The following is a 144,179-nucleotide window of genomic DNA, read 5'->3' as shown; positions in this document are numbered from 1 at the left end:
CATCTTCCTCTAGATTTTGAGAGTTATCCAGAAAATTTTCCACGGCCGCCATCCTTTGTGATTTTCTTTCATATGTTTCCTTTGTGATTTTCTTGCTGTTTTTACTTTAAAGTTTAAACATGTGGATTTAACATGTTAGACACGATTTCAAACTGTAAACCCTTAAAAATGTAAACTTGCGATTTACTCCCTTTGGGCTGAGAGGAACTCAAGACTGCATCGCCAATGTTACCGCTCTGTCGACTCAATAGCGGCTGCTGTGAATAGAACGGTAAAGAATAGAATCAATAGTCTTCGGGAAGTAAACCCGGTCGCTGCCTCCTCCATGTTCCAGTTCTGGATCCGATCCCCAACTTAGTTACTATTGGTGAAATCCATGCAACCTCTACTTCTACCTACCTCAATGATATCGACATCTTCACTTTTGCTATGTTTTGTAACTTGATGTGTATCTTTTCTACTGGGCTAAAACCCAAAACACTAAGGTTTGGCTAGTCTGTTTTGTTTTTTTCTCATGTTTTCAATAGAAAAAAAGTTGCAAAAAAAAAAAACTCCGATTTAGTGACCGAGTAGGACGTAATCGCTACGCTGACCCACTGCTCAGCGGTTTTCCGTCGATTAATCGTCCGGTGCGGGCGCATTTTAGAACATGGGGTCTATGTGGTTTATATTGTTTATTTGGTTACATTTCGACTATATTTTTTTTGAAAAAAAAAACACTTCGACTACTTTCACGTATACTTCTATTTAACAATTCACTTTCACGTTTTATTATAATTTCTGAATAATTTTAGTATAGTGTCACGTATGACTTCTCATTGACTCATTCTGTATAAAATTTTAAATTCTGATATTAAAGGGATAAATCTGTGAAAGAAAATCCTTGTTAAATTATTGGGTAGACTCTGACGCGGTAGGAAATGTAAAGATATAAGAGCAACCCCATTAGTGAATTTATGGGGAGGGTTCACACAGATTCAAAAAAAAAAAAATTAAAATAATGAATAGTGATGAACTTGTCTCTCTCTACCTCTTCCTAGTGAACCTGGTTCATCACTGTAGTGCCGTGGGGGCCCGCGATTGTTCCGATTAATTAATTTTTTTTTCTTAAACAAAAATCAAACAAAAAAAATATAATAAAAAAATACTTTGTAAACCCCTTTTATGGGGTTCACTAATGGGGGTGCTCTAACCCTCGACAAAGTAATGAATCATCCAAACTTAAATAGTAACCAAACTAAAGTTAATTGGTCCTTTCTTCTTGGACTTTACTGAATTTTGAGATTGTCCTAAATTAGAATTAGAAGCATTGGTTTGCAAATCTTGGCTAACTATTCTAAAAATAACGTTTATTTAAAAATTAGAATAAAGATGTGAGAGGATGTATTTTTGTTAAAAGAGAAAGGTGGATGTGATAGAAGATATAAAAAGAAAAAAGAAGAGGTGAGACAAGCGAGGGCGGTGAGCAGCCACCACCTAACCGTAGATTAAGGGACTGTCTTCATTGGGACTTATGAATAAGACATATCACACATCAAATCGACCTTTATCTTTTGTCATTTTTACACACAAATAAAATGTCTATTTGGTTAAATACTTCGATCTATATATGTCTACCTACACAGATTTAAGGAGACAAGGTGTGCAATTGATCTCAATCAATGTTCATCGATAGTGTGGGCTACCGATAGTTGACAAAATTCTCTACCTTTTTCACTCGTACACATATTAATTATGTTTAACCTTTCCATAATGTCTTTTTTTTTTGGGTCAACAAACACAATGTCTTCTGTTCGTAAACTTGAACGCAATGGTTCTTGTTATGTTATATATTTGAGTTCTTCAAGAGTGAAACCATGCCTTTTTTATATATATGGCGAAGTGTATTAATGATATAACAGTGTGATTTTTAATTTACTATTTAGATATGGACAATTCAAAATCTATACGAAGTTTCAGTAGATGTGATTTATGTATATATGCAATGTAGATGTTAATGAATAACTTTATGTGCTTGTGTATAGATGTTGTGTTTGTTGTGTGTGTATAGGTGAGAAAAAAGAAGTATGGGCGAGATGTCGATCACCAAATATCATTTTTAACAAAAACTTTATTATTTCCCAAATTTATATCATAACGAGACTCATATCTTAATTTAAGGAGATAAATTATACGAACTAGCCCTTTTGAGAAAATCTGCCGATCTAACGTTTACAGGAAAGTGTAAGTAACTAGTACTTTAAAGTTTAAACTTATGTTTTAATTTCGATTCTTCCATTTTTGATAATAAATGGTATTTGCAATAAGACTATCATAAAGTGATGAATCAACGCCAAAATTTATGTAAGTTAGGGAACATACTTTCTAGCAATGGTTTATGGGCCGGCTAAGTATATAAGACCAAATCTGACCAGCACAATCAATTTTTAGAATTTAAATGATAACATTTTAAATTGTTATTATTCAATAAATCATATTATACGTAAAGTTTTAAGGGTATCTTCAACCCCACTACATATTTTACTCCAAAATTAAATAAAAGTGAGCTTACTCTATAAATATAATTAATCTCATAATAACTCTGTTGTGGAATAAAATGTATAGTAAGATTAGAAATGATCTAATGTATTCAAAAATATTGACAATAACTTTATAACACAAATAACGATATATTTTGAATGGAAAAGTGATTTATTCTTGTTTCAGCTGCTTTAATACCAGTCAAATAAAAAAAACTCTAGTTTCTGTTAGGCTTCGAATGTTACGAACCGCCCCGTCCTGCACCGCAGTTAACAATAACAAAAATCTCTATATATACTATATATCTATACGTTTTATAACTGTTAAAACCGCACCGCAGTTAAACCGCTTGTCCCGCACCGCTCAAATCGCAGTTACCATTCGTAGTAAATGCACTGTTCTTTTTTCCTTTCAATTTGTAAAGAGAAAAAACAGTTGCATTTATTTACTCTCGTGATTTCCACTCATTTCCTCTCATCCATGTTAAGGCTTCGAATGGTGACCGTCGTCCCGCAGTTAACAATAACAAAAATCTTTACATATATTATATATCTATATATTTTTATAACAGTTAAAACCGCACCGCAGTTGAACCGCTTGTCCCGCACCGCTCAAACCGCAATTACCATTCGGAGCCTAAGTTACTCTTAATTACTCTATTTACCATTCACACTTATTAGCTTTGTTTGAATGGTATGTGTAGCGCAACTTTTATCAATGGAAAATTTGTTATTCCGAGTTATGCTATGAAGTAGCCAATCAATTAAACTTGCATTTTTCTATATTTACTCCGGTTACTATTAAAACAAAAGAAATCTTACTCACATTGCGTTAGGTTTTAGTGGGTGTAATTTTTTTTTTCTAACTAGCCTAAAGGTAATCTTTTGGAGCTTGGTGTATACTACATTAGTTTTGGGTTCAATTCCCTTTAGAAACTAAACTATTACTACTTGCCAATCTGCACTTGGGCTTCGGTTAAAGTGGTTTATAAGGTGGATCGTAACAGATGATCGGTCTATCCCTCGGTATTAGTCGGAAGGTATTCCAACTCTGGTTATATTGTGTGATTTGCTTCTAGGCTAGTTTACTCAATAGCACTAAGTGATTTCCTTTCGGAATCGATCGATTGATATTTATTAGAAAAAAAAAACTCTTTTTTCTGTTTTTTCTCTTTTTCTCACTTTTTTTTTATTTTCTCCCATTTTCACTATAGTAACACCACCACAAAATTAGTTTTCACAAAAAGGTACAATTTTGGAAAAACATGTTTTGTTAATACATTGTTGTTGGACTTTAGTTTTTCATATTTAATTGGTTAACAAAGTTACTTAGAGCTCTCCAACAATCCCTATTCCCTCAATTTTTGAAGGGTTTTACACTTCAACAATCCTTCATGCCCTCAAATTTTAAGGGGGTAAATAGTACACCCTCAAATTTGAGGGTATACTATTCACCTCTTTAAAACACTATTTACTTTTTAGTTTAGTCCCTACAATTATATATCTTTGACAATAGCATGAATAACTTTTTATATATCATATATTAGTACTTATCGTAATATATTTTTAAAATTATTTTGATTAAAATTATTTTATTAACATTGTTTGTACTATTTATAGTTACATTTGACTACATATTATTATATTTTTTCAAAAAAATATATTTTAATATGTTTCAAATAATATGTTTTATTTTTATTTATTTTTGAAAGTTTAGTAATTATAGTTAATTATTAATAATTTTAAAGACTAAAATGTAAATTTCTATTTTTTTCCAAAAATAAATTTAAAAGTGACGGTGAGAGAACCATCCCTTCATCCCCTTATTTTAAAGGTGAATCCCATTAAAAATGAGGGTAAGAAAATCTATACAAACACTTCATTGTCACATCTCGGGTAAAATATGATGGGACAAATTACGGCAACATAAAACCAATCAAATGATGTCTATGTGTTGTTTGTTTCCACACCTACACCAAGAAGCTGCTTTTTTCTTCTTCATATTTCCTACAATATTTGTAAAAACATTTCAAAAGTTAACGTCCAAATTATTGACTTTGTGAGGACGATATGCTGGAGTTTGGTGTAATATTTTTATATTTTGGTGCTCAGTACGACTTACTATGAGTGGCATGCGCGCTTAATCTGAATCCAACCCGTGATGATTGTACGTAGCCTTATTTACAACGAGAATTTTGCTTTCAATGCGTGGAATTCGGAAGAAGCTTAGAACGTATTACACATGTTATATGGTCACTACTTCTTCGTATTAAGATATGTCTAACAGAATAAACAGAATTAGGAACTAACTTTACCTTTAATATTAAGAGTAAATTAGCTAAATATACTAACAAAGGTAGGATATCATTGAATGGGGGGAAAATGGTAATGTTGGGGGGAAGAAAATTGGAGGGATATAGGGTATGGAGTGCAAATAGGGGAAAAGTGGTGTGTAGGGAGTACAAATTCTCTAATATTAATCTACAACTTTTAAATCACTAATCATGGTTTATCTTGTTTTTTTAAACTACAGCAAAAAAAAAACTGTAAAAACCTTGTTTTTTGAAGCCTCATATTTTTAGATGTATGAAATATATTTCTGTAGCAATCAATTTTAAAATTACATCACTTACAGTTAAATAAAAAAATTCTACACCCTAAATTTTACAATAAAATTTCTACAGTTACACTCCGACCAATCACCCCAAAGATAAAAGAAATACCCGACATCAAAATTAAGTTGACATTTTCTAGCAGATCATAGTTTTAATTTTCTTTTCTATAATGACTTTTTTTTCTTTTTTGAACAACTCTTTTATGTAATGGCTTATACTTAATCTTTGCACTAAACTTGATAAGTCATCATACTTCACAAGTTTATTTCAATAAAACTAACAATCTTGGGTTAAGTTTGAAAATATTATATAAATAATGTCTTTTTTAAAGGTAAATATTGTTATTTCTTACTTTAATTATTTTTGATATTTGTTCTTTCTGAAAACTGATACCGACCAAACTTGATAAGTCAACCAACAGTTGTACGAGTGCAAACAAACCAGCCAAATACGACTTCTATGAAATCACATCTTATTATAGTTAAGATCATGTAAATCAAAGTAAATTTTTGCATTTTGTTAATTTACCGGTTCTCTAGACAACTAAAAACATACAACTAGAAAAATGGAATAATAATATTCAAAGAACATGAACGGAAATCCTCCAAATGTTCGTTAGATTTGCTTGGGTATAACAGACTAAAGATCAGCTTAACGATATATACCAAACGAATGTTGTTTCATTGGCTAAAGAAAAACCAGCCAACAAACATTTGCTAATGAGGAATGCGACACACTAACAAATCAGATACTAACTCCACTAAACATAGTGCATTTATTAAGTTGCACGAATCAAAGTGTAATGTCAGATCATATATAAGTTAGTTACAATTTTTTCAAATTAATAGCAGTTTGAAATTACAGGAACTGGAAAATGGTTGACACTGTGACAAAACACTTTTTACCGAAGGGGGATTTTTAAGGCTATGGAGGTCGGGCCATATATCTATGTTAGCAAATATTCATTTGGTTCCCCTTCTTTGTCAAGAAATATTCAAAATTGTAGTCATGCAATTTCACAAAGCTAATATCAGAACTTCAACACTAAATTGATGAAGCCCAAGATGATGACACTATCCGCCCCCGAGTAAAACTTAGAATTATAAATGCATGATGACTAGTAATAGTGCTTATCGTATGAAGTACTTTCAGGTGAGAAAAAAACCCTAGCTTATCTGATTTTTTTTTTGTATGGGGTGCCCAATCCAACAACAAGCCCAGTTTTGATTCAAACATTTGGGTTTGTAATATGCTAATTAGCATGCATTATTACTATTTTGGGGAACCAGAGGCCCAGAGCTATAAATCTTATGTGAGAGGCCCAGAGACTTGTGAACGATGTATATTTAGTTATTTACCATGTAAGCTCAAACGAGTTGTTAAATATCTCCTTGTGCCAACTCCTACACATGAGTGTATGTTGGTAACACTGCATAAGTTGATTTATTTTGGCATAGTATATCGAGGATAATCAAACATACTAGCTGTTGGCTAAGAAAAAACATTAATCTAGCTAAAAAGTCGATACATTCTCTTATCTGTATGGAATATTTGTACTGGACGACTGTACGAGGATAATACTTTTATTCGACTTCATAAATTTCCCACGTCTACGCGTTCTTACCTAACTTGTATTGTATATTACAATTGAATTGTTGTTTTATTTAATCACCAGAACAAGCTATTGAAATTCCATCGTAGATTGTATATGATATGTCGCTTTTAGTTAGTATTTAGGTTTACCAATGAAATTTCAGTTATGTTTGTTACTATTTTGTTTAAACAATTCCTACAACATACTCTCTTTCGTTTAAACAATTTTGATTGGTAGTGTCAATAACATTTTCTTTTTGCAATTTAGAAAGAGAGACGATGACGTCAGACCCCCAATAAAGGATTCTAGTCAAAAATTTCTTAAAATATGTATATACATATATATAAATATTAATATCTAACTGTGGATTTCTTAAAATTACGTGAAATGCAACCAAAATTATCTAACTTTAGATATTTTCGATTGGGTTTTCCGTAGTTTTAAAAAAATCACAATTAAAACTTATATTTATATATACATACGTATGTGTATTTTAAGAACCTTGAGATTAAAATTTTTCCATTGGAGGTGTTCTTAAACATTGTAAGACAAAATGGTAAGACAAACATTAGTTTTTTTGTAATTGGTAGTATAACATATCTTAACAAGATTTAAAGTCTCATAGGTAAAATATGTAACGCAGGTGGAAGCATTTTCTCGTATATAATTATACATTTCATGACTTATTATTAATACTTTTACCGACTGTTGTCTTTGTATTGCACTCGTTGCTGTTTTTTTCTGCCTGACTTAAGTCATTATTTGTTGCATGAATCTGAAATAAAGTGACAAAGGCCCAAGTGGGCAACGGCCAAACTCTCTTTAACATGGTCTCTACATTCCTAATCAATAATCATATCATGTCAAACCAGAGATCATACATTTCAGTATGTGTATTTGTGTCAGCATCGTTTAAAAAATATGGATGGATGACATTTCACTGTCTCCTGCCTCCTTTCGATATTTGTTTCTTACTCATCTTCGTACGGAAACTAGTTAACCATAGATGGTGGAAACTGAAACAAAAATTTGTCAATGTGTTCAGTGCCGTCCCAAAACTTTACGAGGCTTAAAGCCTGTCAAAATATGTGGCCCTTATATATAAAATTGTTAATAACAAAAGCGTATGATATGGTTTTGGTATTGCTCGAACTAGGGACAAGAAAATCCAACTTATCTTCCTAAAACATTTAAGCAACGTACAATTTTGGTTAGTGTGGCCTATATTTTGGTTAGTGTGGCCTATATTTCATTTTTATATTTGTGGCCTAAAGCCAATGCTTCATCTGCCTTAAGGGAGGGACGGGCCTGAATGTGTTTATAATTCGCGAAGCAACGAGTACGTTATAAAATTGATCAAGCGTTGGAAAGGAACTAGAAGCTACTTGTTTATTAGAACATCTTTACATGGTTGAGTTTCTAAACGCCATTATATATTTATATAATTAAATTTTAATATAGTTAAATTTTAATATATTTTAAAAATTATACCATTTAAAAGGTATCGAGTGATTTAGTAGTCTTCCAAAAGTTTTTTACAGCCTCTTAAGCTTTGACTGTATGGTATTTTTAAATAAATGTTTAATCCAAATTTTAGTTACTTCGTATTTAGCCAAAAATTTATCAATCAAGTAAACTCTCATTTTACCTAGTTACTTTATTTACTGTAAAAGAGAGAAAAATACACTCTTATAAGTTAATAACTACTCTAGGATCTAGAAGAGAATTATATTATTTACTGTAACATTTTCTCTCTTATGTCTTTTCGCCTTTTTTCTTTGTAATTTCACATTTTTATTTACTCTTAGTTACTAATTTTAACCAGTCACAACCTTAGACTCCAAATAATGAGAAAAATGGATTAAGCATTAGAGATCAAGCGGATTTGGTAGTGAAAATGTAGATCAAGCAAACTTATCGATCCAAAACATAGGTTTGAAAAGTAAAAACATATAAAAATATGTCTAAAATATTTTATTAATATCAAAAAAATATCAAAAATTTTATGTTACTATTTATTTTTCTTAACTAAAATTAATTAATTATTAATTTCAGTAAATATAAATTTATTAATAAATATAATATAATTTAAAAATATATAATTATTTGAACTTTCAAAATTAAATATATCTAACTTTAGATGATTTAAAAATAATTATATTTGGTGAAATAGTATAATAGTTATAAGCTTTAATATAAACTTAAAAATAAATTTTAATTAAACTTCAGTTTATAATTGAAGTTATAGTATATATTGGTTTTTTCAATGAATGTAAATAAATAATATATAATACTACAACTGTACTTAAAATACACCAAATAGCAAAGGTATTATGTTCCACTAGGGTTTTTTATTTTTTATTTAAAAAGATGTTTTGTGTTTATCTTGGATCCTTCACTTAACGCGCAAAACAATAAATTGTGCTAAATGAGAGATTTCGTTGTGAATTCTCCATTAGGCACTATAACCGTATAATATATGCTTTCCATATGAATAAATAAAAGTAAAAAAGCAAATCTACAATAATAATATTTATATATATCTGAATGAAAAGATGATGATAAATATTTCAAAATATTAAAAATAATCCAGATATCATAACTGGTTTAGGAAAGCTTACTAAGAACTTATGAAACTTTCTGAATATGGTGTAGCGTCAACAAAATTGTGTACTTTTAAAAGTGCCTTGTTCTGCATCGCCTCTTTTAGTCACGGAATATGTAAGGAAATATAATGATGTGTAGTCATCTTGGACCCTAATTAATACTAATGAAGGATGAAAACAATTTATTTGTAGTGTGTATGTTTAGAGCATCTCAAAGGGTACTCTATTTTTTTTCTCTATAATTTACACTAAAATAGAATAACTCTATTATAGAGTTGAATTTGCTCCAATGGTTCACTCTATAATAGAGTTACTCTATAATAGAGTGAAATATAGAGTATTCTTGTTTTTTCACTCTATATTTGGAGTAAAAAAATAAGATTACTCTATATTTCACTCTATTATAGAGTAACTCTATTATAGAGTGAACCATTGGAGCAAATCCAACTCTATTAATAGAGTGAAATATAAAGAAAATTATAGTGTAGCATTGAAGATGGTCTTACGTGTAGACTGAGTAAAGGACAAATAATTGCCAACTGGGGTAGTAAATTATACTTGTGGAGAGACATTCGTACCGACCGAAGATGCACTAGAATCTATCCTACACCTTTTTGTCAATAGTTAATTGACACTAATGTCAGTGTGTAAATATGCATTCACAGTTGTCAAGAAAAACTAATGCATTTGCAGTTTAATCGTACTATCGTAGCATGACGCCCATAGCATTGTAAGTGGATGCTTCACTTTACTATTTCACTAGGTAGAGATCCGCACCTACCTCCTGTGGAGTGAAACTACTGTAAAATAATATAAAGTACATTATATAGTTAGCAGAATACGTTATTGAATTTTTTTTTTGAGCAACTCAGAATACGTTATTGATAACATGTATTAATATAATGTAGGATAAAATGTACTCCCTCCGTTTCTAGAAGATCCATGTTATAGTTTTTTTTCACACTTATTAAAAAAACATTTAAAATTAAATTTTTAATACATTGTTTTTCTTAACAAACTATTCTCAATAACTTTTAACTAATGAGATTTTATTAAACACAATTGTATTTTTTGAAAAGTACAATTTTACATTAATTAATGTCTTGAAAATATAAAAAATGTATCTTTTTAAAACAATTTTTTTTCTAACAAATTGATCTATAAGGAATAGAGGGAGTATATAGTAAATTAAATGAGACAGAAAGAAGGTGCATTACATAACTTGCTCATATAGCATACATGAGAATTTTTTACTCTCTAAGATACTTTTTGTCTTTCAATTTACACAAAATGACACTTGTTGCTGGAGGCACACTTCTTTATTGTGTAATGTCCTACATGCCCTCAAACTAACTAAACTCTCTCCTCACTAACTAAGCTGTCACTTTCCATAAAAATAGTTCAACAAATCAGTTTCTTTATCTTTGAGTTTTCGGAAACCATCATTTATTCTCTTTTTGGCTTTACTTTTTGAAATTCAGATCTAATTTTCCCAATTTCCCAGCCCCTTCGTTTACTAACCATAATTCTGCTAAATCTTTTCTTCTTCGTCTTCAATTTCTCTGTAAAACACCATGAATCCAGAAGGCTCACAGCGGTTGTGACTGTATAATCTCGTATCTATCTCTTCATATCTCATCACCTTTCTCCTTCATTCTCCGTCGCCCGATTTCAATACCTTTCTCCTTGAAACCCCTAACCTTTTTTATATTTTTTCTTTTTTTAATTGTTTGTGTTGTACTTTTTCAATTGAATCGAATCTCTGAGATTTTGTGGACATGAGAGCTGACGAGCAGATCCGAGAGCTCCGGTATGGACAGGACAACGCGACGGCAACCAGGTCCGACTTCCGTTGTGGAGAGGACGACAGGACGGCCAACAGATTCGAGATCCGGTATGGAGAGGACGCGACGACGAGCAGGTCCCACCTCCGTTGTGGAAAAGACGATGACAAGCTCTCGTGCCTATTATGTTTTGTGATTATGTTTTCTGATGTGTCTATTAGAGATTTTACGGATGATGTAAGCTCTTGCTTGTTGATTATAAACCCTTCCTCATGATTAATAAAATTGGCTTCATCTGTTTATTGAACATGCTATCTTTGTTTGGTTAATTGGATTTAGGATATGCTTTAAATATGTTTGGACTTTACATGCTGGAACATCTTCAGGCTCAGCTTGAAGCAGTCATTAAGTCTTACAAGCTTCTATCAATTTGTTAAGGTCTCTTTTAAAGGCGTCGAATCAGGGACTGGTTCTTTGAACTTTGTATGATTTGTCTACAAACTTTGTCCACAAAAATCTTGTCCACAAAATTTTATACATAAAATTTGTAAGATTGAGATTTTTGTCCATAAAATCTTGTCCATAAAATTTTGTACACTAAATGTCTATGCCATTCAGTGGATATTTTGAATTTATCCATCAAAAATGTATCTACAAAATACCAAAAAGCTATCCACAAATACATGTCCATGACTATTTTAAATGTGTCCATCAACAATGTATCCACAAAAGTGTGTCCACAAGTATCAAAATAGACAGTACGTAATTTAAATTTAATTTTGATAAATATTAAATACATATATATACATATGGATATCAAAATATAAAGAAAAATTTTAATAATTTATTTTATGTTTTTATATATTTATTTATACAGTATGATATAAAATAATGACACATATAATATGTTGGGAAATTTAAAAAATTACTTTTAGTATAAAATACTCTTTTGCTACATATAAAAAGAGTCAAAATATATACACTCTCTCTTTTAAGGAAACACGTTGCTCCTCTTTTGGTCCCCACAAAGCTGGCAGTAATTTTATATAATAAAACTAACTCATCACTAACCAAAGCAAAAGGGTATATGAGTCAAAACACATAGGAAGGGAGAGGAAGAAGTGTCCCTCGAGTGAGATGTGTCTAATGAAGTAAAAAAAGAGAAAAAAGTGTCTCATTCCGTAAGAATATTAATGCATCTATATAGATGTGTGAGAAATTAGAAATTATATCGCTGTTGGTTTATAGAACTATTGACCTTTTGATAGTGATTTGCTTCTGATCCACTGTGATATTAAAACTGATCCAGCAACAAAAATCAATTAAATATTATAAAGAAACGCAAAAAGATTACAACTTTGGAAAATGGACTTAGCTAAGCTTACACGTTTCTGGGAAATCCAGTGAGGTCCTTCTAGTTTGGATTCAGAACCTCTTCCATGTAATTGAAGAAGGCAAACAAAGCAGCATTTAAGAAACTCATGTGCAAAAATATTAAATTTGGGAGGAAGGAGAATCGTTTTACTAACAACAAGCATCCATATTCATGGATCAAATCATCAAGCACCATAGCCAAACCTAATACCGAACTAAAGGATCGATTTTTACAAAAACGAATGACTCCTCGGCGAATATGTTAACCATTCTTGTGCTTCTCACTATGTAATTGATACTCCTGGATTTTCTCTGTCTCTCGTCATCCTCTTTATCTTCTTCATCTTCTTGTGTGTCGGGTGCCACGATGGTGTATATGAGATCCCATCGCTAACCAACAAGACAATCCAAGATCCAGAACCCGTTCAAGAACTCAAACCCATTAACTGAAACGTATTCGGACATATCTCCGTCAGGTTTCGAACCGGCATGGCTTGTTGATTAAACCAAAACGAAGCCCGTCCAAACGTATTCGGGCATATCGTATGCTTTGCGGTTTCATGAAAGATCAAGAACTCGTCGCTTAATCTGCCTAGGTCAAAGAAGCTCTCGTTGGTGGAGATTTTAGAGAGTGGAGTGGATACATAAAATCGATTGAGAGAGGAGACAGAAGATATATTTAGCATATGATTAAGGTTAGGGACAAGGGTTCAGGTTCTTCATCGCGTAGAATAGAAATGAAAGATAATGGGATTTTGGTGGGATTAGGGTTAGCGATTTGGGAGCACAACTGGGAAAGTGCTTTCACAATTTATATTTTAAAATTTAAATCATTAATTAAGAAAGTCTGATTAGTTAGAATAAGAAGCAACGAGATAGTTACAAAATAAAAAGTAATAAGAAAAAAAAAAGTGTTTTAAAGGTATATTGATCCGTCCACCCGCGCAGATATTGGTTTGTACATTTTATACATCAATATTTATTTTTTATAATTAGTGTTATATATTTTAGATGTATCATAATATAACAAATGATATTCAAAAGACCTGGACCGAATCATGTAATATGGCTATTTTGTTATAAATATCTGAATCCGTTTTAGATACATTGGTTATTTAGATATTTTTAAGTTCATATACATCAGAACTGAATTTATCCATATCCAGAATGACTCAACCCAAAACCCACACATAAATTTATAATATTTCAGTGGGACCTTGTTTCAAAAAAAAAATGATACCCGAAGGAACAACATGTACATAAATGGATAGATAATCTTCATTTGATTTTATAAACTAATAAAAAAATCCATTTTATGTGTTTGGCTAAAATAAGTGAAATAAAAAGAGTTTTTTTGTTAAGTAAAATAAATATATGGAGTGAAAATTAAGTGGCAGTAAATGTAGCACATTTTTATTATTTTGATTTAAATTATTATTTTATTTACAAAAACATATATTTGAATTATGTTTTTGGCTACGTAATTTTTCACCGATTGAAACTCAAATTAAAATGTTTTAGTAAAACAAACTAAATCAAACGTTTAATCATATGCAAAACCCAGTTATTTAACATTTTTGATTTTATAATTGGCACAAAGTTAATATTGATTCACTAATAAATAAAGTTATGCACTATTATTATGGTAATATAATTAATGATGTGAATTATTGTTAAAGTAATATAATTAATAAAATTGTTAAACTAAATGAAATATGGAAATACAATTTATAGATACTTTTATTCATATATCCAAACAAATTTTATTAAAACTACTATTCAAGTTTCCAAACAATCTTATTGTGTACGTATATTGGACAATAAGCAACTCAAAAGTGTGAATGGTATATGAGAATTGTTTTTTTCAAGAGCACTTTTTATAGACTTTATTAGAATGTCAAAATATGTATATTAAAATAATATTATTTTAGAGATCCATGTGTTACATTTTTTTGGTTTTGGTCAAAATATGTGTATCTATACTGATGTTTTAGATCGTTAAACAATGTGTCCTCCCTATCCGATGGCTTTGATTTTTTTTTTTTTTTTTTTTTTTTTTTGCCAGAAGTGTCTTTTGCCGAGGGAATACGTAATCAATACCTTTTACACCTAATTATCTTTTTGATACCTTTTGCTTGGTTAAGTAGATTGGGATACAAGTAATAATGTATCAATCTTACATAACAATAGTAACGAAGTTCACATTTTTATCCAAGAAAAACAATATTTTTCTATCGTGAAGCTCTATTTTTAGCATATGATCTTAGGCCCGGCTCAAGATGGGTGAGCCCCTGTGCCATAAAACATTTTTCTGCATGCTATGTTTGTTTATCACTTTAAAATTAGACCTTTTTTTATCTATAGTAATTTTAAAATTCAGGCCATAAAATAATAAAGAAGTTTTAATAAAAATTAAGGACCTGGTGCATTTACACTTTGTGCATACCCACAAAGCCCGCACACAGGGCATCGATAACCGGAGTAGAAATATTCAGCAACGGCAGTATTAGATGATGTGATATTCATATTCTCAAACGAGTAGAAATTTTATTTATCATGCCTTCAAATTAAGGAATAGCCTGCAGATGTATCACTGATCTGTGATATAATACTATATTTTCTGTTGTTGGGGAAAACAATACTATATATATGTACACAAACGTAATATTCATATAAGTTTCTTTGGAGTCCTTACTTTTAGGAACATATATGCAAAACTTGTAGAAAAAAAGAGTTATATATATATGTTGACATCAGATGTAAACTTAACAATGCATGCTCTTTTGTAGAAAATACAAAAAGGAAATTATATAATGTTTTAAAACCATTATAACTTGTAAGTTATAGCTTTGTGTGCTCATTTCTCATTTTTTGGCCCATCGCAAAATAAACGCACACACCAAAAAGAAGAAACTTTGACTACCAAGGGAAAAAAATTGTCGGCTCCAATTGGGTGACATGTAATATTAGCGTTAAATTAGAAAAAGTTACAATCCGATGTAATTCGCAAAAAAAATTATATGTTAAAAACTGTAGATTTATGTAATAAATTTGTTGTAAAAAAATGAGTTACTATGTTCTCAAAATAATTGACTGGTAATATTTTTGAAATATAATTTGTAGTATGTATTATTTAAGAAAATTATAATATACTAAATTAAATAAAACTAAAAAAATATGCAACCACATATTTATTATAACATAGAGTGTCTGTATATAATATATATATTGCGTTTGCAGTAAATATGATTTATTATTTTTGTTAAAATAATTTACTGGTAATTTTTTATGTATGGTTTGTATTCAAATGACAAAATATAAATAACAATAAAACTTTCTATAACAGAAGTAATAAAAATATTAGATAAAATAAGTATATATTAATTTAAATTTATCTAGATATATTTAAATCTATGAATTACATATAGTATAAGGCTCCCGTATACATAAATATATTTTTATGTATATAACATTATAATCACCAAACAGAATTAGTAATTAAAAATTAAAAATTAAAAAAATACTTATATAGTTAGATGTTAAACGTATACAACTATATGTGATGAACTAAAAAAATGTTTAAAAGGTAAAAACAGTTAAAAGTGGACGTGTTTTAGTTAGTTGAAACCAAAAAAATTAGTAACTCAAACCTTAACAGACCACACATGATATTTTTGTTGATGCTGAATTAGCATCTGATTTATCAATTTTACTAAAGAGATAACTCAAAATTATAATTCAAGTATAATAGATTATAACCCAAACAGTACTAACTCAAAAACTTAAAAACTATCCGTCACATTTTTTTAGTTATCCTTTTAATTCAAATTTAATTATCTATAACTCAGTCACCAATTAAAGTCGTCGTAAGAAAAGTTCAAGTTCTTATGATGTTTACCCCCGCCCCCCTTTTCCCCCACCCACCTGCCAATAATAATATCGGATCTATCAACTTGGAGGTCGTTTAGCACGTTTTAGATATTCACTAAACTTTATATAAAATTAAATTTCATATTAAATAAATTATGTAGAGAAAAAAGAGTGATATTTATCTTTTCCTGCCCTTATAAATATTAGCTTTCGCAGAAAATAATCTAGGTCAATTCTTTCTTTTACATTTGATGGTAGCATTTCCGACAAGAATAGGCCAGCATATGTTATAAATTCAGAAATTCAAAATATTTTCACTTAATATTTTTTTCAGTTAATATTAGATTTAATATATGCAGATCATGCGGATCACTTCCCCTCAGAGACAATTATATGCTGAATACGAATCATTTTGTTTGTGACACAGATGTACCATTGTTAGAGTATTAAAGAGAAACAACAATTTTTTTTTTTGCTAAAGCCCAATTGATTGATCCGGCTCCGTGAAAAACACACTTATTCCTACTAATTGAACTAGCCCAGAAGCATACTATATTGTTTGATCCGAATTCAAAATATTTTTTGACTAATGTTAAAAAGTGAACCAATTGTATGTTGTGGTCCACCATATTATCCATACTAATTAAGTATCAATAATTTAGTTTCTAATGGAAATCAAACACATAACCAACATGGTTACAAGCTGATCTAAAAAAAATTATCACTAAACTACCACCATTTGGTTTAAGGATTGGTCGACTAACTCTATTTGTGGAGTATTTGCTCTACAATTTAGATCAAGATTAAGTTTTTTTATTTCGTACAAATTATTTTAAGAATTTTCATTTAGCTAATAGAAATAGTAATTACATTTTAGATTGATTATAAAAGTTGGTAAATGATTAAAATATTCAATGACTAATTAGGGGGCGACTGGTTTTCCCGCTACCACCCGCAAACGCAGCTTTTGCGGTTGGTAGCGGTTGTCGGCGGTTTGCAACAATCACTCAAATCGCTCTAAACCGCTTCAAACCGCTCCGAATCTCATAAATTCAAAAGCTGGCTCCAGCTAGCGGTTGCGGGAGGGTAAATTTTTTTTCTTTTTTTTAAACAATATATATACAAAAGTAAAAATATTTAATAAAAAATTTAAAATTGAAATTATGAAAATATTAAAATATATCTATTATATTTTAATTAATATTATAAAATTTTATAATAAAACAATTTCAATTAATTTTCAAAATTTAAAATTATAACTTTCTAAATATAAGTTTTATATTTATTATAATTTGATGATTTTTGATATTTTTATAATTATATTAAATGTAAATATTGTTAATTTATTATTTGACTGTTACCGCATTTGGTAGTTAACTAGTTATAAATCACCCGCAAACGCACCAATTTTTAACCGCAGTACCAGTCATACAAATTTCTTAAAACCGCTAGAAACCGCAACCGCCCGCATCCACAAACTCCCGCAACTACAACCGCTGCGTTTGAACCAGTCAGGCCCTTAGTTGAGTGTGAAAACGATAAGATTATCCTTATGTTAATAAGAATATATAAAATAATCCTTTTACAAAAAGAAAAATATAAGACAATAAGCAGATGTATTTTTAACTTTATAAGAAAAACATGCTCGTTCGACAACCAATAATTTGAACGTCAAAAATCCGACACGTAAAGATCAGAAATTTCTTGGAATTTATCAAATTAAAGATTTGGCCATATGAAAAACATATGTCCAGTCTATGTTAATTGAATTGCAAGTTTATACTTTCTAAACTAAAGTCGCGAATAATTGTCCGAATCAGTCGTAGGATAATTTTATAGTCGCAGTGTCACAGTTTTGAGTTTTGAGTTTTGACTAACAATATTGGAGTTTTGTTTAGTTAATTTGATAAATATGTTTTGACTAACAATATTGGAGTTTTGTTTAGTTAATTTGATAAATCTGAGGAATCGCAGTGTCACAGTTTTGACTAACAATATTGGTGATAAATGATTTGACCTAATCTTTTATATATTAGTACATTAATTTTCCAACTATCAATCTGAACTTCATTCTTCAACAAAATCACCAAAATATATTAGAAAAATAAAGGGTACTTTATCTTTGGTGGATTATTTTCTGAATATATAATACTTTGAAACGAAAATAAAATATGTATAATTAGGTAAACATTAATGAAAGAAAGGAATTAATATTTTGTTAAACCAGCTTGAGGCTTGAAACTATCTAACTTTAGGGTTGTCAAAACTTTAAGTTTAACTGGGTAAATCATATATAATATACATAGCTAGGTAGCACGACAACTTCATCAGACGGCCACTTCCTGCTTCAGAACCGGAATCTTGATCGGAAGGTTGTAGACATTTTCGAAATCTTATTTCTAAAATAATCTCTTTAAAATCACATTGAAAGTTTACTATTCTGTTTTGAAATCTTTCTTCGGTTTTGAAATCTAATAAGTAAGAATATAAATAATGTTATTATATATAAAATCTAAAACTAATAGTATTAAATAAAGATGATAAAAATATGCGAATACTAAACTAACAATATAAATTATCTTTGTTTACAATATATTTTAATAAGATATCTTGCATATATGTTCAAACATATTGTGAGATATTAAACATAATGATTTTTTTTTTGGTAAACATTAAACATAATGATTTGATTAGTTGGATAATATTTTCTAAACTATTTTTAGTTTTTTCACAATTTTAATATGAAATCAATTGAAAGGATATAAACTTCTTAAAATGAATAAGTGAATTTTATTTTAATTTGAATCATATAATTTTTAGTAATGAATTATATAAAACTATTCTTATATATTTTTAAAAAATGTTTATATGTTTCCATACGATTATGCTTCCATGTACCCACTTCCGATTCCATTAAACATAGATAAAGAGTAACAAAATGATCAAAATCAAATTACGAAAACTGACACTACAGTTGATATAAAATATATTGTTGAAAATTTAAGAAGTTCAAAGGTAAAAATCATTGTTTTAGATGGTAAAATAATATAATTATTTTTTGCGTTGAAAACATTAAATTGGTATATTATCACTTTAACCTGGTTTATCGAATAAACTTTATCCTTATATACCCGTTTGTGGTTGAGATGGGAAAGGTACGTGACTGTATAAATACCAGAGCACTTCTTCATTTAGGTCAATCAACCCACATCTACTATTTCCGATCAATATCTTAAACTTAGGCATATATAATCGTGTGCTTATTTTCATCAAAACAACAAGAAAATTAACTGAAATGTCCCTTAAGCAAATAATTAGTGTTTAGGATATGGTTTGGCATAAAGCTATCAGATCTACAATTTTTTCGGATGAAAATAACAAGATTAATTATAGTTCATTGCTCCTACTTTCGGAAAACAATTATCAATGCATACCTGCACGAATGGACTTTTATGATATTAGGGCACTGAAAACCGAAAAAAAAACAGAGAAAAGGAAAGCATATTTGTTTTTTGGAAAACATTTTGTTTTAGTGAAAAAGACAACAAGCAAAGGTTAGAGCACATATGATTCAACGAAGACTTATCTTTTTTTCTTTAAAGAAAGAGAAGACACAATCTTACCCAAAATCGCTATCATCGAACTAGCAAGTGCCACGTTCGAAAGAGCACCTATAATAATCACACACAACAACACGAACAAAATTCCATTTTTTTTTTCTATGTAAAGTATTAAAACGTCAAGGAAATTCATTAAGAAAGAATTTTCACTATTCAACGAAACATATAGCCAGAAAAACAAATGAAACAGACAACCTCAGTGGAGAGATTAAAAATTTCGGGTGAGCATTCATTATGATGTATATTAATAATTTTCATGTGATCCCTTCTATTCCATTTTAGATGAATAGTCTTAGCTCATGCAGTTCATTATAAAAATAAAATAAATGCTTTATTGAATCAGATTCAAAGTGGAGTTTATAGCTTTTGGGGGAAACACCTCTCTCTCTGCATCCAAAATAAGAATATGGTAAATATTTTTTTTTCTTAACTAATAACACATTCTGATTAGGTCAAAATTATAGTAAAAATGTTATAACTATTGTTCAGACGGAACACAAAAAAAAATCAAGGGTGAAATACATTATAATCGTTGTACAGATTGTAAATCCAAAAATGTTTGTGAAGTTACAACATTCCAGAGACTTTGTAAAGATATCGTAAAAGCATTCGACACAGTGAGATGGAAGTTCCTCTTCGCGTGCCTGTAAAGTTACAACATCCGATTCGTTGGCTGGAAGCTTGTGTGTGCACTCTCTCGTTCTATATTGCATTTAATGGTTCTGCATACGGGTTCTTTAAAAGGAAGAGGGGTCTTAGGCAAGGGAATCCCCTCTCCCCTTACCTATTTGTTTTGGTAATGAATTGCCTCTCTATGGTGCTTCAAAGAGCTGCAGCTTCGGGCCAGTTTCATTACCACCCTCGCTGTGGAAAAACAAAGCTCACCCATTTATCTTTTGCTGATCATCTGCTTACCTTCTCACACGGCTCTCTCTCTCTCTCTTCTGTTCAGGCCATTCTAAGTGTGTTGAAGGATTTCGAGTAGAGATTGGACCTGACTATCAGTATTCAAAAAAATTCTTTCTTCGTGACTGGGATGTCTGATGCAGAGGTGCATGATTTGAAGGACCATACTGGGCTCTCATTTGGGGTGCTTCCAATTCGGAACCTACAGATCCCACTGCACACAAAGAAAATTTTGCAAACTCAGTGCTCCTCTACTACAATCGATAAAAGCAAAACTACGTTTTTGGACCGTAAAAAAACTCACTTATGCTGGCAGATTGCAATTGGTGGCCGGAATCACCAACTTCTGGACTAGTTCCTTCATAATCCCTAAGAGTGTTATTTAGGAGGTTGATTTTATATGTGCTAAATTCCTCTGGAAAGGAGGCATCACAGCTGCTGCACCTGCAAAGGTCTCATGGGAATCATTTTCTCATTCAAAGGAAGAAGGAGGTCTTGGTCTGAGAAACATGGAAGCTTGGACTTTGGCGTGTGCTCTAAAAATGATTTGGTTACTTTTTTTTTGCTCAGGCCTCAATATGGTCTACATGGTTTCGAGAGAAAATTCTAGATGGGAATATCAAAATGTTTTGGGTGATCAACACGAGGCAGAAACATTCTTGGCTAGTGAATAAGCTACTTGGTTCTAGGGAAATTATCTATCCTTGGATCGGGAAGCATGTTCACAATGGAGAAACCTCTTACTTTTGGTCATCAAACTGGTATCTTTATGGAAAGCTCTCAGACTATCTCCGTACTACTGGTTCAATGCGATTCATTGTCCACGTCAGGGCTACACTCGCTGAACTCTGGGAGAATGGTGATTGGATTCTACCAAATGCGCGCTCCGATCAGCAACTAGAGGTTATTTCATATCTCTCTGCCCTCACCATTAATGATTATAGTGATGTACTTGAATGGTGGCCTGGAAACCAGAGGCAATCGAGATTTAGCACTGGTACGATATAATATCTACTACGTCCTCCCTCCCCTGATGTCCTCTGGCACGAAGAGGTGTGGTTCTCAGGCGGTATACCCAAACATATGTTCTTAGTATGGTTGATGGTCAATAACAGATGCCCAACTTGTGATAGAATTCTCAGTTGGGGATTCCAAACAGACCCTCGTTGTCTAATCTTCAATTTGGCAGATGAGTCAATTGCTCACTTTTTCTTTGAATGCAACTTCGCTTGGGACATTTGGAAATCATAGCAGCAAAATGCAACTTCACATCTTCTAGACAGTGGACTGCCATTCTGCCACAACTAAAGACCCACACTTCAAATAAGGTTCGTAAGACTTTGCTCCTTCTTTGCTGGCAGCGGCGCTTTATATACTATGGACTGAAAGGAACAATCAATTACACAATGCTCAATTCACTTCATCATAGGCTCTCTTAGCTCGAATTAAGCTAATGGTCAAAAACAAGATCTCCAGCCTAAGGAAAGACACACCAAAATTCTCCTCTTTTCTGCTCCAGTTATGGTTTTCTACCTTATTACTCATCCAACTGATCACTGATTCAAATTTGTATCTTTTTAGATAAGTCCACTTGGTCTACTGAGTTAAAACTCTGTAAAATATTTTCTTTATCTTGCATTTTAATAGTAAAATCTTAAAAAAAAAAATCTAAATCCAAACCTCTGATTCTCCTATCTAATAATGTATCATGCATGTGCATGTATGCTTGAAACGACAGCAAAATAATATATACATTTTCTGCTTTTGATGAATGTAATATATATATATGGTAAAGTGTGACAGCATGAAATAAGTAAACATCTACATAGAGAAACTTTAGACAAAAATATTGAAAAATACTGTATACCAAAAACTTAAACTGTATGTTGATCTGTTAATTCACGTTACGTACGATTTATATATGTGACAACGCAGTATACTTTGAATGAACACCGGCGATGATATAAATGACACCAATAAATTTTATCTGCATACTATGTATGTACATGTATACTGTATACATATATGTCAGTGTGGTTTAGGAAATGGAATGGTTCTGACACTCAAAAAGGAGTTTTCTCGTTCTCATATTTCACGTTTAACGAAAAAAGAAGAAGATAAACATTCATTCATTTTGCTTGCATATGTATAAAGTTAGTATAAGTGTACATTTTCGCAAATCATATTTATCTTGATCCTTGAATACAATTGCCAATAGCTTTTACTCCATAATATACATGTGTGCGTGTCATAATAAACCTTTGCCCCCATCATCATCGAATATTATTTAGTCCCTTTTCACATATATCCAATATTCCTTTTATTTTCGTAGGTATATATATATATATATATATATATATATATATATATATATATATATATATATATATATATATATATTATTGTCTGATTACTTTGCAAATTTAGTTTATTTTGCCAATTCGCCTACCAACTGTTGGATCGAAGATCGATTTTTAGAAACTCTATCATTATTTCTTGTTCATGAATGCGTAAGTCGAAAGCTTACATACTAAAATTATATATAAATTTATATTACTAGTTGGTCGATTAATTAATATTTCTGTAAAATAATACAAAGTTAATTACTGATTAATATTTTTTTATTATATATCAATTAAAATTTTGAAGGAATCAAATGATATGTTATGAATTATTTCTTCGTAATTTATGCAAAGAACGAATTATTATAATAATGATTCTCTAAAATTTTAATTTTTAGTGATATGATCTTTTTTACACACTGACTTGGAAGCACGTATTTGGATAGTGAAATATGAAATATATGATAAAACGATGGTAAACTGCTAATGAAAATGGCAAAATGCTATAACAATGAAGTGTTTTTTTTTCAATCATATAAAAGAACTTAAAAAATGTAAAGAGGTTTTCAATACATTCTCCATGTCACACATTTTATGAGCAAACAATAGAAGAACATATATAAACATAAAAACTCCTTTTTATTTTATCTGTAAACTGTACGCTATTGGTTTGGTTATTTAAATTGTTTTGGTTATTTAAATTGTTTTGGATGCCCATTCTTCTTTTTCTTATTTTTCAATTTGAGCTTCATTTTTATTGAGCAAAATTCAATTTTGTATTAAGATTTAGTTGGAAAAGAAACAAAATTTTCAAATTTTTGGTATATGCATACAGCTGTATTGGTTAGGCTGGTCTTTGATTGGAATCTCTAGAATAAATATGTCGCAATGAGGCATAACTTTGTTCTGAAATGTTCTTAGCTTTCTGTTTTGGTGTCAAATCCAACCACTTTTGTAAAACAATAATGCTCATTTCTTCTTTTTATTGGAGCTACGTTTCTTAATTTAATTCATCGAATCACACAAATAAATATTTATTGCCAATGGCAAAAAAGAGCTACTAATTATCGACGGTGAATGATAATGGCCGTGAATGCTCTACGCTGCTTAAATATCTTACAGTACAGCAATCAAAAATATCAAAACAATCAAATTTTATAAGCAAATCTATATTTACGATCCAAAATATTTAATATATATATATATATATATATATTATAGAAATTAATTTTTTTTTCTACATCTCTATGTTGATTGCTTTTAAAACTTTGAGATAATTCTACAACAATAAAATCTAAAATTAAAGTAAGAAAATCTACAACTTAAATTTTAAGGTGTTATTTAACCATGTATTTTAATAAAATTTAAATCTAAACGTAATCAACTGTTATTCGAATGATGTTATAAATTCTATTTTAAAATCTACTGTTATTCAATGAATGATTTAAATCCAATGTTATTTAATTTTTAAAGATTTTAAAATTCAGTGTATTTTGGATTAATTTCAAATCATTTTTTATGGAGTCTCATGAATAAATGATTGAACTCAAAATCTAATGCATACTGCAGAGATTTTAAAATTCATCGACTTAAACTATTTTAAAATTTGATGGATTACAAAACATTCATATTTGACTTTTAATTACTAATTAAATAACACCCCTAATCAATAAATTCAAAACTAATCAAACTCGATTCATCTGTGGATTTGAGTCCTTGTTCAGTTTACTTATTATCATCTATGATTTACATAATCTGGACCGGCCGGAAACAAAGAAAATGCTTTGCTTTTGTCACTTTCAAGAAATAATTATTTTTCCTCCATGCTATGACGTCCGAAACATGCTGCGTGTTAAAGAAAATATGACTTTTGTCTCTTGCTTACTGATTTTGCCAATTCCATTACCGCACTAACTGTTTTGTCTTCATCGGGTTTTACGTGTTAACAAGTTTTCATGCAGACTGATATTCGTATTTGCAACAGCAGGACGTTTACTGAATATCATGCCGACTAATGTTAAATATTTTAATTGCATATCTGGTTTGAATTTGATAAAGAACATTGATAATCTGCATAAAATGATTTTCTTGAACCGGGCTTATATAGCTTATTCAGTTTATATAACATGGTATATACATATAACATAGGTTTTCTTTGGAAAACTAATAAATTAGCTAGGGTATGTAACTTTAACGACAAATATTGCATTGTATATCACATACATACTACACCTTGAAAGAATATTTATCAGTTTGTGTGCATTAAGTTGACATTATATATCTTTTTAATAAGTGGAGAGTAATTAATTACGCTATAGTTAAAGTATATACTCTCTCCAACTTAATTTTCCCATAATAGTCCCCACTTATTTTCCTTTATAAACACATCACATTACATGTGAACTTCTCATCTATACACACCAAATATTTCTCTCTATTTTCTCTGTGTGATCTCCCTCTAGATGATGCCTCCTAATGAGCAAGAATCTAGCTTTCCGATAATACCGGGGGAAAGCCGAAACGAAACCATCCCGGTTCAAGAAACCTGGTTTAGTTCTCCAAATCATGTAATCCCATGCCTTGACGACGACGGTCCGAGTCACCAATCATGCCAATCTTCTGTTCTACGACAATCTTTACGTCCTATAATTCTCAAGGTCGTTAAATTTCTATACAATCTATTTATTTTTCTTTCATTTACGTATTAAAAAATTAATTCTTTATATGATTTGTGTACGTAAATTCAGTTTGAGGAGTTAACGTACACAATTAAAATACAAAGCGGGAAAGGAAGCTATTGGTTCGGTTCACAAGAACCAAAACAGAACCGGTTAATTCTTAACGGAGTAAGCGGTATAGTCAAACCAGGTGAGCTACTAGCAATGCTAGGTCCATCAGGGAGCGGCAAAACAACGCTAGTAACGGCGTTAGCCGGACGTTTACAAGGGAAGCTTTCAGGAACCGTTAGTTATAACGGAGCTCCGTTTACAAGCTCCGTGAAACGGAGAACGGGATTCGTTACACAAGACGACGTTCTCTACCCACACTTAACGGTGATGGAGACGTTAACGTACACAGCTTTGCTCCGTTTACCTAAGGAAATGACCCGGAAAGAGAAAATCCAGCAGGCGGAGTCGGTTATTTCGGATCTTGGGTTGACCCGGTGTTGTAACAGCGTGATCGGAGGCGGGTTGATCCGAGGGATTTCGGGTGGGGAAAGAAAACGGGTTAGCATCGGTCAAGAAATGCTCGTGAATCCGAGTTTGTTACTTCTTGATGAGCCAACGTCGGGGCTTGATTCGACCACGGCGGCGCGTATAGTCGCAACGTTGAGATCGCTGGCGCGTGGAGGTAGGACAGTGGTGACCACCATTCATCAGCCGTCGAGTAGGCTTTATCGGATGTTCGATAAAGTGTTGGTTTTGTCGGATGGAAGTCCGATTTATAGTGGGGATTCGGGTCGGGTCATGGAGTATTTTGGTTCAATTGGGTTTCAACCCGGATCCAGCTTCGTTAACCCGGCTGATTTCGTGCTTGATCTTGCTAACGGTAGGTACATAATATATTCGAACTTTAATATTATTTTTCAGTTTCATTTTAAAAATAAAAAGCTAAATTCGGGTGTAAAGTTAAAAACTTTCTTCTCTTTAATTTTTGTCCGCGCATCATGAGATATGCAACAAAAGACAGTTTTAATCCCTTTCTTTGGCTATTTATTACAAGCTCTGTTCTTTTTAATTTAAATTTCTGAGAAGAGAGAAATAAAAGTTTGGTAATAGTTGGATAAATCATGTGTTTATATCATGCTTTTGACAGATACTTGTTTTATGTTTTTTTTTTTGAAAAATACTTGTTCTATGTTACTTTTGACTATATATTTTAATAGATATATGATATATTTTGCAGGAATTACTTCGGATACAAAGCAATATGAGCAAGTCGAAATAAATGGGAAACTTGATCGGCTAGAAGAACAAAACTCAGTGAAACAGTCGTTAATATCGGCTTACAAAAAGAACTTGTATCCACCTTTGAAAGAAGAATTTTCTAGAGCATTTCCACAAGATCAAACGGTCAATATGTCAAGATCAAAGACAAGATTAACAAGTAAGGTCATTAACGTTTTATAGCATAGCACTTCAATACTTTTTTGTTGGTTACAGTTGTAGTAACGATGTGTCATTTTTGGGTTCACATATAGATCGATGGCCAACGAGTTGGTGGATGCAATTCTCAGTTTTACTGAAGCGGGGATTAAAGGAGAGAAGTCACGAATCATTTTCAGGACTTAGAATATTTATGGTCATGTCGGTTTCTTTACTTTCTGGCCTCTTATGGTGGCATTCTCGCGTTGCTCATATACAAGATCAGGTAAAATAGTAGACAGTGATATTAAAATTTCGATTCTCCTTTTTTCATGTATATATATATTGAAGTAGTTGACATAACTTGTTAACCCATAAATCTCTTTTCAAATTACAAATACAAACATGATATGAAAAATGATATGTTTTGGTATTTTGAGTTTAGGTGATCATGATTTTAAAATGATGTTACTACTTTTTCTGTTTTCATATAAAATATGAGGAATAGCTATTTTTGCTTAACTATAAAATGATGGATAATATATTCAGTACAACAACAAACTTTCAGTTTATCATTGCTTATAAACTTAAAATAACCTAAAAATATTTCAACTTCTTAAAACAAAATGATTTCAAGAAAACATCATTTATATATTGATATGTTGTAAATAGTCTTTTAACGAAAACTGGACATCGTCGTCAAAACTTATGTATTATTCTTGTTCATTAAAATAGGTGGGTCTATTATTCTTCTTCTCGATATTCTGGGGATTCCTTCCTCTCTTCAACGCTATTTTTACATTTCCTCAAGAACGTCCAATGCTCATTAAAGAGCGGTCCTCAGGAATCTACAGACTCTCCTCTTACTACATAGCAAGAACAGTCGGCGATTTACCAATGGAACTCATTCTTCCAACGATCTTTGTCACGATCACATATTGGATGGGAGGTCTCAAGTCATCTTTAACCACATTCATCATGACCCTTATGATCGTTCTCTACAGTGTTCTAGTGTCTCAAGGCGTAGGGTTAGCTTTGGGAGCAATCTTGATGGATGCGAAAAAAGCAGCGACATTATCTTCTGTGTTAATGCTTGTGTTCTTACTAGCTGGAGGATACTATATCCAACATATACCGGGATTCATCGCGTGGTTGAAGTATATTTCTTTTAGCCATTATTGCTATAAGCTTCTTGTCGGAGTTCAATACACATGGGATGAGGTTTATGAATGTGGACCAGGGTTGCATTGTAGCGTTATGGATTATGAAGGGATTAAGAATTTGAGGTTAGGGAACATGATGTGGGATGTTTTGGCTCTTACCCTTATGTTGCTTCTTTATAGGTTTCTAGCTTACGTAGCTCTAAGGAACTTGTGACGCATTCTAATTTGATTTTCTTGGTACTATGTATAAGGTAAGTAAGTGTAAAATATCTATAACCTTCTTTTTTTGTTAAGTATGTGAATTTCATTATCAAGATAATGAGACAAGGTGATACAGCAACCTTATTATTGTTATTCCTTTGTCTTTTGAAAAAAATCAAGAGTAAGATTAGTTAAAAGATCCAACTGTATCTAATGAACGTCAGAGTGGAACTATCCACTAAGTTAACCAATGAAATATAAAATGTAACCATTGGAATGAACCCCATAACATCTTTAAAACATTGAGAGTCATGTGATTGAAAAATCTGGAGTAAATATTGAGAGAAAATAAAAATGTGAATTTGTGAGGAAAAGTAAAAATGAGAAAAGAGTAAAATAGAGTAAATATATGAGAATTTCGTTTACATGATTGGTAAACTTTCGAAATAAATAAAAATAATTAATTTTTTCCCTTTATTTTTTACTCTAAATGTGACATACAGTGAAAACCTATAACTAACTAAATAATATTATAGAAGATTTAAAACTTCAAATGTCTAACACGTTATTCAAGTGTAGTTTTAATTCCAGATTGGTATATTAACTTTTAAATTTGTAAATTAACTATTTTAAACTGCTTACTAAAACCCTCAAGTTCTCAAACTTCACCAGTGAATAGTAGTACAACTGCTTACAAAATGCATATTTTGTAACTATGTAAAACTGCTTACTATCCCATGAATGTATTACGATAGCTTGCAGCTCATTTTTGACATCCCTAAATAACTACAATCTAATAGTTACATTATTTGTGAGAAATATAAACCAAGATAGCTATATTCAGAATAAGAATATTATGAATTCTGAGAGCCTATCAGACCTCTTTATTGAGTGATAGCCCCTGTATAACGAGTAAGCGTCACTACATTTTCTTAACAAAAGTATCAACATGTTATCACAAGAGGAAAAATAAACCAGCCTCACAATACAAGTTCTTATTGTTTCGAATGTGTTTATGCACGAATTTATATTTTGTCGTATCTGATTGACGATCCATTCATGTATAAGTTTCGTAATTGTAGAAAATATATCCAACATAATTCTTACGTATTGTTTCACTTACATCAAAAAAAAGGCTACATGTTCGTAATATTCTTACTGATTTCAGATGTCCAGTTGGCTTTCCACTGTCAGTTACTAGAGAAGCAGCTCCATTTTCTTGTTGGGTTTGATGTATCATCATTGTTATTTTCTCCGATGCTCTACTCTATGGATCTAAAAGGGCATTTCAAGGGAACGCCAAAATTTTATTTAATTTAAAGCTTCTGCCACAATTCCTTTTATAAACGCTTAAATTTATTATACATATAAAGTAACAGCTTCCTTCGTTTTTTTAATCTAATAACACTATAACAGCTTTCTTCATTACAAAAATAAAATAAAATGACAGCTTCTTGTTTTTAGAAGAACAGATGAATACAATAATTAATTTTAAGCAAAGTTAACACAAAAACAACCTGCAATGATGAACTGTGTGGTCCGGATTTTTTTTAATTACATTAATGTCTGCAGTACAACAGCAGAAATGTCCTATGAAATTCATGAATCATTAATGACCGTGAGGCGATCTGATTTTTCCCTTTTTTAAGATATCTAGAAGCTTTGATTCCGATCTTTTATTTTATTCCAGAAGGTAAAAATAATCTTGATATTAATGACTATTATGAATCTATATGACGTCACTGATGACTATAGAGTCACGTGTTAAGAAATTCCAGAATACTACCAAAGTCAACTTTTCATCCTATTATATACTACTCTTTAAAGGTTCATTTTACAAATTTAAATGACGAGATAATTAATTAGTCACATGATTGACGGCAACAAAGTACTGACGTGGTCTGGTTTTATTGAGTTTATAGTAATGGATATTATTAAGTCAAGTTGATAGATAGGATGGGAGTACCATTTGCATAGACGTTACTTTTGAATCCCGTAAATGGGTTAGTGAGATTTTCATTACCCGAGAAACCTAATTTAGCAAATTTAATATTAATCAAGAAAGTTATAACCACCATTTTTTTTAAGAAGTTATAACCACCGTTCTATGTCGCACATTTTTAGTCAAAGCAATAATGTGTTCTTTTTTTTGTAATAGCATAAGCAATGATGTGTTTATATACTCATATATACATATAAAATGCATGGAAGATGTTGAATGGTCGAGCAGAAAGACATTATGATGACAACATGAGTAGGTGTTGGCATGATGTATAATATCATGTAGTATGTTTAAGAAAAATCACATGAACAACGTTTAGTTTATCATAAATTAACACTCTAATCACGGGTTATAAAATCGGTGCAAGCAAATAGCATCTGACCATAAGTTCTTTTAATTCTTTTATTAAATTACTAGATGATAATTCCTACCCTACGCGGAGTGATTTTAAAAATATATATAATATACTTAAATATTATAAACAATATACATTTTGTTATCAATAACTTTTTTTTTACATTTGATTAGAAGTGGATATTTGAGTATCATTTGGTTTGATTCGGATCCTTGAGAATTTGGTTCGGATCGGATCTTTGCGGGTTTAGTTTGGGTTTGGGTTCGGGTTCGGGTTCGGATAACTTATTTAATTTTTTTTCAAAAATTTAAATTCATATATACTTTTAATTTTTCAAAATCTAAAAATAAAAATAATATATAAGATATAAATTTGAATAATGTATGCCAAAATGCTTAAACTTAACATAAAAATTAGTTTAACTTAAATATTTGGATAGGAAATCAATAGATATTTTAGGTATTTTAAGTATTATTTAGCTATTTTAAACATGTACTTATAACTATTTGTATATATTTCTAAGTATTCTGGACAACTTAAAAGCGTCTTATATATTTTGTATATTCTTTAAATTTAAAAATAATTAAAATATTTAAGTATATAAATCTTGTTCGAATATATTTTGGATATTTAAAATATTACGGTTTGGATCAGATTCGGTTCCAATTCTCTAGGTACCAAAATTTTAAACCATTTGGGATATCTAACCAATTTTGGTTAAAGTCGAGTACTATTCTTTGGATAGGCCTTGGTTCGGTTTTTATGGATTCTGATTTTTTGTCCAACCCTATATTTTTATTGTGACAAAATTTTAAACAAAAATGATGATGGGTTCACATTGATTTTGGGTATGCAACAATTTTTAAACCAAAACACATTTTACTATGTATGTGACCGATTTAGTTCATCATTAAAAACTGTTATAGGCCCATTTAAGAAAATGATGATGGTTCATATCGATTAGGCAAATTTCAAAATTAAAATATTAAGGTCTCAATACTTCTTCAATGCAAATTTCAAAATTAACATATTTATGTATTTTAAATAGTACATAGTTTAATTTAAACGATATTAATATATATATTATTTAATATGAATATATATTAAATAAAAATTCATATTAATACAATGGTATGATCATTTGTATCTTGTTATAACAAAAAAATTAAGTCATTGATCACAAAATTTTCAAAGGGATATTTAACATGTTTTTGTAATTTAAAGTCCTTTAAAAAAACTCAAAATGTAACATATAAGAAAAAATCTACTTTTTATTATATGGTTAATGTGATTGTTTAATTTCTATTAATAATATAAAATTAAACAAAAATGAAGAAGTATGCAAAAATTGTTATCAAATTTTTATTATTCATAATCATTAATTATCATATATATATTAATCATATTAGGTAATTCCATAGTTTTTATTTAAGGAACAAATATGCATTTTTTAATATTTTAGGTTAATATAATGTTCCCTAATAATTGGATTTTGGACCAACATTTTTTTCAATTGATTTTTAAGCTGCCAAATAACTAAATTGACATCTTAATTAAGTGACACCTAAGCAGAGTCTCTTTTTAATTAGAACAAACTTAAGGTTACAAATTTTTAAATGATATTCAATTAATATATAGGGGATAGTGAAATAACCATATATTATATATGTCTAGTGAATTTTGTTAGTGTCATCAATGTTTCAAACTTACTTAATGCATAATGTTACAAAATTATACACAGTGAAATATCAACCTAAATTTAATGTAACATTATATTTTTATTGTGTTTTCATAAATATTTTGGCAGTGTATTATTCCAATTTCAGTGTTTTTATATATATATATCCTATTGGCTGATCTGGTTAGCATCGGGAGGAACACACTTAGTGTTACATAACAGATTAGCTACCATGTTATCTGGTCTGAATTTAAAATATTTTCCGACTAATGTCAAGAAGTGGACCGATCGTGTGTTATAATCCACTACGTTAATCATTTGGGCTTAGACCCAAAATGTTTAGACATATGTTGAAATCTAAAGATATGTTAATACATAGATTTCTAGAACATAAATATGTTGAAAGCTATGTTTTATACCAAGTTATACCAACCATGCATATATTATAACTCTATATGAATTACAATGAGATGGTCTTCGTATACTAGAAGCCACAATTACAAAGCATGATTTTCGTTAATCATAGACCATTGAATTAGTTTGCAAGAAGCATCCACTTTAAGCGAAGTAAAAAAAAAAAACCAATAGAATCCAATAAGCTGGTTTTTTAAAACAATAAAATTTAGCAAATCAATAAATGGCTACCATCCACGCCCCTTCCAGCTCTTATATTCATTTTGTCCATTTCTTTAGGTTTTCATAAATGTCTCCAACCAGAACAAAAAGAAAACTAACGCTTGAGGCATGACATAATTACATAATGTTTTATGCAGTTCAAGAAAATAATAATAATAAAAAAGATTTGTATATGGTTAGCGAACGTTTCTAGATTACAAAAGTCACTTCTTGCGCATTTTTATTTAACGTAATGATATAACAAACCAAAATACTAAACATTATTTGATTATTAAACTTTAGCACACCCTGGTTAGATTTTATACCGCTTTTATTAGGACTAGATTTTTTAACCGCGCTACGCGCGGATAAAATATTATATGTATTTTTCAATTCTAAAAATAATGTATAATATTGTATTATATTATTTAAAAAATATAAAATAAAACTATATAACATATATATATTGTTTATATTTTCTTTGTGGAAATCATTATGTTGTTTGATTGTTGTACTTGATTCACATATTTGCATAGATATTTGTGATAGATGAATAACTATATTTTTTATTATCAGTAAATAATAAATATTTATTATATAATATAAGAAAAATAAAATTATTTACTTTTTAACAAACTTGTCTCATGTTGGGGACTCGGTTATAGACATATCATATTCGAAGAAAACATTTTTACACTTATCAATCTTCTTAACAATCAAGAAACAAATTTGAATATCAAAACAATATCTCATACGATCTCTTTGTGGAATAACTGCTCTGAAGAAATTGAATTTATGAGTCAGCTTTACAAAGTACTATTTATAGTTCATATATCATTTATGTCCATCCTATTTTTTGTCCATCATTTCTTAAACATCTTGAAATAAGTAATGTTAATTAATAATAAACTTTTGGCTCACAAAATAAAAATCAAATTTATCTAATTATCGCTTAATTTGTCTAATTGATATATGTATTTCTCAATTCTAAAAAATAATGTATAATATTATATTACATTATTTAAAGAATAGAAAATATGACTACATAACATAAATATATTTTTTAAATTTTATTTGTGGAAATCATTATGTTGTTTGATTATTGTACTTGATTCACATATTTGCATAGATATTTGTGATAGATGAATAACTATATTTTATTATCAATAAATAATATATATTGATTATATAATATAAAAAAAATAAAATTATTTACTTTTTAAACAAACTTGTCTCGTGTTGGGGACTCGGTTATAGACATATCATATTCGAAGGAGACATTTTTACAGTTATCAATCTTCTTAACATTGAAAAAACAAATCTACATATCAAAACAATATCTCATACGATATATTTGTGGAATAACTACTCTGAAGAAATTGAATTTAGGCATCAAAAAAGACTGGAAATAGATGTGCATATATGTTATCTAAGTCAGCTTCACAAAGTACTATTCATAGTTCATATATCATTAATGTCCATCATATTTTTTTGTCCACCATTTCTTAAACATCTTGAAATAACTGATGCTAATTAATAATAAAGTTTTTGCTGAAAAAAAATCAAATTTGTTTAATTATTGCTTAAATATTTTATTAATATGGTCTAAGAAGCTTTCAAGTGATATCATAGTTTAATTTATTAGTTTTTTTTTGTTAATTTTTAGAATTTTTTGTATTTAACATTTTTTTCATATTAAGCTTATAAAAATTACAATCAAATCAGTTTTACTTATTTATTATTTTGTTTTAACGAAAATACACTTTTTAAATAATTTAATTTAAAATAAAATTATATATTAATTTGCTGTATTCTAACAATTTCATGATTTAATTATTTGCTTTGGTGGATAACTTAAAAAGTTTTCATATGAATCGGGGAAAGCAAGCTTATGATGTTATATTATATTTATTTTATGTATATAGAATCTATATATAATGCTAGTGTAATAAAGAAAGAACATTATTTTTTTGTAACTTCAAAAAGATACATTATTACAATTTGAAATGAATCAAAATTGAATAAAATGGTAATTAAATATTTGTAAATCTAATTGTTTAGTTGGATTCTCGTGAAAAAAAATCGATTGGTTAAACAAATGTTTCAAAATTTGTTGTGTTATTGTTTTGTCTATAAATTATAAAATTTAATGAATTAATATATTTAATTATTGCATCCTTAAATAATATTTTATTAAGACATTAGAGAAGTATGTTTTGAGTTGTTTTGTCAAAATTGTACAAAAATCTATGCTTTTTCATATTTGTAACTTCAAAAAGATACATTATGACAATTTGAAATTAATCAAAATTGAATAAAATGGTAATTAAATATTTGTAAATCTAATTGTTTATTTGGATTCTCATGAAAAAAATCGATAGGTTAAACAAATGTTTCAAAATTTGTTGTGTTATTGTTTTGTCTATAAATTACAAAATTTATTGAATTAATATATTTAATTATTGCACCCTTAAATAATATTTTATTAAGCATTAAAGAAGTATGTTTTGAGTTGTTTTGTCAAAATTGTACAAAAATCTATGCTTTTTCATATTTGTCACGAAAATTTATATGTTAAACTTACTTTTACAAATTTCTTAACTTTGTCACGAAAACAAAAATATATGTTTTTTCATATTTGTCAACGTTCTCACACTTTCAAAGATTATATTAGCTTAGTCACTTTTTTTTTTTTTACAAAACAAAGTATCGGAGTCTTGAAAGTTGAATTCATATTATTGTAAATGTACATAAGAGTTTGTGATTACATACTTAGTGGTTCTTGTATATGTGTCCAAGAAAGTTTCAATGGCTTAGTGGTAACTGTCCTATATATATATCATACTAACCTGGGTTCGATCCTCTCATTTGCATTGTTTTTTTATTTTTTACGAAAAATAAATGAGATGACATGGCAATTCCGCACTCTCTGATTGGTTGATTTTTCTATCCTATGTGGACATCCTCTCCATGGCTTATATCCCCCTTTTAGTATAGTACAAGAAATCTATGCTTTTTCATATTTGTAACTTCAAAAAGATACATTATGACAATTTGAAATTAATCAAAATTGAATAAAATGGTAATTAAATATTTGTAAATCTAATTGTTTTTTATCTTGTTTATTTGGATTCTCATGAAAAAAATCGATAGGTTAAACAAATGTTTCAAAATTTGTTGTGTTATTGTTTTGTCTATAAATTACAAAATTTATTGAATTAATATATTTAATTATTGCACCCTTAAATAATATTTTATTAAGCATTAAAGAAGTATGTTTTGAGTTGTTTTGTCAAAATTGTACAAAAATCTATGCTTTTTTATATTTGTCACGAAAATTTATATGTTAAACTTACTTTTACAAATTTCTTAACTTTGTCACGAAAACAAAAACATATGTTTTTTCATATTTGTCAACGTTCTCACACTTTCAAAGATTATATTAGCTTAGTCACTTTTTTTTTTTTTTACAAAACAAAGTATCGGAGTCTTAAAAGTTGAATTCATATTATTGTAAATGTACATAAGAGTTTGTGATTACATACTTAGTGGTTCTTGTATAACTGTCCTATATATATATTATACTAACCTGGGTTCGATCCTCTCATTTGCATTGTTTTTTTATTTTTTACGAAAAATAAATGAGATGACATGGCAATTCCGCACTCTCTGATTGGTTAATTTTTCTATCCTATGTGGACATCCTCTCCATGGCTTATATCCCCCTTTTAGTATAGTATAGATCTCACCATTTAATTCTTCAACTGGAATAGAAGACGCTTCAAGGAAGAAGAAACCATGGTTGGCATGATCATGATTCCAGTCACTTTTTTTTTTAATATACTTTATCGGCTGATTCGATCAGCTCCAAGATTCTAGTCACTAGTTATTAATTTTAAAGAAATTTAATTTTATACATTTCAGTTTAATTTTTTTAAGTTAAAAATTGAATTATCATAAAAATATTAAGACACATACTTTCTCTTACTATAAAATTTTAAATTTTAATTATCTAACCGTTCATATTTTTAAATGGGATCTTTTTAAATTAAATATATTTTATCATAAATGAATTATCAACCAAAAATCAAAGTAAATTACCTAGTCCGAAAATAACAAATCACCCATAAGATAAAATTACCTTCGAAAGTTCCCCGTTCTAGAAGCAACTCTCTTCTCCAGAAGGGCTTTGGAAAATTCAATCAGTCATGGTGTCCCGGCAAATAAGATACCCGCGTACCATTTTTTGATATTTTTCGAAGCAAACAACAATAATGAAATTTAAGAAAAATAAAAATAAAAGTCAACAAACAAGCCAGAAAGTGTTACGTTCAAAGTCATCGTTCAAAGTTGGGTCTCTGTATAGAAAAAAAAAACTCTTACCTTCACACATTTTATTAAACCTACAACTCATCTTCCTTTCTCTTCATTTTTATTCCATTTTCATATCAAACTTTCAACATTTCTACATTCTTTAATTCTTTTCTTCCCTCAAATAAAAAATTCCCTCAAAAATCTCCAAGAAACCAAGTGTGTTCTCCAAGTATTCTTCTTTCACTTGGCTTTCTTGAAAGATTATAAATTCATTTATAAGAAAACCCATTTTTTTCAGACAAAGAAAACGACCAATAGCTATGGCAGGAGGTGGTCGGAGAAGGAGAAGATTACATATAAGCAGGATCTATTCTTACACTTGTGGTAAGTCAAGTTTCAAAGAAGACCATTCCAACATAGGAGGACCCGGTTTCTCTCGGGTCGTCTACTGCAACGAACCGGGTTCTCCGGCAGCTGAACGCCGGAACTATGCCGGAAATTACGTCCGATCTACTAAATACACCGTCGCTTCTTTCCTCCCGAAGTCTCTCTTTGAGCAGTTCCGTCGCGTAGCTAACTTCTACTTCCTTGTCACCGGAATCTTGTCGTTGACTGATCTTGCTCCTTATGGAGCTGTTAGTGCTCTCTTACCTCTTGTTCTTGTCATCTCTGCAACAATGGTTAAAGAAGGTATCGAAGATTGGCGCCGGAAACAACAGGTCTGATCTTAAATCTAAACTTTAATAGAGTTTAGATCTTTCATCTTTGTTATGAATTATTGAACCTTTACATCCAAGTCTATAAAGTTTATATTTTTGTTTATTATTTTTTTTATTTTTGTAACTTTCGTTTTTTTTTCTTCTAAAAGCTTACATGTTTTTCTTTCTTTCATCTTTTATTCATTTTATTTATTTTTGTAAAAATAAATAAAATTTTATCTTTGTACCTTACTTCTCTTTCATCTTTTATTTACTTATTTTGTAAAAAAATATTAAATTTAAGTTGTCGTCTAACTTACGTACCTCTTTGTCCTTCTTTCATCTTTTATTTATTTATATTCATTTTTTGTAAAAAACTTAAATAATGTTTATATTTTCTGTAACTTACATCATTTTCTTTCCTTCATCTTTATTTATATTATTTATAAAAATATAATACCAAAAGTAAATATTTATAAAAATAAATAAAGTTTATATATATATTATTATTTTCTTGTTTTTTTTCTTCTTTTGTGACGTACATGTTTTTTTCTTTCTTTCAAATTTTATTTATTTTCATGTAAAAAGTAAATTATTTATTTATTTATTTTCTTGATTCTTTTTTTTTTAGGATATTGAGGTGAATAATAGAAAAGTGAAAGTCCACGATGGCAATGGAATATTCCGGCAAGAGGAGTGGAGTAACCTAAGAGTAGGTGACATAGTAAGAGTCGAAAAAGACGAGTTTTTTCCAGCGGATCTTTTGCTTCTGTCATCAAGCTACGAGGAATCTATTTGCTATGTAGAAACGATGAATCTTGATGGAGAAACGAACCTGAAAGTGAAACAGGGGCTTGATGCCACTTCGTCGTTGTTACATGAAGACTCCGACTTCAAAGATTTCAGAGCCGTCGTTAGATGCGAAGATCCAAACGTGAATCTTTATATGTTCGTTGGGACTTTGGAGCTTGAAGAAGAGAGGTTTCCTTTGTCGATTCAGCAGATTCTTCTACGTGATTCGAAGCTTAGAAACACAGAGTATGTGTATGGGGCTGTTGTTTTCACGGGACATGACACAAAGGTACACAGTTTCATCAGTTCTGTTTCGTTTGTTTGGATGCTTTCGTGACCTACGACTTCAACATTATGTTGTTCGTTTGTCTGTGGCACATCGACTAGTCGCAGATCATATAAATTTCTCTTAACGATTTGAAATAACGATTACAACCAATTAAGTTGCAAGGTAGCAAAACAAAATAACATATTTTTTATATTCAACTATTTAACAAAATAAGTTTTAGAATAAAGACTTGTAACTTTTTCATATTCTGAGAAAAACTCTAATGTTTTGATGTATTGAACAAACAGGTGATACAGAACTCAACTGATCCTCCATCAAAGAGAAGCAGGATCGAGAGGAAAATGGACAAGATCATCTACTTAATGTTCGGTCTAGTTTTTCTAATGTCATTCGTTGGATCAATCATCTTCGGAGTCGAAACAAGAGAAGATAAACTCAAAAACGGAAGAACAGAGAGATGGTACTTGAGACCAGACAGTGCAGTGATCTTGTTTGATCCAGAGAGAGCTCCAATGGCTGCAATCTACCACTTCTTCACCGCAGTAATGCTCTACAGTTACTTCATCCCTATATCTCTCTATGTTTCTATCGAAATCGTCAAAGTTCTTCAGAGCATTTTCATCAACAGAGACATTCATATGTACTACGAAGAGACCGATAAACCCGCGCAGGCACGGACCTCGAATTTGAATGAAGAGCTTGGTATGGTTGATACCATTCTCTCCGATAAAACCGGGACTTTGACATGTAACTCTATGGAGTTTATCAAGTGTTCTATAGCCGGTACGGCTTATGGACGTGGTATAACTGAGGTTGAGAGAGCTATGGCTGTGAGAAGCGGCGGTTCGCCTTTGGTTAATGAAGATTTGGATGTTGTTGTGGACAAGGTTGGTCCTAAGGTTAAAGGGTTTAACTTCGAAGATGAAAGGGTTATGAATGGGAACTGGGTGAAGCAGCCTGAAGCTACCGTGTTGCAGAAGTTTTTCAGATTACTTGCCGTGTGTCACACGGCGATACCTGAAACTGATGAGGAGACGGGGAATGTATCTTATGAAGCTGAGTCTCCTGATGAAGCTGCGTTTGTTGTTGCGGCAAGAGAGCTAGGGTTTGAGTTCTTTAACCGGAAACAAAACGAGATCTCCTTTCGTGAATTGGATCTTGTAACAGGAGAAAAAGTCGAGAGGTTAGGTTTTGAGTCTTGTTTCTTTTCAATATGAGATCATTTCTGTGATTCTTGGCGCTCACGGCTTCATATGTTCTTGCAGGGTTTATAAGTTGCTGAACGTTCTTGAGTTCAATAGCTCGAGAAAGAGAATGTCAGTGATTGTTAGAGACCATGATGGGAAGCTCTTGTTGTTGTCTAAAGGAGCTGACAAGTAAGCATTTTGAGACATTTACACACACACATTCTTTCTTGTGTTTCAAGATATTAACTTTGTGTTTGTGTTTCTTCTTAGTGTAATGTTTGAAAGACTAGCAAAGAACGGTCGTCAATTCGAGGCCAAGACCCAAGAACATGTAAACCAATATGCAGATGCTGGTCTAAGGACTTTGATACTGGCATACCGCGAGGTCGATGAGAATGACTACATAGAGTTCAACAAGAGCTTCAATGAAGCTAAGGCTTCAGTGAGTGAGGATCGTGAAGCTTTGATAGATGAAATCACGGATAAGATGGAACGTGACCTCATTCTCCTTGGTGCTACTGCTGTTGAGGACAAACTTCAGAATGGGGTATGACTTTAACTATAGAACTATATAATTAATTCTACAAGGTTCTTGATAGCTTAGGGTTTTAGGAATTAACAGTTTTTGGACTGATGTGTGTTTAGGTTCCGGAATGTATCGACAAACTTGCTCAAGCAGGAATCAAGATTTGGGTTCTAACTGGAGATAAAATGGAAACAGCTATCAATATTGGGTATTGAATCTTGAAATCTTGAATGTTCTTTTTCTTGTGTGTGTTTTCTTTGTTACTGACTTTAGAATATTTTTCTTGCAGATTTGCTTCTAGTTTACTAAGACAAGAGATGAAACAGATCATAATAAATCTTGAGACACCACATATTAAATCCTTGGAGAAATCTGGAATAAAAGATGAAATTGAATTGGCATCAAGAGAAAGTGTTGTGAAGCAAATAGAAGAAGGAAGGGCCTTGCTTGCTGCATCAGGTGCAAGCTCTGAAGCATTTGCCTTGATCATAGACGGGAAGTCCCTAACTTACGCCCTAGAGGATGAAGTCAAGAACACGTTTCTTAATCTTGCTACTGGCTGTGCCTCTGTGATTTGCTGCAGATCATCACCTAAACAAAAAGCACTGGTACAATCTTCAAATCTTGACATGCTTTCTTTGGATTCTCATTCTAAAATCTTTTATATGGTTCTAACTTAATATGTTTTCTAGGTTACAAGACTGGTTAAGACCGGAACTGGAAAAACAACCTTAGCAATTGGAGATGGAGCAAATGATGTAGGAATGCTTCAAGAAGCTGACATTGGTGTAGGAATAAGTGGTGTTGAAGGAATGCAAGCAGTGATGTCTAGTGATATCGCCATTGCTCAATTCAGATATCTAGAACGCTTATTGCTAGTCCATGGTCATTGGTGTTACAGCAGAATCTCATCCATGGTAAGAAAAATATACAAATTTTCCTTCAGAACTTCTCTATTTTTGTCAATCTTTCTCTTACTGTTTTTTTCTCCTTTTGTAGATATGTTACTTCTTCTACAAGAATATCACTTTCGGTGTTACGGTGTTCTTATATGAAGCTTACGCTTCCTTCTCCGCACAACCAGCATACAATGACTGGTTCCTCTCTCTTTTCAACGTCTTTTTCTCTTCTCTCCCCGTAATTGCCCTTGGAGTCTTTGATCAAGATGTTTCAGCTCGCTTCTGTTACAAGGTAGGTTTAGGGTTAATTTCTGAATTTGCTTAAATCAGAGTTTCTTACCGGTTTTTCCCTTGCAGTTTCCATTGCTATACCAAGAAGGTGTGCAAAACATACTCTTCAGCTGGAAAAGGATCATAGGATGGATGTTCAATGGATTCATAAGTGCCCTAGCCATTTTCTTCATCTGCAAGGAATCTCTAAAACACCAGCTATTCGACCCAAACGGCAAAACCGCTGGCCGGGAAATCATGGGGGGATTAATGTACACTTGTGTTGTGTGGGTGGTCAATCTCCAAATGGCTTTATCAATAAGTTACTTCACATGGGTCCAACACATTGTGATTTGGGGATCAATTGCATTTTGGTACATCTTCCTCATGATCTATGGAGCTATAACCCCAAGTTTCTCTACCGATGCTTACATGGTCTTCCTTGAAGCCCTAGCTCCTGCTCCTTCCTACTGGCTCACCACTCTCTTTGTGATGATCTTTGCTTTGACACCTTACTTCGTCTACAAGTCAGTGCAGATGAGGTTTTTCCCTAAATACCATCAAATGATTCAGTGGATTAGGTACGAGGGTCACTCTAATGATCCTGAGTTCGTTGAGATGGTGAGGCAGAGGTCGATTAGACCCACCACCGTTGGATACACGGCGAGAAGAGCTGCTAGTGTACGGCGCTCCGGTCGGTTTCACGATCAGCTCCATAAGGATCTTGTTGCTTTCTGAAAAGTAATGATGTGATTTATGTAAATATATATATGTACATCTCTAATGTAGAGATTAGGGCTTCTTTTATTGAGATTTCTTGTTAGAGAAGGCGTCTGTAATTCACTTCACACACACGGCAACATTTTGTACATAAACTTTTCATCTCTAATGTAGAGATCAATGTTTTGTCTGATTGTATTTCTTGATTGAATAATATATTAAAATAATTTCAAACGTGACGGTGGAAACTGAAAAGAAAAGGTAACAAGTTCCTATAAATATCTTGTAGTTCTTCATTTTTCGTATTTTCTTCAGTATTAAATCTAGATTATTTTCGTCAACTATTTAATCTAGATTTTACTATTTTTATCACTTTTATTTTTTGCTTTTCTGAGAACACTGATTTACCTTCAAATGTTAATAAGGTGGAAGAAATTCACATGTGGTGCACACAAAGAAAGGAAGAAATTCACATGTATCCACAGTCCGGTACACTGCATTTAGACCACATAAAGAGAAAAAACAGCAAGATTTTGGAATTTTCAACTTCAGACAAAGACATAAAGAGAAGGATCCAGCGAGGTTCGGTGAGATAATTTTTTATTCTTTGTTCACATTTGTCTTTACGTTTGATAAACACTTTTATCAGGAAACTAATTTTTTTTTCTAAACTAAGTTTTGTTTTGTCAATGATTTTAATTATTACTTCGTAGATGTTTAAGAAAAAACGGTTTTAATTATTGAACAGTTTCGACCATTATAAGTCATCGTGCTTGACTGAATCCGAGTTTGATTCCTACTTGCCGGTTTACGAAGCTTTGGTTACATGGTTCTTGAGGTGTCCCTCATTGTTCTAGGAGGAGGTAGTTTTGCAGTGGTCTGGCCGAAGGCATTTCCGTTAAGCAGATGTTCTAAAATATAGTTATCTCGGTAATTGTCAGATTTATTCTAGAAGTTTGAAAGTTTAGTTACTTGTTTTAAGTTAGTAGTTTGTTATGTTCTTGTATGCTGTCCCATTGTGATTTCTAGTCCCATTGTGGTTTAGGTAATCACGGAGAGTTCCTTTATCCGTTGGTGTTGTATGATCTAACCCTGTTTTTAAATCTTTTGACAGAAAAAAAGTCATCGTGCAAACACTACACTATTGCAAGTGGCTCAGTTAATCAAAATGCACTTAAAACGTTTTGTTTTTGTGGTCAACAAATGTTTCTTTTTTTTGTAATACAATCGATTCGGCACCTGTACAGTTTAATTTTCGTTCTCTTCCCGCGTAGTAGATTAAAATTTAATTTGCATCATCTTTTTATTTTTTCTAGATTGGTTTAAATTCATTTTTTCAATTATTGATATGATATTAAATTTCTGTAGACAACTTTAAGCAGATTGACGGTGAAATTATAAAGTCAGAAATTGGGTAGGTAGCACATCACACAACTGAATTCTTATTTTATAAGTATGGTTTTATTTATTTATTATTGTGTGTTCAAAAAATATATTTATTATTGTTATAATTATGCTACAATTTTAATGATTTCATAGTGTGATGTTTTATATTGCAGATATTGCTAAACTAGACTTTGTCAATGTCTTATATTTAGGTGTTCCTAGAAAATACTCGCTCCGTTTTAAAATAATGTATATTCTAGAGTTTTCACTTATTAAGAAAATACGTAAAATTTTGACAATAAATACATTATTTTTTGTGTTTAACTATTTCCTATGATTTTTAATAAATCAAAATTCAGTAAATACAATTAATGTTTTTGAAATTTACAATTTGCCATTATTACATACATTGAAAAAGTAAAATATGAATTTCTTAGAAATCATTTTTTTTCTAAAATATGGATCATTCTGAAACGGAGGGAGTATATAACTAACCTGCTAAAAGTAGGTAATATTATCTCTAACATATATAGATATAGATAAATTTTTTATGCTTTATCGTTTGATTATCATCTAGAATCAAAATACATTGGCACATTGCTTGTTACTAACCGTTGTGATTAAACAAAAATCAAAAAGGAATAAAGCAAAAACACTTAAAAAAACAAATATTTTAGAATTTGAATATTTGATCATATGAATGAATAGTTTACTACCTCTTATATCCGTATTTATGTTATCTTAAAATCTGATGTTCTTTTCCTTTAAAAAACATCCATAATACTATGACATTTTATTGGTGCACTACAACTAAATAATCCACTAATCAAACTTTCACTGCCATAATAAAATTCATTATGATATTTATTGCTTGTTAAAACTTGTATGAGTCGATATTAAAGGAGTGTCCATGATATAAAATTTTCACAAAGCATGTCATTTGTTAACTATATGATGATCAGAACATGGCTGAAAATATACGGATCTCTGAAGTTGGGAACAAGCAAAACCCCAACCTAGTGGACACAAGGGCTATTTTTATTTCCACTAATTTCAATATGTGAAGTTGTTAATGTATAATCCAAGGAGTAGAAATTTTCTTCGATTATCTCATAACGACTTACAAATTTTAGGTCAAAGTTTTCATCAACACAACTTGACATTGACAAGTTTTGAACCCTCTCTTTTCGCCAGAAGCTTCCAAACAAAAACTCACCATTCTTTGAAAACTCCTCTAAAGCCTCTTCAACTTCTTCAATACATCCAAAGCCCTCCATCTCTATACTCAGAGTCTGTTTTCTCCATTCCCAATCGACCCCGGTGTTTCCTCGACATTCATAATCGAGCCCCATTCTTTTTGTTCTTCCGTTTATGCCCCATTTTGCGTAACATTTTCTTGTGTTCTTGATCAGTTTTTGAGGAAGCCCAAGGAAGATGAAGATCACGATTTGGAGAACAAGACAGTTGCAGCAACATGATACAACGACGCAGTCAGCAGCAAATGTGTTAAGATCTTCCATTGAATTTTGAATGAAATTGAGTCAGTTAAGAAATACAAAGGCAAAAGAAGAAATTAAAGAGCAATCTAAATCCTAACATATTTTGGGAAATTTGGTTTCAAGGAACTCCTTTGTTCTTTGCTTCTCTAAGGAAGACATTGGGAAAGGGATAATCTACGAAGCAAAAATATAATAAATGAACGTATATAGAGTATTATTTTGGATAATATAATGTGTGAACAGAATTTATGGGATTACGATAATCTTGCCTAATTTTCCTTGAATAACACTCTACATTATAAATGTAGCTATTCGATCAAGATATTCTTTTTGGTAGGGTATGGACAAAGAAAATGGTTTTTGATCAAATTAAGAAAACATTTCTAATTTCTAGCTAATAAGTATCATGTTACGTCCTTTTCAAAAAAAAAAAGTATCATGTTACGTACACATTAAATTCGACTAGTTCTTGAATCTGTAGTGATCATGCGATTACAAATCTTTATGGGAAATAGCGATTATAGTGATATATGGAAGTAAAATATAAATTAAGTTCATGTGAACTAAAAAATATGACGTAATTCAAAGCTCTTTTGTGAAAAGCTGTCCATTATGTATACGCTAAGTATCTTTCTTTATTAAACACCAAAGCAAAGGTTACGTGAATCCGAACATCAAGATAGGATGGTACATTGATACGTTTGGCTAATAGATGCATTGACAGTTTTTAATAGGACCATGCATAAGTCATCACCAAATAAAACTATCGTTTGGCCAAAGACTAAAAACTGATAATAACAAACAAAAACATGGTTAAGTAGAAACATAAGCATTGGTAAAAGTAAAACAATATTTATAGACGTTACGAATGTTTACATTAATGTTATTAACGAACAAAGTAAACCTAGCTTTTATTACACATCTATATTATTAAAAGAGAAGTACCCATTAAAAATATCCCAAAATTTTCTAACTTATTTACAATGACATGCCACTGAAGTTATTAATTAACTTACATTTTATGATTCTTTGTCTTTTCTTCTTTAATTAATGTATTTCCCAAATTAAATTTTAACTAAAATTTATGGCAACAATAATTAATAAACCTAGCTTTTGTATTTTTTTGTCTTTTACTATTATTTTATATATGTGTGTTTGAAAATAATTAATTACATATATAAATTTTATATTTAAATACATACATTATACGGTAACTATTTTACTAATTCGAAAAATACATAATATATAGTTTATACAACAATTTTAGTATACATTATCATAAAATTTTAATCCATAATTATTATATATAAAAAATATTATTATATATTATCATAAAATTTTGATCCATAAAAAAAATAAAAATACATTTGTTCGGATATACATGTCATATTCTAAAAATATTGATCATACAATTGATGATTTACAGGATAAAATAAAATTACTTAATATAAACAATAAAATTATTGTGTTTCGAAATGTCATATTAAAAAATTATTTGAACGGGTAAAATATATATTATAACTAATACAAATAAAAAATTATTTATAAAAATAAAAATAAACACTCGCGCGGACGCGCAGATCAAGCTCTAGTCGGATTTAATATCAACAAGTTTTCCTATCATATCTATTAGAATAACAAATTGAAAAAACGTTTTTCTTTTATATTGGATATATGAAACATACGTGGACAAATTTATCTAACTTCAGCCATGCTTCCATCTTAGAAACGTTTCTTTTGCCAATATTAGCAAGTCATGCTTTTCAACAACTGATTCTTATCTGTTTCGTCAATCTTAACAAGCTCATCAAATTTCAACGAAGTCGTATATGATGATCAGAAACGATATGTCAAGGTTGTTTACTATTGTTTTCATTTGTCTTGCATTAAATTGGATATATATAATAGTCCTATTCAACTTGCATCAAGTTGATTTCAATGTACTTACATATACATGTCAAGTTTTTTTTTTAAAATAATCAATATTCTAACAAATAAAATGGTATACGTACTAATCTTGACAGAAAAAACAATAATAACAATTAATTATGCTGATGCCTAATAATGTTATATAGTGGTCCAAAAATCTGAGGGCCGACCATGTCCGATAAACTACAGACCGACCGTGACTGGCTTACTTTCCATGCATCTGTTTTTTAGCGATTAAAAATTAAAGCAAGTTCATGCAAGAATTCAAGCCCATGCCAAGCCTAATCCAATCTGCACAGCCCTAGCGAGAATGATGAATCAAAAGACGGATTCAGAATAAACATTCTGAAATATCAAGGGTCGAACAAAATTCATGAATGAGATGGAGCTTTAAGGCCCGCAAAAGCTTATCATCACACAAGAATAACCCATCAGATATGAGATATAGATATAACCATTACTCCCTAATAAAGATATAGATGCTATCAATGCATGTAAACAGTGATTAGAAAAATGTAATGATGGTTATATCTCATATACTGTACCGGCCCGGGCACAAGCTATAAAAGCATGTGTTTGAATCTTTCAATTATGTGTTTGAATCCTTCAATTATGTGTTTGAATCTTTCAATTATGTTTTTGAATCCTTCAATATCCTCTGCTTGAAGCCACGGTATGGACCAAATTGGTCTGGCCATGTCTGCACTGAGCAACAACTCTCTATGAGGACTGAGATTATCATCAGAGCCACACGTACTCATAATGTTCTTGGTAATATTGGCTACTGTGTTTAAACTACAAAAGCAAAAGGGTTTTATTTTCTCTTTTGTTCTGTAATCTGGTGTGATTTGGCTGGCAGATACCTGGATGGAGTGGCCTATCGAATGCACGAGTGACATTATTTGGTGATGTCTATCCATTGTCAGAAGATGAACAGGTGAGCATCTAAATAATTGATAATCTTTGTTTGCTTTTAGTTTAGGGGTTGAGTATGCATGAATCTGACTTGCTAAAACATATGTATGTGTGATTAATGTGTTGTGATATCTCCTGTTGTGGCTTGTTGGTAGGAGTGGGCACATAAGCAATATATCGCAAAGCACCCGCACGGGCTTTCAGAGCAATGGGGAAACTTCCACTATTTTAGAATGCAGAACATAAGGTTTTGTTTCTTAACTCATGCCTCCTAATTTACTTATCCACTCCATACTCAAATGTGAACATTGGCAGTGATATATATTTCATTGGAGGGTTTGGCACGGTCGCATGGGTTGATGCGAAAGAGTATGAGGCTTTACATCCTGATAAGATAGCCGTCGATGGTGGAGAGCACAACCTCAAGGTGTGCTTTTTTCAGATTCAATAAAGTTGCCCTTCGAGTCTTGTCCTTTGGTAAATTGAAGTTAGCTCTTACTTTTCCCCTTTTTTTAAATTTGTGGTAGGAACTAAATGCCATCTTCTCAAAGCCGCTTAGAGAGCTACTGGCTTCTGTATCAGAGGTAGACGATGCCGCTCTCATTCCTATAGATAGCAAAGGGATAGATGTACGGGTTCGTCAGGGTGTTGTTTGGTTCCTCTTTTTTGACTTTTTAGCTAAAGTTTTGTAGTTTGCTCTATGTATTTGGCCCTCCTTTTACAGAGTTACTAAATGGGGGTAAACACGACAATCTTGAAATAACAGGTTGAAATCTCGAGTTTAATAATATGTATTTCCATTTGTGGATTTGCAACGACTGCTACGTTGTGGAATGCAGTTGCTTGTTGTGGTAGTCATACACGCCAAGTCACAATTTTATACTTTGTCCAGGAAGATTTACAGAGAGCATAGTAGTCGGATTCATCATATGGTGTATGGATCCATGTTCAAAATATTCATCTAAATCTATAACAATTTCTATCTTGTAAATAATTTTTATAAACAATTTTCATCTCATGGCATCTTCTTCTCAAAACAATTTCGAAGGATCAATTGATGATAATTTTGATCAATACTTTGGTCAACATTTTGATCAAACGTTCGAGAATCTTTCCGTCGATTATGGTGGTCAAGAAGGTGAGAGGAAGGAAAGGAAAAAAACGAGTTTATATCGAAAGAAATCTTTCAAATTATTATCGTTTATTTTACTAATCTTTGTTTTTATGTTTTTTTAAATCTATGTTTAAAATATTAATTTTACAATATTTTATTTAATAAATAAATTTATCTTTAATTGAACAATGTTTAATTTTTATGTTTTTTAAGAATCCCTAAATAAGAGATTCATATTGAAGCACAAAAATGTTGGTGTTTCTTAACTAGATCTTTTATAATATTTAATATTTAAAAATTATTAAGAGACCCAAAGTGAAGTTTTGGGTTAATGTTGCTCTAAATATCTGTTGTTACCTTCTAAAGGTGCAGAGTTTGAACCAATTTTTGCAACATAATTAACTTTTCATTACTATTACCTTTCAGGTAACATGTCTTTTTTACTTTTAGTGTTTCTGGTCCAATTATTTTGAGTTTTCAGAGCCGGGCCTGCTCATATATCCAACCAATAACCAATTCAATCACAAGCGCTGCAGAGAATACAACATCATCAAACAAACATAGTAAACCACATCAGCCTATAAAAATGTAGTTCATTCGCAAGTATGAATCTATAAATCAAAATCATTGTTAGAAAGTGTGAAAACATGAAAACTTGAAACTTTTTTTTTAAACACAATCATTAGATTCATAAACTGAGGACAAGGTGATGAATATAAGCTCATGTCAGAATATTTCAATACACAAGTGAAAAGAATATTAGATTTCTAGTAGATAAAGCTTCTGTAACGCAAGCAGTGTCAATCAATGTTCATAATGGCTATTCTTATCAACCTTCACATGTATTGAATTAAAATGACCAATAAAATACATTAGAACTCTGAGGTTACCAGTTTACAAATGAGACTTTGGTTAAAACCAGTTAAGTTGTGTACACTCATAATCACATCTCTAATCATTTCAAATCACAAAACTTGGAGTCCGATGCGTCTATATACATATATATTCAACAAAACAAAATGATAGTAAATCATTAGAGAAAACAAAATTTAAAGCCTTTATTACTAAGATTTGCATCGGATCACTCAAACAGTTCAACTGTTACCTTCAATCTCCATCAGCATCATCATGAATCTCTTTGATGATGATGTCCGAATATCCATTTCCATCCTTTGAAACTTCTTCGACTCTTACTCACCTCTCTATCCTTCTTCGTTAACCGGCAAGACCCTCCTCCTCCTCCATGCTCCAAAACGCCGTCGTTCACCACCACTTCCCCTCCTCCAGAGGAATCGAACTTGAGATCTATAAAACCAGGCTCTTCTCCTCCGGTAAAGTAACTCTCTTTCATCGACAAAACCCTTCTCGTGAAACTCATCGCCGACGAGTCACTCTTCCTTGGCGGCGCTTCGTAATTGCTCCTACGTGGATGATTATTGATACTCTGTTTATACTCTGTTTCGCTGAAGTTACTCTTCCTCGGATACTCTGTTTCACTGAAGTTACTCTTCCTCGCCTCGAAACAGCTCCTCCGCGGCGGCTCCGATTCACTGAAATTGCTCCTCCGGTGCTCCGTCGTCTCGCTGAAGTTACTCTTCCTCCCTTCGAAGTTACTCCTCCGATGCTCTGTTAACGTCGCATCGAAAACCCCTGAACCGCCGTTGACGCTTGAGCTTCTCGCGGCGGAGAACGAGCTCCTCGCGCCGGAGTAAGACGACACGTCTTCCTCCGAACCGATAAAGTACCCGTTTCCTCCTCGGAAGCTACAAAGCGATCTCGATCTCGAAACACTCTGTTTCAAAACCCAAGTATCGTTGTCGTTGTTGTTCTTCTCGTCGAAAGCTCTGTCCTTTCTCGGATTAATCCTCCTGAAGAACCTCCCGAGTCTCGAGAATCTATGATGATGCTTGGTCTTGTTGATCTCAACGCAGCTGCTACTACTCCTCTTGAACACCACAACTTCCTCTGTTCTCTTCGGCTTCCTCTGTTTCGTCGCCTCTTCGTCTATGAGAGAAGCGATCCGAAGGACTTTCTCGGCGTCTACGGCGGCGTTTGAGGTTCGGTTAGAGGAGACATCTGAGCAAGAGCAAGAAGAGAGTCTCTGTTCTCCGCATTCTGAGCATACGAGGTTAACTAAACGGTCGTTCAGACAGTACGGACATATTCCGACAGCGGAAACAGATGGATGTTTCCGACAAGAGAGTTCCGACGGTGAGCTGTAGTAAAGCGAGACGTCGTCGTTTCTTCTTCTCTCCATTGCAGTTCTCTTTCCTCTGTCTTTCATTTAGGGCGAGATATAGAAACAGAACATAAAGCAAAAGAGACAAAACAAAAGGCGAAGATCCAGAGAAGTGAAGATGACGACGATCGGATCTTTATAGATTAGAGTTTCTTTAGACTTTTTCTTTTTGTTTTTTTCTCGGATTTTGATGAGAGACTGATGAGAGGTTTTGAAAGTGTAGCGACGCTTAGCTATAGGCTTGTTTGCTTTAGCTTTACGTTTTCTATTTATTTATTTTGCTTGTCTTTTTATTTTTCTTCCTCTTTTTAAATGTCCCACCAATTTTCTTTTTCAAATTAAATTTCATCCTTAATGAATGGTTTATTGTTATTATTTTATCTTAATTATTTCCATGATTATTGATATCATATCCTCAAATTTGGGCAAAGTTTACGGGTTGTTTATTTACTTTAGTGTGAAAATATAATAAAACATTTATTTTAATAACTCTGGTTATTAACTAGCATGGGGATTATGAACTACTGAACGAAATTAGGGAAATTACATAGAGGAGATCGTAGCAAACGAATAATTAATCGCTAAAAAAATTAGGGAAATAGTTTTCAAAAAAAAAGCTAGGGAAATAAAGGAAAAAGAGAAAGGGCATGATCAAGAAAGCACCTTAGGGTTGTTTTTTACTTTCGTTTTTTCTTTTGAATTTGGTAGAGCCCAGGAAAAATTTAAAAAAAAAACAAACTGAAACTGTACGAAGTTTTCATGTTCACAAAAACAAATTATACTACCTGTTATGTCTTTTGTTTTTGTGCAAACTGATTTCATTCATAAATTAAATTTGGTTCAGGGTCCATAGAACATGTTTAGCTACAGAATCCACTCTAACATTAGCTGTTTTAGGAATAAAAATAAACTTGATTGTCTTAAATGAGAGGGATCAAAAGTAAATGTCGCGAAGGATTCCATAGATCTCCAGCTTCATCTCATGTCGGTTTATGATGTTAATCAAGACTTGAGAGTCAGAGAAGAGTGAGATGGAGTCGATTCTTTGTTTCAGAGTAAAGGTTATGGCTGTGAGTACCGCCAAGGTCTATATGTCTATTCATCTTTCGAATGCATTGTGGCGGCAAGATAATAGGTATAACAATAGCACTCGAGCCCGAGGGAACATGACTTATTAATTTTTTATAGAGACCATGTCTACACGACTACACCAATAGACCAAACACTATTTGATTACTTGGAACTATTTGATCATTGAGAAGATGACATTTTCCATAAATAAGTCGGTTCCAGACATTTTGTATGGCTGATTTGTATACTAACATGCACGTCAGTGTCTTGAACCGCCCAAGCATATTTACATAAAAACAGAAACATTATTGCACAAATAAACAGAAAAATCCAAACGATTATAAGAGGGAAATATATAAAAAGCCAAAAACTAAAGACGGAGTGATGATAAATACAAGAGAATTAACAAAAACATTGAGTACAAGAGAAATATATACGTGGAGATGAATGAACTCATGTGTCTGCCGTTTGTTCTTAAGTCCGTATTAATTCTCTTGTCAACTTCGTACATTTTAGTATCCATATAAACACATACATATATCATATATATGTAATATATGTATATATATAATTAAACTGATAAAACATCATATAATATATGTATATGTATAATTAAACTGATAAAGCATCATCATATATGTATATTTGCAACTATATGTATGTGGTTTTTTGGAATAGTAAGCATCCTTGATTTTAGGGATGAGCACGTCATGGCTAGTAGTTTCCTCTAAACTTACCCCTGATAAAACATTCGAGCCGAAGTTCAAATAATTAAATAGCCCACACGACGAATTTTAGATCAAAAGGTTTGAGTAATAGATGTACGTATAATGATTAACTGTGTGCATGCTTTGTCCTTTTCAGTTTGACATTTAAATGTCTTCATTATCTAACATTTTGCTAACAGTTTTTTTTTTTTCATATTTGCTAACATTATCTATAGTTTATTCTATGGATCCAAGAATAAAATCATTATTGGTAACTTGGTAACTTTGAATAAAATATTTTCTTACATATAAACACTGATAAATAAAGCTCATTCTAACTATAAGGTAGTGGTGTAGTGGTAGGCGCATTCCAAGGTGCTAAACAACTCGGGTTCAAAAGCATCTTACTACACTTCAATTTATACCACACGGATATAGGTCTATCTTACGATCTATTTGAATATCCGGAGTAAAATTATATATGTGGGTTGCACCACTTCTTTGAAGATCAGCTGTATTTCTTCATAGGCTTGAGATACCAAAAAAAATTCATTCTTAAGTTACACGGTAGAATAAATACTAGAGCAATATCCAAATTTCAAACCAAGGGGTTCCCTTGGAGCAGCAGCTTTGGTTCGTTTGTGTTTTGGTGTGTTTCAATTGGAGCTCGAATTCATTAACCTTCCCTTGTGTTTCATTTTTTTTTGTGTGGATCATTTTGTAATATTAGACCAACGCCAGTGAGAGTCCATATTTGGTGTTGTTTCTATTTTCGATGGAACTCCAAAATTATACCAATACATCAGATTTAGTGTTTTATAAATAGGGTTAAAATTAATTTTGACATAACTCTATTTATCACACTAAATATAAAATAATATATATTTTTATTTTCAATTATAGTCAAAGAAAAATATCATATTATTTAGTATATTTAATTTTTCACATTTTAAACATTAAAATATTATTTTATATATAAATAATACTATAACTAAATAAATATAATCAATTACATCAAATCTAACAAAATAAAGATCATTTATTATTATGTACTTTCATTTTTAAATGTGCAAAATTTTAATGTCAACTAATATTTTACATAAATAAATAAATTACTATGTAAATTAACTAAATTATATTTTTAATACAGTGAAAACATAGAAAATTCTTACAACTAAACATAAGATATAAATGTGATAAAAAGGTTAGTAGTCAATTACAAATAATGAATATATTAAAATATTAAGAATAAATATTAATAATATTTAAAATCTTATATTCTTTATAGAATTTAGTGTTATAGTTGGAGATGAATAATTAAATTAAACACGAGTTTCCGAAGTGTTTGTAGATTTATGTATCCTAGTCTTTTTCTTATTGTATTCCATACTCTGAGATATAAACTTCAACATTTAAAAAAAAAATCAGACTAAAGCAATAGTTTGACTTTCACTAAAAGTTAGTAAGTACCAATCGTCTAGTGAAATCATAACATATAACCCGAGGCATGGTATGGCCTAACAACATCATTTTTGTTTATAAAGTTATTTTGTGGTACATCCATCATACAAGTGTCCTGTGTTTATTATGCTAAGAACTCACGAATACCTAAACTCGAAACGTGAAAATTTTGAGAATGTTGTGTGTCTACTGAGTTGAGCGATCGATTCATAGCCTTTAATGTTTAACGTGACGTGGTGGACTATACAAAATATTTACTCCATTGTCTCGTAAATGTTTTGGGTATTTGCATTTTATATTACAACGCTAATACACAAAAAAAATTGTAGCTAGTAGCCCAGTACTACAAGCTAAAATCCATTATTTTGTATTAAAGACATCTCCAATAAAACATAAATTTTTTTTTATTTTACACTAATATAACTAATATAAAGTAACTTTATTATATAGTGAACTATTGGAACAAATTCAATTATATAATAGAGTTATTATATTTTAGTGTGAAATATAAAAGAAAATTTTGTGTTTCATTGGAGATTTCTTTATAAAGTGAACCATTGGAATAAATTCAACTCTATAATAGAGTTATTTAATTTTAATGTGAAATATAGAGAAAATTTTTGTGTTCTACTAGAAATGATCTAACCAGCATTACTTAGCATTAAAAAGTCAATTGTTGGCAAAAAAGACACTTAAAATAAAATTACTATGCCCTTAGGAAACATATGAAATCTAAAATGAACTAAACTATATAACAATTTCAGTTTGGTCAAATTAAGGCGAAAATAAATATAAAGTATTTTGATAAAATTTTAAAATAGAAGAGAAATGGGTGGGTAAAAAGCGATAATGCAAAGTCGGCATGCCCTAGACAGCATGCTTGAGCAATATACATCATTTGGGACATATCAATATTCTAAGGTATGTTTTGTCTCTTTTAAAAAAAAAGAATTTTTTTTCTGCGTATCTGTGTTAAAATATAAAAATGTGTTAATAATCATTGTGCTGTATTGTTCCGTTGTTGATTAATTATATTGTTTGTGTTTCATGATTGGATCATTCATCCCAAAAGAGAGAAGATCATGCTTTTCTCATTTACTTAATTTTAATTATCTTTTCCACACACTTTATTTACCTTCTAAATTTCCATGTCGGTCCAGTGTGGTTAGTTCTAAACCAGCTGCCAAAACCATCTATACCGAGGTCCATATAGTATGATTTTTGTGGCATCTTTTCATATGTTTTTATAATCATTTATTTATTGTTCCGACAAAGTTAGAGAGGTCCATACTCTAATACCAGCCTAACCATGTGATAACTAAAAATATTGTTTATTTTTATGGAAAAAGCATATATACTGCTTCCCATCTTTTTGATCCAATAAATGTAAACACATAGCTAGGTGAAGATGCATTGTTGTATATGTGGTAAAAATGGTGTGGTCAAAAACTTTGTACCTATTTATTGGTGAATGAAATAGTCATGTTTGCGCCAGAAAAAAAATGTAATCACATAACAAAAACAATATAAGCAAACAGCAATACGACGGCAAAAAAATTGTAATCACAAAAACGAAATTCATCAAATAATAATCATATAAAAATCCTGTTTTTTTAGAAACATTACAAAAAAGGTTCTACATGAATGAACTATTTTGAGCAAACAAGAAAAACAAACAAAATAAAAACATTTTCCAAAAACATGTCGATCAATCGTTTAGTTTCAGTACAAAAATATTCAGACTCGTGTTGTGATCTGCATTATCCTACCTGTAAAAGAGAGAAATATGTTATGAACATGCAGAACAAAGACCTATTAACCAACACTCAAGTTCTTAAGGTAAGGAAGAAGAAAGCTAACACCTGAAAAAGCATACCTTAAGATTTGTTTTTCCTTTTTAAGTGTTTCCTTCAAGCTTCTTTGCGCGTAATCCTGATGAAATAGTGTAAATGAAATCAAGTTTTCGTAAACTATAATTATAAAAAAATGGTTAAAAGAAACAGGGATATATTAATTCAAACCTGAAGCAGTAGATTCCAAGTGCGGTAGTGATCTCATGAATGACTGAAGTTGCAAAATGCAAATATAGTGTCATTGTGAATATACAATAACCAAGAAGAACCCAAAACTCATCCACAAGAGGAGCCCTACACATAGATTAACACACTAATGTATTAAAGACAATCAACATGATGAAAACGAAGGCAAAACCCGAACCAAGGGAGAAGAAAGAACATACCCGTTGTTGAGTCTAGCTGTAAGAGCATTCGCTAGAGCAAAGGGAAGGTAAAGCAGTGACTGTACAAGAAAAAGGCTAATGAGAACTATGAAGAAAAAAATAGACAGAGAGAGAAGAAATTCTATCGGATTTGTTTACCAGACACATGTTTGTTTTTAATCCTTTTGGCTCATCACATAAGTGAGCTAGAATCATTCTTCCCTGGAATCATTAACCATTGACTAAATGCTCAGCTTTCAATTTCATTAACAATGAATACAAATTTTGAAACCAAATAGCCTTACCACAAGGAATCCAAAAGCAAGACCAGTTCCCAACACAACTAAGTGAGGGTAGTTTCTTATGAGATCAATTGGAGACAAGTAATCCCTATAGGGACAAGAAGACGAATACGTCTCAATGAGTGAATGAGAGTAAGTTAAGGAAAGAGATAAGACCAAAGACATACCAAGTCAAAACTCCTGCAAGTAACACGACGAAGGGATATAGCTGAACACACACAGAAGTAGCACCAAGAGGTTACACACACAACTTAACATAAGTATCCATTGAATCAATTTAGTATAGGAGATTATTACCATAGCTAATGCTAGAAGCATGCTTCCTTTTCTTGACTGTACAACTTTGTAAACATTAGACACACTGTAGAACAAAGAAGCGAGTACATGTGAGCAGAGTATTGTATAGAAAAAAAAAACATAAGATCCATGAGTTTTGAAAGACTCACTTGAATGCAACGGTTGGTATAACAGCAAAAACAATCATTGAGAATAGTACTACTCTGGACATTTGAATCTCTGGAAAAAAAACCGAGAAAAGTTTCAGTAAACTTGCAGTGAGAATAGTTAAGAAAAAGATTTGAGATTTTTACCGTTCAAAATTGGCACCCAACTCAATAAAGGAATCGACTTTCCAAACTGCTGAGCCCACCATTCAGCACCTTAAGATGAAAAGAATATATCAAAGGATTCAAAAGAAATGTAAGTGAATGAAATTTTCTTAGATTGTTTGGAACTTACCAACAAAGGCTGTGAAGAAGTGGCCACAGTAGATAAGTGCAAGACCTTCTGTAGGACCATTGACTACCGGAAGAATAAGTGTATTGGTGAAATAGCTATAAAATTACAAAAGAGTCAGAGAACAAAAGTACTAGAGATGACTGAGTTAAAAGATTGAAGTAAAAAAAGAACTTACTGTTCCCAAGTTGCACCAAAGAAGGGAACAGCAGCAATAACCCAAAACCAGAAAGTATCTCTTCCACACATTGCAGTGCTTCCATATGCCATTGTTTCAAACTGTTTTTTTTAATTTTAGTATGAACTTATAAGCTCAGCTACATGATAGAAAGGTTGAAAGAAGAAGGTTTACCGCACAAGCAAGTGCATCACAACCTACAAATAAGAAACTAGTGTCAGCAACATAACCAAAAAGTAGATGATAGAGAACACTGAGAAACATAAGATTACCATGATCAAAAAGCTCTCCTAGTGGGCTAGAGGAGTTTGTTCGTCGTGCTTGCTTCCCATCAACCGCATCAAATGTCTATAACATTAACCATAAGTGTTCAAAATCTGTCAGCACATAACACTACTTCATGATGAAATGGATCCTTAGGAGAAAAGGAAGCATACCTGATACAAAAAGAGAAGCAGTCCATGTGCAAAGTGAACCCAACGAGGAGGAGGCGAATCCAACTGAGGTGAGTATACCTAACACAGTTTGAAGACATCCCTCCCATAAGTGTTATTCAACAAGAGCAAACAAAACGTTTTAAGAGGATAACTCACATAGCCTAACAGGGCAGATGTGACGAGAAACATGAACCCCATAAGTGTTATCTACAGAACAAACAAACCATAAGTATCATCATCACCTCAGTAACAATACTAGACTAGAAACCAAATGGTAGATCATATAGGATTCACATTATACCATGTTAGGTCTGGATATGGAACCCAAAGGTAGTAAGGGGAACACATGAAAAGAGAAAAGCAGAAACATTAGTCTGATCTTTCATTCAACCTCAAAAGAATGTGAGAGCTGCCTTAAAGAAGATACTTACGGCATCCAAAGAGGGAAGATTGTGACAAAACGAGTCCAGAAAGGGTTTAGAATGTATTTGGCAAGATAAGAGTGATCTACACCACTGTATTTGTATCTATGAAGAGCTGCTACACCATGTGCTCCTATGTACCCCATTTCAAAAACCAGAACTTGGGTCTGGAACCAACCTGTCAAAGATTCAAACAAATGTAAGTAAAGCATGGATCTTTCTGTGTCAAGACCAACACTTTTCAAGTACCCATTAATGTCTAAAGCATTTAGACACGAAATGAGCATGACCCATCTGAAAAAAGAGATGATTTTTGAGGATTAAATTGCTCTAAAAAATTTAACAAAATACACCAACTAGGAGAGGAGAAGAGATCTTCAGAAAAGATTGTAGATTCGATCTGAAGAAGCTAAAGGAGAAGAGTACTTACGACGATGAAGATTTGCTGCTACAAAGCCGAAGACGATGTTGAAGAGGCACAATAATGCAGAGGCGGCACAGAATCTAGAGAGAGAGAGAGAGAGAGAGAGAGCTTGTGGGTGCTTATTATGCTAATGAGTCTCTTCTCTTCTCTCTCTTTCTTGTGCGTCCTAAAGGAGGCGAAGCGGGACGAGAGTGGAAAGAGGACTTGCGTACCATCTTTGTTTTAATATCCAATATTTTCTATTAATAAGTCCCCTGTTTTCTATATATAAATACAAATATTTAAACTACAACTGATATTTGATCAAAAATAAATAAATACTACAACTGATATTTTATACGGCAATCCTCTCAAATAGTCTTTTTTTCTTTGTCACAAAAATAGCACTCAAGTAAAAAAATGATCAAAATAGTCCTTTTTTGTTTTGATTTTTTGATTTTTTTAAATTTAAAACTCTATCCCAAAACCTCACCTCTTAACTCTAAATCCTAAATCTAGATTAGTTAACCTTAGAGTAAAAATATTTTTAATAAAATTTATTTTGGTCATTTTTTTTATTGAAAACTATTTTTGTGAAAAAAACTTATAAACAGTTATCCTAGGGAATCACTCTATTTTATATAATGATATGATTTATTTTGGATGTTTTGTTACAAAAAATCCGGTTTCAGTCTTTTTCCCATCATTAAATTCTGATTCGAATATGGATTCAGAATTGTTCATTACTTCTTTTGCTTACAATACTATTGAGTCCATTCCTATAAATTACTTAATCAAATATTCAGATGTATAAGAATAATCGAGCTTAATTATCGTACTAATTTTTGTTAAGAAAATATGGTTATCAATTGAATCGGAAGAATATTATGATCAGTGGTTTTGATATTTTGGTTCAGTGGAGTACGTCTGAACGTGTAGTACGCCATGTAGACTGACAGAAACCATGAACGAAAATGCGTGCAAGGTTAAATAAAATGCAAACATTAATGTAATTATAAGATGTTGACACTACAAGAAAACAACGGTATTCTGACGGATGTTCCGACGGAAAATGAATTCCTCGGAATATACCGAGAAATTTCCGAGGAAATTCCGAGGAAACACAAAATTTGGTTTCCTCGGAATTTCCTCGGAATATACCGACGGAATTCCGAGGAAATTTCATTCAGTCGGAATATTCTTATGGAATACCGAGGAAAATTGTATTCCTCGGAAAAAACCGATGAATTCCGAGGAAATATTATAGACGTTAGAGAGCCGTTGGAGAGCCGTTGGGGGATTTTAAAAATTCCGAGGAAATTCCGACGAACTAGCCGTTGGCATCGGAATTCCGTCGGAATTTCCTCGGTCTGTCGGCAGGATTTCAACTATAAATACAAGCACCTCTCTTCCTCTTCATTCACTCCATATCTTCATCCTCCCTCTCACTCTCTTTACACACGAATTTGATTCATAAAAAACATGTCTTCTTCAAATTATTTTCGTTCTTGGATCGATCGACCTCATTTGGATCCGAACACGAGATTGCTTACGGAAGAATACCAACAAGGTATAACCGAATTCATGGGGTTAGTTCACCGACAACCGGAAGCAAAAACAGGTATGTTAAGATGTCCTTGCTCTAATTGTAAAAATAAAAAAGTTATTAAACAGTGGGATGTTTGGACTCATCTATATTTGAGTGGGTTTACACGAAGTTACAAAATTTGGTATCATCATGGGGAAACTGATTATGAACAAGTGTATGACGAAGTGTCTCAGCTTCAAACCGATGATGACGATTCGACGGCTTCGACCAACTTGTCTCGGGTTCGAATCAACGAAATCGTTGAATCTGTAAGTTTTTTTTTCTAAAGTTCAATTTATTTTTTTCTTGATTTTTATTTTATCATCAATTTATATTATCTAAATTTGGTTATTTATATTTCAGTCGGTTCCAAAGAAGAAGGGACGTTTGGTCGGTTTGGGTCGTCGCTCCCGGTCGGCTGCTCCTTCTTCTGCACCACCGCCATATGTTGATCCCGAAGTTCTTACGGCTCAGCTGAAGGACAAGGATGATCGGATATCTGCGTTGAAGACCCAGATGACAGCTCAACAGGCGGGCTATGAGACCCAGAAGAGGCTGAACGAGCAGATGATGGATGAAGAGGATGTACCCGAACGAGGTGTTTCCGAACATTCAAGACCCGTAGTTTTTTTTTTTTACCAAAAACTAGGAATGTTTTATTTAACTTTGAATATTATCTACTATGTTTTAATGTTTTATTCAATTTTAATTTTAATTTTAAATTTTCGAATTTAAATTTCAAAAATTTTAATTTTTTTTTAAAAAATAATTTTTTTCGAAATTCCGAGGGAATGCAGTTCCTCGGAAAATTCCGAGGGACATAAGTTCCTTGGAATTTTCCGAGGGAAGGAAGTTCCTCGGAATTTTCCGAGGGACTGCATTCCCTCGGAATTTTCCGAGGGATCGATGTTCCTCGAAATTTTCCGAGGGAAAGGTGTTCCTCGGAATTTTCCAAGGAACTTATGTTCCTCGGAATTTTTCGATAAACATTCCGAGGAATATTTCGTCGAAACTTCCGAGGATTGGACCATCGGAATTCTCTCGGTATATTCCGAGGAACCTTCCGACGATCTTTGTGTCCTCGGAGTTTCCTCGGAATTTTGTTTCCTCGGAATTCCGTCGGAAATTTCCGACGGAATTCCGAGGAAATATGAATTTCCGAGGACTTTTTTCGTCGGTATATCTTCGGAATAGCGTTATTCCGACGACATACCGATGATTTTTTTCCTCAGATGTTTTCTTGTAGTGTGAGTATACTTAAACGGACGTTAAATTGCATATCCAATCCTTTTTCTTTACATATACAATAGTAATATATAATACAACAAAGAGAGACAGGTTGTTCTATAGTTTTTCTACATTAGAAAAAATTCAAGAATCATATTCTTCTTTCATATAATTAATTATTTCTTTGTTTGCCTCGGAATTTTCCTTCAAGGAACATGACCTCTGCATTTTATATTTCACTACAAGAAAACACAAATTTTACGAGGGCAGTTTTCCTCGTTACTTCGTCGTAAAAGCAGTGTTACGACGAATTAGCGAGGAAATCCGTTTCGTCGTTATACGTTTGTCGTAACGCATATATCCTCGCTAATTCGTCGTAAGGTAGCGAGGAAATAATTTTGTCGTAAAAGCGAAGGAGGATATTTCGTCGTAAAGACCACGTAAAGATTCCACGTAAGGACGTCGCTAAGTTTCCTCGTAAATACCACGAAAAACTTTCCTCGTAAAACCCACGTAAATAAATACTCGTAAAATAAACGTAAATACCTTGACAGCTTTCCACGTAAAGAAAACGTAAAAACCTTGATAGATTTCCACGTTATTTCCTTGTAAATGTTTCCTCGTAAAAACCACGTTAAGCTTCCACGTAAAGAAGCCGCAAAATTAGCTACGAATTTACTTCGTTTCATTATTTTATAGAAATATAAAAAATTATAATTATAAATATAATTTAAATTATTTAAATTATTAATAAAATTAAAATTCTAAAAAAATCAAAACCAAAATATTTTATATATAAATAAGTTTTGAATTCATAATACAAGAACCGAAATTAAAAAGAACTAAGGGTGGTCGTTAATTAATCGCCTCGTAGAATTCATCACTCCTCGCCTGAACATCCGCCTCGGCATGTGAGTCGTCGGTCGGTGACTGGCCTGGGATAGGATTTTGTTGTCGCATGGTCCTCAACAAAGTCGCCCATTCCGGATTTGTGGCCGCTACAACGTCCAAGAAGCCCTCGAGTCCACCCATACGAGATCGCAGCTGAGTAGACTCTCTACGCAGCTGAGTAGACTCTCTACGCAGCTCTTCGGACTCCCTACGCAGCTGAGAGACTTCATCATCCCGTCGCTGAACATAAGACGATGTCGCTCTCGGAACATCGTTGACGGAACCAATCCCCAACGTCCGTCCCTTTTTTTTAGGGACAACCTTAAAAACAAAAAATAAATTTTGTTAGTAAAAATTTAAAGTTAAATTAAATGAATATTTAAAAAAATTAAAATTTTAGAAAATTTACCTCCTCGTAAAGCTTATCCACTTCAGGTGTGGATAAGGTGACGGGTAATCCATCGGTGGACTGTTGGGTCAGCTGGGTCTGGCGTTCTTCAACCCGAGCAGCCAAATCGTTGTAGATTTGCTCGGACTTGCCATCTATAAATCGGCCCGCCTTGTTCTTGTGGGTCCTCTCGTAAAGTTGCATAAGAGACGGGAATTCTCCCGTCTCTTTGGCCTAAAAAAACATTTAAGAAAGTTGTTAATTAGAATATATATAAAAATATACTAAAAATTTAATATAATTAAATTTTTAATTACCATTTCCAAACGGACACCGGCGTGGGGTTTTTGGCCCGTAGTGTGAAGCATCGGCCCGTTCCCGTGCTCATCGACTGTGTTACGGGAGTTAGAGCAAGACTGGGCGATTCTAATGGAATCAGGAAGACGCCAATATCGGATGAGGCCATCCCAGACATCCGTGGTGAGCTCAGCGGGTTTGCCACGCTCATACCCCTTCACGATCCAGTCACCCTTCCAGTTGGAGACCGTGTCCAACAAGCGAACTTTCGCCTTCGCGACAAACTTCTTCCTCACCCTCTCAGTGATCCCCAAGGCCCAATTATATTTTTGCTGTTGGAAAAAATAATTTATAATTAGTTTTTCAGAAAAAAATATATATATAAATAATAAAAAAATTTAAAGATATATATTTAATTAATAGAACTTACAGCGTAAATTTTGAACCACGTCTTTCTGACGTAGTGGGGCGTCGTTTTCCAGTTCGGATGTGGCATGGAGAAGTAACCTTTTATCGTGTCGGTTACGTCCGATGCAAGACATCCGTCAATCCCCCACCTGAAAAATACAAATTTAAAATATAAATTATTTTTTAAAGTTATAAAAGAATTTAAAAAGAATAAAAAAATAATGAAACATACCATAAAGTTCCGTCCGGTCGGTCGGGGTCGATGACTGGTAAACCTTCTCTGCCTGGCAGACGGAGAATGTCCTCTACGGTGTACTGCGAGTAAGGAGCACTCGGAGGCACCATCAAATCGGGATGAATCTCGGCCGCGGGCATCGGAGGTGCCGGCATCGTAGGAGGCACAGGAGGAGGAGCCATCTGGGGAGGCACGTGAGGAACCGATGGTGCACTAGAAGAAGGAGATCCAATGACTCTCTGAGTGTACTGAGTCTCGGGGACAGTCTCCTGACCCGAAGAACCGGGAGCTGAAGAAGACGACGGGTCTAAACGACTACCCGGCTCACCGAACATCTCTCTGTAATGGGCAGTAAGTCTACCTTTTCGAACCTGAGAAAAAAATTTAATTTTTTAAATTTTCGTGAACAATATACTTCCCAACATTATCCACCTAATCAACACTAAATAACATAAGATCCGTAAACCTATCTAAATTCCCTATACTAACCACCTAATCTATCCTAAACTAATCAAACTAGAGAGGAATTAGAGAGACTTACCATTGCTACGAATTAGGGAGGAAGTGGAGAGGAAGTGGAGAGGAAAGACGGAGCGAGCTCGCTCGGGATATATATAAGATTACTTGTCCTCGTAATTTCCTCGTAAACTTACGAGGAATTACAGAGGCCCGCGTTTTCATTTACGACGAAATAGCGACGAAATACAAAGGCCCGCGTTTTCGTTAACGACGTTTTTACGACGAAATGGGTTACGTGGAATTAACGAGTTAACCAGTTACGAGGAATTAGCGAGCTTTTATTTTCTATAAATACCCACAACTTTCCTTCTCAAACCACACACACAAACTCACAAAACACACCCTATCTCAAATCACACTCCTCACCAAAATACTTTTCAAATTAGAAATATTTGAAAAAAAAAGAAGAAAAGAAGAAATTAGAATTTATGTGGGTGAGACTTAAGTCTCGCCACATATAATTCTAGTATCTTTCTTTTTTTCTTTTTTTCTAGTTTTTATACTATGAGGAAGTAGTAGTCTCGTTTTTCACCAAATTAGAAATATTTGGAAAAAAAGAAAGAGAAGAAGATATTAGAATTTATGTGGGCGAGACTTAAGTATTATAATTGTTGGAAGTCTTGCCACATGTAAATCTGGTGTCTCTCTTCTTTTCCTTTTTTTTCTAGTTTTTAAGTCTACGAGGTTTTTACGACGATTTCTGTTACGAGGTGTTTACGACGAAATCATCCTACGTGGAATTAAAGAGTGCCTCCTTCGTCATTTACTTTACGTGGTATTTACGTCAATTTACCTTACGAGGTCTTTACGACGATTCCGTCCTACGTGGAATTAAAGAGTGCCTCCTTCGTCATTTACTTTACGTGGTATTTACGTCAATTTACCTTACGAGGTCTTTACGACGATTCCGTCCTACGTGGAATTAACGGGTTTCGCTTTCTTTATTTTTTTTTACTTTCGTCGTTATTTCCACGTAAGCTAACGAGTTCTTTACGACGATTCTGTCCTACGTGGAATAAACGAGGATTACGTCGTACATTCGACGTCAAATTACGAGGAATTAACGAGCAGTACGTTTAAATCCCTAAAATCCGAAACCCCAAACCCCAAAACCCCATATTCCTTATCTTCTACTTCATATATTCCAAACCCCATCTTTATTTCCATTCCAAACCACAATTCCCACATTTACTTATTTATAAAACAAACTCCCACAATTTCTTATTCATAAAACAAACTCCCACATTACCTTATTCATAAAACAAACTCTCACATTACCTTATTCATAAAACAAACTACACAAAATCAAATACATCAATCGGATACATCGACATTCTCGTCATCACTAGAAATATCATCATTTTCATTAAACTCGTCTTCTACAGCTTCGTCTGTGGCATCATCGGTAAGATCTTCGTATTCGTGATTATGCGGATCAATGAGAAGGATGTCATCAACTTCTTGTTCAGGTTCCTCGACTTCATTTATCTGTTCTTCTTGCAATGGTGGTTCTTCTCCACTGATGATTCGTCCTCGAGGTGTAACTTTGATCACTGCTAACCAATTTATACCCGAATCTCTCATCCGAGGGTATGGAAGGAAGCTAACTTGGTCTGCTTGTGAAGCTAAGATGAAAGGCTCGAATTTGTTGTACCGACGTCCACCGTTGACATCAACTACACCAAATTTGTTAGACCGAACACCTCTGTTGACGACGGGGTCGAACCATTCACATTTGAAGATGACGCATTTCAGCTTCAGTATCCCTGGAAATTCGACTTCAATAATCTCCGTCAAGATCCCGTAGAAATCTGTTTCCCCTTTCACACATATTCCATAGTTACTGGTCGCCCGCTGTCTACCATACTCATATGTGTGAAAAGTGTAGCCTCGTGTGAAATACATCTGTGATGTGGTGACCTTTACAAGTGGAGATTGAATTACTTCGTGTAACCACTTAGGATAATCTGCATCGTCGTCATAATCAACCTGCAAAAATAAAGAGAACATTAAAATACAAATCATGTATGAAAAAATAGTTTGAGTTATAATACCTGATTCCGCAACCACTTAATGAAGTGCTGATCTTTCCTTTTGTCTACGTCACTTGTGGATATACCAGGAAATGTTTCTTCGACTTGAGAAACAAATAGGCTGTAAAATTAATCACATTTCATAGGAATGAATCTCTTGCAATTATATAATTAATTATATGTGTTTTGAAGTGTCCATATATGTTACCTTTCAAAATAACGCATCAATGGATCCTCGCAATTGAGTAGAATATAGGTGTGTGCACTATGAGCGTCTTGTTCACTCGACCACCAAACCTCTTTAGACTTCCCACCGAGTCGTCCAATCTGGCTAAAGATGTCTGGAACACCAGCAACTGCATATGTTGGCGCAACTCCACCATCATCATATCTTCTTGGAGCTCTTCTACGGGTACGTACTTTTGACGCAAAGTAGTACGATGTGAAGTGAGAAACTTCTTCCGTCAAACTTCCAGCAATTATAGAACCTTCAACTTTGGCGAGGTTCTTTGCTTTTCCCTTCAAATATTTCATGGCTCGCTCATACTGATACATCCATCCGTAATGTACAGGTCCACGAAGCAATGCTTCATATGGGAGGTGGACAGCTAGATGCTCCATGACGTCAAAAAATCCAGGAGGAAATATCTTCTCCAAGTTGCACAATAAGATGGGAATGTTCTCCTGAAGCTGTTCTACAACTTCTTCTTTAAGAGTGCGTGTGCTCAGATCCCTGAAAAATGCTCCAATGCCTTTTATATTCCAAAAACAATTAAACACATTGTTAGTCGTATATTATTTTGCAAACTAGACCGTTATAAAATTATTGTGATATAAAACACTACGAACCTGCAAGTGCTTCATGTACGTTTGTTGGAAGTAGCTCCGCAAATGCAAAGGGCAGTAGTCGTTGCATAAAGACATGACAATCATGACTCTTCATCCCAGAGAACTTTTGACCCTTTTCAACACATCTAGAGAGATTTGAAACATACCCATCGGGGAACTTCACTTCTGATGCCACCCAGTTGAACAACACCGACTTTTTTTCTGAAGACAGTCTGAATATCGGAACGGGAACTTGTCCATTGCTTTTAATATGTAACTCGCTTCTTGAGCAAATATCCGGCAAGTCCAACCTCGATTTTATGTTGTCTTTTGTCTTCCCTGGGACATTCAATATTGTATTCATGATGTTCTCAAAGAAATTCTTCTCTATATGCATCACATCGAGGTTGTGGCGCAGAAGAAGATCCTTCCAATATGGCAACTCCCAAAATATACTCTTCTTGTGCCAGTTGTGATGAACACCGTAAGAATCAGGCATATTACGAGGGACATGCCAATTACCACCCCAACGAACTGTTTCGTTAGCTCCGTAGTAGTCGATTTGTGCTTCAATTTGTTCTCCAGTTAGATATGGTGGAGGAGTGTCTCTCACAACCCTTTTGTGCCTAAACAAATTCTTGTTTCTTCGGTAAGGATGGCCAATGGGAAGAAATCGACGATGACAATCAAACCAACTTGTCTTCCTACCATTCTTCAGTTGAAACGCATCTGTCGTTCCATTACAATATGGACAAGCTAATCTCCCATGTGTAGTCCATCCAGACAACATCCCATATGCAGGAAAGTCACTTATGGTCCACAAAAGCATAGCTCGCATCGTAAAATTCGTCTTCGTTGAACAGTCATACGTCCTCACCCCTGTTGACCACAAATCCTTCAACTCTTTTATCAGTGGTTGTAGGAAAACATCCAGGGACCTTTTTGGATGGTTCGGACCAGGTATCAATATCGTCAAGAATAGCAACTCCCGTTGCATGCACATCTCCGGTGGCAGGTTGTATGGCGTAAGAAAGACTGGCCACAATGAATATTGTCTCCCTGACATTCCGAACGGACTAAATCCATCTGTGCATAATCCGAGATACACATTCCGGCTATTGCTAGCAAAATCCGGATGTACTTTGTTGAAATGTTTCCAGGCTCTTGCATCTGATGGATGAGTCATCTCACCATCCGTCTGAGTATGCTCGGCATGCCATCTCATCTTTGCAGCAGTCTGCTCTGATTGATACAATCTTTTCAATCTGTCTGTAATTGGTAGGTACCACATCCTTTGGTACGGTACCCTATTACGTCCCCGTCCTTGCGGCTTGAATCGTGGCTTCTTGCAGAATCGACATACTTCTAGCTTCTCATCATCTCCCCAATAGATCATGCAGTTGTCGATGCAGACATCTATCATCTCCGAAGGCAACCCAAGACTATAAACTAATTTCTGAATCTCATAATAAGAATCAGCAGACACATTGTCTTCCGGCAAATACTCTTTAAACAAGTCCGCCCATTCGTTCATGCAACTTTCAGGTAGATTGTGATCAGTTTTAATATTCATCATTCTAGCAGCCAACGACAATTTAGAGAGACCTTCTCTACAACCACTGTAAAGTGGTTGATTCGCCGCGTTTAACATTCCGTAAAACTTTTTTGCATCTATATTAGGTTCTTCATCTTCATCATGAGCTACGAATGCATCAGCTACCATATCATGAACCCTATCATAATCTACCATCTCCTCCTGATGGTAACTATGTTCATTATGCAAATGATGATTAACCGGTTCTTCCTGAAAATTGCTATTACTACTACTAGCTTCATTCTGATCATAATTATAACCTTCCCCATGTTGAAACCAGATATAGTAATTTGGCGTGAAACCTCTATTTATTAAATGCTTCCAAACATTTTCACGGTTTGCCAATTTCGAATTGTTGCATTTCCGACAAGGACAGAACATCTTACCACTTTCTTGGGCGAGCGGTGTTGAATCTGCTTGGTGCATAAATGTCTCCAGCCCCGCAAGGTATTCTTTCGTCACTCTCCCGTTAGCATCTCTATGCATATACATCCAATTCCGCAACTCGTAAATAGTCCCAGAGCCAGCCATTTTTTTTCTTTCACGTTTTTTGTTGTTGGTGTGTTTAAAATGATGTTCCAACATCCATATTTATAGAAAATTTCGAATCTGGTAGTTGTAATTTTACTATGAAATTACGACGAAAATTAATTGTATGGCAAAAAAAAAACGTGAGCCACCTACCAAGTTGGTGGATTCAAAATTTCCTCGTTAAGTACACGTAAAATATTTCGTCGTAAAGCACTCGCGAAATTTACGTGGTTTTTACGAGGAAAAACTATTTTCTCGTAAAAGCCACGTCAATTTACATCGTCTTTTACGACGAATATGTTTTGTCGTTACCTTACGACGAAATAACGATGCTTTTCTTTCTCCACGTACTTTCCTCGCAAAATCAACGTTTTTTTACGAGGATTATTTTTCCTCGTTAAACTTCCTCGTTAAAGTTACGTTTTCTTGTAGTGTTTGTAGACAAAATCAAAGTTGCTTTATTTTATCATTTCCACAAAATTTACTTTTAAAGTATTGTATACGTTTACAAAATGATCACGACCCATCCATGACTTATATTCTATATGTAACTTTATAAATAGTATGAAAGTATGTGAACTTTGTATGTAACGCAAAATGACATGTTAAAATAACGATGAAACCAAGAACTTTCGCTTGGATTTTTGTCGAATAATATAGTAGTGTAAAATCTTGCATCGAGAAGAATATAATAATTCGTTGTTGGTGTAATAGTTTAGCTGTATTTTTATTTTATTTTATTTTTGAGAAAAGATGTAGCTGTATATTTGTTTAAGCAAGTTGAACAAAATGATCACGTGTTCGAGATTGTTCCTTTTCCAAGTTTAAGAGATCTTGTGCAACCATTAACCACTCCTAGTCAATGAGTTTGGTAAACTGCGTAGCCAAACCTCCGAAATGGTGTATAAAAAACTTCAGAATACAAGACTAAGAGAACAGACCAAAACACTCGGTCATTATATTTAAAATTTTAAATAAATAAAAAGGTTCATATTACGTACTTACTACACTTACATATATTATTAGCTGTTTTAAGTAAAAACTACAAAGCATGAAATACATGCCGATGTAACTTGGGTCCTATCGTACATGTTGATGATTGATGTCATATATCGAGGTATCGTTCTATGCTTTGCTGTTATTAGCTAATAAATTATTCAATAGTCTCGATCTATTTAATCGAAAAGCAACGGACCTCTGAAAATGTATAGAAAACTATGGTTTTCTCTAGCTAATTGTATTCATTCATTCATTATATATGAAACTGAATCATACAAGGTTACTGCAAAAACAAATAATTACATATGTCAAATATACGTTTGAAGATAATTAGAAGTTAGAACACACAAGTGAGTTTTTAAACAGACGGTTAATGAAGGTTTAATTTGAAATCACAAGAAATTTTCGTAGACTTTTGTGAATAATCACAAAGTTGTCATATTTTAGAAAAATGCTATAAATAATAGTAATACTAGTACATTACTTAGTTGTTGACACCGAGTTACTTGGGAGACAGCTTCTCCTATTCCCATCCGGAGCACACGACTCAATGTGACCTCTGTGTTAGGTTCAAGAATGGGGGAAATCGGGGCACATATACATAAGAAAAATAAAAATTAAGTTTATATATATAACATCACTTTGGCTATGATATATTATATATTGTTATAGAAAATTCCAAAAATATTCCTCCCTGCGCGTATAAACGTGAACGAGTGTCTCCTCTCTTAATCTTGAAAATTAAAAAAAAAATTGTTTTATTTTCTAAACTCTTACTAGCGATGAAGAAGAGAAATTTCAAGAGAGTGCATGGAAATATGAGTTCGAGACTAGAAAAGTTGAAATTAGTGATGAACGGTTCGGTCGTGCGGTGTAAGTAGGATATTAAAAGTTACGGCCTTTACTATACCACTTGACATGATAATATAGTATGATTTATATACATATGCGCTTCCATGATTGTCTTGGATGGTGTGAAAACTCACTATAAGAATAAAACAAGAGGAAAATGTATTCCTCTCCCAAATTAATAAGGAATAATTGTAGTCTATTACAATTTACTACTTAAATTTTAAGGAATGTCAAGGAATCATAAAGAACAAAATTTCTTATAAATGATGTAAATTGTAAGGAATGATGAGGAATTCACTATTCCCACTCATTCCTTTGGTCACCATTTAGATTCTATGAGTCACTTGCAGTTGTAGCGAAGACATACAGTTGCAGCCTTCTCGACCTTCATCCCTGACTAATTCCCGTAATGATATGTTGGATTGAATTCTTTTTTGCTTTCTCTACTCATATGCTACTTATAAGTTTTCGGTTTACTAAGCTTTGCTACTAATATCCTCATTTTTACTGTGGCGGACATCTCAATTTGTGTATTATTTTGAAAGTTATGTATGGTTAAGTACAACGCTAACGACTTATTTATCAATTGCCATTCATTTATAACAGTGTTTTTATTCATCTTTCTATTGTGCGTCTAACTTATGCTTTTCAGCAGCCAAACTAGACTTCTACATAAATGTTTTTGTCTATTTTTCCAATGCTTATTCGGACACCATACTTAATTTCAGGTTTCCTATGTATTATATATCAGCTGTGTCATTTCTATACTATTATCTTTGATAGTATATAATAACTTTCAACTACTTACGCAACAACTAGCTTATATGTGGGCCTGCTATAATAAATTCCACAATTGTGATCCCTTTACGGTTCGAAATAGTTTCTCGTGTTTCTTCTGTCGACAGATAACACATTTGACCACCTTGTATGACACAATGGCGGCGTCATTTCTATACCCCAGTGAATTAAGTAGGTAGGATGTTAACGTAAATACTATAATACATACTTTTATAGTATAGTATCAGCTAACCTTCTGTCCCGCCTTGGGTTATTCTATAACCCAAATTGTGCAACATAATATTTAACTTGCTCATTTTTTTCTTCTTCTTCATTCACCTTGATCCTATTATTGTCACCATCACCATTACTGATTGTTTTGTCGCCGTCGACATCTTCTCTTCGACCATTGTCACCATTTGTCATCTCTTCCACCTCAGTGTAGGTTTTTTTCCTCCTCCCGCCACATATTATTCTCTTTTACTTTACATAGCAACAACAACATCTCTTCATCCGTCGCTCTTATTTATACATTCACTTTTACTGCTTTCAGTTACAAAATGACCTAAGAAGATAAAACTAAATTGTATATTTTTTTGGTTTCATTCTATTATGATTGGTAGCATAAGAAATTTGGTAGATGCTCTAGTGTATTTCTGCTTCGACTAACCTGTACATTGTATAGTCTAGAATATTATTGTTGGTGTGGTGTTTTTGTTTACGTTTGTAACATGTTTCTCTTTTCACCATGTATATTTGTATTAATGCTTTGACTATATTATATGGTTTATAGTATAATATATTTCAGTTATGTTCGCTACACAATGTGACGCGTATATACTCACGCGCACGAGAGTGGAATGAGAGAAATGTTAAGGTTTGACTTTAATTGTCACATCAACTATTCAATGGCTATATTCTTAATTTTTTGAGCTTTTATGAATATTGGGCAAAATCACCCTTCAATAATACTATAAATAAGTATGTCTGGTGAATTGTTTGATGTATATATGCACCAATGTCTATTTTCACTGTTTAAAACATAAAAGCCAAGGAAATTTTATTACAAGAAAACCATATAAGAATTAAGAAACCCTAACATCTAATAGTATAGCTGTATAGGTCTACAACAAGCAGACACTTTGAAGATTTGTCACCGATAGATTCTCTTAGGGGTGGGCGTTCGGGTACCCGTTCGGGTCCGGGTTGGGTATTTCGGATTTTCGGGTATTTCGGTATAGAGGTGTAGACCCGTTCGGGTATTTCTGTACTTTGGATCGGGTTCGGGTATTTTTAGTTCGGATTCGGTTATTTCGGATCGGGTTCGGATATTTAGATTTTGAAAAAAAAAATTAAAATTTTCATTTCTCAAGTTTCTTGTATTTAAAAATATAACTTTCTGTTAACTAATTTTTTATTTTTAATAGATTGAATGGTTAAAAGGACATAACATTTTAAAACTAAAAAAACATTAATTTAGTTATTTTTTAAAACATTTTGGATGAACTTTTTGTTAATTTTTGAAATAAAAAACTTGACATGCATTTTAAGTGAGTAGCAAATTATTTTTTTCGTAATTGTATGTATATCATATGAACTTAAAGTATGTGTAGTATCAATATAAATATTTTATATAAATCGAGAGATGTAAACTAAAAATATAAAGTTAATTATACATATGTTCGGTTATCTTCGGATATCCATTCGGTTCGGATATTATCCGTTCGGGTTCGGGTATCCAATCTCTTCTTATTCAATACCCGTTCGGATATTTTGCTACTTCGATTTGAATTTCAGTTTAAGTTTTTCGAATCAGGTTCGGGTGCCACTTCGGATATCGGATAAAGTGTCCATCCCTACCTCTAGATTCGCTTAGTAACATCCACTTCCTATCATAAACAACTAATGATCGAGCTGTGGCTCTAAGGCCCGGCCCACACAACCATATGCCAACCTCTTAAAAAATCAATTTCACAAGAATAAAGTTAAATGTACACGTCTAATTATTTTTAAAATCTATGTAGGTCACAGGGCCGACCCTTGAACCAAGCGAATCAAGCAATCGTTTCCGGCCGATAAATTTGTGAATTGTTTTAACAAAATTGTAATAGTGTTGGTGGTATAGTGGTTAAGTGTTTCAGATTATTTGCGGTCTGTCCCGTACGTGTTTGATTGTCCTTATTCGCAATAATGTTTTTTATTGTAAAATTTAATTTAAGTAAAACAAAAAAGGAAATTTTGGTTAAACCTAAACTAATAACCTTTTTTTTGCTACTGTCGCCTTGAAGATTGAAAGTCTAGCTAAACCTATCCTTAATTGATATCATCTTCCTAAATCCTATTATTTGAATCATCGATTCTTTTTCTGAAATTCTAGACTGAATCGTCATCTCCTATTCTTTTTGATCCATCATGGTATTTTCATTATTTTATACTTCTGTTATAGAATTTTTTTCTTACTTTTTAAACTTGTCAACTTCTTTTGGCTTTTTGTAGAGTCAAATACATATATTAGAGTTGACGTTCTGTGGTTTCATACAATTTTTTTTTTTTACATATATAATTATCTTGGTTTCATATTTTCTACATATATATTCATGATTATTTAAATGTGTTTATTAATAGCATAGCCAAAAAAATTTTAATCGTTACAAAAGTATGGGTCCTAAAAAATAAGAAAAAATATGGGAATTGCTGAAAAAAAAAATAGAAAAGAAAAGAGAAGAAGCATTAATAAAGTCTCAAGCAATTTCAATGGTGAGGCACCTTAAAAAAAAAACTGAAACTCCTAAACTTTATGAACCAGCATTTTTTTTCTTTAGCTTCTAGCCACCAAAATGTCAGGACCCGCTTTGGTAGGTCAACATTGTACACTTATATATAATAAGTTACCGGGACCAAATTAATTTTAGTATTTAAGTCTTAAATAGTTTCCTCATCCCTACTTAAAGTTCAGTATTTTGCCCACCCCTACTTAAAAGATGTTCCTTTATCTGATTAATTCAATTACTACGCTCAAGCATATATTCCATGCATGCAATCGTTGGAATAAGTATAGGTCTACAAATTATACTATACACCTATAGAACGAATGAGTTAAAGCATTCTCGAGGAATAAGAATCTCATTCACGGGAACCAAATTCTCTTGCGCACCACTATCTTCTCCCGCCTTATTTGTATTTCGATCTTTTTGTCTAATACGCTAACGTCTCAAATCTTCACCTTAGAAAGTACGAACACAAGTCTGAGTGCAAGAAAAACAAGTTTCGATTCAGACAAAGATGGTGAACAGAAGAAGAGATGTAAAAAAGAGTTATGCTTTGTTCTCTTCAACCTTTTTCTGCATCTTTTTCCTCTTTTTTCCTCCGGCAGAGCTTTCAGACGGTGTTAAGTATGAAGGTAATATTCCTTGGCAAAAAAACTTTGAAGGTAATATTCATTAATAAAATCTGCTTCTTTCTAATTAAATATTTGTTATTTCCTTCCTAAAAACATGTTTTGTTGTTCTTATTTCCTCTTTTAGTTCTTGCTCTAATAGAAATCAAGAGCTCACTGATTGATCCTCGTGGAGTTCTAGTAAATTGGGACAACGCAGCAGTTGATCCTTGTAGCTGGGACTTGATCACTTGCTCTCCTGACGGTTTTGTCCTAAGCATGTAAGCACATACATACACACATATATAATGTCAGCATGGTTTTACTTAATTATAGCCTTTACCTTTATGTGTATATAGAGGAGCTTCAGACCAGAGCTTGTCAGGAACTCTTTTTTTTTTTTTTTTTTGGTAAAAATGTTAAGTATATTTACCATTTTCGGATTTGTGACAGAATACAAAGACTAACAAGAAACAGAATTGCAGTAATGAAAACTAAAGACTACACCAAAATACAGAATGCAAAAACACAACCAACTATGACCTGTAGAGACAACATCACGTACGCAGCAATGCCTTGACTGAAAGGAGAGGCAGCAAGAGGAGCCCCTCACACGAGACCAGATGCCGCCGTTGAGAGGGTGATAGCATCGTTGAAGATCGTGAGCCCGAACCCGGTAGATTTCGGCCATTCCCGGTGCTCGTCTCAAAAGAATTGCTAACAGACCACTCAAACCTCCATCCCGGGAAAGCCACCAATGCAAGGACACGCCCACCAAGCCGAGAATAGCTGCACATTTATTGGGGAGGAACGAGACCGACGAGCTGCCACAAACTCTGAACCAAGCACGAGGTGACAGAGACCACAATGAGACGCGGATGCAGCCTCGTGGCTCAACACGCGCTGCCACAGGAGCCAACAAGCCTCGGGCGACTACACCGAGAGAGAGTAGCCCCTCACACGCGCCCGCTGATGAAAACCAGCAGCAGGATCGACCAAGGCCCAGAAACGGAGAACCACGCGCCGTCACGTTCAGGTCCAGAAACCCTAGATCCGCGAAAATTTGAAAGCTACCATCGGCGATCTGAACAGACGAGAAAGAGGGTCGACACAGATCCCATGCGCACTCCTCCTCACCGCCCTGGTACCGCCAAACCCACCGAAGAAGCCTCAAGAACGGATCTAGAGCTCTGACCTCCCACGAAGCCGACTCCGACACCACAAACTCGCCCTAATCGTCGCCCTCATACCAGATCTGTGACCACCGAAGCCTCAAACCCCAGATCTGTCGCGAGTAGAATCAGGAGTTCAAGCAGAGATCCAGAGCCAGGACGAAGGGCAAGTCCGATGAGAGAAAGAGAGAGCGGCAGAGCAAAGCAGGAAAGACACCGGTGACCTCCGACGCCAGCTAAAGGGACCACCGACGTCGGAGAAGAACGAAGAGCGGCTAGGGTTTTACTTGTTTAGAGAGAAGAGGGAGAGATCAAAATATTAACCTGGATGTCGTAGTGTTTTTTGGTTTGTTGTCAGGAACTCTTGCATCCAGTATTGGCAATTTAACATATCTTCAGACTGTGTCAGTGTTCATCTCTTAGTTACTTAGTTTTGTTGTTTATTTTAGTTTACTAATTATTTTTTGAATACACACAAAAAGGCTCTTGCAGAATAATAACATCAGAGGAAATATCCCCCCTGAGATTGGGAGACTGATGAAACTCAAAACACTTAATCTCTCTAACAATAACTTCACTGGTCAAATCCCACCCACACTTTCTCATTCTACAAGTTTTCAATACTTGTAAGAGTACTCATTAATTTTCCAAATCTCTTTTAGGATAGTATATAATAATAATTGTTGTTATTATATCTGGAGAGTGTTTTTTTTTTGTTGAAAATTGTTGAGCAGGAGGCTGAACCATAACAGTCTGACAGGAACAGTTCCTACCTCAGTGGCAAACATGGCCCAACTAATTCTTTTGTACATTCTCGTTCTTTCATTTTCTTTTTATTTTCTTCCTATGTATATTTGCTTATATATTTCATAATAAATTTTGTAGGGATCTGTCGTACAATAACTTGAGTGGACCAGTTCCAAGATTACATGCCATTGCATACAAGTAGGTGTCTATTTATAAAAACGAATATTTGGCTGTTCTGTTTTACTTTGTTCAAAGAAAAAATAATTCATTTTTCTCTCCAGCGTATCCACATTTGTATGTTACCATAATTAAATAAGTATATTAAGCGTGTAAAATATATCTTTTATATAAAATTTAATCCACTTGTGATGCAGTGTAATAGGCAATCCTCAGACTTGTTCAACTGGAACTGAGGAAGACTGTAACGGAACTCATCATAAACCAACCTCACTTACCTTTACCAGTTCTGAATGTAAGTAAAATCTAAAATTTGTACATATAAAGGAAAAAGATTATGAAATGTTTTGAATTATAGAGACCGTAAGCTAAAATAGTTTTTTTTTGTTGTTGTTGTTTTGATGAAGCATCTGATGGAGGAACAAATAATCAGAAATTCGCGGTACAGTTTGGTTTAAGCCTTGCATGTATTTGCTTGTTGATCATTGTCTTTGGTTTTTATTAATAAGGATGTAAAAGCTTAGGCTTTATTTGGGAATGTTACCAGTATAATAGATACAAAAGTTATGGAATGTTAATAAACAAGATTTGTACACAAGCTGTTTCACGGCATAGTTTTCTTCTATAGGCATGGTGCTCGAGTACCTACTCGGGTATGGGCTGGGTTTCTCGGATTTTCGGTTGCATCTTCTTAGGTTCCGTTCTAATATTTTATAGACACTGATTGAGATCAGTTAATAACACTTAAAATTTAGTTATAATTTATAATACATTATAAAACTCATAAAGTAACCATATACAAGGTAGTTGTCCACTATTTCGCGGATATAAATATTTCATGAAAATTATATATTATGTTTATAATTTTGAATAATAATCATAACTATTAAAATAACCTATTTATTTTAAATAATTTGAAAATCAAAAGTTTTGGTATTGTATAATCTTAGAAGATTATTGAGATATATTGTTCATTCTAATAATTTTATTATAAGTTTCCAAAAATTCTTTTTATGACATATGTTTTGATTAATAAAAAAAGCTAGAGATTAATGAACAAATTTTTTATTTTATAACACTTTCTATTTTCGCATTATTTTGTCTACCATTTTATTTTTTTAGAAGTAAAATAGTTACAAATAATTAATTAACAGTTATAGTAATTCGTAAAACACATGTATTTTGGCAAACATATAAAAAATTAAGTACATAAAAATATAAAATAACAAAGAATACAACCAAGAATATAATAAAAAAGTTTTATTATTCTTCACTGATGTTTTATATATGTATCCTTCCTTTTTACCTATTACAAAGTAAGCATGTCAATTTTATTATAATCACAACTATATCAATAGAGTCTTAACTCTAGTCATGTATTAATATATTGTTCTTGTTTTTAATTTTAATAAAAAATTTCATTGATTAATATTATTTTAAAAATTTACCATATAATTATTTTATTATAGTCAAGGCTATAAGAATTATATTAATAGAGTATATTAACTTCAGTCTCGTATTACTATAATATTCCAATTTTTTAATTTTATATTATAATAAATATTTTCATTAATTAATATTATTTTTAACGACTTACTATATATTTTTCTGTTTTTAAATATACAAATACTTTAATCATTTCTGAAAGTAATAACTCAACTATACAATCAACATTTGTCTCTGAAAAATGAATGAATGTTTTTAAAATTGTATATTTGACTGTTTTACATTCATTGGACACATTTTAGAATATATATATATATATATATATAGTGAGTATAAAAAAATATTATTAGGTTTAGGCTAATTAGTTTTTTTTGTAATCTATAATTTATTGCATCCACTATTAATATAAATATGTTAAAATCGTTTATATAATTATTTCTATCATACCACATGTATTTATTTAAATTTCTATAATGCAATCTATGATATTCAGTTGTTTCTATAAGCAAATTATGTTAATTCTTTTATCTTAAAATTTTTAATTGTTTGTACGCTAATATAGGTTAGATTAGGAAGTTCTAGGATTAGTTTCTTTTTAAAAACTTTAATTAAATAAATAAAAATTCAAATACTAACAACCAATCAAATTAAAAAAAATAATTCTAAACTTCACCTATGAATGGCACCTACCTAAGCACAAGTCACTTAAGTGACTTCTCAATTAATATATAGTAGGATAATTGGATTCAGATTGTTTCGGTTTAGGTTCAGACATTTACGGGTATTATATCAAAGGGGTTTTTGCCAAAACTAACCCACAACTTGATTTTAATCCCAAACCTATACCCAAACTTGAATCAAATGCAAAAATAACCTAAAAGCCTAGTGAAATTACAGCTCAGTCCCTTGTGACCAAACAAAAAAACAGAAGCCATTTTTACGAATATAGCCCCAGTAAATCGTCTGAGTTGTCTGAGATGTTGGAAGTCGTCTGGACGACTGAAGTGTAAGTCGTCTGGTACCAGTTTATTTTAAAAATAATTTATAAATCTTGGAAAAAAATATTTTGATGCGCAAAAAATAAAAATCAAGTAATTATAAACAGTTTTAACTGATATAAATTAAGATATGATAAAATTGATTTGTTTTGAAGATAGATGAGTGGAAGTAGTGAATCATGAAATACTTTGGTTTAGGAGTTTGGCAAACATATGTTGTAGTATTGTATGTATTGTTAGGGTTAGATTTTGGAAAACTAAAATGTTTTTTTCAAAAATTAGTTTTCACCTATATGTGTTTATTTCTGTGTATAGTAAACACTTTTCAAGTTTGATTTGGTTTTATGAAGTGTTTAATTAGATAATTAAGTTTAGGGGTTATGTTTAGGGTGTGGACGACTTATATTTCAGTCGTCTGTTGAATAATTTACCCGGACGACGTATATTTCAGTCGTCCAGACGACTTACTTGTAAGTCGTCTGGAAAGTCTTCTATTTTAGTTTCCCGCTAAAAATATTTAATTTTCCGCTAAAAATATTAAACTCTTCTGGACGACTTACATGTAAGTCGTCTGTTTTAATTTCTTCACCAGACGACTGAAATGTAAGTCGTCCAGGAAGTCGTCTGAGTCAAAAATATTTAATCTAATTGGATTTTTTGTCTCCCTATATAAAGAAAAATTTACACATTCTCTTTCCTCCTCTCAAATGGCTGCAACAAAAATGTAATGTTCATCATTCTAAAACTCTCCAAACCTCTCTCTAATCTCTTTGACTTGAAAACACCAAACTTTATATGAATTTTTCAGTTTTGTCTCATGTATTTCTTACTAATCTATCTCTTTTGCAGGTTTTTAATCAAATGGTACTCATCTTCCACTAATTTAGAGGTAGATCTATTAATTTTAGATATGTATTTTTGTGTGTTCTATAAATGTAGATTTATCTAATCTTCCACTCATTTTCTCTATTTTTAAGTCATTTGAACGTTTTTGGATATGCAGGTTTTTCAGATCTGGATTTGATGTGCAGGTTTTTCAGATCTGGAAGACTTCTGGGACGACTTACCTGTTAGTCGTCTGGAAGTCGTCTGGACTTCTTGGAAGTCTTCTGACAAAGTCGTCTAGACTTCCAGGAAGTCGTCTGGACTTCCAGGAAGTCGTCTGGACTTCCAGGAAGTCGTCTGGACTTCCAGGAAGTCGTCTGGACTTCCAGGAAGTCGTCTGGACTTCTAGGAAGTCGTCTGGATTTTTCTGAGCGTTTTGGTAAGTTCTTATGTCTGATTTTTCTTCATTTGGTAACTTCTTGTTGTATAAAGTTCTTACTTTTTTCCCAAACTAAAACTCTCCAAACCCACTCTAATCTCTTTGACTTGAAAACACCAAACTTTATATGAATTTTTCAATTTTGTCTCATGTCTTTGTTACTAATCTATTTTTTTTTTGCAGGTTTTTAATTAGATGGTACTCATCTTCCACTAATTTAAAGGTAGATCTATTATTTTTAGATATGTATTTTTGTGTGTTCTGTAAAGGTAGATTTATCTAATCTTCCACTCATTTTTTCTGTTTTTAAGCCATTTGAACGTTTTTGAATATGCAGGTTTTTCAGATCTGGATTTAATATGCAGGTTTTTCAGATCTGGAAGACTTCTGGGACGACTTACTTGTTAGTCGTCTGGAAGTCGTCTGGAAGTCGTCTGGACTTCCTAAAAGTCGTCTGGACTTCCTGTAAAGTCGTCTGGAAGTCGTCTGAACTTCCTAAAAGTCTTCTGGCAAAGTCGTCTGAACTTCCTCGAAGTCGTCTGGACTTCTTAGAAGTCGTCTGGACTTCTTAAAAGTTGTCTGGTCTTGTCTACTCAAGTGGAATCCAAGCTTGTTATTGTAGATGAATGATCTATAATAGTTTTGTTTGTGGTATGTTTTGTGAATTGCATGTATACTCTTTTAGTTGTGAATTTTTTGTAAAATCAGTAATAATGTTTTCCAAGATGTATTAAATGTGCTAACAATGTGTTTACACATTTACAAATCAATGAAATAATAGACTTCAGTAGCCTTTTTCTTATCTTTGGATCTCTCATATGCAATAATAAACTCCAATGGTTTTTTTCTCATCTTAATAAACAAGAATGTTGGTAAGAGATGGAAACTAACAATAGTAACTAGTCAAAGCATATCATATTTTTTATAAGTTTGCATTGAAAAACTTAGTCAAATTTAGTAAAACTAAGGGAGAGAACATATTTTGTAAATATGAGTTTTACATATCTTGAAGTTACTTATCACTCTTAAAAATACAAGTTATTCAAAAACTAACGAAGAAGACTTAAAAACTAGTGGAGAAGACGCGGACGACTTCAATCTAAGTTGTCTAGACGACTAAACTATATGTCGTCTGGTCAACGCAGAGGTTATTTTTGCAATTGACTTTGAAATCTGTTATTTTGGACGACTGAAAGTTAAGTCGTCTACTATTGTTTGGTTTAAAAAAATTCCAAAAAAGCTAGACGACTTACATTTCAGTCGTCAGAGGTTAGTTTTGCATTTGACTGGATTATTTCAGAAGTTTGACTTTTTGGACGACTTACATTTCAGCCGTCTAGTGAAAATTAAAATAATAATATTTTTTTAAAAGTAGACGACTTACAGTTAAGTCGTCATAGGTTAGTTTTGCAATTGAAAAAAAAAACTTCAAGATTTAATTATATACAGACGACTTATAATTCAGTCGTCCACGAGACGACTGAAATGTAAGTCGTCCAGGATTTACGAGGTTTGACCAGAATCTCGGAAAAAAATCCTGGACGACTTACAATTAAGTCGTCTGGTGGACGACTGAATTATAAGTCGCCTGTGTATAATTAAATCTTTAAGTTTTTTTTTTCAATTGCAAAACTAACCTATGACTACTTAATTGTAAGTCGTTTACTTTTAAAAAAATATTATTATTTTAATTTTCGCCAGACGACTGAAATGTAAGTCGTCTGGGGAAGTCAAACTTCTGAAATTATCCAGTCAAATGCAAAACTAACCTATGACGACTGAAATGTAAGTCGTCTAGGTTCTTTGGAATTTTTTTTGAAACCAAACAATAGTAGACGACTTAACTTTCAGTCGTCTCAGGTTACAGATTTCAAAGTCAATTGCAAAAATAACCTCTGCGTTGACCAGACGACTTCCAGGTAAGTCGTCTACAGCCAGACGACTGAAAGGTAAGTCGTCTACAGCCAGACGACTTCCCAAGTAAGTCGTCTGACGAACAGATCTGGAAAAAAACTCGATGTCATACCTTAAATTGGTGAGATAAGTTCCTTAGCATACATAAGGCTTCTCCAAGCACACAGAATCACAAACAAAAGTCACCCACCAGTAATCGTTAGCTTCTATGACTCTATGAACCATAAAAATTTTAGAATCAAAATCTTGGGTTTTTTTAGCTCATTGTGGAGAGAAAGTGAGAGATATGTTGTGTTTAGTTCACAAGAATGGAAAAAGAAGAAGGATAAATCGATTTTGGGAGCATTAAGAGCTTCAAATTGGTTGTTCATGGTGGTTGTGGTATTGATGACAATGGCAATCTTGTAATTACTTGAAGATGATGAGGGTGAGAGAGTAAAAATGTCATTTTCGAAAAGAAAAAAAAAATTTGATGGCATTTTCGTAAATTATATGAACTTGTGGGGTGAATAGGGCAAAACCAATTTTCAAAAAAAAAAGAGGTTAGTTTTGTGTTTGACTTTAAGTTGTAGGTCAATTTTGCAAAAATCCCTATATCAAAATAGACATGGAATTAAATACTTAAGATATTTATTTAAGTTTTAAATAACTATTTTTACATATTATATCAAAAGCATTGAACTGAGTATTGAAATACTTGTTTATGTTTCAAAAAAATTATACTGAATATTAATTTGGATCTTCATATCGTTCTTTAGTTTTTCGGTTTGGGTTAATAACACTTCAAGTTCAGACATGTTTTGTACTACTTATAAATTCCATTTTTGGATATATTTTGTAATATTTACAAGATCCATTAAAATATATTACATCTCGAATCGGATAAAATTCAGCCTATTTAGTTCAAGTTTTTTGGTTGGAATATAGGATTTTATACCATGCCTAGTTTACTATATCGTGTGCTCTTTTTGGAGTACACCATCGTTATTATCAGCTTTCCAAATGAACCATATAGTCTATAAATTACTAAACTGATGTAGATAATGTGATAACTCTTCTAAACTAAGATTTAGCTCTGTAACTGACAAATGTAATTTTCTAATAAACTATAAATAATCTCAGCATGATCATGTTTCCCAAAGAGTAGAAACAAAACTGTTTGCAATGAGAACAACACACACCTAAGGTCTCTGTTTAGTCCAAGAAAAGCTAAGCCATTACATAAAAAACAAGAACAAACTTTTTGAGCAGCAAGTCATGGTCACCTCTGAATCATGTATATAGATCAGAGTCAAGCCAAACATCGTTTTTAAGGCCAGTTCTTGAAGAGTACTTCTCCAGATCGTTGTCCATAGTCTTGATATCCAGAATCGGGACAATGTTCTTCAGCAGAACACCTACAGATCTCTTTTTTTTGAATTATACAGAGGTATTCTGGTCCCACAGAAGTGATCCAGACTAGTCACGTGTCGCCACGTGTCGGTCCTCTGTCCCTGGCGATGCCGAAATATTAATTTCTCAGTGGCCGGGATTCGAACCCCGGTGACGGTACTCACAGCTGTAAGCCCTTTACCACTAGAGCTAGAAGTCCCGGTTCACCTACAGATCTCACCACAGAATGATCGAACTCAAGCCATGATACATTTTTGAGAATATTCTTTTTAGAAGAAAAGATAGAAGAATATATTGAAGAGAAACACATCTCTATTTTAGAGGTAAAAATAAAAAAAAAACATTGGAGATAGTCTTAAAACCCTTTTTAACTGATATTCCGCTATCATGAAAGCTATTAACTGTTTATTTGTTCTTCCTCAGAAACATACCTTGTTATTTCCTTTCATTTTGTTCCTGACCAAGCTGTTTAGCTGGACATAATGATAAATTACATTACATATTTAAAATAAGATAAGTTAATCGAAGGTATAAGATATATATATAATAAAATAAGTCACTATAGAGTTTTATTTAGGTGCAAATAAGATGAAGGAAAATTTTAGCTAAGAGATCACCAAACCTAAAGTTTTAAGACTGATATCATAGAATGGAGAAGAGAGTTGGACAAAGTAACAACTCCTAAAATCATTCCTTGGATGTTCATTACACACAATTGTATATATCGATTTTGGTTAGAAAAAAAACCCTTGCTATGGGTAGCTAGTCGGTTTATTGTACCAAAATTCATAGTGCAAGCATATAATATACATTAAAGAAATATTACACTAGAAAACAATAATAATGAATATTAAGTAGAATAAAGAAGTGTCACAAAAAATGAATATAGAACAAATGAGAAAAAACATTCTCGAGGAATAAGCATCTCATTCACGGGAACCAGATTTTCTTGCACACCACAAATCTTCTCTCGCCTTAGTTGTCATTCAATCTTTTTGTCTATACGCTAACACACAAGTCTGAGTGCAAGGAAAACAAGTTTTGATTCAGACAAAGATGGTGCTTAGAAAAAAAGAAAAGAGTTATGCGTTGTTCTCTTCAATCCTCTTCTGCATCGTTTTCCTCTTTCTTTCTCCTGCAGAGCTTACATACGTTTTTAACTATGAAGGCAATATTCATAACAAAATCTTCTTCTTCTTTCTTTTAAAAAAAAAAAAAAATCTTCTTCTTTCCAAATCCTTGTTTCTTTTCTTCATATAAAATGTTTTTATTCTTGTTGTTGTTGTTTCTTGCTCTAGTAGAAATCAAGAGCTCACTGACTGATCCTCATGGAGTTCTAATGGACTGGAACATGGCAGCGGCTGATCCTTGTAGCTGGAACTTGATCACTTGCTCTCCTGATAATTTTGTCCCAAGCATGTAAGCACATAAATACAAAATATATAATACAAGCATGTGTTGACTTACAGTCTTTAATTATATGGTGTATGTATAGAGAAGCTGCAAACCAGAATTTTTCAGGAACTCTTCTTGCACCAAGTATTGGCAATTTAACATATCTTGAGACTGTGTCAGTGTTCATCTATTAATAATTTAGTTTTGTTGTTTATTTTAGTTTTCTAATTATCATCTTTTTGGATATACATATAAAAGGCTATTGCAGAACAATTACATCACAGGAAATATCCCTCCAGAGATTGGGAAACTGATGAAACTCAAAACACTTGATCTCTCTAACAATAACTTCAGTGGCCAACTCCCATCTACTCTTTCTCATTCCAAAAGTTTTCAGTACTTGTAAGATTACCAATTATTTTTTCTAATTTTTTTTACCATAGTTTATATTAATAGTTGTTATAATTATATATATGGAGTTGTTTTGTGTTGAAAATTGTGGTGCAGGAAGCTGAACAATAACAGCCTGACAGGAACAATTCCTACCTCGGTGGCAAACATGACCCAACTAATTCTTTTGTACATTCTTGTTATTTTATTTTTATTTTTATTTTTCTTCTATGAATATTTTGCTTATATCATAATTAGTTCTGTAGGGATCTATCTTACAGCAACTTGAGTGGACCAGTTCCAACCTTACATGCCAATACATTCAAGTAAGTCTATTTATGAAAAATAAGATTTGGCTGTTCTGTTTTACTCTGTGCAGAGAAAAAAAAAACGGTGTCCTTTAAATAACATTTAATCTACTTGTGATATTGCAGCGTAATGGGCAATCCTCAGATATGTTCAACTGGAACCGAGGAAGAGTGCAACGAGACTCATCCTAAACCAAAGTCACTTATCTTCAGCAGTTCTGACCGTAAGTAAAATCTAAAATTTCAACATTGAAAAGAAAAAAAATTATGCGATCTTTTGAAGTCTAGAGACTGTAAGCTAAAGATAGGTTTCTTTTCACTTTCTTTGTTGTTTTGATGAAGCATCTGATGGAGGAACAATAAACCAGAAATTCGCGGTACAATTCGGTTTAAGCCTTGCATGTATTTGCTTGTTGATCGATCATTCATTAGCTTTGGTTTTTATTTAGATTAAACTGTATTAGAAGATTGTGATAATAATGATGTAAAAGCTTAGACTTTATTTGGGAATTTTACCATGTATAATAAATACTAAAGTTATGGAATGTCAATAAATAAGAATAGTACACAAGTAGTTTCATGGTATGGTTTACTCTTGTGCTTTTTGATAAACTTGAAATAATCTCAGCATGATCATTTTTTCCCAAAGAGAAGAAACAAGACTGTTTGCAATGAGAACAACACACACCTAAGGTCTCTGTTTTGTCCAAGAAAAGCTAAAAGCCATTACAAAAGAAACAAGAAACAACTATTTTGAGAAGCCATCTTTGAATCATGTATATAGATCAGAGTCAAGCCAAGCATCCTTCTTAAGACCACTTCTTGAAGAGTACATCTCCAGATCTTTGCCCACACTTTTGTTATCCAGACCCGGGACAATACTCTTCAGCAGACCACCAACAAATCTCACCACAGAAGGATCAAACTCAGGCCATGAGACCACCAACGTCCCTCTGATATTCTTCAGCTGACATCTGCTCAAAAGCGAAGCACTCAGACCATCGATAACACTACCTGATGGGAAGTAATCCAGATTCATCCGAGACGTTGCTGCTGCTTTCTTCTCAGATGATGTCTCGAGTTTAGCAGCCAATGCTTCATCCGGTGAGAGCCTCCCTCTGAAGTTACGGCTCTGAATGGAGTCCAAGATGATAACCCTCTCAGGGACAATGTCTTGGCCAATGAGCAGCCTCGAGACCAGGTTAGAACGTTCAGGAGAGACAGGAAGCTGAACAGAAATCAAAAGGACCGAGTTCTCGTTGTTGTTATCACTTAAGGAGTATATGTTGCAGGACTTGTCTTGTAAAGAAGGCTCTACGGTGTTTCCGGAGAAGGGGAGTTCGGGGATGATGAGGGTTCCGATGAGAGTCTTTGAAGGTAAGCAGCTGTGGAAGATGTGTAGGGAGGGTGAAGATAGGGCTATGATGAGGAGAGATGGTTTGAGGGGGAGTTCGGGTTTGGGGCTTGAGAAGAGGATGAAAGGAGAGGGAAGGGGTGGTTCAGGAGGTGGGGAGGCGAAGTTGTTGAGATCTTCTTGGAAGAATCTTGAAGGTGGAGGGTTCTCTGTTAGTACGTCTTCCATTTCTTAGCTCTTTATCCAAGTCTCACAAACCTGATAAAAATACAGAAACATTTAAACAAACTAATAAGGTGATGTTACTATAAAACCGAAAGGGGAAGGCAGCAAAAGACACATAGTTTATGTTCCAAATAATAAGAGACTTTAGACTCCTATGAGTGAGAGAGATTACAAAGACATGTAACCAGCAGCACAAAACTAAACTAGAAGCAGACTTGTATCTTATTATATCCACAAGAAATAACCAAAAGAGAGCAATCATCTAATCATAACATATGATTACATCCTATATTAGGACACCGTTAAACTAACTTGAGAGCTCAGAAAGAAGTCGACTTTCATCACAAAAATAGATCTGAGAATCCTATCGAATCGAGCAACATGTATAACGAATCGAGAGGCGAGATCGATTAGCGAAGGAAGTGGCAATACCTTTTTCGCAGTAGAATCGGCGAACAAGGAACCGAACAAGAGAGAGTTTCTCTCTGTCTTCTCGACCAAGACAGCTTTTATGAGAGATGCCTAGCTTAAACCTTTTAACTTAAACAAAACCTCACAGGTGCGTGAGACTCTATTGTGCGCCGCCTCAAGTTAATGCGTATTCATTTATGTACTTTTATTTTTTGTAAAATACAATAGTAATCCCTTATATACTAAAGCTCAAGTCGCATGGCGAATCAAAATCTGACACTTAGCAAAACTTAAAAAAAAAAAGCAGAAAAATCAATATTAAATACTTGACCCATTCAGTTTCACTTTCCGTTAAGTATGCTTTGTATGTTAAGAATTAGATTAATTGAAAAAGAGTAAAAATCATTAGCACAAAGTTTCCCGTAATTAAAAAATAAAGTTTCATCACCGTTTTTCACTTGAGGCCACGATCTCCACCATTTTCACGTAAACTGCCTAGAAATAATTTTAAAAACGTCATCAACAAGTTTCTAAGCATACTGATTTTAAAAACCTCTTTCACATAAACGGTTTATACCATAAATAAATAACTTTGAAATCAGTTCGATCATCAACAAATTTATATATAAGCTTCATTAAAGTGATACCGTTCTTCTACTATCTTCAGTTGCTCAAAGAAACAACTGATCCATTACCTCTCCTAAATTTTCAATTTTAATTCACTGGTTTATTCATATCTTCTTTCTGTTTTCTGCACCAAGTTCTTCCTTCTGTTTTCTGATCCTAAAGAAACAACTAATCCATTACCACAAGATTTTCTAAACCATGCATATTTTGATCAATATACATGCGTCTTTAAACCTTTTTCAAAGCATCAATTTGAAATCATCGTGTTGGAAGAGATTGATATGAGTAAGGTAATATGGAGATATCCTTCTAACCTAAGTATTTTGTTGCATGGCTTCCAGAATTTGCAGTATTCCTGCAGTTGTATGAGGAATTCATAAGTTTAGCTAATTCTCCAAAAGATGAATAAACTAAAAAAAGCATAGGTATATTTTTTGAAAGAAAAAAGCACAGATATTTATATTGTTCAGTTTATAAATTATTTTTGTTTGCTGCAGAGATGCATGAGAAATCAAAGCTGATTGAAAATTAGATGAGATCCATTCTAGGATAAATTTGGCGAAGGTTGAAGACAAGTCCTTTCACAAAAAAGAAGGTTGAAGACGAGTGGGTTAGATAAATCAGATGCAAAACTTGTGACCAGTCAAAATTTCAGGTAAGAAAATAATTTTGTTTTGCTTTTTTTTTACAGTAGTTTTTACGCATCAAACAAATTAAGGCCTTAAAATATTCGACATTATTGCTTGACCATTTAGGCTGTCTTAGTCAATATCATGTGTTAAAACAGTTTCAAAATTTCCAATAGTTTCTGTAATTAATTTTGAAATTTCTCAAATTTTCTATTATTTTTTCAAGTAGTTTTTACAAATAGCTAAAAACGAAAGAATTAATATTTTTAAATTAAACATATAATTTTCCAGAAAGCCTAATAATACAAAAACGTTTTAATAGAAAAGCAAGGTAAATTTGTAAAATTTTAAGCTTTAAAAACAAATAAAACTATAAAAACAACCAATATAGGTTGATCTTAAGTACATGTTTAAAAATAGATAATTAAACATTTCATATCAATAAAATCATAAAAAAATTGTAAGATAATAAAGATTGGAAACACTGTATAAATTACTACATGTACTTCATCATTTTCTGAATTTATATTAAATTAAGTATTTGTAACTGTATGTATGGATCATCGAAAACTAAAAATACTGGATCACATATAGTATTTTAGCTATATTTTATATTTTGATATATAGATATATTAATTGTTTTTGGTCAAATAATTTTCTTTATCAGAAAAATAAAAGAATTGAAAGACAATAAATCAACCCGTGCTAGGCACGGGCAATAATACTAGTAGTATTACTAAACTTGGATATCAGATTTTTTTTTTTATCATCAATTACAGATTCATACTGACTCTGTGAACTACACTTGGAGATCCTGATCCATGTGAACGATAAAATACGGTTGTTTCTTGACACTGCGTGTTAGACTATTCGCCTTTGAATTTTGCGTCTTTGGTACATAGATGATCTCTGATCTAATGAAACTTTCTCTCAGAGTCTTGATATCCTCCAAATAATTTGCAAATGCTGATCATTTTTCTGGTTCTGAAACCATCTTTACCAATTGAGAATAATTCGTTGCAAACGTAACCTGAAATTGACGTAAATTTTTCACACATTCCATTTCCTATAATAGGATTCCATCTCTACATGCAGAGGAGTGAGACAAGCCCGGACATTCCTCGCCCCCAACAACCCATCAAAACTTTCTAAAGTACTGAGCCAACCTTGTCCTGAGAAAGTATCATTTTCCTTCCAAGAGCCATCTATGAAACACCATCTTCCTGGGACCGATGGAAGGGTTGTAGGCTCGACTGATAATACTCTCCTATTTTCTTTTAGTACATGTGCCTCAGCCCAGAGTGTTGACTCTGTTTCTGCCAAACTTGGATATTAGATTAGAAAAAAAAAGAAAAAATTGGAAGGAAAAAAAAACATTTAGAAATTGAGTTTCTCCCATTAAGATTTTGTCTAAATTTTTTGTTCCATTAGAATTTTAATTACTGTTAATACAATTATAAAAGTTGAGCCTAAAACTAAGAGAAATTTCCTAGGATATACCTAAAAAAGTTTCTGTCACAAATATAAAATTTTAAAATAAAAATAACCAAAATAGACTTAAATGTTTTATCAAAAAAAAAATACACTTATACTCCTAAAGTTAATTAATCTAGACATTAGGGTTTAGAGTTAAGGGGTGAGGTTTAGGATTTCGGGTTTGAGATTTAGAGTTGAGGAGTGGAGTTTAGGGGATATGATTTCAAATTTAAAAAAAATAAAAAAATTTAAAATTTTCAAAAAAAAGTAATACTATTTTTGTCATTTTAGTTTTTGAGGTCTATTTTGGTGACAAAAACTTAAAAATGTCTATTTGAGAGAATTTCTCTAAAACTAATTACTATCACTTGCCAAAAACCCTAAATGATATTACAAATAATAATATATAGTAGCTAATTTTCAAAATTATAAAGTGTAATAATGTTTGATCAAATATTTTATATTTATATTACATAAAATAATGAATAAAAATAATTTATAGAAATCGATATAATGATTCTATATTCATATAAAAATATAATCGTATCTATAATAATAATTAATTTCTTATAAATAAATGCTTTATAAATAATTAGGCTTTAAAGATTCGACGAATTATATTTAAAAGAACATATGAGAACATTAATTATTATTATTTTTGCATTTAAATCAAATAATAAAGTGAATAAGGTAATATTATGATTGAAAATAATTATAAGATGGATTTTTGGTTCACTAATTGTATATTTGTATTATTATTTAGAGCGGGAAATAAATATTTGGCAAAAATATGTAAAAATTAGAAAAACATATATTTTTATTAGCAGCTGCTGATCATAGCAAAAATTTCATTAAAAACGAAATAATAACAAAAATAAAATAAAAGGGGCTGAAGAAAATGAATAATATATGTTGGAGAAGTAAATATGATAATTACATATATAATTTTACAAGCATTTGTTATTACTAAATATTCATCAGTTATTTTTATATCAAATTTATGGAAATTTTATGATATTCTAATACATAATATAAATTTTCATATAATATTTATATCTGCAAATTTAATATATTTCTAACTCACCCGATAAAAAATGCTCTCACCAAGAAAAAAAAGAATGAAGTCTCTTTTTTACCTCTTGATCCTAGTGCTTCTCGTCAATTACTGCAGTTCGAGGAGAAAGCCACATACTTCTTTGCCGGCTGAGGAGAAATGGTGTGTGGCTGAGAAATGGTGCGTTCCCAAGCCTGGTGCGTTCCGTGCTTGTTCAAGCGTATAATCGTATCTTTAATGATTATTAATTTTTTATAATATTTATATATGTTTTTATAAATAATTAGATTTTAAAGATTAGACGAATTCTATTTCAAGGAATATGTAAGAAATTTGATTAAAAGAATTGCACTTAAATCAAATAATAAAGTGAATAAGGTAATGTTATGACTAAAAAAAATTATAAGATGAATTTTTGGTTCATTGATTGTATAATTTGTATTACTATTTAGAGAGAGAAATAAATATTTAGCAAAAAATATGTAAAAATTAGGAAAACATAAGCAAACATTTAATAAAAAAACTTAATTATAACAAACAAATAAATAAAAAGAAGCTGAAGAAGATGCATAATATATATTGGAGAAGTAAATATGATAATTACCTATATAATTTTACAAGTATTTTTTATTACTAAATATTCATCAGTTATTTACATCAAATTTATGTCCGCGAATTCGCTCACAACCACTTAGTTGTTTATTATTCAAACTGAATTATTAAAAAATAAGCTATCATAGCTATTAAAAAAATATTTTATCAAAAATAGCACATAAAAATCAAAATAGCTAAAATAAACTTTTTTAAAGACATTCAAAATAATATTATCCCTAAATTAACTAATTTATATTTAGAGTTTTGATTTGAATGGTAGGTTGGAGCCTTGGAGGCGAAGTTTAAGATTTTTTAAAATAATAATAATTAAGATCTAAAAATAAATAGTAAAACAGATTCATATATTTTTCAGATTTATAAAAAAAATTAATAAAAATTTCGATTCAATTTCTTGTTTAAAAAATAATTTGGTTTTTCTTAATATTTATTTATATTTGTATATTTACATAGTAATGCTATGAAAATCTTTTTATTTTTGAATACTTTTTTGATGAAATATCTTTTGGTTTACTCTTGTGTGTTTCTCTAGTAGAAAAATCATTTTAGAGTTTTTTAGAAGATATTCCCAGTTATTTATGTATTTTTATTTTTAAAATTACAGTAGTAATAGTATTAAATAACTTGGATATCGGATTTAAAAAAAACATATCAGTCGTAGCCATTGAAATTTATCACTAGAATTTAAAATATTAAACTCTGAGAATTATTCACTTAACTAGTCAAAATGTTATGACATTCGGTGATACAAGAAATTGTGTTATTCCAAAATAACAAAAGATGTCCATAAAATAACACTAGAGAAGAAAAAAACAAGTGAAACAATGTCTAAACAAAATCTTGAGAAAACCGATCCAAAAATGCAATTCCCAAAGTTATCCGATCAATTTAAAAAGCGGTTTGTTCTGGTTAAGATCCTCCCCACTTTTAAATTTTAGCAAACAACCAGAAAGATGATGAAATGAAGCCTGAAAGTCCTCTGTTTATAAAAACAGAGTGTCCCAAAGTTGCAATCAATCTTCATGTTCATCATCACTTTCAGAATCTGCAGAAATACATACACAAACTTGGTTAACCATCCAAAACATGCATATCATACATAGTCAAATAAGATTTTCACTAAACATACCGGATCTGACATCTTCGCTAAGCTTGCCTCGATCCTGTACTTGCTTCACAAGCATCCGGTAAATCAAAACCCACCAGAATATGTGAAGCACAAGCAGACAAAACAAGAGAGTGTTGAACATGTAGTAGTAGATCGGTCCTTCGATTGGGTGCTTTTCCTTGTCCACAGTCATAATAATCTGATAGCTGCAACTCACCAACACCTTATTAAACACAAGTCTAATAAAAAACATTCAAGATAGAGAAGTTGTAGTATATAAACAAACCTCGTGCTCCAAAGGATCCAGAAAGGATAGTAAATGAGACGTAGAAGGACCCAAGACAAAGCAAAAAGAACAAACGAAAAGGCCGCTATACCCTCAAATCCACTGTACTTGGACATCTTCCCAACTTCAAGGAACACATCACTCGCGTCATGGAGTGCAAGAACAACAGAACCAGCACGAGAGAATCTAATAAACCAAACAAAAGAATGTAAAGATAGATAGATAGATACCTTTCCTCTTTAACACAATAATATATGTAACATTTACCTGCAGATGTAGGAGAGGACGATGAGGATAACAGTAGTGATATGATGACCCATCGAAACACCAAAGTCTGAGCGTCTTGTTTCCCAAAAGATCAACGCGAAGATAGAGTATGTGTAGAACCCAGCTGTATACATATATAAAAACTTCAACTTTATCCTGCAAGCAACATATAAATAACAAGAAGATGATTTCATTAGTGATCGATCATATCTCTAGCAAAATCCCACCATCAACGAAAACTCTTACTTCATCTGTTGATTAGGCCAAATCTGATCTCCAGGACCAATCCAGAAGTAGAGCGTGTCTGTAAACCAAGGCTCGTTGTATGTCACAGACAAGGCAAGCACCTCAGCTGAGAGGTAGTAGATACACTTCCAAGCTGATTCTTTGAATTTTCTGATTTTCGTCTTCTTGTCATTCTTTTTCGGACTCTGCTTTCCATAAATCAAGAACCTTCCCACTTTCTATTTCATCAACACGGAACCAAACCATAAAAATTAAAAACTTTCTCTAACAATCAACATTGCTAATTAAAATTAAAAAAAAAACAGTATTAAAATTACACACAAGAGAGAGATGCACATACTGTATGTGTGTGTACATAAGGGGTAGTTACTAAAAGTAGAAACGTAGCATTCAAGTTACACATAAAAGAGAGATCTATATATTCATCAACATAGATTGAACAAAAATGCAAAAAAAAAATATTATCCTACAATCTTCACCAACAGTGAATTGATAAGCAAGATTCAATCAGAGACACGAGTCAGTAATAATAATGATTACTCACAAGGGTCGTTACTAAAAGTAGAAACTTGACATTAAGAGAGAGAGAGATGTACATACTGTATATATATACTATAAGATGTCAAAGACATGTACTTTCTGTATTAAATGCGATTCATAGAGACAACGAATCAAAAAGTAATGTACCTCGAAGACGAATCTGTCGAGAAGGAACCGTATCGAAGGGAAGAACACTGCGAAGAGAGGCAAACAGACAAAGTCCTGGTAAGTAGGGAACGATTCGTGTTCCCAGTTGATCGATTTGACCGATTCGAAGAAACCCATCTCGGAAAGTTTCGAACTTTGCAATCAGATTGTCAAATCAGAAGAACCCACATCGGAATCTCGTCGGTGGGTTTGACCCAGATTCGGAGAAGAAAAAGTTTAATCAAATGCGATCGATTGAGAATTTGATTGATCTGATAACGACAATGATGAGATTTTTTTGTTCGGATCGGAACTAGTGGAGAGATTTGTCGCTCTGAGAGAAATTGGGGAGGTTTGTTTAGTTCAATGGCCTTGACGAAACGGAAGGATATCAGCATCCGATGGATCCATATCTAGACGGGTAATATATTTATTTTAATTATAAATATTTTACCAATTATGGTATGTGATTTTCTTTTACAAACCAATAATATTTTAACATAGAAATATTACAAAACAAATAAATTTACTATTTAAAGATATTTCATATATAACAATATTGTTTTGTAGAGAAATTAGTTTTTCAAGGGTCATACTCACATTATATCTTACAACGGTTGATTACATAAGTATTTTTCATGAAATAAAAATATTATATTTTTTTACAATTATTAATTTATTTTTTCAATATTTTCAAATAACATATACAATAAAAAAGAAAATATTTATATATTAGTGACTTCATCAAAAAAAGTTCAAAAAAATAATCATAATATTAAAAAAAGAGCAATTCTCCTAAACATACCATTTTAAAAGTTTTGATCACAAAAATAGACCATACGGAGAAAAATGACCAAAATATTTTATTTAATAGATAAAAGGATCCTAATATCCTAGATATATAAAAGAAATAAAAAAAATTAATTTTTTTTATAGTTTTAGATTATATGTTTTTTTTTGAATTTTTATTGTTTTAGATTATATGTTTTTTTTGAAACACAGATTATATGTTTTCAAATTCGAATTTTTTTATAAAAAAAATTAATTTTTTTATTTTTCAAATTTTCTTTTTGTAATTCAAAAATATTTTTTGAAACTATTTTAGAAATTTCTATTTTCATATTTATTTTTTATTTTATAAATTTTAAAACTCAATCTCAAATCCTCACCCCTTAACTCTAAACCCTAAGGTTTGAATTAGTTAACCCTAAGATTTGGATTAGTTAACCGTACGGATATAAGTGTATATTTATCTCTTTAATAAAACATTTTGGTCATTTTGATTCTTAGAGTCTATATTTGTGACATAAACTTGCTATCCTAAGGTATTTCCCTTTAAAAAAATTAACTTCTTTTTTAAAACTTGATCTCACACAACATAGAATATATTTTCAATGTAATCAAAATATTTTAATAAAATAACTCTATAACTCCAGATCCTTTTAGTAAACCAAAAATATTATAATTTAGTTTGCTTGTTAATTTTTATATTTCTTATATTTCTCAAATTTTAGTTTGCTTGTTAATTTTTATTATATTTGTACAACCTAATATAACCATAATCAAAATATCCAAGTATATCAGAATTATCATGTTTAATATTATTTAAAATAATTGTTTGCTTACCTTTCAATAAATTTAAGGTATAAAATTAATTAGAATTTTAAATTTTTTTATTTATGTTAAATATCGTTATGCGTTATGAATTTTAAAAGTGTATCGATATGTGTTCGTTCATCACTTTATTTTTTAATATTTTTAAAAATCAACATAAATCTAATTATTAAAATATTACGAAAATATACTTACTTAACTAAGATGAAGAAATTAACTAATGTGATAAATAAAACTATTTTGATTTGGCTTAATTAGAATAAAAATAACTATATTTCAATATGAATTTGAAAGAATATCTGTAACTTAATATATTAACAAAATAAGTAACTCAACTAATCTGATTTATTATATCCAAAATAAAACTTCTAAATACAATAAAAAGATATCACTTTTATGATATTATTTTATTTCTTTTTATACATATAGATTGTGGAATGCCTCAATACATTTTAATAAAAAAAAATATTAACCAATTGTTATAAGTTAGTTCTCTTGTAAAATTTATATATGTGCATGATATTTCAAAATACTATGATTACATTTATTTATGTAACTTTTGGTTCACTAACACTTTATTTTATCATTTATATTCCATTCTCAAAATAATATCTATTAAGATATACATAATTTTACTAAATATATTTACATGTCTACCAAAACAACAAACTTAACTGAAAATAACAAAGTTAATCAATATTTTAAATTATTTAGAACAAAAATGTTATAGTTAAATTCAAAGTTGGTGTAATCCAATCTATATAATCAAACAATAATAAAAGGGATTGAGCGAGAGTTTTTAGAGAGTCCACGTAGGACAGAATAATTAGCCAATCAGAGACTCTTTTTTTGACACGTCATTATGACTGCTTTCGTATGGGCTTAATTGTTCAGATTTCGTATGGGCTCTATTGTTTTGTATGGGCTTCATTGTTCAGATTATCCTGCAGCCCATCTTATAATGCCCATAAATCTGATCTCTCTTCCAACGTTGAGAGCTTTCCTCCGACTCTTCCACCTCCGACTTTTCCACTTCATCTTCTCCAACGCCTGCCTTTTTTCCCACTACGTTCTCAATCAATTACACTGTTAAAGATGATCTTCAATGTTGTGATTCATCTTCCCTTTACTTCTCTTATATATAGTTCTATCCCTAAACCTAATTGTACCCTAAATAAAAAAACCTACTCTGCAAAAAAAAAAATCTACGGCAATGAAATCCGCCGTAAAGTCTCAGCTTACCACCGGAAAAGCTCCCCTCGCCATGTATTTCAATGACATCTCTCGAGGACTATCAGAGTCACAGCTCCGATTTCGAGTAATCCACTTTTGGGAGGCAAAAAATATAGCGAATAGGACCCTCATTGGGATAGAGCTCCTGCTCATCGACGAACAGGTATAGGTTCTAATCTTCAACTTTCATTCCATTCATAAACCACCATCCTTAACTTGAATTATTTCAACTCCTGCAGGGGACTGTGATGCAAGGATTTATTTCCTCTTCTCGTGCTCCAACGTACCTGCCTCATCTGAAAGCAGGAGCAACTTACACCCTTCAGAATTTTTTGGCTGCCACAAGCAAGGAGATTTACCGCGTCGCTGATCAGAATTTAACAATTTCATTCTCGAACGGCTCTGTTCTTGCTCCTCTCGACGACATCCCCGTCTCCGTCTCTTTTCCAACCGACAGGTTCAGGTTCCACACACATGAGGATTTCCAAGCTCACCGTGGTCTCAGGGGCGATCTCTACGGTAAAACCTGCTCTCATTTAGTTTTCAAACTGCGTATTGATTCTTATTGGGGCTTCTCTGCTAATTTTCATATAAAAATGTTTTAGATGTCGTTGGCCACTTGAGGCTGGTGAATGGTCAGTCTCTCATTGACCGCCCCGTCCTTGACGAAGCCGAAGTAATCAGCACGCGTCGTATTTTGGTTCATTTGCAATCAAAAGAGTATGTGTTTCATTCGTTATAATTTTGGCTCGCTGTCATCTCCAAAAAATTAGCTCGCTGTGATCTCCAAATACATGTTTAGTATTGTTTCATGTTTTATTTTATATGAGATTAGTAATATGATCGCTTTTTGTTATTGAATTCAATATATCTGATAAATCATACGTTATGTTTTACAAAATAAATCAGCTAAGTTGTGTTAGTTTGGTGATAAAATAAAGGTTATATATTGGGCTGACGCTCTAATGCACTGCAAAACTTACTCCGTATGACAGCTTATTAAATATTTCTCTGTTTTATACATTTTACAGTGAACCTGTTATGAAGCTCTACCTTTGGGACCAGGCTGCAAAGGACTTTTACAAGAAATTCACATCCAGTGAGGACACTCCCACCGTTCTTTTGGTCACGACCGTTAACCCAAAAGTTATAGCAGGTAATCAGTTACTCCCTTTTCATCACCGAACAAAACAAACAATTAATCCCTATCATCACCGAACCACTAATAATACAAACATTAACGTTTTGCCATGCTGTTTGTCTTCTGTCTCTACTGTTTACTTATCAAGTTATCAAACACGTTTGTGATCCAATATAATTAAAATAACCTGGGTCAATTTTCTCAGGTTTATGATCCATCCTTTATCAATTACAATTTCATTACAATGTGAATGCTTGATTGTTTCAGAAAGCATTAGGTTGCGTTTGTTTGCTGTTGTGTTACTTTCCGAACTTTCAGACATTCATGATAGTGTCACTAACGTGTGTTTTAATGTGTTAACCACAAGAACAGGTAATTTAGCTCTCAGTTCGATGGCCTCCTCCCGTGTCTTTATAGACAAAGATATTCAGCCCACGATTGATTACTTCAGCTGGTTAGTCACTGTAGAGACAACAGTATTGTGTTTGTCAACTCCAATTAGTGTTCTGTTCAGACTCAATTGAGTGAGCCTTCAATCTCATGTTTTGTAAATTGTCTCAGGTTGGGTTCTAACCCAGAGATTGCAAAGCGGGTAAATGCAGATGAGGTTACTAGGTCTGAGACAATGACAATTGGGCAGATCTATGCTTACATCAAGCAGGAAAATGCCAAGGTAAAATACAAGCTCAAGATAACTCTGTGAAAAAAATATTCATGTGATTCACTTGCCTTTAACCTATTGCAGGAAGCTTCTTTCGACTGCATAGCCACAATTGATGATGTTAAGCGTGACAGTGCATGGTACTATATTGGCTGCAGCGGTTGTCAAACAAAGGCCACCAGAGGTCCTTCTTCGTTAATGTGCGCCAAGTGCGGCAAAACTAATGTGTCTGGTGTAGCAAAGTGTGCATTCTAACCTCCCAACTTCATGTTTCATCTTTCCTTTTTTCACGATCATGTTTCATTTTCTACAATTTGATTTCTATTTCCTTTTATTTCAGGTATCTCGCAAAGATCTCTGTCTATGACAAAAATGACCAGGCTGTTTTTGTCCTTCTTGGTGATGCAGGAAGTGAGTTGACAGGAAAGAATGCGGCAGAATTGGTTAACAACTACTTTGAGGTACCTAGCCATCAACTCAAACCTCTCCCAGTTCATCTAAAATTAACTTTATTCTTCCTCGAATGTTTTAGGCTAATCAAGACCTTGGTGCTGGCCATCAGATGCCTGTCCCCCAAGCATTACTCGACACCATTGGCCAAACACATAAGTTCAGGGTCAAGGTGTCTAAGCTCAACTTGACAGGCAAGATTCAGGCCATAACCGTTACGAAGATTGTCTCATCAGAGGTTCTGCCACCTGTGCCAACTCCAACTGAAATCCCACATGATGTGGAAGATGAAGTTGCCTTGCCTTCTGCAATTGTCATTGATGGCTCTGGATTCAAAGCTGATGATGCGGACGGAAGTACCAGCAGCATGGATGAATCACGCAAGGCTAAGCGTCCCAAACATGGCAAATAGAAATTATGCCACTCATTTATACATGCTAAGTGGTCGCCTTTTTTATTTCAGTTTGAGTTAAGACTATGCTTTTTTTTGGTTATTTTAGACTTTGCGTCTACAGAACAACTTCGTTTTTTTTTTGGTAATGCCTACTGTCCTTCAGATGAGTCTATACAATTGAGGCAACACTCCTTCTCTGATAAATTAGATACATAACACGGACATATATTGCCTTAGTAATGTCAACACTAACGCAATCAAAGTTTTAAAATACAATTCAAGTTTGAATAAACTAAGCGATATAACATTAAAGCAATGTTAAAAATATATCACCGACCAAAAAACATTAAAGCAATGTTACAAATATATATCGCCTACCAAAAAACAATTTACGCTCACCTCCAAATAAAAAAATAGAAACATAATATTTTACAAATCGTAATGTACCATAAATATTCCACCATTAGACGAACGTGATTGACAGCATAAATTTTGCACCCAAACATTAAGTCAAACCCAATTGTTTTGATAAAATCTTCTTCCGAAAAAACATAAAAAATTAATTATACTATGTGTTTTGCCCATACTTGCGGGCTTAGTAATTTTACAAAAACTTATAAATAGATTGTATATTATCAATTCAAAGCCATTAGAATAAATTATTTTATTTTTATTATGTAAAATAAACTTGAAAAAATTTATATACACATAAAAAGTATATAAGGATTTGTATGGATTTTTAGAATATTGTTATGTGAAATATTTTGGGATGGCATAATCTATAATCTTTTTAGATAATGATAGTTATCAAATTAATGAAAATCGTTTTTATTTATAGGTAATTATTTATTAACAAATATAATCTAATTATTTATTAAGAGATAATTACTTTAAACGTTCTAATTTTTAACGTGAGTGCGAAAAAATCATTTCCAAAATAATAGTATAAATATTTTAGAATTATTCGCCATTTTATTTTCAAAAATTATCACAATAAATAATTTTGATAGTCCTAAGAAATTTATCATAAATGATTGATGATTTAATATATGTATATATATATATATATATTAAAATAGAACCAGTTTAATATTACTAAACCAAATATAATATAAATATATATAATATATATAATATTTATATTACTAATTTAAATATAATATAAATTCAAATATCGTATTATTGTTAATTATTTTTAATTATTCTAAACAAAAATACTGTCTCAAAATAAAAATACGCAAGTTTAATTCAATTTAATAATATTATAGGAAAAATCCGGGCGTAGCCCGGAAAACCCTCTAGTAATATACTAAAAAAGGGATATAAGCTCCTTTTAGAGTGTCCACATAGGTACAAAAAATCATCCAATCAGAGAGTCCGAAATTGCCACGTCATCTCATTTATTTTTTCGTAAACAATGAAAAAACAATGCAAAGGAAAGGATCGAACCCAGGTTATTATGACATAAATATATGACAAATACCACTAAACCATTGAAACTTTCTTGAACACATATACAAGAATAACTAAATATGTAATCACAAACTCCTATGTACATTTACAATAATATGGATTCAACTTTCAAAACTCCGATACTTTGTTTTGTAAAAAAAAATAAGTAAGTGACTAAGCTAATATATTCTTTGAAAGTGTGAGAATATTGATAAATATGAAAATATAGATTTTTGTTTTCGTGACAAAGTTAAGAATTTTGTAAAAGTAAGTTTAACATATAAATTTTCGTGACAAATATGAAAAAACATAGATTTTTGTACAATTTTGACAGAACAACTCAAAACATAGTTCTCTAATATCTTAATAAAATATTATTTAAGGATGCAATAATTAAATATATCAATTTAATAAATTTTGTAATTTATAGACAAAACAATAACACAACAAATTTTGAAACATTTGTTTAACCTATCGATTTCTTTTCATGAGAATCCAACTAAACAAGATAAAAAAACAATTAGATTTATTTAATTACCTTTATTCAATTTTGATTAATTTCAAATTATAATAATGTATCTTTTTGAAGTTACAAAAAATATATTCTTTCTTTATTACACTAGCATTATATATAGATTCCATATACACAAATAAATATAATATAACAACATAAGCTTGCTTTTCCGATTCATATGAAAACTTTTTAAGTTATCCACCAAAGCAAATTAATTAAATCAATCAAATTGTTAGAATACAACAAATTAATATATAATTTTATTTTAAATTAAATTATTTAAAAAGTGTATTTGCATTAAAAACAAAATAATAAATAAGTAAAACTTATTTGATGGTAATTTTATGACATATATATATATATATATATATTATGTGAAAGAAATATAAGCTTAATATGAAAAAAAAATCTTAAATACAAAAACCTCTAAAATTAACAAAAAACTAATAAAAATTAAACTATGATATCAATTGAAAGCTTCTTAGACAATATTAATAAAATATTTAAGCGATAATTAGACAAATTTGATTTTTTTTGCCAGCCAAAAGTTTATTATTAATTAACATCAATTATTTCAAGATGTTTTAGAGGACTTAAATGATATATGAACTATGAATAGTAGTACTTTGTAAAGTTGACTTAGATAACACATTTGCACATCATTTCGAGTCCTTTTTTATGTCTAAATTCAATTTCTTCAGAGCAGTTATTCCACAAAGAGATCGTATGAGATATTGTTATGATATTCAGATTTGTTTCTTGACTATTAAGAAGATTGATAACTGTAAAAATGTCTCATTCGAATATTATATGTCTATAACCGAATCTCCAACATGAGACAACTTTGTTTAAAAAGTAAATAATTTCATTTTTCTTATATTATATAATAAATATATATTATTTACTGATAATAAAAACATAGTTATTCATCTATCACAAACATATATGCAAATATGTGAATCAAGTACAACAATCAAACAACATAATGATTTTCACAAAGAAAATTTAAAAAATATATTTATGTTAGGTAGTCTTATTTTATATTCTTTAAATAATGTAATACAATATTATACATTATTTTTTTAGAATTGAGAAATACATATATATCAGTTAGACAAATTAAGCGATAATTAGACAAATTTGATTTTTTTTTTGCCAGCTAAAAATTTATTATTAATTAGCATCAGTTATTTCAAGATGTTTAAGAAAGGATGGACAAAAAAATAGGATGGACATAAATGATATATGAACTATGAATAGTATTTTGTAAAGCTGACTTAGATAACACATCTGCACATCCATTTCCAATTCTTTTTTATGCATAAATTCAATTTTTTCAGAGCAGTTTTTTCACAAAGAGATCGTATGAGATATTTTTTGATATTCAGATTTGTTTCTTGACTGTTAAGAAGATTGATAACAGTAAAAATGTCTCATTCAAATATGATATGTTTATAAGTTAGTCCCCAACATGAGACAAGTTTGTTTTAAAAGTAAATAATTTTATTTTTCTTATATTATATAATAAATATATATTGTTTACTGATAATAAAAATATAGTTATTCATCTTTCACAAATAACTATGCAAATATGTGAATCAAGTACAACAATCAAACAACATAATGATTTCCACAAAGAAAATTTAAAAAAATATTTATGTTATGTAGTCTTATCTTATATTATTTAAATAATGTAATACAATATTATACATTATTTTTTTTAGAATTGAGAAATACATATAATATCTTATCTGCATGTAGCGTGGTTAAAAAATCTAGTATATTTAATAACCAAAACCGAGTAGATATTACATATCCAAAATCATGTCTGATTAAGATAATATAGTATAATTTTATTAATATAAATTGTACATATAATAAATAATGTAAAATTAAAATTAACGAACTATTATAATATATTTATTTTATAAATATTTTTATCCATGCATGAACAGAGAAATAAACACAAAAGAATAACATAAATTTTTCCTTGTCTTCTATATTTTTTAGCAAAAAGTGTGAATTTCCAATATGTTATCCAATGCAATTTTCTTAGATAACAATGAGGTTCACTGCTAATTTATAAGATATCGATGCAATTTTCCTAGATAATAAAAACTGGTGTTTTATATGATTAGTAACTCATATAGTTAATACTCCCTTCTTGACAAAAAAACACTCTTCTGCATAGACACGTAATAGTAGTCTGTTTTTAATTAAACATAGGTTTTGTAAATTATTTTGGTCAATGAAAATCCTCTAACCAAAAAAAAAATGTAAATTATTTTGGTCAACATGATTATCTACAAAACTCCAAGTTTCCAAAATATATATATATATATATTTGCAAAGAGTTTTGGTTTGGATTTTTATTTTTATTTCATAAACAAATATTATTTTATATTTTATGGTAAAAAATAAAAAAATTGATTTTATCTCGTTATTTAAATATACTAATTTAATTTTTTTTAATAATATGTAAACAAAATCTAAAATAAAAATTTTAAATAATTTTTAATATATGTGAAAACTTTGAAATAATATTATTTGTGAAACCGGGGAGCAGGTAATACACATTTTAATAGTCTCGATTCTCGAAAACGCTCTAGGCTTCGATATTGTTGGCAGGCACTAGCACCCTCCGCCATTCTTTTGTCTTCTTGCGTCTCCTTTTATAGAATTTGTCTTCTTTCATTTCAATTTTTTTTTATATTCAGCAATTACTAAACACATAATTGAATAGATCTCATATTAGACAACGTAATGGGAAAGGGTCAGAACTTGACCATTGAAAAAGTCACCGGGCGTATGGCAATAGAGACATAGAATATTGTTCAACTGTTGGAATTATTTTTAAGGGTATATCCATCCCACTCAATTTTTCTTCTAAAATAAAGTAAAAATAAATATAAAATAAAAATATTTCAACTCAACTTCATATCTTATTTTATAACGGAGTTTACTCTATAAATAAAATAATTTCTTTTTTGTTTGTTCATCACTCTATTATAAAGTGAAAAATAAAATAGGATCAAAACATTTTTATTTCATATTAACTTATATTTCATTTTTTTTAAATAGAATTTTAGGTTAGAGCATCTCTAACATCGAGTATCGTTGTTGAATGTAACGATCGTGGTGTCTACTGTGTCTAGGTCCAAACCGATTCGTAACTACTATTCATATATTTTCTATATAGTAATTATCTACAGATAATTCGACCAAATCCTAAGATGTATGATTCCGATGGGTTAATAGTTAATACTTGTCGGTAATAGCATTAATGTTATGAGAATAAATATGTGAGTTGCTAAAAAAAAAAGAATAAATATGTGAAACTTGTGGCTGAAAGTTAGTGCAGTTTATAAACTTTTTTCTTACTGAACTTTTTCACAGTTTATGAACTTGTGGCTGAAAATAGACGACTATTACCCATATGTGTGTTTAAGTAGGTGAAAAAGTTAAACCTGGAAGAAAAAAATAGTAGGTCAAATAATAGTGCTCAAGTTTAGCATAATAGTAATGCGCCAGGTGAAATTCAAGAAAACATTCTTGGTGGGTTTGTCGCAGTCGGAGTGATGATATAAACGGATAAAAAGGTTTGGGAAAAAAAGTTGATCAAAGCAATAAGAAAAAGAAAATCTGATGATTAAGTATTTGATTAAATTACAAAAGTAAAAGAAGAGAAGAAGGGCCACCATTTTAGCAATCTTTTGTTTTATTTCTTGTTCGCTATGAATGATTTCAATGCAGGGATGTTCAGTGCAGTATTATGCGGCAAACAAACTCTCCCAATATGTTAATAGAGGTCGTTATTACTGGTCTTTATTTTTTTTAACTGGTCTTTATTTTTATCATACCACTTTCATTTTTTCTTGTTTGTAACTAAAACAGTGTTAGATTATCTAAGTTTTTCTTACTATTTTGTCTTTTGTTACTCTTTCTAGAAATATCTTACGTGTTCGAAGTATTAATGTCAGAATATATACTTCAAATATTATCTTTATAGGGAATATGATGAGTTTAAGTAGATTTTCCAAGTAAAAATAACATTGATTCTAATATTTTTACATGGCGACATAATATATATGAGTGAAAAATAACAAATTTTACAGAATAGTAAGGTGTGAAATCAAATAACCGAAGTCACATAACCACGTAAATCTTTTAATATTTGTTGTTTACAAATTCTAATTAATGGAAATGTGGAATGAATCAATTAGAATCCGGATCTGCAGGGTTGTGGAATCTATTAATACTTATTAACGTTACCCGGTATGTCTACGATTATGATTACTCCTAAGTTATAATAATGTAAAAATAAAAAAGAAGAGAGAGTAGATAATCGCTCAAGAACTATAAGTTATATTATCTAACTTCAATATATATAGTATGCATACAATATAATATACTAATATATGATTATCACCAACTTTATATTCGAGAAAGAACCAAAACCCAAAACCCCATTGATCTTTTCTGTTGATACAAAGAAACCACAATCTCATTCCGATAACTTTCTTACAAAGTTGTTGTCATCGTCGCTGTTCTTGTTAGATTTTAGTTCACATACAAGTTGTCGGAGTTCAGAAGCTTCTTCTTTGAGTTTAGAATTCTCCTTCAATACGCTATCTTGAGTCTCCGATACACGGTTCAGCTTATCAATAAGACAGTTGTTCTCGTTGCGAAGCCTTATCACCTGAGACCAGAGTTCATCAAGATGTCTCTGTTTCCTCATCCTCGACCTCCTAGCGGATTCTCTGTTTGAAAGCATCCTCCTCTGTTTCCTCTCGTCGACTATGATGATGCTCTGATGATGATGATGCTGATGATCTTCATCGGAAGTTGAGTTGTTGCCCATCATGAGATCTTGACGGATGGATGATGATGAGTAGTTGTTGTTGATGAGATCATTTAAGTATGTTAAGGAAGAGGAAGATGTTGGAGATGAGGGCATATTTATTATGTTGAATTCCGTCGGGAGTGTTCCTAAGTTTTCCGGCGATAAATATTGATAATATCCGGTGATTTCCGCCGGAATCATTGATGTATTTGGTTTCTAAGAGTAAGAGATGAATATGAAAGAGTTCGTATACTTAATTTTATTTGTGGGAAGAAGTTGGTTTAAAGCAAGAGGACGGGTTAGGAGTGTTTTATAATGTTGGAGAAATAGAAAAGGAATGCATCATGGACAAGTGGGTCCAATGGATAGTGTGTATATTATTGTAGAGCGTATTATGCAAAAAATCCTTTTTAATCATAAATCCTAATTTATTTAATCAGAAGAGTGAAAAAGAACCATACAAAATTACATACTCATAGATCATTTGAATAAACGGCATATTTTACGTAGTTTCACAGTTTTTGAAGGAAATTATTTGACATAGTTTCACAGTTTTTGAAGGAAATTATTTGATTACTTAATGTTCAAAGCTTCGTCTCCGAATTATCCCTCATTCATATCTTCTCTCCCTTATATTGCATGCGTTGTCTCAGGTAGGTTATTGAAGCTTCTCTGATTCTCCTCTTGCATGTACCATGCGTGTATGGCCAGTTCTAGGCAGGGCCAGCTTAACACTATTATAAGTTTTAAGGTAAAAAAATTGTTTTTACTCTCTAAGATTTATATTCATATAATGTTTAAACTATTTTTAAATTTTAATTAGTAATATTTGTATATTTTGTGATACAAATAAAACTATATACATATCAAATATTTTTGGGCATTTTTCAATTTTATTTATTATATTTATGATTTTTTTATATAAAAATATTGATTTATAAAAGAAATTAGACTCCTTAACTATTAATATACGGGAAGATACGGATTTGGATCCGGAGCACTCACACCCTTTGTCTTCTACTTAGCCGGCCTTGGTTCTGGGTAAAGCAAAATGGTTTAACCCTCAAATGTTTTTAAACTAACAATATAGATAGACCATATGACGTCAAATTCTAGTAATTTTTTATTCAAATTTATTTTAAAATGTTTATGATCCTTTAAATTTCGAGATGACCCTGTGTTGCATCTTTGTACGCGGTTTTAGTTAACCAGGTTTGTGTCACCTATTTGCTTGGCGTTGGAGATTTCTTTGGAGAATTGAGGCTGTTTATTGTTCCGGTTGACGTTATGGTTGTTTTGGTTTTGTGATGTTATCTTACTTGTCCTTCTTGGTTTGGAGAATTAAGTATTGTTTTTAGTTAGATTAACCATTCTCGCCTAAAATGGGTTCTCGCCACTAATTTTGTTTGGATATATATGTGAAGCTTCCTTTTACTTTTTTTTAGTTGGTGGATGCTTTCTATTTCAAGTTTTGGTTTTAAATACTTTTTAATATGTTTTTCGCTTTCAGTTTATAACTTTCTTGTTTTGCCTTAACCTTTAAAATGGTTCTTATTTTGATATTTACCATGTTGTATTCATCAACCCTATAATTGAAAAACTTCTTTGAAAAAGGTATGTGGAAGGCAAGAAACTGCCCCTTATACACAAACCTTCGTCTAATCAGCCTCAATGATCAACATCATGTGACTCTACACTTGGTTTTCAGTTCATTTTTTAAAGAAGTATATATTAAAAAAAGATTATTTAGAAAGAAACAAAAATCGTTCAAAACCCTTTTTGATATATCAAATTGACAGTTCAGTGGAAAATACTATAACAAAATATGCAGAGAGATCTACAGAAAGAAGCGTTGGCTTGTTACAAGAATTTTAGAAAGATGCATCTGACCATCAATAACACTTAGATTCTTATCGAATGTGCGTGATACAACATATGTCAAATCTACTATACCTTGTTTGAAAAATATTTGGATGCTTTTCTTTGAGAAATATTGTATGGTTTTTTCTTATTCAAGTACATACGTTCAGTTCATAACTATACATATACACAAAATAGACGTATCTACTACGAAGCTTGCGAAGAGCGAACCGGAGTTTAGTGGCTAACATAACCTTTTTAAAAACATCTTATTGTCCAAAGAAAATTAAATATATTTGGACAGAAACACGATATAATTTGATAGCTGGGTCCTGAAATTTGTTATGAGTGGGTCCAAACATTTTCTAGTGACCACTCGTGGCCAATAATGACCAACTAATGCACCAAATAACAATTCAGCAAGACATAACTTTTTTTTTTGTAACATCAAGACATAACTTAAAACCATTTATTTACATGCTTAACTTCTATTCTTGTTATTTTCTCCACATTAAATATAATCATTTAAACCTACATAATTATCTAAATGAAGAAAACAAATGCAAAATGTCGAATAAAGATGATCAATTTTATCTTTTGATTATGTAGATTATGCATTAGCATACACGTAAAGTTTAATTAAAGCTCGAATTTGTAACTTACAAGTTACAGATACACTTAAATATGTATGTATGAGAATATATTCTTATAAACCTTATACCGCCTAAAAGAATTTACAAAATCTATCTTTTTGAAATAAGAATTTTTAAAATAAGTTGTCGTTGATTTCCTAAAATATACCGTAAATTTCCTAAAATTTGTGTGCTAGAAAATCACATTAAGAGGTCCTAGTGGAGAATGCTAACTTCACTGGAAAGTTCCTATAGCAACAAGAAAAGAAATACATCTCAACTACAAATCAAATTGCGACGATATATGATCATTCAAAGGGCGTTAAAGAAGAAGAGTGTATGCAAAATTTTGATATTTTGATGAATTATGTATGACCAGTCCCCACATAATTTAAAGGGCTTATTTGCTAAATAGCCAAAAAAAATAAAATTAGATTTTTAGAGAAAGATTAGAGAAAGATAGGAAGAGAAAGTAGGAGAGAGAGGGTATTTTTAGTTAGTTAGTGAATTTTGTTTTTTTTTTGTGTCTACTGGGTGCAATTTCTCTAATTTAAAACACTTCCACATATTTTTTTTTCATGATCTCTGTTGGTTATTTTATATTCAAGATTTGTAATCTTATCTTTATTAACTATATTAATTGACTGAAAAAGAAATTGGGATATACAATAATATGATGATAATATTAATCTTGGTAGCTCCATTTTATCGCTTATTCGCTTATAAACATCTATCAAAGGCTTGTTTGCTACCTATTGGTTTCAGTCTCGATCGAACTCAGAATCATTTTCTATTAAAAAGTATGTTTTTTTTTTGAAGAAATATTAAAAAGTATGTTGCTACAATAGTACTTAAACAATTAAATTAAGGTAGTGATCCACTCGTGCTTTCTCTTCCAACACTAATTAATTAATTAATTAATTAATCACTTAACCTATCTGTTTAGATTACGTAAGCCTTTCTGTAATCCATATTTTTCATGGACGCGTATCAACCCCACTAAATAAAAGTTAAAAATGCGAATAATTTTCTGAGTTTTGGTTTGCAGGTACATTGATCAGATCATATAATTGCAGGATTAAATTGTACTTAATAATGAATGGTTTGATAATCCCGAGTATCTATCTCGAGTTGCTTTCTTCTTTTTTATAACCATTGGAGGTGCAATATATCGATACGTCTCTATCCGTTCGTATTCATATGATAAAATATTATAAGGCTTCGTACGTCCTCTTTTCATATAGTTATTTTACGATTAAGGAGAGCCACATGAAATCATATATAAAAATAAAGAAAATTAGATGTTATATACTAATCAGAGAAATATATCATTGGCACTTTTTAACCTAACTTCTGTCAAATGGCGTCAGCAAATGTCAACTTCGAAGAATATAATTATATGAATCTCCATTTTCGGATTTGAGGCACTAATTTATACTACTCCATTTTTATTATAAACATTTTATACATTTTATACCCATACAAAACATATGATTAAAACATATCAGAGTTAATATTATTTTCTTTTTAAAGAGCACACCAAAATTTTACTTCATACTTTATTTAATAGAATATAAAAATTTATATTCATAAAATAAAATAAAATTATTTTTGAATTTGCGGGGAAACTAGTTAATCATTATAGTCTTGTAAAATTTCTTATCTATAATTATCATATCTTATATATTAAAACAGAAGTCACAACCTTGATTCATGTGTGATCTTAAGAAAAAAATAGACTTAATGGACCTATTTCTAGAAAATCATATTACTTAATCTCTAATCTTATCATTATTATTCTTAACTAATCGATACACATTTGAACTTCCCTTTAATCTTTCACAATATTTACACCCAAATACCATTGTGAATAATATTTCCTATTTTTTAAATAAATTTAACGACATTAAATAATTTCCTAAACTCAGCACCACTTCTATCGATTTCTCACACCACATTTAATCTATTAACGTTATTTGGTCATCTTCCTCATCCGACTCAGTCAGAGCTTCATACCAAAGCATCCTAAAAAAATAAAACCATTTCTTGATTTTTTTTTTGAGCACTAAAGTTCAACAATAAAATACAGATCTTGATCATTTTTTTAATCATACCGATTATCATCACAATGCATCAGCAAATTTATTGATTATAACAAAGTTTCATAACACATTAATGAAATTTTGGTATTTCTCTTTATGGCAAAATTTCTCTATAGATGAAGAAGACAATAGATTGGTTTGCTCCCTCTAAATTAATTGTCTTTCAAATAACCAAAATCAATAAACCAGAGTCATCTTCTCAAAATAGAAATCTAATAAATAAATATATTTTATTAAATCAAGATATATTACTTGACAAAATCTAAGGTTAACAAAACCGAAATCTACTCACATTAATTCCCACTGATATAGGCATCCTAATAAACTAATGTATCTTCCAAAAAACTTAATTACGTGATTCACTCACATTAGTACTTTCCTTATCCAATAAATTCTAACAATATAAGGATATCAAGGAAGTTTAAAAAGGGGATATTAAAGATGAGTGATAAAAGTACATTTTTGACATCCCATTGATTTTCTTTTAATATTACAAGTAGGTCATTACCATTTAATTTTAATTGTGATATAATTTATTTAATTTAAGCAAAAAAATATTCTCATATTAAACGTTTTTGAAAACTATTTTTGGACCTATTCATGTTGCCTAACAACTATTATTGAATAATTAATGATGCAGAATTTTCGTAACTATAAATTTCTTTTATTATTCTTATTAACTTTTCATTTTGTGTATTAAAATATCCATTCAAAATAGATAGTCAATGTATTTATTTGTATGTATATTGTTAGTGACACTTTTACTAACAACCTAAGTCGGACTAAGTTATCATACGAAATTGAAGTTTAAGATTCCGAACTTCATATGTAAACTTGACTCTATAAATCAAGAATTAAATAAATTATACACCGTCATGATATTTTTTGTACTAGATTCTAGCATATATATTTTATGAGTATGGGTTCATTCTTAAACTTTTTTTTTAATTTTCTAGCTTACATAGAAAAAATACAATAGCAAAAGCTGCAAAACTATATATGCTAGACGCAAATTATTTCATATTTAACAACTCTTTAACTAAAAATTCAATAAACATATAATAAACCAAAAATTCATGATTGTACGTCTATATAAAGCGTATTTAAGATTTAATTTCAAACTATATCTTTAATATTTTTTTTTTATATAAGCAACTACTATATCTTTAATCAAAAAATTGTTATCAGCAGGATCTTATTCTAGACAAAATGTTCACATCTAAACAACCTTTGATGATGTTTGCTTATTTTAATATCTGAAAACTTTTTTTTTCCGTTTTACAAAAGAAAAAGAATTTTTTTTAATAATACCCGTTGAGAATTTTTTCATGATCATAAATTATTTATTCTAAATATTTGTAAATCAATGTATTTTCTAGATTCCGATCTTAACAAATGGTACAAAACTATTTTTTAGAATCTATAGTTATTAAAAACATAGGTACAAATTTTGAATTATTCAAAATTATCTTAAAAATAAAAACCGAACCAGAACTAAATTGAACTTAAAAATTTATCAGGTTCCTAACATTTTTATTTGAACCAAGCCAAAAACTAAAATTGTCAAATTAAAACCAATCCAAATATAACCAAACTGTTTTTATATCTTTTGAACTGAAAGACTGAAAAAGCAAAACCACAACTGAACGGAAGCCAAAAAAAAAACAAATTTGGTACTGAACCGAAAATAAAATGTTCATACCTAAAAATAAAATGTGAATTAATAAATTATCAATAAAAATACTCTCGCTTTCTAACCGCGAGTCAAAAATACTACCAATCTAGAATTAAAAACAAAATATTTATATAAAAATAAATAAAACAAACATCCTTGCGCGGATCGAGATCTAGTATTAGTTATTACACAATTAAATGCATATTAGGGAACAACAAGCTTATTTGATTTTTTTAGTAAAACATTTTTATTTGATTATTGAATCCTTATTGGTAGATATTTCGTGTATATACATATTTGTAGATTTTTATACTAAATTCATCCAGTCGGAGGTTTTATCAAATAAATCATCTCTACAAAAATAATTTTTCTTATCGACGTGATCATAAATTTTATCTGAGTAACTATTTTTTTATTGACCTAGTAATAGTTTTTTCACATCTATCTAGAATATATCCATTTATATTCCTTTTATCACTAGGCAAATCAATTTCCACTTTGTACTGTACATCTGAAAAGAATCATGCATCTGTATTTTCAGATGAGCCCATACATAGTCATATTATTACGTATGCACACATACGTATATATCTTGAATACACACATATATATATATATATATATATATATATATATAATCTCGAATCCATTAATATACAGAAAACATTTATAATGTTCTTCAAACCTTTTTTAAGATGTTCTTCACAGATGTGATCTCAATCTAGATAAATCTCTTGTTTTTATCAATCAAAATTCATGGATGTTCCTTGTAACTATGTGGTTATAGACTTATAGATGTCTTTAGGCTCGTAAGAATCGATCTCCTAACCACATTAACATCTCAAGGAGGAATTGACCTTTTTTTTCCTACTGTTTATGGTTGAGTGGTATCGTGAATTTGGAAATGTGTTAGTATTTTGAGTTCAAAACCTATCATTTCAGATATATCTATTTGTGTAGTTAGATGATATAGATATCTAGTTCCCACATTGCAAACAATTAAGTCTTTCTAATGCTGATAGACAGACTCTCAGAAAATTAGTTGGTTGAGGTTCGACTCGTCAGATATTCTTGATTATTAAACAACAAAAAATCATCTCCGCCACAAAAATAAGAAATTTGGATATATATCTGTTTTGCATATTTATTTTTTGTTAATTTTTTATGATATTTGTTTTTGCGTTGTAAAGTGAAATTTATTCCGATATCATTCCACGTTAGAGATGTTATAACTAGAATGCAAACAAATCAACACAAGTTAATTATAATTTATGTTAATTCAAAAACTATTTGGCCTCTAAAGACATCCACATCAATATTTTTCACATGATTTCTAATTCATAAAATAATTAAAATAACTAAACATTAGAAAAGAATATCTGAAATTTCTTACAAGAAGTACTATTAAAAATCTGACAATTCCCCAGTACACTTATCCTTCAATAAATGATTTAGTCTACAATTATCATTTAATAAATGATTTTAATTATTTTGTCTACACAGATACTGAAATTTTAATATTATTGAGACATTTGGATTATTTGTATCCTAATTCTACCATTAATTTAGTGATACTCTAAGCTATCTAAATTAATATAGATTAATATTTTTGGATTCATTTTATTTTACTAAACAGATGTTGCATAACATATGTTTTAATATTATTGCTATCATAAAAGCTACCATTGATGAACTCACCAAGATCAATTCATTTGATCTACAGTAGAAAATCCATAAATAAATATTCTATAAATTAACAAATACTATAAATTAATAAATTTTCTCGGTCCCAAGTTAGGCCAATTCAAAATATGACACAAATCGGTAAAAGAATAAGATAATAATTTAAAAAAAATATTCTATGTAAATATATGGTCCTATTAAAATCATAAATTAACAATCTATATATATAAATTTTATATAAGTACATAATAAATATTATATTGTTGTTTTATATTCACAATAAAAATACCTCCATTTTTTTACATTTTAATATATTTTGATAATATTTAGTAAAATTATCTAAAAAATCATATATAAATTAATGAAACTTAAAAATATACATTAAATAATATAATAAATAATATGAAAGTCAAATTTTTAAAATTTAAGTGATGTATATATGGTAAAATTAAATATTTTCTAATTTTATAAATAAAAATATACAAAAATCTAAAATATGAATTTTTTTTTGTAAATTGATAGCTCTAAAAATTATTAAAAGACCATAGTCCCAACATTATTAATTATAGAAGTTTTACTATATATATATATATGTGTAAATATATATACTATAGAGAATCAATATTAATAAAACATTATCACTCCTATTATTTGCCCCTACTACATGCATTATTACTTTTTTGCCATTAGACTTACCTTTAAATATACTAACTGCCGTTCTTTACATATAACTAACTATTAATAATATTGATATTTTGTAACCTTCCTTTTTATTCCAGTATTCTCACACCCACTTCTCTCTTATACACATACTCCTTTTATTTTCTTAGCAACCGTACTAAATGAGAGGGCCCCCATTCTCTTACCAACACTGATCAATCAATAGAATATTATTTTCAAATAATATTTCATTTATTTTTGTTGTCACCAATGTTTCTCATAACAGTACAAATCTATATTTTATTAAAACTCGAATATGACCTATTAATATATGTATGGTCCAACTATTTTTATATAATTATTAAAAAAAGTTATTAATTATTTAACAAAAATATTATACAAAAATACAAATATGACTAAATATTCAAATATAAAAATTAAATTTCTAAAAAAAATATAAAACAAAAAATATATCCGCTCTTAAAAAATAAACTAGACTTGGTCTGACTTTATTCCGCATTTTCATCCTCCTAAACCTTGAAAACTATGGTTAAAACTTCTGGCAGTGTTACTTTTTTGGTCGTCAGTCTTCTTATTGCAGTTCGTAAGTATCTTATGTAATTCTAATAAGATGTAAGAATGTCTGTCGACAAAAAAAAAGTAACAATGTCTGTTTTAACTTCGCATGAGCCTAATAAAATACAAAATCTCTATGTGTTCTTATAGAGTATGTAGGCTGAATGAGTTTATTATGTAACGTGATTACAATATTTATAGTGATTAGAGGAGCTAAGCTAGGTATTACAGAATGACTAATCTACCCTTCTATACATATACTCTACACACCCCCTCAAGATGGAGGGAGCTTGATCACTCCAATCTTGTTAATCAGCTCAGTAAAACGTGATCTCGATAAGGGTTTAGTAAGTGCGTCAGCTAACTGATCCTTGGTAGAGACATGAGAGACGCGGAGAGCTCTGAATTGGACATTACCGCGAACAAAATGATAGTCTAGAGCAAGATGCTTCATACGAGAGTGGAAAACCGGATTGGCACTTAGGTATGTAGCACCGACATTGTCGCAGTATATCGTCGGAATCGTGGGCACTGTTATACCCAAGTCAGTAAGCAACGAGCAGACCCACCGAAGTTCAGATGCCGTGTTAGCTACAGAACGATACTCAGCCTCCGTCGAAGAGCGTGAGACACTGTTCTGTTTGCGTGAAGACCAAGCAATTGGTGTAGAACCAATATAAACAACATAAGCATTGGTGGAGATGAAGTCATCACTATCCCCTGCCCAATCAGCATCCGAGTAGGCGTGAAGCGTATGAGGAGAGTGTCGACTGATGTGTATGCCGTGACTAAGTGTGCCCGCGAGATAGCGGAGAACTCGTTTTGCAGCCTTCCAATGTTCATCAGTAGGCTGATGCATAAATTGAGACAGGCGATTCACACTGTATGCAAAATCCGGGCGGGAGAAGGCCAAGTATTGGAGACTGCCGATAACCATTCTATACTCACGAGGACAGTCCAAAGCAGTACCCGAGTGCAAAGTCAATTTGGGAGCAGTCGCCATAGGAGTAGAAACCGGGTTGGCTTCGAGCATGTTCATCTTGGTGAGGAGATCGATAATATATTTCCGTTGCATCAAGTGGAGTCCTCCAGATGTTCTTGTGACCTCTATACCCAAGAAATAGTGCAAGTCTTTAGGTTCTTTGAGTGAGAAACGTGAGGCAAGAACCTGAATACAAGCGGAGACCAAGCGAGTAGTACTTCCGGTGACGATGATGTCGTCGACGTAGACCAAGATGTAAAGAACGTCGGAGCTGGCGATGTAAGTGAAGACAGAGGTGTCAGCAGTGGAGTTATGACATCCCATCTGACAGAGAAAGGTCTTTAGTTCTTGATACCACGCGCGGGGCGCTTGTTTGAGACCATAGAGAGCTTTCCGTAAGCGGCACACATAGTGGGGTCTGTCTGGATCTTTGAACCCCGGTGGCTGGGAAACATATACCTCATCTGTAAGGTGTCCTTGAAGAAAAGCGTTGTTAACGTCTAACTGTTTGATCGGCCAGGAATGAGTGACGGCATGATGGAGTACAAGACGAATGGTGAGAGACTTGACAACGGGACTGAATGTCTCCCCATAATCAATCCCATAAGCCTGAGTGAAACCACGAGCAACCCATCGAGCTTTTGGCCTGTCATAATCACCATTTGCTAAAAATTTATTAGTAAAAATCCATCTCGTATCAATGATATGTTGATGAGGTTCTGGAGGCACAAGCTCAAAGGTGCGATTCGCAATTTGAGCATCATATTCATCGCTCATGGCTCGTCGCCATTTCTCATCTCGCATGGCCTGGGCCACGGTTTTGGGAATCGGATATGGGTCTTTGGTTTGGGCAGTGAGGGAGTATTTCTTTGTTGGTTTGATAATTTGGTTTTTGCTTCTGGTTTTCATGGGATGAGCGTTTTGGACTGGTGGTTGTAATGGTTCAGGTGAAGGGTTTGGTTCGGGTGATGGAGATGGAGATGGGTTTGGTGGAGGTATGGGAGTCGGCTGCAGGTTAGAAGTAGGAGGAATTAAGGGTGAGATATCATTACCTGCTGTGTCTGAATGTGCATCACTAGTATGCACCGGTGAATTCATACCTGAGCCCATGTTAGAGTCATGTTCCGCTGCAGCAGAGCTAGCGGGACCCGTCGGTGAAGACGGAGACTGTGGCAGGTGAGGATCCTGGCCCGGGGAGGCAACTTGTTGAGTGTGTACGAGTGGCGTTGGGTTGATAGGTATGGTGGTTGGTGGACAAAAAATAGGTGGTGAAGTGTCTGGTTCAGGTATCGGGGTAGCACTCTTGTGTACAAAGGGAAAGCTGGATTCATCAAACTGAACATGCCGAGAGACATAGATACGCCCAGTTGACTGATGTAGGCACAAGTACGCACTCTGTGTAAGAGAGTACCCAAGGAAGACGCAAGACAGGGACCGGCTCTCCAATTTGTGAGTTGCATAAGGCCGAAGCCAAGGATAACACGCACAGCCAAATACACGTAGCTTCAAGTAGTTCGGCTGCTTCTTGAAGAGCTTTGCATAAGGAGATTGTTGAGCTAGGACTGGAGTGGGAAGTCGGTTGATAAGATATACCGCTGTGGCAAAAGCATAAGTCCAATACTCAACCGGTAATGACGCATGATGGAGAAGCGTAAGCCCTGTCTCTACCACATGTCGATGCTTGCGTTCAGCTATTCCATTATGTTCTGGAGTGTGGGGAGGAGAGGTGAAATGAGAAATCCCATTAGTGGCCAGGAAGGATCGCAGAGCTATGAACTCACCCCCATTGTCTGAATACAAGTTTCGGATGGTGGCAGCAAAGTGTTTTTCAACAACTGCTTTGAATAGGATAAAGGTTTCTTTGACCTGAGATTTTTGCTTGAGGGGATAGAGCCAAGTGTAGCAGGTATAGTGATCAACAAACACAAGGTAATATTTGTAATGGTCGATGGAGAGGACTGGAGATGTCCAAACATCAGAGTAGATATACTCGAGGGGTTGAGAAGAGATGATGGTATTTTTGTAAAAGGGAAGCTTATGACTTTTATTAATGAAGCAATGAGAACAAGGATGTTTTTGTAAAGAAGAAGCAACAGGTAAAGCAAATTGCAAAACAATGGTTTGAAAAACAGCAATAGACGGGTGGCCTAGACGAGAATGCCAAGAGGAATGGGTCGTTTTTGGTGATGGTGAGGCAAAGAGTGAGACGGGTTTGGAAGATGAAAGAGGCCACTCGTACAACTCATCTTTAGTTTTGCCTTGGAGTAATCGGACCCCCGTGCTGAGATCCTTCACCTGAAAATGAGCAGGGAAAAATTCAACCGAAACATTATTAGAGTTGCACAAACGAAACACAGAGATAAGATTTTTCTGGAGATTAGGAACATAGAGAACATCTTTTAAATTATAAGAGCGAGAGGGTGTGGGTAAGAGTGTGGAACCAGTATGCGAGATGGAGAGGCCAGAGCCGTCTGCGATCGTGACTTCCTCTCCGCCAGTATAAGGTTGGTGCAGAGAGAGATTGCTCAGATCAGTGGTGAGATGATGGGTGGCGCCACTGTCGAGGATCCAGCTATTTGGATTGTATGACTGTGCCATAGCCATATTAGCACGTGGTTGCCATGCGGTTGGACCTGGTGAGAACGATCGAGCACCGGGCGCGGAGGAGTAAGCAGCGCCCTGCAGTTGTGGACATCGTCGAGCGCTGTGTCCTTGGACAGCACAAATTTGGCAGCGACCCTGATAGCCACGAGAAGACTGATCACCACGGGCAGAGAAGTTTTGTTGTTGCGACCAAGGCTGCTGTTGGTTACGATTGTTGTTGTTGTTGCGGTTCTGCCCATGATAGTTGTTGCGACCATTGTTGTTAGAACCAGTTGAGTTCCCACGGTGAGTAGCTGCATTCGCGGTGATGGGAGGTGATGACAGCACGCCTTTGCTCTGAAGCTTAACTTCATGATTCAAGAGCTTTTCATGAACCTCCGTGAGGGAAGGAGGTGAGTCTCTGCCTTCGATGGCATCAATGACCTGCTTGTAATCTTCTGGTAGTCCTTCAAGAACATACTCAAGCTGATCTTCAATGTCAATTGGCTTGCCGAGTAACGCTAACTGATCAAAGCGCGTAATGAAGCCTTGCACATACACATCGATCGACGTCGTTCCTTTGGTCCAAGTTTTGAGTTGTTGACGGATCTGTTTGACGTGCGCACAGCTGGGCTTCGCGTACGTCTCTGAGAGTGTTTCCCAGATGTGGTTTGAGGTCGTTGCGGTAGAGAGGATTGGTTGTATCGTGACGGTGATAGCCCCAAGCAGCGCACTATAGATCAGCTTAGCTTGTCGTTTCCACATCGTATACTCCGGATTTGGCGTAGTTACTCCATCGACAGTGTTCGTTGGTGGCGGAATTATGACCGATCCGTCAAGGTGGCCAGCGAGATCATATCCATCAAGTAGGGCGTGGACTTGACGGCTCCACATCAGAAAGTTTGAAGCCGTTAGCTTGGTAACATTTGTCATGTTGATGTTGAGAAGCTTGACAGTGTCAGACACTGTGATTGTTTCAGCGTTAGAAGCCGGTGAAGAAGAAGACATGATGAAGCGTGAAGAAGAAGAAACAGAAGAAGGGTAGAAAGAAGGGTTGGCGGCTTAAAAATTTTCAGATCCCTAGATATCAAGGCTCTGATACCATATAGAGTATGTAGGCTGAATGAGTTTATTATGTAACGTGATTACAATATTTATAGTGATTAGAGGAGCTAAGCTAGGTATTACAGAATGACTAATCTACCCTTCTATACATATACTCTACAGTTCTTACATTGAAATCTTATGTGTTTTTTTGATGAAAAAGGCTTACTAAATCTTATGTTTTTTTTCACTACAGATGTCTCTATATCCGATGCAAGAGAGATGAAGATGCAAGAGACAAAACATGAGAGTGATCCAGAAATTAAGTCTACCTTCAAAGCTGATATCAACCAGTTTGGAAGCTGCGAGAAGGATTCTGATTGCGACAAAAAATGTTTCCCGTCGTGCCAATTAACAAAGTGTTCAATCAGGCACACATGTGAGTGTAGTTTATGTGCATACATGTGAGTGCGATTTATTTAAAGATTAAAGTATCGTGGAAGCTATTTAGATCTAAAACCAATGTTAAATGTTTTATTTTCTATTATGCTGGTTAAAGTTTCTAATGAATTGGGCATGTTCAGAATAATTATATGATTTTTACCATCAATGCGACTAAACAATATATTGTATGTATACTTTTTTTCTTCTCAAAAAAATAAAATAATATATGTATACGTTTTGATTACTGATCCAAATTGCTACATTTAAATTCAATCAAATCACCACAAGCTCGTCGAGTTTTCTATGACGAATTGGTTAAAAAGGCTAAGAAGATGTATATAGAACCGTTAGTTGTAGGAAAGATGAAACAAAAACCTTGATAGCTTTTAAGAATTTGGAAGTACTCGTGACAAAAAAAAAAAAAGAATTTGAAAGTACCACTCTGAGCAATGGTACCAAGGCAGTCTATAAGTTCTTCCTTTGTCATTCCAATTCCAGTGTCACTGCAATTTCGAATACAATCTCTCATACGTAGGTGATGGCACTCTCGAACTTCTCACCGGACCCCTTCCTCCGTCGTCTCCTTCTCCGCTACAGCGGCTTCGCACTTCACAGCTAAGCGATTACATCTCTTTTCGGGGTTCCAGCTACATGAAACACCGGTTCTCAGAAAGGCCCGGCCTGTCAAGTGTGGGTGCCTAAAGCAAAAAATAACTTGGCCCATATATACACAAAACATATTAACAAAATGTGACATGCAGGTTTCGAACCCAGGGCAAAACATAGTTATGAAGACGCTAATAGCCACTAGACCACATATAACTTTTAACAAATGACTGCCCCTAAATTTGTATATATTTTGTGGCACCTAAAGCTGGTGTTTTACCAGCTTTACCCCATGGCCGGCACTGTTCTCAGACCACCGCCGCCGCGAGGAGGAAACGCGGTTCTGAGATGGGATTGAGTTCTCATGGATGTAGCGATGTAATAACTTTAATTGTTAAATTAAATGAAGCAAAACTTTTCAAAACTTTTAGAATACTGTAGGTGAACCTTTAGTTGTAGTATTGTGATGTAGAAAGAGTTTTTTCATCGAAGATGTCACATATGCACGTCCATTAAGCTAAGTCGTAAGATTGCTGTTTGTGAACTTGTTTATGAACTTGTTTATCAGTATCACTATGTTACATATATGTCATCATCATTTGTAATAGAAATTAGTAGTACCAAATCCCAGTCCCAGTCCGAATTAAGGTGGACAAAAAACTCGAATTCGAAGAATCGAACCAATCCCAGTTCGAATTAGTAGTACCAAATCCGAACCAAAATCGATTAGATATCCGAATTATTCAAATCCGATCCGAACCGTAGTATTTTGGGTATCCCAAAATAGATTTATATACCTATATATGTATTAATTTTTTTAGATTTAATATATATAAAAACATTCAGGATATATATGATACTTTTAAGTTCGTTTAAGTACTTGAAAATATATACAAATAATCAAACGTAAATATCTAAAATAGTTAAAATATACTCAAAACTCCAAAAATACTTAAAAATTATTAATTCTCTATCAAAATATTTAAACCAAACCAATTTAAATTGGTTATCTAAATTCGAACCGAATTTTCAAAGATATGAACCGAACACGAAATCCCAAACATACCCGAAAATGAACCCGAACGTGCACCCTTAGTCACTATTATATATCCTATATGTGATGTTACAAAAATATGTGTTATCATATAATTAATAGTATTTTATACGTACGATCAAATAAATTTTCTTATAATTAATAATATTTTATACGTACAATCATATAAATAATCACATATATTATATTTTTAAATTTTAATGTGAAATATAAAAACCATAATTTAAGTTGGTATTTGAAATTGGATATATTTTTGAAATTGGGAATATTAAAACCATAATTTAAGTTTGTGTTTGAAAACCATAAAAAATATGTTAGTAAAAATCAAATTTTGAATATATGTATATTTTTGAATGAATTTTTGATGCAAATCAATTTTAAATTATTATTTTGATTTGAATATGTATATCAAGTAACATAAATCCATTACTTTTTAATATAATGTAATGGACTTCCAATATTTTTAATAGCATAAATCCGTTACTACTATCTATGTTTTCAAACAACACTATTTTTTAACAGCTATCTATGTTACCAAACAAAAGCTTAAAGTACTTCTACTTTAATAAGATACATAGAGATTATATGATATTAAAATCGATGATTCGACCTATATTAAAAAAATCACCAAAATATGTATGCAATGTTTATAATAATTGGCATTAATTGGTGCAGGTACAGAGACCATCAAAACACATATAAGATCTCGAAACACAAGTAAATTTCATACGAGGATCACAGTCTGTCGTCAACTTGCATTTCTTGGCATTATTCTTCTTCGTTTTTAAGTCGTCAAGTCTTGCCGCATGAGTTGATAAAATGGTACATTGGCATTGCCCATTTACGCATAGAGGTGTCCCGTTCGAGCAGTGAAGGTATTCACAATCTTTTGTTGTTTTGCATGGAAGAAAAATCTGAGCTCCCGCTTTCGGAACACTCATCGTCATTGCACCTAACGAAGCACATAGGTCCCATAAAAATATGTTATTATACAATTTTCGAATCGAATGAGTAAGCTTAAGCAAAAAAAAAAAACTGGTTAGATAGATTTAAAGGGGCTTACAAGCGATAACAAAAGCAAGAAGAACGACAAACGTGATCTTTGATGCCATTTCTTAATTATGTTAACTGTTGAAGTGTATATCAAAGGTATACCGGTAAGCTATGGCCTATAAACATTTGCTATTTATTTGTCATTTATTTGACTTTGGGAAGCTAGTAGCAATATTTTTTATTCAGTGACGTATCTACATTAACTAGAAAATTGTATATTTTCAGAATGTAATAAAAATTTGGATGATTCTTTTGCTTTTGCTGCTTGATTTTATTACCATATCTTTGTATATATTCATCCTTGATGCCATATTAACTGTGATCTTTGATGCCATTTCTTAATTATGTTAACTGTTGAAGTGTATATCAAAGGTATACCGGTAAGCTATGGCTTATAAACATTTGCTATTTATTTGTCATTTCTTTGACTTTGAGAAGCTAATAGCAATCTTTTTTATTCAGTGACGTATCTACATTAACTAGAAAATTGTATATTTTCAGAATGTAATAAAAATTTGGATGATTCTTTTGCTTTTGCTGCTTGATTTTATTACCATATCTTTGTGTATATATATATATATATTCATCCTTGATACCATATTACATTATTGTTAAAAATACTATATTAAATTATCATATAGGGGATGATTGGTAAGTTCTATGAATACTTTCTACAGCTCATTTTTTTTACCGCCAATTTAATTAACCAATCATACTTTAAAAAAATAATTTAAAACTACATCCCTAAATTTAAAATAGGAATTAAATTGGCTTTGGAAATAAATTTTTCTAAAACTTTATATTCAGTGATTTGAAAGTTATTAATATAAATCTACAACAATAAAATCTACAATTACAGCAGAAAAACTTACATCATATATTCTAAACTCAAAAAATAAAAGCCACAACATTTACCAATCACTTCCAGAATTTATAAAGACAATCTTCGTTTAAGCTAAGAATAACTGGCAATTAAATCATGTAAATTCCCTATGATTTATGTTACCAATTTTATGTTTTAGGTGGAAAACAATTTCACAACAAATAAATCAATTAAAAGTTACCAGATATATGTATCCTTGTCTATAATTAACTTTCCATTTAATTAGATTTCTCTAGATTTCTAACAAATTTTAGGAGGCCGTTTATATAAACAAACTTGACATACTTATGCTGAATTATTTGGGTATTGTTGATTGATGATATAATGTGAGCCTTGGCTACACATATTGTTATTGACAATAATCTATTTTAATAACAACTAGATGATAATATGCGCGCATGTGCGGACTGAAGTTTTATAATAATGTTTGTTCATTAAATGATTTTAACATTTTGAACATTACAATTTTTATCGACTGTAAAATAAAGAATAAAAATGTTGGTATCTTAAATGTATCATCGTTGTAGAAGAGTTAACCTAATACAACTCATTTAATTATTTTTAAGACATCATATGCACAAAATAAAATTAAGTTTTGCGTTCGACACAAATTACCAAAATAAAATAGGCAATATCGATTGTATAATGACGAAAGAGGATTATGTTTTCTGCTCTTGATTTGTTTACTATTGACTCTCTATAAGTGATTTCATTTTCTACCTATATAAAATTGTGCTTCCATTATCATCTCTGTTTCATTAATATGAATTTAGTTCTTTTTTTAACGTCTTCTATGAATTCGGTGAATTACATAAATGTCAATTTTATAAAAATAGACATCTGTAAAATTATTTCTACTCCAGATAGATATATAAGAATCAAAATTTTGAAGAAAATCACCGGTAAACTATATTAACAAGTTAGTGTTCAAATCTAACATATCAAACTGTTATAGAATATAAGTGCAGACTCGAAATATAAATATCTATCTAGTATATATTCACCAGTTCCATCTAAAAATCATCTAACTTTAGAACAACAAAACAAATTACTTTTAGCTTACGCTTTTGAAGTTTAGTTACTTAAGAGTATAAATATAAATATATATATATATATATATATATAATTCTTTACCATTCTAGCATATGTAAACTATGTAAAAACTAAGAACTGTTTGATTTATTAAATGATTAACCAAAAAATTAATAATAAATAGTTCAAATCTCTCATTCTTAGCTAGATAGAGTATTAGAGAGAAACAAATATTAGACGAATGATCAAATCTCTCATTCTTCGAACAAACTCAAAAAGAGGTGGTTGGAATATTGTCATGATCTCAATGAAATAATATATATAGTGTTTCCAATATTAAAAATGACTGTGATTTGAAGAAGTGTGTTTCTGGGATTGCCAAGATCAAATAAGATATTAGAAACCACCTAATAAAAAAATTATTTGTATGTATAAGAGTATATACATTAGAGTAAGCACATAAATCAAAACCAATACATTTTGTTAATTTACAATCGCGTTTTTGGTAAATAAATCAAAATAATCAATTTATTTACTTTATATGGTATAAATTAAACTTTAGTGATATTGACATAGATACATTGTATATTTTAATATAAATATTTATTATTGACACTTCCTACTCATATGATTTTTAACATTTATATATTTGATGTAACAAAAATTTAAACAGATAATCATAATGAGATTTTTCAATACAAATTTTAAAACTAAAATATTAAGATCTCAATAATTTTTCACTGCAAATTTTGAAATTAACATATTTTTATATAATATATCATTTATTTCAAATGATGTTAATATATCATCCAACAAGACAAATTTTGAGAATGGATATTGAGAGAAATTGTGAAAAGGAGATTCTCACACTATCTCAATATGGTTATATCAGGAAGATTCTCAGGGTATTCAACATGGATGAGTCAAAGAGTGTGTCAACGCCTGTTGGTGTACATTTCAAATTCTCTATAGATGATGATGAAGCAGAGACAAGTATGGATGATATTCCATATGCTAATGCTATTGGAAGCATAATGTATGCTATGATTGGTACGAGGTGTGATCTGGCGTATGCATTTGGGTTGGTTAGCAGGTTTATGAGTAATCATGGGATTGTTTATTGGACTGCGGTTAAGTGGGTATTGAGATACTTGAAAGGAACACAAGATCTGAAAATGTGCTTCAGGAAGACGAGGTGTTTAGAGTTGAAGGTTTCTGTGATTCTGATTTTACTTCGGATCTGGACAAGAGAAGGTCGATCTTAGGTTATGTTTTCATGGTTGGTGGGAATACAATCAACTGGAGATCAAGCTTACAAAGTGTAGTGGCTCTATCAACGACTGAAGCGGAGTATATGGCGCTGGTTGAAGCGGTTAAAGAAGGAATGTGGTTAAGGGGATTAGCGGAAGAGCTTGGATTCAAGCAAGACACAGTGGAGATATCATGTGACTCTCAAAGTGTATTGTTCTAGCAAAGAACAATGTGTATCATGAGAGGACTAAGCACATCAGCAGAAAGATGCACTTCATCAGGGATATTATCGTTCAAGGTGATGTAAGTGTGAAGAAGATACATACTTCTAAGAATCCTGCTGATATATTAACCAAGGTGGTTCCGGTAAAGAAGTTTGAGGAAGCGGTGAACTTCCTTGGGATGTCCGAATACTGAGGAGCGTTCGGCATCGCCTGACAAAGCACATGTTTTCTTAACCTAAGTAGTGGATCATGTTTGATGTATCAAGATGAAATTTGTTGGGATTCGTCAAAGACTGCGTCAGAGACAGTGTCAAGGAATCCGCCAGGAACTTTGTCAGGATTTGGTGATGTAAATCAAACAAGATTGCATAACTTAAACCAAGACAACGACATAATATTAGTAAAGAGAAAAATCACTTTTATGGAGTTATGGAAGTTGATAGAATTATGGAAATATTACTTTCATGGTTTATGGAAGTTGGAAGTATTTTGGAAATATTTCTAATAGGTTTATCGAAAGGGGTGAATGTCATAATCTAACTAGGTTAATGTAATAGACTCTTTCTATATAAGGGGAGCTCGTGTGTTCTCTTATCTCTTGACAAAACAAGTTGATTTGTAAGCTTGAGAGATAGAGAAGGGTTTTATATCTTTTTGATTAAGATTATAGTGGATTGTCTCTTGCCATTCTAGGTGAACTCTAGGTAAACAATTACTTGTGTTCATCTTCTATATTTTTCTGCGTTCTTCTTCTGTTCTTGATTATTTTACAAACTTATACTTTCTAATTTACATCGGCGAGTTTGTCAAAGAGTATGTTGGAGGTTGGGTGTTTTATTCTAGTTTAAGGTCAAACAATTTAACTATTGTAATTTCAACAAGTGTTGGTATTATATTGTCTAGTTATTTTAGTTTCATCATGCATCTTTTTTTAACACTAAATATTACATTAAGATGTTTCATTAACCAATAAATACAGAAGATAGTTTCATCATGCATCTCTACTACTGGTTTTTATTATATCGTCTTTCAAAAATTTGAAAAGTTGGTTTTTTTTTTGCCATCTGAGTATTATTATTAAAGAGGTAAAGTTCAAAATACAGGCCCATACAAAAGCCCACAGATGAAGTCCAAAGCCCAACCGAAAGAACAAACTAAACAAAGGAAACCGATAAGGCCAAAGCCCAAAAAACAACAGAAGCCCACCCTGGCTGCACCGGTTCACCAGACAAGTCGAAAGACACGTGTTTAAACCTCAACAACGAGGAGAAACACGTGTTACCATCACTTTCCTCTTCTCCACCTCTGGAGAAACACGAGGCGTTTTGCCGGAATCTCGCCGGGAAACACATGCAACTTTCCATTATCTTCATCGGAACCACCAGAATCACCTGGGACCACCACGATGAAAGAAACCTCCAACGACTATGTTGGAAGGTAGGGGAAATCCATCGTCTTCAACACAAACCCTTGTGCTCGTTCTTCAAAGAGCTTCAATCTATCTAAATCGAGATCTCTTCCAGGAGCCGAACCACCGAACACAAGGCAGAATTTTCTACCGCTTCAGATTTGAACCGTAAGCCATTGGACCCACCAACCATGCTAAACCACACCAACGCTCTCTGCTTATATTAAGGCTTCAATTGAAAGCCACCGATCTTAATTCGAAACAATCAAATCTCAGATCGAGGCTCAATAAAAGAAAGGACACATAAGCAGAGAGAGAGTAGACCACCGGAAATAACTCTAGGAGAGAAGCCGCCGTCAGCACGAAGGAACAGTGCGACACGGAGCCATATGCCGACCGTTCACCTTCAACGAATAGGTGCAGCGTCGGAGCCAAAAGCCGACCAACCACTGAGGAAAGTATGTCGCCGGAAGAGCCCAACCAAGGGCGGAGTTTTACTAGTTTCATTTCATCACTTCCCTCTGTAAAAAATACGTGAGAGAGAACATAGAGGAAGAAGAGAAACTTGTAAAATTTGAAAAGTTGGTATAATAATTTAACTTTTTACTAAAAAAATTTTAAGAAATATTGTTGTAAGCCGAAAATTTGTGAACCGAGCGATTTTTTCAAAGTTGGGCTACTTTATGTTTCACAGGCCTGGCCCATACAAAACTAAAAATATGACAATGTTTCATGATCATAAAAATTTTCTCAAATTATATACTACATTTCTACACATCAAACAAGATGTAGACAGCATCGTCAATTTATTATATGTTGTCCTCAGAAACTGAATTTCGTTGAATTGAACTATTGGCCAAGCTACTCTTTGGGGAACTACTTGTTATTTGACCCGTACGTCGACCAGAGATCATTACTTGCTTAGGTTTTCATAGAGTATTTGTGTACCTCTATTTTGTGCTTCAAATTATTTTAAAAGTTGGATTTGAGATTCATTGAATTTCAATCTCAAATCTTAATAGCTACAATTATATGACTTAGACAAAAATAAACTCAATATCCAGGTAACAACCTCCATATGTAATCACAATTCTTGAAACAAACAATAATTAAATATTCCCTCCGTTTTCTTAATATAAGTCGTTTTAGAATTGTGCACATAGATTAAGAAAATCATTAATTTTTTATATTTTCTAAACAAAAACATCATTAATTATTTAACTAACCACAAGTCAATCAATAATAAAATAGAAGGTATATTATCATTGGTCATATAACATTAAATGTTAATAACTTTATATAGAAAACCAAAAACATCATATAATTTAGAACATAAAAATTTCTCTTAAACGATTTATATTAAAAAACGGAGGGAGTAGTTATCATTGAAAATAATATATGCATAACCTCCCAATAATATTTACTGTATTATTTATGAAACGGAGGGAGTAGTTATCATAAAAACGAATGTACTTTAACTTTATTAAAAACTGGTTTACCAATAATATTTACTGTATTATTTATGATTAGTTAACTTATTTAAATTTATACTATTAATAATATTATCTTTTAAAAAGTTAAGTTTTTTAATTCTTGTGTTTTATGCAAAACATTTTATATTGTTATTATTACCAAAGAAGAAGAATTGAAGGAAAAAGAAAAAAGTTGGAACGGAAGATCAAGCATTAAAGCCCTTAACAAGTACACATTCCTTCCATACAATAAGGTCCCGGAGTTCTGTCGCAACGAACAAGCTTCCTACAATCTTCATCTAAATCACAAGTCCATGTTAAGCACTCTCCTAATCGTCCTTGTTTACACCATATGCCTTCGCATTCATCGGTCGATCCACATGTTCGTATGTGGTCCTTATAACCCTCTATGGTTGGAACATTTGCTTCAAGCCATATGGAGACGCCTGCATGATGATAGAGGAAACGATTTAGTCAATATACCGATGTAAGTTTCGAGATTAGTCTTGTTTTAGATACCAAAACATATTTAAAAGACGAGACTTACAAGAGAGGACAAGGGAGATGAGCATAATTGATAGGGCTCTTGATGCCATTTCTCTTTCATAAACAGAATAGACAGATTGTTGGCAAAATTTCGCTGACGATTACAAATGTTCAATTTATTGGAAAGAAAATGTTAACTTTATTGGTCAACTTGACCAAAAAAAAAGTAGAATGTTGCCAATTGTAATTAATGCCAAACACATGTTCCACCGGTGTTACTTTCCTAGAACTCGAGGTTATCTTTCCGTCATTATAACTGAAAACGAAGTCATTAAAAGTTATTACATCGCACATTATTACGTGTCCTTTCGATAACTGCGTTCAAATAAGTCTTTCGGGTTGGCCCAGTTCAGCCCAAGCCCACAAACCCTCAACAATAAGAGAATTTGTAATTCAAATATTGATTGTTTCGTACAATTTTCGTTATTCATATATTATTTAGACTATTTGAAAGACAAAAACATTTATGCAAGTACTCTTTATTTAACAACTAGGGAGCTCGGCGCTACGTGCCGGATTTCGATGATAATATATGTTCTAATAAAATTTAAATTAATTTTATGGTCTTGAAAAATAAAGCATTCATCTAACATATGAAGATACATTAATTTTCTTTCACTCATGCATCGTTGTTCTTAAAATTATTTTAAAAGAAAATAAAATTCCATTATATGGATAAGAATATATTAGAATTTTTTTATCAGAGTATTTTGTAACATTTTGTATTATTTTTTTATTTTGAAATAATTTGTAATAATTAGATATAGTGTTCCTACATTTTACAAAGAGAGATATGTATACTTGTAATAATTAGATATATTGCTTCTACATTTTAGAAAGAGAGATATGTATACCGGCTAGAACCTCTTGGCATTATGCCTACAGTGTACATGCATATTATTTTGGTTTCTTTCCTATTTTTTGTAATTTTAATTATAATTTTTTATGTATATATTCGATATATTATATATTGACATCTGTTAAAAAAATATAATTTATATTAATTGTTTAATTTTCAGTTCCTAAAATTTGTGATTTTTTTGCTATCTAAAAATACTATAAGTTGATAAGTAAAATGAATAAAACTAATCGAGTCTTTGTTATGAACTTATGATCTGGATAATATTTTATCTTGGTTATCTAAAGCTTATATTGGGGTTTAAAACTATTAAATTTTTAGATTTTCAAGAATTAGTAAATTTATTTTGATATATGTAATCAATTTTGTTCCACCTCGTCTTAGAGCTATTTCTGATTTATTTGCACCATCTATATTGTTCGCTAATATATATAATCAGTTTTGAACAATGACCTTCGTCGTATTATGAAAATACTGTTTTTTTTTTTTTGTGCTTAAGTGGTTTAGAACTTTCTGTTATGTGTGCAGACAAAACTTAGCAAGCTAAAAACACCCTAAAGCTAAAAACATTATACTAAGTCATTTGTACAGACAGAACTTAGCAACTAAATCTCAAATGAACATATATTTTTAGATAATTCAAAGAGAGGCACGAAAGTCATCTTAAATTTTATCTTAAAATAGATTCGGTTAATCATTTAAGAATAGTATCTCGTTCTTTTGTAACTATCATATAATTTCATACAAAGGAGAATAGTGTTCTCCACCAAGCACATAGTTGTAATACTCTATTGCTATATTTTATGAAACATAGTGTAAACTCATACATTTTACCATTGACTTCTGGTAGCATTGAATTATCTTTGTATGGACACACTTTTCATAAACTTCATACTAAAACACATCTGAGTTACTTACAAAGAAATTCATATAAGAGAGAGACCAATACTCAAACTTCATCTAGGCAATCTTAATAATAATCAATACTTCAATATCACCACGAACAGCAACACAATCCCTCGGTGTATCAAACAAAAAGAAGAGTGAGTATTGCTTGCGAACAACACCAGTGTCTAAGTATGTAAGACCAGAGCCACATCAAATCTGATTCCTTACTCCGGAAACCACGGAAACAGCTCTTGTACGCTGATATTCACGACAAATCACCGATGTGAGTATAACTTATCATCCCCGTAACATTTGCTTCGTAACGCAGCTCTGTCTCGTACTTGGCATCTCAAGACTGATTCAAATAAATAGACTATGTCTTGATTGTAACTCTCTGTCTAACTTTGTTCTATTCCTTCTTAAGTAGTCTTGCGAATCCGTAACTTCTTAAGTAGATTAGAAATAGATTCAGCATAGACTGCTTATCATAACAAAAATATTTAATAAGACACTTACCCGATAGTGGGCCTTGATATTGTCTCCTTTGTGAGTCTAAACATCACATTTCTGAAGCTTGAATTGTAAAAATGAACAACTCAATACTGAGTCATCTTCCAATCACGCAGATTGAGAGATCAAATTCACCATGGAAGTTGGTACCAATTGCATCCAAAATTTGACGACGTGAGCTTTTTCAGCATACCTTGACACCAATCTGCAACTCTATCATATCAGATGACTTTTTTGCAAAAACTGAAGATGAGAAACAACGACATAATGCAAAGGAGATCAGATCGATTAATTGCAAAGGTATGTTTTTTTTTGTAAAACAGAGAAGACCAATGAGATTAAATCAGATCGCCTATACCTGATGTTAGAACACCAAGCAGAACCAAAACTCCACAGATTTCATGGCGAATGCGGGGCTAATCATCTCTTCATTCTTTCATTGATTATCATGTACATCTGCGGTAAGTTTTGATTCAACAAACGTGAAAATAAGGGATTCAACAAACGGGTTTAAAATATCTCATTCAAAAGATGTTCAATGAAGATCTATATATGAATGTGAACGCTGGAAATAATTGAAAACTAATATGATCATGAAATTTAAGAATGGAAATGTCTAAAGCATTAAACCGGTGAAATAAATCTGCTCATAAACTATAGGCGGAGTTAAAGAAGAGACATGAGAATCCAGTAGGAGCATATCCACTCTCATGATCTCACACCACGGCGGACATTCCTGGCTTTCCAGAGATGGAACAACCGGACTTGAACAGTGGAGGATGAGTTGCCCGTCTGCAAATCAGAGAGGAAAACCGAAACGTTAGCCACAGCTCACAGAATTAGTTTTAATCTTTAGTTTAGAACGAATGAGGAGATGATTCTCAAAGTAGGAAAGCTCACCTTTTTATAGTAGAACCTCCACCGCCTTGCAGAATCAGAGCTCACATTGAATATAGAGCATTGTAGATAGATTAATGGAGGTTTAAAAAGGATTATTCGGTAACTGGTATCCTTTCGTTCTGTGATGAAGAAGATGAAAGATCGCTTGCGAATCCGAAATCGCCATGAGCTTTGGAGAGGCGAAGAAGAAGAACATTGGTGGAACCCTAAACGACAGCGCGGCGTTTCACCTAGTGGAGATGATAAAGGGGCTGGGCTCGAAGAAGTTAAAACGAAGCTGGACCAGAACAATATCTCAAACAAACTGCACATAATGAAACGCAGCGGCTTGACTGAAAAAGACACATGTCACTGCGAGAAGAACCCCTTTTCTGACGTGGCAGCTTCTAAGGAGAGAATTCTCTTCTTTATATTAAAAATTGCAAAGAAAAGAAGAAAAAATTATACTTCTTCCTTTTCAAATGTAACCGTTATATCTGGATATTCAAAACAAAACCATCAACCCTCCACAGGGAGGGTCAAGCAGGACGGATCCGACCCGCTGAGACACTATTTTTAGGTTTCATAAAAGATAAATTAATTTCAGTATAGATTGGTGTATTTCGTTTTTTTTTTTTGACGTCAAAAGGCCATTCTATTACTCAATCTTGAGGTGGTCTGGGTGACAAGACCGGGATAGAACAACCAATAAAAAAAACTCCCTATGGAAGGATCTAGCGTCTTAGCTAAAAAAATCTGAAGTCTGATTGCGCGCTCGTGGAACATAAATGATGTTGAAGTCCGGGAAACAAATCTGAAGCGTCTCAATCCTCTCCAACTCCGTCGCAAAGCTTGGCCAAGCATGAGGATCCTTTATCATTGCAATCAGTTCCTTGCAATTTGTTCCAAAGCTCTGGCATGTCGAATGTTGAAGCATGTTCTCTATTGCCCACTGCAGTGCTTCTACTTCTGAATGCAAAGCTGATTCCCGTCGAATGAAGTTCCTTGTCCCCATAAGTTGAATGGTTTGAGGCAAACAAGGTAATCCAAACCCATCCACATCCACTAAAATGAGCAGAAGCTGTCCAAGATCCATCTAACAACCAAATATTACCCAAGCTTATGACTTGGGATTCCTCAGCATTAATGTCTTGTACCACTGGTTGTACCACCTTGTTTGCCTCAAACCATGCTTGACATTCGCTTTCTGCATATCGGACTAGCTCAAAAGGATCTCTGTCTATCCCCCTAAATAGTTTATCATTCATGGCCTTCCAAATGTACCAAATTAACCAGGGATAAGGATCCATGTCTTGTTCTGGCTCAATGATAGCGTTTTCCTCCAGAATAGATAGTCCATATTTGTGTAGATGCTCGGGACTGGGAATATCCCTGGGCTCGTTGGAGTTGATGATAAAGACCAAACTTGTAGAGCTGGCGGGCACTCAAAAATCGCGTGTGTCACAGACTCATCTAGTTCTCCACACCTTGGACAGTAGTTATCACACCTCATATTTCGTCGTGCTAAGTTCCTTGTAACTAACACATGGCCAGTTAACAATTGCCATATAAGATGGCATATCTTCTTAGGCACCTTTAACTTCCAAGCAAAGGCTTGGAGTTCGGTAATACTTGGCTCCATGACCTCCTTTTCCACCTCTGGTTTTAATAGATTCCTAGCTACCCAGTATCTTGATTTGACCGTGTATTGTCCATTCCTTGTGTAGTTCTAACAAAAGGTGTCTCGGCGGTGAGCTGAGCTTATAGCCAAACTCCTTATAAGTGGGATGTCATCCATATTGACATAACTCTCCAATAAGCTCATATCCCAATCCTTCGACTCCTGATTAATGAAATCACTCACTCTCATATTGGGATTTATAACTGGCGCCACTGGGACAGCTGGTCTCGCGAGAGTCGTTAGGACCCACAGATTTTCCCGAACCTTGACTTCATAACCCGAATGAATCTTCTGTCTAACCTCATTTTAAGTAATTTCTTTATTAAACGATGAAACAAATAAGCTGGAAGAAGAAAAAAAGAAAAAAAAAAAGAAATCTCAATTGACCTCAATTCACCCCTTTAAACTTTGGTGTGTTTGTTCAAAAAAAAAAAAACCTTGGTGTATTTCGTTTGAAATTCAGTTTTAAGTGAACTATTTATTTTTTGAAATGATTTTATAGCTTTTGGACACGTTGTAAAATAAGCTCACTTTTGGAGTTTTGTACTAAAGAAAAAGTGAAAAAAAATTTAGTCAAAACAAGATTTTGTTATGTTTGACTAATGACTGTTTTTTAAAGACTTTTAATACAAAATATAATTGGCATCTATTTCATCAGTTTCATGGACTAATGATGTCCCCATTGGGAAGATAAAATGGAAGAATCGTGTTAAAATAAAAATAAAATTCTTCAGTTGTATAAAAAACTGAGTTTGTTATATATTCTAAATGTTTTTTTGATATAAGCTAAATCTGGTACCATGCACAATTTTGATATTGGATAATTGGATGTGTGTGTAGTCTAGTAATGTTAATCTGTAATTTAGCAAAGTTATAAATGTATCCTCTGAATGTATTCTGTATATCCACTTGGCAACATAGCTAGGTACTTGCTGTCTTAAATATCAATTCTCATAGATGCTAAGTCTTCCATTTTAAACAAAACACAATCCTATCTGAATCTCTTTGCCATTATTGCAAGATGACAAATTCCTCCTAAGATCTAAGAATGTTTATAGTATATAGAACAAAGGCCATCAAAACACAAATAAGACACTAAGGGACATTTCAACAGCATAAGAGAATGATAATCACTATATCTATATATCACTCTTCACCTTGCATGGATTTAAATCACTTAGTTTGTTAAGTTTCGCAAGATGATTTGATGAACTGATGCAATGGCATTGTTCCCTTATGCATAGAGCTTCCCCGCTTGCGCAATTGGCGGCATCACATTCTTCTGATATCTTGCATGGGTCAAACATAAAAGACTGAGCTTTTGCGGTCTTTGCGGTCGGTATGTTTGCCAACGATGCATCTAATAAAAAATAACAATCAAATGTAAGATATATGCATATGCTATGCAATAAACATAACTTGTTTAAGTAAAAGACCTCTGAGAGATTTAGAGTCATACAAAGAAGAACGAGCGAAAGGAGGAACATGGAAATTGCTTTTGACGCCATTTTCTTGTGATTAAGTATACATCAAAATCACATATCAATAACTTCGCTATTTATAGTGTCCCTTTTTTCTTTCGGAATTTGCTATCAATAATTTTTATAATAATCACCCAAATTGTAGACTTTTGCATTAAGTAAAGAATTCAGCCCATATTATTGTACTTGTAACTTATAACCCATATGGTTTAAATTGTTATTTCACATATAATAAGAGAAAAGAATATAAAGAAAAAGATAGCAATGTATATCAAATAAAATATCGACACTTCATTCTCTACCAATCTTTCATTTTCTATTTTAGTTCATTAGTTATTTTATATGATCTTGTTCTTTTTAAGTATAAAAGAAATAAATCACATTTTATAGGAATGAAGTGAAGAAATAGATAAAGTGATAAGAACAAATGTTAGAAAACATCTAGAAATGGTTATAAGGTTCATCTAATATTTAATAATATTAAATAAGTAATCATCCTTATTTTGACTAACCAATCACAATTAATTGATACATAAGTACATATTGTTGAGATTAGTTAATTAGCCGGAAGAAGGATGATACTTTTTTCCATTTTTGGTTGCTTTTTATATCATATTTGTTATACAATTCATATCGTTTAAATATACAATTTTCATTTGATATCACAATTATTTACTTTGCTGATAAGATTTTATTTTGATGACAAAGAAAAAGATATATAAAACGAGAGTAAATAATTTCATGTCCATATTAATAAAAAGGATATTAGTGGACGATACTGTTTCGAGTAATTTATAAATATTTCGCCTTGTTGTTGTTTGTAGTTGCATTCATAACAACAACAAAAACTATCGTTGTTGGCCAATAATTGTGTTAGCACAATAGGTCAATAGCAAAGCATCTTCTGCCTACGTCGATTACAGATCTAGAAAATAGAATTTCCCTAAAGTTAGCTTATTCCATTAATGCATTACATTTTCCTAAAAGCTTATAAAAAATTAGCGATAAGCCTAATCTATTTGTGCAATCCACTGTTTTCCAACAGCCAGTTACGGTATGACTGTTATCCTTTACAAATACTAACAATCTTTTTTTTTCTGAAACACAAATAACAATCTTTCTACAATAATTTTTGTAGTTAAAAAAATGTCACAAATCCACGTCTGACACGTTACTTTTCCTGTCTGTTGTTGTCACTACACCTATGCCATCGCATCCTTCTTTATTTCCGCAGACTGGTAATATGCTACGACTCTCTACTTTTGGTACGTTGGTTACAAGCAACACGAACGTGCCTACATGTTAATAAAATAAATGATTTAGTCACCATATGTGTGCATGTTTGAAGTTAGGGGCTTTTTTTTTTTTTTGATGTAAAGTTTAGGGGCTATTGAATTAAGGATTTGAAAGAATTCAAGATAGTAAATAAAAAAAGTTCTGAGATTTAAGTAAATCTTAATAGAATTTGTTACAAATTATATGTTTTTTTGAAGAAACTTCAGATTTTTTAAATTTCTCTTAAATTTTTAAATATTTATGTCAATTAATATTTTATTTTTAAATTACTATAATGTGCTATTTTATCATTTATGAGATATATAAAAAATTAAAATATTTTAAGGATCAATTTTCAAATAAATATTTTTTTTTTCATTTCAAACAATTTGATTTTTTTTTTTTACTTTTAGAAAAGTTTCAAATACCATCATAGGATGTGATATTTTCACTATAAAATATCATCCAAATCCTACCAAATTCCATTTCATGGATTTTCTTGACAATATCCATATTTTTTTCAATAAGTTTGAATTTAAGAGAATTTATACAAATGACTAATCCAATAAGTTTGGATTTCATATAGAATTTATAAATGCTAGATACAATAACAAAAAAATTTGAAAAAATGTCATATTTTCTGATTCAAATTTATTTTGGAATAGAATATGTTCCAACCCTATTCCATTTTGGAGATAGATTTTTTATTTATTTATACGATGCTCTTTTAAATTTAAGTGTTTTTATTTGATACTTAAATAATACTTAAAATAATATAATAACATGAAAAGAAATATGATACTCCACAAGAGATTATTTAATACTCTTACATATAGATGTATAAGCTAATTAAAAATACCAACCTAAACGTAAAAAATATAAAATAAGTTATTTAATAATCCGGTAAATCATTTTTGGAATAGCCATGATTGGTGAAGTATTGCTCAAACGATGAAATGTCCAATTTAGTTTTTTTGTTGCTCAATTTAAGAAAATCATAGATAAATAAACTCATTATTCATGATGAAATGCATTAGTTGAGCATTTGTGAGAACAAATATTTTAATATTCATTATTGAACCAAAATATGCTATTTTATATATATATTTTGTGTTTTACTGTATTTTTAATAATAAATCTTTAATGTAAATAAATATATATTTTTGTGGATATTTTTTAAACGTAGTAGATCTTTTATAAACATAAGAGATATTTTATAAACATAAGATAGTTGGGTTAATTGGTAATTTTCATAAGTGGAAAGTATTAGTAATTATTTAAAAAAATAGAGTAACACATAAGAGTAAAATCTAATTCCATTTATGTGTTGCACCATTTTAGAATAAAAAATAGAATAATAAATTGAAGATGCTCTAAGACACCCTTTAGTTTAAGATATATGTAAATAGAGAATTAGAGACGGTAACTCACAAGATAAAATGCAAATCAATAATGGTACGCAGAACCAACATAAAATGCAGAACACATACATATCAAACCAATAATGCAAGACAAATGCAACTAACTATTTAAATTAATTAATTAATCATCATTTTATAGTAAATGTGAAAAATTAAAATATGTTAACTAAATATCTAGAAATAAAATTTCTTATATATAATAGATATATATTATTGTTTGTTACATGTTAATTATTATCAACAATAAAAATGAACTAAACTATAAATATATTGGGAAATTCTCATAAATATCATATTCATAATACCACTTTTCATGTTTACACTAAGCATTTTTACCATTATTTTTAATGAAAGGTAAAAGATATTTATACCCATATGGTTAACTAATTTAAACTTAGCGTTAGAGTTGAGGGGTGTGATAGGGAATTTGGAATGTAAAATTTAGGATTTTAATAAATATATAAATAAATACTTAAAAATATAAAAAAATTTAAAAAATATTTTAAAACATAATTTTTGATTTTCAAAACGAAATTTTGAAAAAAGAAAAATACGAAAGTTGAAAAACAATTTTATAAAAAGTTTGAATTTGAAAAAGTATAATTCAAAAATATATAATTTTTTTTTGATCCGCGCAACCGCGCGAGTATTATTTTCAGTTTTATAAGCAATATATTTATTTTATATCATTAGTGGTATACATTTTTAATTTTAATCATATATTTTAATTTTTATAACTATTTCAAATACAATAATTTATAGTTTACATATTTAAAAAAACCAACTGTTTAAAACTATCACATGTATTTGTTGTTTCATATTATATGTTTATCTTATTGTATTTGTATTTAGTTATTAAACAAAATGATATGTGCATGAAAAAAATTATATTTGAAACTTATTTTGTATTTAATTTATGTTAAATTCTTATCCACCCTTGAAAACTGGATTTATTTTTTGCAATTTTTTTTCATTTATTCATTTTACATAATATATTATTTTATATACAAAAGTCTAAGATATGTTTAATTTTATGCATGTATTATATATTTTGCTAATGCTAAGCCGTTCTGGTATCATATTAGTTTTCTAACATAAATATTTCTGTCATCATATTAGATTTTTAACATAAATATTTTATTTTTATGAAAATTAAATTTATAAGTTTATCAATTTAATATAATTTTATCATATTTAGTCTAATATAATAATTTTAACATGATCGATTATGATTATAAAATAGATAAAAGTAAGATATAATTTTTATTTTTAGTTTTATAAACAATAACTGAATATATATATATATATATATATATTAATGAATAATAATAGTTCATTGCTAATTACGAAATTATTAAAAATATTTACATAAACGTTTTGAAAATTAAGACATTGTTAAAATATTTATATCAACATAGTAATTTTCTTTTAATATGATTGATTGTGATTATATAATAGTTAAAAATATGATAGAATATTTATTTATTTTATTTTATAAATGATAACTAAATATATAATAATTTTTCAAAACTCATTACGAAATTAGTTAAAATATTTACAAATGTCTTTTGAAAATTAAGAATTTTTTACAATATTTTTAAATAGATTTTCGAAAATTTTAACAGATATATATATATATATATATATATTTATTTTAATATTTTAAATGAAAAGATATTATGGTTAAAGTAGTTCAAAGATTCTATATATTATTAGCTTTATTAAAATACATTTAATAAAATTTCTTAAGGGTGGTCCAACTTAAAAGTCACATATGACAAAAAATATTATAACTTTTATTTTAATAAAATAGATAAATCTGTGTGTAGATTTTCTGTTATTTATATTTATTTTGTTCTCTAACTATAATATTGAATGACAATAAAAATACAGCCCAATCTTATATATTAAAACAGAAGTCATGACTTCTTTTCATGTGTGATTTTTTTAGTTTGGACCATTCCTAGAAAATATCATATTTTACATAAGTTTATTATTATATCTTTTAATATCTTTATCATTTTATTTGAAATACAAATGAATATATTTAAAATGTTTTAACAAAATCTTTTTAAAATCTTCTTAGAATATTATTAAATTTACTTTCAAAAATTAGTTAGTTTTAATTTAAATTATCATATAATATAATTAGAAATTGAAACTGAATATAGTTTTTGTTTATAAACGAAAATTTAAATAAAATGAAATTAATTAGTTTCACAAATACATTTACTAATAATTTTTAAAGATTTTGTTAGAAATAAATATTTATTTTTATTTTAATTTTTTCAAATTTAGTTTTCTAATAAAATAAAAATCATGATTTTTTGATGAGTGATATTTTT

General features: G+C 31.8%; 14 protein-coding genes and 2 long non-coding RNA genes across 19 annotated transcripts in view; 6 read left to right on the top strand and 10 right to left on the bottom strand.

Moving 5' to 3' along the window:
• The window catches only part of LOC106424400 (protein MIZU-KUSSEI 1), a 1,899-nt gene extending 1,439 nt beyond the window's left edge, over positions 1-460 (bottom strand). Inside the window, exon 1 of the mRNA XM_048744364.1 lies at positions 1-460. This exon is cut by the window's left edge and continues 1,439 nt beyond it. The gene's annotated coding sequence lies outside the window, so the exon portion shown is untranslated.
• A 25,129-nt stretch (positions 461-25,589) lies between these two features.
• Positions 25,590-28,832, top strand: LOC106401414 (ABC transporter G family member 21). Its single transcript, XM_013841930.3, has 5 exons — positions 25,590-25,887; positions 25,978-26,779; positions 27,137-27,337; positions 27,432-27,601; positions 28,051-28,832. Exons 1-5 carry the CDS (start codon positions 25,693-25,695, stop codon positions 28,690-28,692), a joined length of 2,010 nt encoding a protein of 669 aa, XP_013697384.2. The 5' UTR covers positions 25,590-25,692; the 3' UTR covers positions 28,693-28,832.
• An 8,864-nt stretch (positions 28,833-37,696) lies between these two features.
• LOC106401426 (phospholipid-transporting ATPase 10) lies at positions 37,697-43,217 on the top strand. Its single transcript, XM_013841940.3, has 10 exons — positions 37,697-38,362; positions 38,973-39,422; positions 39,710-40,605; positions 40,688-40,798; positions 40,880-41,156; positions 41,255-41,343; positions 41,425-41,743; positions 41,828-42,052; positions 42,135-42,326; positions 42,392-43,217. The coding sequence occupies exons 1-10, from the start codon at positions 37,964-37,966 to the stop codon at positions 43,040-43,042; spliced, it is 3,609 nt and encodes a 1,202-aa protein (XP_013697394.2). The 5' UTR covers positions 37,697-37,963; the 3' UTR covers positions 43,043-43,217.
• Positions 43,218-45,313: 2,096 nt separating this feature from the next.
• On the bottom strand, positions 45,314-46,258 carry LOC106424409. Its single transcript, XM_013865166.3, has one exon. The coding sequence runs from the start codon at positions 45,928-45,930 to the stop codon at positions 45,427-45,429; it is 504 nt and encodes a 167-aa protein (XP_013720620.1). The 5' UTR covers positions 45,931-46,258; the 3' UTR covers positions 45,314-45,426.
• A 2,342-nt stretch (positions 46,259-48,600) lies between these two features.
• LOC106414075 lies at positions 48,601-49,982 on the top strand. Its single transcript, XM_013854789.3, has 5 exons — positions 48,601-48,609; positions 48,698-48,775; positions 48,909-49,000; positions 49,069-49,180; positions 49,281-49,982. The coding sequence occupies exons 1-5, from the start codon at positions 48,601-48,603 to the stop codon at positions 49,443-49,445; spliced, it is 456 nt and encodes a 151-aa protein (XP_013710243.2). The 3' UTR covers positions 49,446-49,982.
• A 227-nt stretch (positions 49,983-50,209) lies between these two features.
• On the bottom strand, positions 50,210-52,440 carry LOC106401434. The gene is made up of 2 exons (XM_013841953.3): positions 50,973-52,440; positions 50,210-50,397 (listed from the first exon to the last, which is right to left on the bottom strand). The coding sequence occupies exon 1, from the start codon at positions 52,149-52,151 to the stop codon at positions 50,994-50,996; it is 1,158 nt and encodes a 385-aa protein (XP_013697407.1). The 5' UTR covers positions 52,152-52,440; the 3' UTR covers positions 50,210-50,397; positions 50,973-50,993.
• Positions 52,441-56,922: 4,482 nt separating this feature from the next.
• LOC106424419 (choline/ethanolaminephosphotransferase 2) lies at positions 56,923-60,303 on the bottom strand. The gene is made up of 19 exons (XM_013865178.3): positions 60,068-60,303; positions 59,647-59,815; positions 59,517-59,526; positions 59,372-59,422; positions 59,216-59,293; positions 59,051-59,126; positions 58,953-58,975; positions 58,779-58,879; positions 58,604-58,698; positions 58,456-58,524; positions 58,312-58,381; positions 58,163-58,226; positions 58,033-58,073; positions 57,869-57,953; positions 57,723-57,785; positions 57,585-57,643; positions 57,367-57,492; positions 57,222-57,277; positions 56,923-57,114 (listed from the first exon to the last, which is right to left on the bottom strand). The coding sequence occupies exons 2-18, from the start codon at positions 59,781-59,783 to the stop codon at positions 57,256-57,258; spliced, it is 1,170 nt and encodes a 389-aa protein (XP_013720632.1). The 5' UTR covers positions 59,784-59,815; positions 60,068-60,303; the 3' UTR covers positions 56,923-57,114; positions 57,222-57,255.
• A 16,086-nt stretch (positions 60,304-76,389) lies between these two features.
• Positions 76,390-79,274, top strand: LOC106401465 (protein NSP-INTERACTING KINASE 2). Of its 2 annotated transcripts, none has more exons than XM_022704367.2 (9): positions 76,390-76,607; positions 76,732-76,864; positions 76,943-76,968; positions 78,114-78,159; positions 78,238-78,381; positions 78,490-78,561; positions 78,641-78,700; positions 78,877-78,974; positions 79,087-79,274. In XM_022704367.2, the coding sequence occupies exons 1-9, from the start codon at positions 76,490-76,492 to the stop codon at positions 79,182-79,184; spliced, it is 795 nt and encodes a 264-aa protein (XP_022560088.1). In that variant the 5' UTR covers positions 76,390-76,489; the 3' UTR covers positions 79,185-79,274. The 2 variants fall into 2 exon arrangements, with proteins under 2 accessions (XP_022560088.1, XP_022560086.1); XM_022704365.2 differs by having other exon boundaries at positions 76,392-76,637.
• Positions 79,275-86,579: 7,305 nt separating this feature from the next.
• Positions 86,580-88,337, top strand: LOC106401453 (protein NSP-INTERACTING KINASE 2-like). 3 transcript variants are annotated; one of them, XM_048744333.1, is made up of 8 exons: positions 86,580-86,861; positions 86,995-87,112; positions 87,191-87,232; positions 87,347-87,490; positions 87,596-87,667; positions 87,745-87,804; positions 87,913-88,010; positions 88,129-88,337. In XM_048744333.1, the coding sequence occupies exons 1-8, from the start codon at positions 86,750-86,752 to the stop codon at positions 88,233-88,235; spliced, it is 753 nt and encodes a 250-aa protein (XP_048600290.1). In that variant the 5' UTR covers positions 86,580-86,749; the 3' UTR covers positions 88,236-88,337. The 3 variants fall into 3 exon arrangements, with proteins under 3 accessions (XP_048600290.1, XP_048600296.1, XP_013697433.1); XM_013841979.3 differs by having other exon boundaries at positions 86,591-86,861; positions 87,189-87,263; XM_048744339.1 differs by lacking the exon at positions 87,191-87,232 and having other exon boundaries at positions 86,583-86,861.
• Positions 88,338-88,399: 62 nt separating this feature from the next.
• LOC106401443 lies at positions 88,400-89,950 on the bottom strand. Its single transcript, XM_013841964.3, has 2 exons — positions 89,798-89,950; positions 88,400-89,398 (listed from the first exon to the last, which is right to left on the bottom strand). The coding sequence occupies exon 2, from the start codon at positions 89,366-89,368 to the stop codon at positions 88,559-88,561; it is 810 nt and encodes a 269-aa protein (XP_013697418.1). The 5' UTR covers positions 89,369-89,398; positions 89,798-89,950; the 3' UTR covers positions 88,400-88,558.
• A 4,914-nt stretch (positions 89,951-94,864) lies between these two features.
• LOC106401485 (ceramide synthase 1 LOH3) lies at positions 94,865-97,527 on the bottom strand. Its single transcript, XM_013842014.3, has 6 exons — positions 96,769-97,527; positions 96,082-96,299; positions 95,836-95,991; positions 95,569-95,754; positions 95,304-95,488; positions 94,865-95,219 (listed from the first exon to the last, which is right to left on the bottom strand). Exons 1-6 carry the CDS (start codon positions 96,904-96,906, stop codon positions 95,188-95,190), a joined length of 915 nt encoding a protein of 304 aa, XP_013697468.1. The 5' UTR covers positions 96,907-97,527; the 3' UTR covers positions 94,865-95,187.
• A 445-nt stretch (positions 97,528-97,972) lies between these two features.
• On the top strand, positions 97,973-102,279 carry LOC125585039. The gene is made up of 8 exons (XM_048753358.1): positions 97,973-100,134; positions 100,221-100,335; positions 100,647-100,771; positions 101,129-101,210; positions 101,318-101,429; positions 101,502-101,659; positions 101,758-101,878; positions 101,950-102,279. Exons 1-8 carry the CDS (start codon positions 99,864-99,866, stop codon positions 102,277-102,279), a joined length of 1,314 nt encoding a protein of 437 aa, XP_048609315.1. The 5' UTR covers positions 97,973-99,863.
• A 6,293-nt stretch (positions 102,280-108,572) lies between these two features.
• On the bottom strand, positions 108,573-112,175 carry LOC125580182 (basic leucine zipper 43-like). The gene has a single exon (XM_048744323.1). The coding sequence runs from the start codon at positions 109,269-109,271 to the stop codon at positions 108,732-108,734; it is 540 nt and encodes a 179-aa protein (XP_048600280.1). The 5' UTR covers positions 109,272-112,175; the 3' UTR covers positions 108,573-108,731.
• Positions 112,176-125,361: 13,186 nt separating this feature from the next.
• Positions 125,362-127,399, bottom strand: LOC106424450 (defensin-like protein 295). Its single transcript, XM_013865207.3, has 2 exons — positions 126,035-127,399; positions 125,362-125,923 (listed from the first exon to the last, which is right to left on the bottom strand). Exons 1-2 carry the CDS (start codon positions 126,081-126,083, stop codon positions 125,634-125,636), a joined length of 339 nt encoding a protein of 112 aa, XP_013720661.1. The 5' UTR covers positions 126,084-127,399; the 3' UTR covers positions 125,362-125,633.
• Positions 127,400-132,394: 4,995 nt separating this feature from the next.
• On the bottom strand, positions 132,395-133,044 carry LOC106424459. The gene is made up of 2 exons (XR_002660924.2): positions 132,842-133,044; positions 132,395-132,740 (listed from the first exon to the last, which is right to left on the bottom strand). It is a non-coding gene; the product is annotated as an uncharacterized LOC106424459 (long non-coding RNA).
• Positions 133,045-138,649: 5,605 nt separating this feature from the next.
• LOC125580180 lies at positions 138,650-140,332 on the bottom strand. Its single transcript, XR_007317924.1, has 2 exons — positions 139,117-140,332; positions 138,650-139,017 (listed from the first exon to the last, which is right to left on the bottom strand). It is a non-coding gene; the product is annotated as an uncharacterized LOC125580180 (long non-coding RNA).
• Between the last annotated feature and the right edge of the window lie 3,847 nt (positions 140,333-144,179).

Source organism: Brassica napus, chromosome A2 (assembly GCF_020379485.1).
Source record: "Brassica napus cultivar Da-Ae chromosome A2, Da-Ae, whole genome shotgun sequence".
In the NCBI taxonomy this organism is placed as follows: domain Eukaryota; kingdom Viridiplantae; phylum Streptophyta; class Magnoliopsida; order Brassicales; family Brassicaceae; genus Brassica; species Brassica napus.
This window is presented reverse-complemented; position numbering and strand designations above follow the sequence as displayed.

What these genes read in the sequence shown, in the direction of transcription:
- LOC106401414 (XM_013841930.3), top strand. Translation starts at nt 25,693, where the DNA reads ATGATGCCTCCTAATGAGCAAGAATCTAGCTTTCCGATAATACCGGGG. An exon ending in CGTGCTTGATCTTGCTAACG is followed by an intron (nt 26,780 to 27,136) that starts GTAGGTACATAA and finishes TATATTTTGCAG; the next exon opens with GAATTACTTCGGATACAAAG. An exon ending in ATCAAAGACAAGATTAACAA is followed by an intron (nt 27,338 to 27,431) that starts GTAAGGTCATTA and finishes GTTCACATATAG; the next exon opens with ATCGATGGCCAACGAGTTGG.
- LOC106401426 (XM_013841940.3), top strand. Translation starts at nt 37,964, where the DNA reads ATGGCAGGAGGTGGTCGGAGAAGGAGAAGATTACATATAAGCAGGATC. An exon ending in TCACGGGACATGACACAAAG is followed by an intron (nt 39,423 to 39,709) that starts GTACACAGTTTC and finishes TTGAACAAACAG; the next exon opens with GTGATACAGAACTCAACTGA. An exon ending in TTGTCTAAAGGAGCTGACAA is followed by an intron (nt 40,799 to 40,879) that starts GTAAGCATTTTG and finishes GTTTCTTCTTAG; the next exon opens with TGTAATGTTTGAAAGACTAG.
- LOC106424409 (XM_013865166.3), bottom strand. Translation starts at nt 45,930, where the DNA reads ATGGAAGATCTTAACACATTTGCTGCTGACTGCGTCGTTGTATCATGT.
- LOC106414075 (XM_013854789.3), top strand. An exon ending in TTTAGAATGCAGAACATAAG is followed by an intron (nt 49,001 to 49,068) that starts GTTTTGTTTCTT and finishes GAACATTGGCAG; the next exon opens with TGATATATATTTCATTGGAG. An exon ending in GTGGAGAGCACAACCTCAAG is followed by an intron (nt 49,181 to 49,280) that starts GTGTGCTTTTTT and finishes AATTTGTGGTAG; the next exon opens with GAACTAAATGCCATCTTCTC.
- LOC106401434 (XM_013841953.3), bottom strand. Translation starts at nt 52,151, where the DNA reads ATGAAAGACAGAGGAAAGAGAACTGCAATGGAGAGAAGAAGAAACGAC.
- LOC106424419 (XM_013865178.3), bottom strand. Translation starts at nt 59,783, where the DNA reads ATGGGGTACATAGGAGCACATGGTGTAGCAGCTCTTCATAGATACAAA. An exon ending in TTTGGTGCAACTTGGGAACA is followed by an intron (nt 58,699 to 58,778) that starts GTAAGTTCTTTT and finishes GTAATTTTATAG; the next exon opens with CTATTTCACCAATACACTTA. An exon ending in CTTGCAGGAGTTTTGACTTG is followed by an intron (nt 57,954 to 58,032) that starts GTATGTCTTTGG and finishes TTGTCCCTATAG; the next exon opens with GGATTACTTGTCTCCAATTG.
- LOC106401465 (XM_022704365.2), top strand. Translation starts at nt 76,490, where the DNA reads ATGGTGAACAGAAGAAGAGATGTAAAAAAGAGTTATGCTTTGTTCTCT. An exon ending in TTAACATATCTTCAGACTGT is followed by an intron (nt 78,160 to 78,237) that starts GTCAGTGTTCAT and finishes ACACACAAAAAG; the next exon opens with GCTCTTGCAGAATAATAACA. An exon ending in TTACATGCCATTGCATACAA is followed by an intron (nt 78,701 to 78,876) that starts GTAGGTGTCTAT and finishes CTTGTGATGCAG; the next exon opens with TGTAATAGGCAATCCTCAGA.
- LOC106401453 (XM_013841979.3), top strand. Translation starts at nt 86,750, where the DNA reads ATGGTGCTTAGAAAAAAAGAAAAGAGTTATGCGTTGTTCTCTTCAATC. An exon ending in GATAATTTTGTCCCAAGCAT is followed by an intron (nt 87,113 to 87,188) that starts GTAAGCACATAA and finishes GTGTATGTATAG; the next exon opens with AGAAGCTGCAAACCAGAATT. An exon ending in TTAACATATCTTGAGACTGT is followed by an intron (nt 87,264 to 87,346) that starts GTCAGTGTTCAT and finishes TACATATAAAAG; the next exon opens with GCTATTGCAGAACAATTACA.
- LOC106401443 (XM_013841964.3), bottom strand. Translation starts at nt 89,368, where the DNA reads ATGGAAGACGTACTAACAGAGAACCCTCCACCTTCAAGATTCTTCCAA.
- LOC106401485 (XM_013842014.3), bottom strand. Translation starts at nt 96,906, where the DNA reads ATGGGTTTCTTCGAATCGGTCAAATCGATCAACTGGGAACACGAATCG. An exon ending in TGGATCCTTTGGAGCACGAG is followed by an intron (nt 95,489 to 95,568) that starts GTTTGTTTATAT and finishes GGTGAGTTGCAG; the next exon opens with CTATCAGATTATTATGACTG. An exon ending in TAGCGAAGATGTCAGATCCG is followed by an intron (nt 95,220 to 95,303) that starts GTATGTTTAGTG and finishes GTATTTCTGCAG; the next exon opens with ATTCTGAAAGTGATGATGAA.
- LOC125585039 (XM_048753358.1), top strand. Translation starts at nt 99,864, where the DNA reads ATGCAAGGATTTATTTCCTCTTCTCGTGCTCCAACGTACCTGCCTCAT. An exon ending in TCAAGCAGGAAAATGCCAAG is followed by an intron (nt 101,430 to 101,501) that starts GTAAAATACAAG and finishes AACCTATTGCAG; the next exon opens with GAAGCTTCTTTCGACTGCAT. An exon ending in AATGTGTCTGGTGTAGCAAA is followed by an intron (nt 101,660 to 101,757) that starts GTGTGCATTCTA and finishes CTTTTATTTCAG; the next exon opens with GTATCTCGCAAAGATCTCTG.
- LOC125580182 (XM_048744323.1), bottom strand. Translation starts at nt 109,271, where the DNA reads ATGATTCCGGCGGAAATCACCGGATATTATCAATATTTATCGCCGGAA.
- LOC106424450 (XM_013865207.3), bottom strand. Translation starts at nt 126,083, where the DNA reads ATGGCATCAAAGATCACGTTTGTCGTTCTTCTTGCTTTTGTTATCGCT. An exon ending in TCTTGCTTTTGTTATCGCTT is followed by an intron (nt 125,924 to 126,034) that starts GTAAGCCCCTTT and finishes GTGCTTCGTTAG; the next exon opens with GTGCAATGACGATGAGTGTT.